The sequence below is a fragment of the Sinohyriopsis cumingii genome, chromosome 10 (assembly GCF_028554795.1).
Source record: "Sinohyriopsis cumingii isolate HCF-2022 chromosome 10, ASM2855479v2, whole genome shotgun sequence".
Classification (NCBI taxonomy): domain Eukaryota; kingdom Metazoa; phylum Mollusca; class Bivalvia; order Unionida; family Unionidae; genus Sinohyriopsis; species Sinohyriopsis cumingii.
This window is the reverse complement of record NC_142970.1, coordinates 12,916,502-13,060,680: the sequence shown is the minus strand read 5'-3', so window position 1 is coordinate 13,060,680 and position 144,179 is coordinate 12,916,502. Positions and strand designations below refer to the sequence as shown.

The 144,179-nt window shown below is 36.3% G+C and overlaps 1 long non-coding RNA gene across 2 annotated transcripts; it reads left to right on the top strand.

Moving 5' to 3' along the window:
- The first annotated feature begins 66,179 nt into the window (after positions 1–66,179).
- Positions 66,180–141,705, top strand: LOC149789616 (uncharacterized). 2 transcript variants are annotated; one of them, XR_016423682.1, is made up of 3 exons: positions 66,180–66,440; positions 137,025–137,138; positions 140,168–140,234. It is a non-coding gene; the product is annotated as an uncharacterized LOC149789616 (long non-coding RNA). The 2 variants fall into 2 exon arrangements; XR_016423681.1 differs by lacking the exon at positions 140,168–140,234 and adding an exon at positions 141,372–141,705 and having other exon boundaries at positions 66,184–66,440.
- The last annotated feature ends 2,474 nt before the right edge of the window (positions 141,706–144,179 follow it).

Here is a 144,179-nt window from a genome sequence, read left to right as displayed (position 1 = left end):
TATTATGTTTTAAGTAAACAAGGCTTATTCAATCATGTTAGAAAGTTATTTTCATTAGGTAATGTTGTTTGTAGAAACTGCTAATGTGTGACCTGAGGTTAAACAGAGAACTATATTATCTTCTGACTGAGAAGTTTGTCAGTCGTGCCTTAACACTTGAGACGCCAAGTTGTTTTATGTTGTGTCCAGGTTGGGGCTGAAATTTTATTTTCTTCAAAGTATTTTGAATTCAAGTGATTCTTTTCCCTGGAAATATATAGGTGCTCCTACAGAATTCTTGGAAAAAGACATTTATTCGGAAGTTATACTAAATTCAAAAATGGAATAATGTTTTCTGTTATTCAACAAGAAACTGTTGACACGTGTACACTTTGAAGGTTACAGCAGACGTCCATTTTGGACTTGGCCTGTGCTGGCAAATCGTCGTATGAATTTTCCGATATGTTTGCGCAGATCATAAAGAACCCTATAGTTGTTTTCACTATTGTATGACAGGATGGTCGATACAAAAATATTGTACGGGATTGGACACGAATGTGTCTTGGCGATATGTTTTAGATGGCAATGTAATAATCATGACAATTATGTAACATATATAAACCCGCCAAAGATGTTACAGAAGAGTATGAAAACCGATTCGGTAAAACCACTCATGAACACCAGGAACTGATTCATAATGTTATAGAAGGTCAATAACATGTTACAATCGCTACAATCTGGACGAGAATACCCCGAGTGGGCTTTGATTAAACATTTACTCCGTTGATTAAACGAACAAAAGAAACTTGTGAACGTGCCGATGACATTAAGAAAGTCAAAATGGCAACAGTGAAACAGGTGGCAGCGCTAACTGAAATTGGAAACGAACCCAGTCCGATTTGTATCAAGAATGCCACGTGAGCAACTGAAGAGACTATTACGCACTTCACTGAAACAATTGAGGAAGTCAGCGTAAACGTCGGAGAAATTGGTGAAAACCGTTGGTGTACTTGCAAAAGGCACCAGTTTACTTGGTACAGAAGTTTAACAGGCAGTTGATAAGATACCAGACGTGCCAGCTGAGAAAACGTCGTGAGGTGATCTTCGAAAATCATATACGTGTCATTCTTCGCACCCGTCTAATGGGAATTTTTCTATACTTCGTGCATTCTTATAGACCCAAACACTGTGATGCCGTTAGTTACTCTCTCTCTCTCTCTCTCTCAAACCTGCAACTGATATCAATTTTCGTTGTTTTAGGTCAACACCACATTGTCTGCAGAAAGGTCCCACGATCGAATTGCATTATTCATACTGGTACTTTGTTGTCTTTGACTACACTAAATTCAGTCATTTGACCTAACTGCATGAACATGTCAATGTGTACAGTGTTTACTCTAGGCACAATGGATATCATAAGGTACATAAGAGAGTAGGCCAGTATGACCCTTTCTTCTGCCTGCTCGTTTAGTTTGGTGACCTACTTTCTCTAGATACAATGACAATAAGATTCAAATTACGTGAAGTTCAGTATGTTGAGACTTCTTCGTCTTTTGCAGTTTAAAGTCTGTGCTACCCTGGTCACCTGATCCAACAAAAACACTCTTTGTGATTTCAATCATGCATGGATAGTATCTGAATAAATTATTTCATTTGTGTCCAAATTGAAGCGACAGAAATGACCAAAATCCAATGTTTGCCCTCCTCTTAATTAGAATTTTAGGGAAATAAAATGTCGAAAATTTGTAAGCGATGTCGCTGTTCAAGAGAAATAACACGATGACACGATATGAAATAATTACATTAATTATAATCTTTGTGCAAGGAGAATTGTTCATAACATGTAGTAGGCAAAGAAAATGATAACATTACAAATAACCAAAGAAAAAAAGACAATATTACAAGATATCATCAAAATGTTTTGAAGTGCATCATGTGCGTGTTCTTCACCTTTGCAGATGCAGTTTCCTCGTTGTAAAGAAGTTTATACGTACAAAGCAACGTTGTTACTGGTAGCTAAATGCAGAGGAAATGGGTTTTGAGAAATTAATATTGATAGGGGCTTTTCACCAGAAGATTTTGTATAATATTTAGAAGGTCTTGTATAGAATTATGTTGCTTGGACATCCAACATGGCTGCCAAAACGGTCATCCTTGATATGTCTACTTCTGAATGGAGGGCAATCTCAACAACGTGTTTGTCAATGAACGACTTCTTGTGATGTATGTTTGGTCCTGAAGGAAATTTATGTTGATCGGATACCCAGTATGACTAACATGGCTGCTATCTTGAAAATGTTTCTATCGCTATTCCTGAAAATAAACGTTATTTTAATATTTGGCTTTCACAAGAGGACTAGATATGATATAGAGATGGTCCTAAATGAAAATAGTACCATTATTACCTCAAATATGGCAGTCATTTTGAAAATCTTGTTATAACTTCTTAAGAAATGGAAAGTCATATCGACATGGAATTTTCAATAGTAGACTTCATATGAAGTTTGGTTGGTTCTGACTGAAAATGATACATATTCTACTTCTAATATGGTCATGTTGCTACTACTCCTCCGGTATTGATATTCACATAAAAAAACACGTGGATAGTATTTTCACCGAAAGGCTTATTATGATATTTAGTTGAATATGGTGCCAAGCTTATATCAAATTGCTGTCATGAGAAAATGTTGCCACCGCTACTCCCTCTGAATGGATGGTCATACTGACATGGTTTGTTTCCACAAAACTTTAAAAGGTGTTTTTTTCGTCCTCAGTGAAAATTTCATCCATCTTGTTATACGCTAATAATCTATTACATTTGATACAGGTTAAGACTGAGTACCAGTTGGAATGATGCTTTGCATAATTTCCCATAATTAATTGAAATATTATTCATGCATGCAATGAAGCCATTATCAGTAGTCAATTTCACATAATGGTATTATCAGTAGTCAATTTCATATACTGGTATTATCAGTAGTTAGTTTCACATAATGGTTATTATCAGTAGTCAATTTCACATAATGGTTATTATTAGTAGTCAATTTCACATAATGGTTATTATCAGTAGTCAATTTCACATACTGGTATTATCAGTAGTCAATTTCACATACTGGTATTATCAGTGGATAGTTTCACATAATGGTTATTATCAGTAGTCAATTTCACATAATGGTTATTATCTGTAGTCAATTTCACATAATGTTATTGTCAGTAGTTAGTTTCACATAATGATTACTATCAGTAGTCAGTTTCACATAATGGTACTGTCATTAAGCACTTTTTAACATAATGGTTATATCAGTAGTCAATTTCTCATACTGGTATTATCAGTAGTCAATTTCACATACTGGTATTATCAGCAGATAGTTTCACATAATGGTTATTATCAGTAGTCAATTTCACATCATGGTATTATCAGTAGGTAATTTCACATACTGGTATTATCAGTAGTGGATCACATAATGGTATTATCAGTAGTCAATTTCACATAATGGTATTATCAGTAGTCAGTTTCACAGCATGGTATTATCAATAGGTAATTTCACATACTGGTATTATCAATAGTGGATCACATAATGGTATTATCAGTAGTCAATTTCACATAATGGTATTATCAGTAGTCAATTTCACATAATGGTATCAACAGTAGTCAATTTCACATAATGCAATACACCCATTATCAGTAGTTAGATCTATTGTTTCTTGTCACTTTAATATATTTTGCTATCTTAATTCAAATTAACTTAAATTTAGGTCAGATGTGGTATTTCTTTGATGGCGAGCCCGTAAGTGGAAGTACTATGATTCTACAGCCACTATGAACCACAAGGTGTCAATGACGATAATGAAATAGAAAGATTTCAAAAAGTTCCACTGCTGTCCTAGACAGAGTCATATCTCGCGGGAGTGACTTTGACACTTAATAAAGAAGACACCTTCATGTTTATATTGATGCTTGTGATTAGTTAATCTCAAAGTATTTAAGAAGAAATAAAATGGTGATCTTCACACACACACACACACACACAATGGATGAAAACGACGTAGAAGGTGCAATTTACATACAAAAGGCTTTAATTCAAAAATCTATTTGGCAATATGAATAAACGTCCGCCTAAAATAACTGGTGCATAGGAGTAACTTTAAATTCAAAAAGCATAAATTTCAGTTGATGACATTTCTCTATCTATTACTATCCTGTTTACTCATAAAGTTGGGTTTGAGGTGTACATTCAAAGTTGTTGAATTATTCCTAAGAACGTAGGTATTTTAAACTGTTATCGATTTGCTTGAAAGTCAATTACAGAAAGTTGATAAGGGACTTTTTTACATCTGAAGCCTGTCCAATGTGACATAACAACACCCTTGGCTGTACTTGCAGCATTGCAGAAATCTTTACATAGGACTGTCAATTTCTTCCAGTCACTACTCACAGCGTTAAGGAATAAAACATCCTTGACAACAGAGGTGATTGACCATTGGACCAATGGTATTATAGCTATTGGTGTGTGGACATCAAAATGTCACAGAAAACCACTTTTTGTCAGTACTTACATTGTTTACGTCAACAGCAATACAACTGTCTCTGACAGACATGTTCCAAAATGTAAACATAAACAATGTATAAAAAGAGTTAGACCAACATAATCTACAGTAATAAGATTATGTTGACAGTAAGAAACAAATATATCCGTTAGTGATAAATCAAGTGAACCAGTAACAGCGAATTAAAAAAACTATAAGTCACGATTGACAAAATAAAATCATATTCCTTCACTAATATTGATTTGTCAAATAGCGTTATTTTTAGTTAATTGTTATGGTTGAGTTTGGTGTGTAAGTGTCTGTGGAGGGATGAAATTTAGGCAAGTGGATTACACGACTGGCTTTTGGCATGGTATATCAAGTGTTTCAAGACCAGACCAGAGGCGTAGCTATGATATTTTGCGCCCGGGGACGAACTATAAAATTGGCGCCCCAGCCCCCTCCCCGTTTAATCACATTTTTTAATATTACCCTTGTTTACTTATTATAATGTAACGTTGTAAGCCTCATTTTGGCGCCCCTGTACCTTGGCGCCCGGGGACATATGTACCCCCTTGGACCCCCCCCCCAGCTACGCCTCTGGACCAGACTAAGTTTTGTCTTCTTCAAATACATTACCCGATCATAACAGAACTGCTACTTCCACGCAAAACTATCCCTCCCGGGACAGTAACCTTTAGCAAAAACGATAAAATGATCCCAACTAGGCGGCTGTTCGACTGATTTGCCCTTTAAACATAGATTGGCGCGAAATCCCGTGAATAATGCGGTTACTCAGCCGATACGTCCATTGTTTCAGCCTACAAGCCTGGAATTGTTGATATTGTTAAGGCCTTCAATCCTTAACAACCTATATTTTCGTACGATGCAGTATACGTTACGTTTGTGCGTAGACATGTTTTCAACACACTGAAGATCCCTTTGTATGTACCTTCACGTGTCGCGATTGTGTCTCCTCACATTGCTATATGTGTATTTAAATAGCTTTGCCTTTGTCTGATATATGAATCTCGTATAATAACGCTGTAAAATTTCCTCTACAGTGCTATACATACAGGTAGTTTTATATTAATCGAGTATTGACGTTCCCATCGTAATTTAATATCTGACAACCTGCTGATTGCATCTATATTTACCAACAATTTGCCTATCCTACTGGTATTGTTTAAAAATGTATATTATAGCGTCCACTTCGTAAGTGACTGTATTGACGTTTCAGTGCATTTTTAGGTGAATAAATGACGAGCTTAGTTATGTAACTGTATAGTTTCAGCCGCAGTTGGACACGTGCAGGTACGTTTTCCATGGGTTGCATTGCCACAGCGTACACTTCAGTTTACTACAAGCGACCTTTTGGTGATTTTAATTGTATAGGCAGTCAGTAGGTATTTCCTACATTTAACGGTTACTGTAGTTGATAATCTGGTAGCCACATGGTCATTATTAATAGCCATGTTACAATACTTGACCATTTACGCCACTTAACAGATTATTGTCATAGTTTGTAGTTCTGCACACACGCTCTGAAGTTCATAAAGAAGGACGCTTGACGCTCTACAACTGTATATATCGGATGGTCTATTTTCTCTGATTTAGACTATGGACAGTAACAGACTGGCGACCACTCTATATGTGTAGTTTATGCCGGTTGTCAATTTACGAATACACGTCAGACTTGCATATTATGGACATTAGTCAATTGGGGACAGTACTTCGTATATTTTATACGAGGCACCCTATCACTTGCTTCGGAACAAACATAAAATTTAAGTTACCATCTTTATATAAGATTTACGGACAGACAAAGAGGATCAATATCCGGTACACCGTCCTAATCTCAAAAACTGGATAACATCATTCCCTCCAAAACGTCCTGCTCCTTCACCATTAGACATAGCCATATACCTCCGATCGTAATGGGTCGCGACCAACCACAATCGATCAGCCGCCAGAAGAACGATCCCAGGTTAGAAAGGTAGTTTCATGGATCAGTCTAACCAGCATTGTACAGCTATGCACTCATCGCTTACGATGCCCAGTTTTCAAGATATGTCGATTCACTTTGTTCTCAGATCTTTGCCACTCAAAGGGAACCTGTGCATAGTGACAAATTGGAAATCACCGTATCTAATTTAGATTGACTTCTATGAGCATAGCGAGCCACCCTCTTCTGCATTCTAGTTTAGCTACTTTGCAGATAATACAAGAGACGTGGGCTTCAACACCTTTATCCAAAGATGGCGAAATTTGCTAGCAAGTTCTCTCGTCGTTATTAGGTAGTACTTTCACCCACATCACCGGTTGTCTGTCCTCCTCCTCCAGATACTGTTGTTCTTAAGTTTCGGTAGCAGAGCAGTTGGCTATGGACTAAAATGTATCTATCTGTTTTCAAATAACTTCAGCTATCTGGTAAAATTAATATATATATATATATATATATATATATATATATATATATATATATATATATATATATATATATATATATATATATAACACATTCGTCACCCTAATAATGTTGTCTCACTTCTTCGGTCTTTATCTCTGAGATCTTTAATCCTAAATATTTCAACTCTGATTTGAGGGAGGCAGAATATTTCCATTTCGAAGTCACGCGTTGACATGTCCAGTCTATTCTCGAGTCGGGTCATCTAGAGGCTTTCTCACATACCTTATTTGACCTGATGTGGTCTCTCCAGGGTAATGGAGTGTATCTACCTCAACCACTTACCTATTTTGTAAAGTTATTATGATCTGCTAATGTATTTGACGAAGAAACCAATCAATTTGTCCTCCAGTAAAACGTGTTTCTTCAATAATACTTATTCGATCATAATACACATACACACTCCCAGTCTATCTATAGCTAAATTCATTTATTTCGAGTCCGCGCTTTTAGCAACGTGTGCATATATTAAAGATAAATATGGCTATCAAATGCTAACAATATATAAATACCTTGCAGGCATCGATGATCTGTTACAGGATCAAAACGATACGCATGGATGAGGTCTTCATATAGGAAAATAATAAATGTCACATTAAGAGGTAAAGTGATACTGTTCAGACAATTATCAATTAATATAGATATGCATGGCGTGTAAGGTAAACAAAACGTTGTAATTGGGAGGAAATTTCATCCAAGTACAGCCCTAAATTGTGAACTTATTGCGAATTTAAAGAAATGTTTCGTACTGAACATTTTATTGCACCTAATTTCTCAAGACAGGAATGATAACGTGGGCATATTAGAAGTGAAACAGAAAAAGGGCTTACCTTTCACTATAACACAAGGAAAAACACGATTCCTCACATCTCATTATTTTCAGCCTTGCAGGTATGTCCTATTTTCGTATCCTAATGTGAAACTTACGTTTGATATAATAAGAATAGATCGATATTCAACACATCTCAAAGGACCTAGTTCAATACATGACATGTTACAGAAAATTCGAGACATGTTGGCTGGTCTGAAGAGAGAGAAAAAAGAGGGATCGAAGTTGCTGTTAAGATTCGAATAGTTTAGGATTTCATCCTTGACGGAGAGTTAAAATCAACACAACCGTAGTAAATATTGTACATTGGGAGATTTCAGCGCATACATTTGTGGTCGTAAAAAGGATAATATTGACTTTGATTTGTTTGGTGGTGCATGATGATTGCATTGTTGCTATGTCAACCTTGAAACTTTTGTTGTAGGAAAATGTTTGTCCTTATTAATTTTGAACTTGTGTCAATTTTATTGGAGTATTATCGTCATCATTATATACAGATATGAATGATCAGATGTTAGTTATGAAAATCGTCGACAAAGGTCACAGTTTAATTTTAGCAGGCTGTCATTGTAATAAGACTATATGGTCTTAAACAGAGTAACATAAAAGAGCTACGACAAAAACGTTTTTAAAATATTCAACAAATAATTTATTTTCATTGAATACAAAGTGAAAACTTTAAAAGGAACTAACAGTACTGTGATTTAAATGATAGATGGTAATATAGTTCTATCACGAGTCCAAACGTATTCAGTATCTCGCATGAATTTAGTCCAAAAATAATCAAGGAACCCCTTGTAATTCCAATGAAAAATGTAAATACATATATTAACTCCTCTAATTTAAACAGAACCAAAACGTTGATTGTTCTATTGGATGTAAGATTAGGAATGAATAATTCTCTTGATCACAGCCTTGATATAGGAAACTAAGACACAGTTACAAAACCAGAATGAGGGGTATTTTCACATCCAACGCATAAACAATATCACTTCTAGAACATTCTTAATTTCCTGCAAAAACTTGACTCTGACTTCAACATCAGTAAACATGTTTACCTTCATGTAACAATGAGCTAAAAATATATTCAAAACGCATAAACAAAAATGTGTTCTGTAACATATTGTTTACAAATGACATTAATCAGTATGCCTCTACCCTCAGTTAGTGACCATGGTTAGCCGCACTATACAAACTATAACTAAATAGCACTAGAACTAGGAAAACATACGCTTTAAAATAAAGTTAATGATTAATTGTAAAGTGGTTTTAGGAAGAGAATAAGAAATTAAAGACATTAATTTAAAACGTTGCAAGTACATTAAGACAGTATATATCTACTGAACTCATGTCACCACAAATCGGATTCACTAGCATCAAAGATGTGCAATATTCTTCCTGAAGTTTTCACTGCGTCCCTACAAATATGACCATTCGGTCGAATAGGATTAGAGTTTTGAATAAACGCAGTTGCAAGAAATATATGGATTTGACTAAGACAAAGAAACAAACAATATTTATTAAATATATTGATCGCTATTTGACAGAAACAGTGTAGTTTAACATGAAGCTACCGACAAATTAAACAGTCAGCCTACCATAGTCTTGATATTGTATCTCGCAAAAACTATCAGAATAATGAACTCCTTAATACTCGACAAACATTATTTAATTGGGAGAAAAGAACAGAAAATGGAAAATAAAATGATGGAGGTAGTATATGACAAGCAGGAACGTGCTCTTCGGGAATTCAATCGGGTGGGGTTGAAATCTTGGAGGAAAAGGTACATGCATAGGGTGTTCTGGATCAGATGATAATACGTAAAATCACAGAATCAAACGCAGAACATGTAAACAGCGCCAAGTCACTCGAAGAGAGGGTGCATAACGTATAAGAAATTGAAGAAGCTTGACCGAGTATTCAATTCAAGATTCATGAAATCAGAGAGAATACTCTCCTTAACGTTGCTATAAATATGTGCATATAGAAAACTGCTGAAATAGTACTTTTGCAAACCCCAAAGGTATTCTCAATCAATGAGCTGAGCATGAATCCATGAGCAAGAAGAATTTTTGTTGGATATACTAAAACAGAAAATGAAACACGGATTCTCACAAATAGGATACTAAACTCTCGCGTAATGTAGAAAAATAAAGACAACATTCACAAATAGGTCGTAGAAATAGCACGGAAGATTTATAATGCGATATCATCAGCTCAGAAGAAAATGCAAGAATTAGGCGAGAACAGTCATAGAGTCAATCCGTGCAGAGGATTATGAAGTCCAGATCGTATTATAAATAACACAGATATAGTGAGGGCAAAGTACAAAAACAAAAAAAATTGCAATCCACAACGAGGACGTATTCGAGGTTCCATGCCAGGGATGAATTCTACTCAACCTGGCAAAATGAAGGAAACACAAATGAGCCTGAAACACAGTACGGAACGAATCACATTGTACAGACAAATTGTAATTGAAGCAAGAATAATGAGCATACAACCGGAAGAGGTTATAAACCTTTACAAAATATGCGAAGAGAGCCACAAGCATGGTAGATATACTCTTTATATGGAAATAGGTGAAGCCAATGATACAGGAAGAGTTAGAAGGTCAGGTGGAGAAGGAACCAGAAAGGCTGAAGATGTTGTGCAGAAGACATGAAAATAGGACATCACTGAAAACGCGGCTATGAGAGGAACGTGAATTTATTATTTCTGTTACTCTTGATTCACTGATAAGAAACTATTCATAAGGGCAATATATTGGGGAAAAAACGTACATAAAATATCGAACACATCGTACTAGAGAGAGATATTAATGCAAGATAACAAAGATAGACAGAAATAAGAGGAAAACATAAATTATTTAAGTAAATTAATGTGTGTGTGTGTGTGTGTGTGTGTGTGTGTGTGTGTGTTAGATAAATTGCAAATTGCAAATATTTGCCAAAAGAGGTTATTATCAAACAGTTAATATAGTCAAATTGTTTTATTTAATTTTTATTTAGGCCTTTACATTTCGCAATGGCAGTTGCATACATTTTCACATTGGAAAGCAAACATATTCACTCAGCTGTACATTATCTGTTGGAAAAGATGGAAATAATCGTATTGTTTACTTATGAGAGATTTACACCCTGGGAAATTACTTGCTTCAGGAAATGACTTGCTAAATTTAGATGCTCATTGCATACACTGACAATAGAGACAGGTATATATAGCAGGATTGAGAGAAATAATAGGTAGTGTGTGTGTGTGTGTGTGTGTGTGTGTGTGTGTGTGATTTGGATTTTTAACGCAGCTTTAACTATTTGACAGTCATATCGCTACGATATCTGCAGTGTGGCAGTTTATAGTGATGCCTAGCATTGGGGCATCATGTCGCAGACATGTAGCATGATGTCCCACCCAGTCACATTATCCTAACACTAGGCCGACCAGTCCTAACACTAACCTCTTAATGCTGAGCGTCAAGCAAGGCAGCTGCTAGTATCATTTTTGTAAATCCTTGATATGACTCGGCTGGGGATCGAACCTACGACCACCCGCATCCGGGGCGGACGCTCTAACCACTAGGCCACCGAAGCGGTAGGTATTGTAAACTATGCCGGAAAAATGATGTATATTTGGTAGAAGATGAATTCCATTTTGTTTTTGTCCAGCTTAGAACCATATAAAAAAGAAATACTATCTGTTTCCGTCTGTAGAAAAACTGCTATCCTTATTGAGTCATAGCATTATATTAATTATAAGAAATCTTTCTTACTATATCAGTTTGGCTTTTCATCTTAGACAATCTTTGATAATTTAAACGAATGGTGAATACTTGAAAGTAGTAACATCTTTATGCAAAAATGCACAGATTGCACAAAATATGTATCTATACTAAGGATGAACACCATATTTAACTTCTTTAAACCATAGCGCACATTATATTTACTTGTATTGTATTTGGTAATATTCGCCGGTGGCCTAAAATACTCATAAACATTATTATTATTATTATTATTATTATTATTATTATTATTAGTATTAGTATTATTATTTACAAACTTAATATATTAGTATGAAAGGTGATATTTCGCCAGTGTTCCTAAAATAGTTATTCCAGAAAATCTACGCGTCACCAAGATAATCAGAGTGGCGGTTTAATGCATGGTCTTTATTACAATCTGTAATAGGATAAATGCTTTATTTGTACAGATATCAACAAGAAATTGGCGTTTAATTTAGTGGGGTACTTCTGATGCTGACTGAAATGATGATTTACGAGATATAAGTTTCATTTCATGGCTCTCCATTCAAAGCTGAAGTTGATGAATCATCATTATTCATTTGTTTTGTAATTTGATTATATTATCAAAATTTCCTTTGGTGTTCAGATAATATCAGAGGACATTAGCTATCTGTTTTAACAGATGAGACCAGTCAATTGAGATACCTTTTACTTTCTTTTCGTTTAGCGGATTTGCACTCTGTGTTTTTTTTTTATGTACCTGCCGTCATCTCCGGACACCACCATAAAACACTGGTACGCCCATTTCTACGTTGTACCTAGTTTTTGTTTAAAGACGTTAACCATATGAACATGGCTCTGTATAAATTCTCCGTAATGGACGGAGATTTCGTAATTTACCCGAAAAGCGCTGGTCGACTGCAACGGATTAATCTGGTTACTTATTTATAATAAAAGCATGTTCTCTCTAGTCATCAGACCACTAATACATATGTTATGGAACTTAATGCATTATATATATTCAAACATAACACTAATTTGTGCATTGGATTGTCATGTAAATCTCTCGTGCTTTAATTCACGTTTGTTACAGACATTAGCATTCTGAACTCACGACTAAAAGAGTTATGGTGCGGGTTCAGTCACTACCATTGGATCAAACTTGGTCGGTGTGTCCTTGGGCAAATCACTAAAATCCAATTGCTTCGACAATAAATAACCTACATTAGTTACGCTGCGTAAAAGCAAACCAAGTCAAAACAAATCATTATTTCTTGTTTAGTTTAGAGCCTCGTGCTGTTGAACGATGGGACGCAATTGTCTGTACCTAATAACATAGCTTCGCTGTTTATAGTTCATATGATATTTGGTCAGTATAAACCAAAACATAACATATCAGATATGGTGCAGAGATGGATGCTTGTGTAATTAATAATGAAAAAAAATAACTCATTTATTTGCTAGTAGGTGAATCTCAGAAGAATATATATTCTATAATTTGAACCACTCCCCACCAGTAGACTGGTTCCCTGGCTGTAAAGTGGTTAAAGGTCTCATACCTTTACCGACTATAATTTGTGATTTTTGTAGTTTTGGGTATTAACAACCTCAAAAAGCTACAATATTTTACTAATTTAATCCACATTCTAAGCTCACGAAATGATAACAAGGAATACGTATGTAATGTCTGCTGATGATTAGAACGAATATTGCATTTCAAGATTATTTATCTTGTTTATACATTAAAGATGAAGATAATTGAAAAAATGTAATTATTGAAATAGTTTTCATTTTGTTTGTTTTTATTTTGGTATTTGTTTGCTATTTAAATGTGCATGCAATATGGTGTATCAAATTATACGACCCATATTTTCATCAATTTCTGAATAAAAATCATATTTTAGATGCATATAATTTTCTTAGTTCGAGTTTTCGTTTTTTATTTATAATATGTTGTGAAGTTATTATGATATTACTTAACATGTTCGTTTTATTAGTTTGCTAGTAGAAAATCAACTCTCTACTTGACATTAAAGGTTATTTAACGCAAGCAAATTTTTGTCCGACTTTACACCCCCAGAAAACAATGCCAATGTTAAATGCAATGCTTCAGCAGCAGAGAGGGTGAACAGACCATAGAATTCCGACAAAATAAATAAAACAAACAAATAAATCATCTCGTAGAAAGGTCCAGATTTTACAAATGAACTTTCCTTGAGATGTTTATTTTTGCAATGACCGATTGTGCTAATAAAACCTCAGTTTGAAATAGTAGCTGAAAAAATAAAGTACTCTACGTGTTTATTTATTTCTTGTTTATTTTTTTGACGACCAACGTTGGTAGGTACCCTCTCTGCTGCTATTAATTTACCACCATACCAAGTTTGATGAATATTTTTCAACGCGTTCTCGCTGTCGTTTTTCCTCATCTGTTTCATCTTCATCTGAATCTTCGGAATTTGTTCTATGTTTTAAGTAATATTCAAGTTCTGATGGTGGTTTTTCTATTTTGGGATTTATGTTTTTTCTGTGTTTATAATATATCATCAAACTTCTGTATCGATCTCCACCGCAATTTTTGCAAATCTGATATAATCCTCTAACGCCGTTGTTACATCCAACACATCTTCGTGGACCAGCATGAGGATTTTTCTTTATAAGATAATTATGTTTCTTGCAATATTCTCCACGGCACCTTTTGTTGCATTTATCTGTTGTTCCTTGACGTAACCACGCACAGTTGTTCATTATATTAATGATATCTGTTTAATTAAATTTAATTTTATCATCACCCCTGTTACCCAAATATTTTATCAATACCCACACGATATCTTGTTCTTGGATCATGTAAATTTATTGTTATAAATCCATGTGGGGTAGCTTGCGCTCGTGAGAAGAAATTTCTGAATTTAATTATATCCATGTCACCACCACACCAAGTTTGATGAATATTTCGCAATGTGTGTGTGTCTACGCCATTAAACACAACTAAAATGTTGCAGTTGTCTCTGATCACTTTTGGTATTTGTGTATATCGTTGAGTAACATAGATCACGTCTGTATTTTTATGTCTCCCTCGGGAAAATATTCTGGCTGGATTTGATTGTTTATCTAGCATCACATCATCATACACAACTAAATTATTAATAAATCCATCTATGGAATCTACGGATGGTGCTTCATCAATATCGGTTATAAACTCTATAACATCAGTATCTTCATCCAGTAATCGTGCGTTTTCATTGAAATCTTTAAGTACATCATAACATCGTTGATCATCAACGGATGGTGCTACTAAATATAATTTATCCCATTTCAACCATCTCATTATCAGATTAAGTAATAATTGCGTCTTACCCGATCCAGATGGTCCTATGATAATCATTCTGATGGAGTTCGGTAGCGCAGGATGATGCTTAACTGGCTCTCGCTGCCGAGTTGCTGAGAAATCAATTATATCCATATATATTATAACATGAATTTATATTGTTTACGCTGTAAAGTTAAAACTCCAACTATTGATTTAGCTACAGTTACAACAAAAAATAAAAAAATAGCGTACGGTGGAAAATGTTCTGTATGCTGTAGAAAGAAATTTTCATTTTTACCTAATAAGCGGGGGGGGGGGTGATATTGCTAATTTGATGTCAAAGTTTCCAGGTGCTCCATGGGCTAAATACAGCGGAGAAAAACATCTACCGGGATATAATTATTGCGGTCCTGGTACTCGACTCGATATCAGGCTCGATAATCAAGATCAACCAAAACCAGGCGAGGAACCAATAAATGCTATTGATCGAGCTTGTCATGCTCATGATGTAGCTTATAAAAGTAAAAATCTACAAGATAGGCATATTGCAGATGTAAAATTAATTCATTCATTAAATTCTATAAAAAATAAAAATATTAGAGAATCATTAGCTAATTGGTTAGTAAGATCCTCGATGAAAGGTAAATTAGCGATTGGGGCTGGTAATTAATAATGGAATCAATTTATTATTCACCGAGAGGATACTGGAGAGGCAAAGCAGCAATTGGTAAACTCGCTGATGCAGCATCGGTTAAACATTCTACTGCTAAAACGTGGTTATCTAAACAAGCAATATGGCAAATTTATCTACCACGTCCTAAACAAATTCAGTACTCGTATTTCGATGTCAGTGTTCCTAATGAAGTTCATCAAGCTGATATTCTGTTTTTACCGCATGATACTGTACGTGGAAAAACGTACAAGTACGCGTTAACCGTAGTTGATGTTGCAAGTAGATATAAAGAGGCAGAGCCGCTATCAGCGAAAACATCATCTGAAGTAGCCGATGCGTTTGAACGAATTTATCAACGAGGACTCGGACCACGAGGTGGTCTACGATGGCCGCAGCTACTACAGGTTGATCCTGGTAAGGAATTTCTTGGTCCAGTATCATCGCTGATGAAACAACATAATACCAAAATACGACGAGGTCATACTGCAATTCACCGTGATCAAGCAATTGTTGAGCGATTTAATCGAACACTTGCTGAGCGGTTATTTGGATATCAATACGCGAGGGAATTTATTCAGGATAAAAGATCTCGTGAATGGGTTGCAAGATTACCAATCGTGATAGCTGCATTAAATAATGAGATCACACGAACAACCAACATGAAACCCATTAGCGCGGTCACAAAAAAAAATATACCAACACAACGGAAAGATGCTGGAAAACAAAAAATATTAGGTGATGTCACAGTCAGATATTTATATGAGCCTGGTGAACTTGAAGGTGGTAGCGCGAGAGCAACTGATCCTATTTGGAGTGTTACCACACACAAATATCTACCGCGACAAGATCCACTGGAAGAAATGTAGGCGTTTCCAGACCTGCAATCTACAGATTAGATTCTGCTGCTCCTCAACGTGGATTTACACGTGAACAACTACAAATAATTCCCGCGGATACACAACTACCGCCGCGATCACTTCGGTGATTTCGATCACTTAACTAGCGCCTCTACGTCGATTACACTCCAGACAGGTCAGCATGGTATTTTCTCGTGTATGACCGCGACTATTATCTTTTCTATCTACGGTAAATTGTCTTGAATCATTACTTGAATATCGCCATAACATTATACAATTACAACTGGTGCAGTGATTGTTCTGCTGCTGTTTTAACTCAATAATAAATTCAACATCAAGATCAAAGTCACGTTTATTTTTTTTATCAGATTGTTTGTATCCGATTAATTTTTTTCTTATTATATCATCATCGATGATGTTAAATTTATCAACGATTTCAGGAATTATGATTCTACGTAATTGAGATATATTTCTGACCCTCGATACCGCTAAATAAACTAAATTTGACCACTCGATACGATCGTCTATAATCCAGACTCATGTATCAGAAATAGTTAATCCCTGTGACGAGTGGATCGTCATAGCGTATCCCAACACCCATGGAGATTTGTCAGCGCGTAATGCATCTTCGACCACACTGATATCAACGGCGACAATATCATTTAATACGAGATTTTGATTCTCAGTCTGTCCTGGAATATCAACATTAATATTCTGTTTTCGTGTATCTGATGGTCTATAACACAACGGTACGGGTAGTTCTGAATATTGTTCTTTATGTAGCTGAAATAACTGCTGCTGTAAAGCGTCTCTGATTATTTTTCTACTTGCTACGATCAAATCGGTGGGTCTCCATGAGTTCAAAAAATCACTCATTGATGTCTCTGAGATCACTCCACGTAATATTTCACACTGAATTTTGTTTGATTGTAATCTGATTAATTTTTTAAACTCCTTCAAATTTGCATCAAGAGCTCTATGATCATCATCTATTTCTTCGTAATAATCAACGAAATTTTTTAACCAATCATGTGGAGATGGTCCAACAAAGGGCGGAGGTTGACCATGATCGCCACACATTATTATAGCGGTATTTTTCGTCAACAACCAATCAAGAAACATTTTTAATGTATCCAATGACACCGTGCATATCTCGTCCCAAATAATTATTTTAGGTATATATTTTTCCCCCATCCGTTCAGGAGTCCATGTATCTCCGCGCCATCGGAAGAAACTATGATACGTACACGATTGTACTTGCCGCTGTTTCATCTCACGTGCAAGTCTATGTGTGGGTGTCAGCACGATTATATCTGAATTTCTAAAAACATTAATCGTTCGAGTTGTTTTGCCGCATCCACCAGGTCCATTGAGATATACTGTCTTATATCTAGTTATTGGATCACTCAACGATGGTGCCTTCGACATTTCTGATATTTTATTACCCTCACGATAAACATCTCTCACTGGAACATCTGCTGATTCTACATAATTGTGTAATAGTTCCTTTTTTATTCTCCACGAACCCCATCGTTCATCATTACTTGTAAATTTCATAACAGGTTCTAAATATTTACTTGAAATATAAAACGAGTCCGTTGCGACTCTGACTGCGGCCTCAGGAAATCTATTAATCATCGATAATAAATTTATGGAAACATAAGCCAACATGGAAGATCTTAGATGAGTATATTGCGGGGATACGTCATTTATGTAACTAACGATCGTACCTAATTTTGTTCCGTCGGATAAATAAACACTCTCTCGATTTACAAATGTATTTTTCGCCGTTGTATCAGCGATTATAAAATCGTACTCGGCATCATCTAAAATTAATCGTGCGTGATGTCTTTTATAATCATATGCACCACCTTGAGTAAATTTACCTATAATTTTTCTACCGAGATCTTTTGCGGTTTTGAGTCTATTAGGAATATCATCCTTAAACTCGCTGATAACTTCAGAATCTGACATGGGCAACCAAACTTTGGTCTGTGCATGATATGATATAATTGCCTCACTGACCACCAACGATGTCAGTATCATACAATCTAGCATATATCGCAACAAAACTATAGGTGCCCAACGTTTTTCACAAAAATGTCTGCCAAACCAAACATAACAAATCTTGTGAAGATTTTCGTTAAACTCGAACGACTCAATACAGGCGAATCCAGTCAGATCAAAATCAGGTAATGGTCCATTAATTGCCACTCGCGTCATCTCGTTTGTTGGGTGACCAAATCTTTCAAAGTACGTAGAACAATCTCCGTATCCCAGAAAACTTCCTGGATAACATGCAACCATATCAACCGAAATAACATCATTGTAATTGTATTTGGTATTCCATAATCCGCCATGTCCATATTCGACGCAACTTGCGCGTACGTCCTCGAGTAAATCAAATCGTGTTGGTTTCCATGAATTTCGTTCTCTGGCGAAATGAGCCGCAACAGATGGAACGGTAAAACAATTAGTTAGTAATTTGTCAGTATTTTCCGCGTGCTTGCACTGTAAAAACGTCGCAAGATTTTTCATCTCGTCATGGAGGGATTCTGTGCGATATATTTCACCGTTCGGTTTGACAAACTGATCAAATTCACCTTCTTCATTACTTTTAAATAACCATACCGATACAGGATCGGTTTTACTTATTTCGTTGATAAAATCAAACATGCCTCCATCAGAATTATCTGTGGGGTAAAATCTAACAGTTCGATCACGCGGAAATATTGTTACTGCGTTAGTCCATGCGTGCGCGTTATGATCGATAATATTTATTGGAGCTCCCTTCGATTTATATTTCGACTGGTACAGTACTTCTCCCGTTATTGTTGCTACGGTTATTGGAAATTTTAATATTTTTCCTAACTCAGCAACATCTTTTATTGTAGCACCAGTATCCTTAACTGAATCAGCCCACGAGTTTATTTTTTCACGCCTTAAATCAGTTAATCCATTTCCACGCATCGCGTTTGTAAAGTGTTCTATTACTCGTTCAGCTACACAATTTAACCTTGAAAATTTCATCGGCGCTAGTTTATCAACGTTGGGTTTTTTATTTATCTCATAAATTCCATAAATAACTGCTGTTACAGGATACGCTCGCTCATAATACGGTTTATCAATACCAGTCAATAGACCCGGTCTGGAATTTTTACTTAATATGATAGTTTTATTATTGCCAAGGACAGGATCATACTTGTCACGGATAATCCAACTATCTGTTTCTGTTAATACAATAAATTTTACTCTGAAGAAATATTTTTGATTGCCCTCGTATTCAGCGATGTAGTTAATGATAGTTGCTGCTCGCTTGTCATTCATTGTGGCGTCCGTGACAGTGTTGCGTATAATCTTGAACGTTGACCATGTATGAGATGCACCATCCGTGTAAAATTCTTTCTTGGCGTCGTGAATTTTCGAGATCAAACTTTTATTTTTCGGATCAACCAGATCTCGTACTGGCAAGTCAGAAGATAATCTGTCAAGGTTGAATTTATACTTAACAGGCCTAGTTTGGGATAATCTCTCAAACTCGTTCATATAATTAAAACAAATATTTAAATAAAGAAAATTATATATATATATACAATGTCTCAATGTAGATGGTTGATGATCGGCTCAGTAAATCGATGCAACAAATCCTGTAGAAAGGAATTTTGTTGGATGCACTCACAAAACATACGACGAGGAAGTCTAGGACCAATACCATGTCTACGGTGTGGTATTAGAGTGCGAGGAAAGACAGAATTATGTGGGAAGTGCGGCGGGAAACGGTTCAGAGAGCTTAAAAGATATTATGACAAAAAAAATAATAGCGGTGAAAACGCTATAAAATCCGTGAAGGATTATATATCAAGATTTCAGACAAACAATGATTTAAACATATAATATTATTATAATGGAGCAAAATATATTTGTCCCACATCCTGTCATAACAAACTATGAATCAAATATTAATGGTATCATCAGGCACCGCAAGTTGAAGAGACAAGTTGGTAATGTTTCTAATACTGGCTATCTTAGATTTACAGTTGGAAAGAGAAGATATCTATGTCATAGATTTACATACGAGTGTCACAAGGGTTTGATCAATGATGGTCTTGTTATTGATCATATTGATGGAAATCCTCAAAACAATAATTTATCCAACCTTCGAGTGACAACTCGAAGCGTGAACTCTGCATGTGGTAATACAGGAAGATGTAAGACAATCGGAAAGAGGGCGGTAATTTCTACAAACATAGAAACCGGTAAAGTAATTATGTTTCAGTCTATGAACGCGGCTGCGACATATTTTGATATTAACTCGCGTTCAGTACAAAATGTAGCAGATAATATAACCAGATCTGCTCTCTCGAAAAAATATAAGCAGAAAATCATCTTTCAGTATCAATAACTATCATCACCACATTATTAACTATCATCACCACATTGAATTAATTTTTTTAATTTATGTCACAGTAGGTCCTCCATACACTACTGAATTTTTGATTTAAGGGGAGATTACTTTGTAATATATAGTTTTCTTCGTAGATGGTTGGTTTTTTATGATCGTAATTAGTCAGTTTAACTAATTACATCGTATAGTGCCGACGAACCTAACTCATTAGACTCATAAGTATTATTTATGGTTTTTAAATATTTTCCCATCATACAACACATGATAATATTATTGATCCGTAGGAAGCTGTGTGTGAAACAGAAACCGTTACTCATTGTAATTGACCTGCAGTTGTGTGTTCACTGAACTTACAATTCTGGAAAGTTCTTTGACTGGTGCATTAATGCCACTGTTATTATTGATTTTCGGTCTGCTCTTAGGAAACCAGCTACAAATACAGAAACTGTTATAAATACAGAAACTATTATTCAGAAACTGTTATAAATACAGAAACTATTATTCAGAAACTGTTATAAATACAGAAACCGCTACAAATACAGAAACCGCTACAAATACAGAAACCGTTATTATTCAGAAACCGCTGTTTAGTGTAAATATTGGTTCCTTAGCTATATAGCTAGCTATATATTAACTTCCGAAACATATGTTCGTAACAATGTTTGATAGCTCGATCAGTATGGTATTGGACTGTGGCGCTCGCGGTCCAGGATCAAACCCCCATGGCTGACAATTTGTCGGTGGTGCGCATAATTGCGATTTTTATAATAGTGGGGGGAACCGCAAGAACCCCTCCGCTCAGCAAATTCACAACCACAATATTGACTGGTTGTTGATACATATTTTCGTATCACCCACTGGATTAATTATTGTGGGTGTGATTTTGCTGAGCGTATATGTTTGTACTGTCCTTAGTACCGTTTCATTCATAATCTGAGCTCGCTAATACACTCGATAGGGGCTCTTCATTCATTGTATATAACCATTTCATTGTATATCATTCATTTCATTGTATATATGTTATATGTATATCCTCTAAACTTGGTAGATTGCGGTGGCAAGCTACGAGTTTAATGAGAACTGTGCTGTCCTTGTGCTGTCCTTAGTTAGTGCCGTTTCATTCATAATCTGAGCTCGCTAATACACTCGATAGGGGCTCTTCATTCATTGTATATATGTTATATGTATATCCTCTAAGCTTGGTAGATTGCGGTGGCAAGCTACGAGTTTAATGAGGACTGTGCTGTCCTTAGTTAGTTATATGTTATATGTATATCCTCTAAACTTGGTAGATTGCGGTGGCAAGCTACGAGTTTAATGAGGGTTGTGCTGTCCTCCCTCTTGGGCCTCTAGACCGTTGTTTGGCGGGTTAGGGGCTCTCGTAGAGGGAATATTTGCCTAATGAACTTGGTAGATTGCGGTGGCAAGCTACGAGTTCTTGGTTGTGCTGTCCCTGAAACATCCCGACGAACTCGCTAATACACTCGATAGGTGTTCTAGGGATATTTTTTTTTATTTTAAAGATTTATATATTATATAATGAACCATGAAAATATCAATGATGTAATTGTCGCTATTAAAAAATTAAAAAAAGATGGAATTAATATATCTGATGAACTTAATCCTGAAAAAATAGTTTCTGACTTTGAGATTTTACAAGAACGTAAAACCATGGGGACACACACACTATCATCTGAATACAGGCTCATGAAACGGATTCAATCGGCAATGTTTCAGTCGCTAGCTACCGTAGAAGATGATCATGTGAAGGAGTTCGTTCCTCTTTCTACCGCCGTAGAAAGAATTAAGTCGTTATTATCCCACGAGTATGAGGCAAAGAAAACGATTAGTACTCGCATAAGACTATTAAGAAAAATTATGTCAGAGAGTAACCCCGTTACTGGTGAAACGATCCAAGGTAACTTCGTTGGTGAAACGATCCAAGGTAACTTCGTTGGTGAAACGATCCAAGGTAACTTCGTTACTGGTGATAATGAAAATGAAAGTTTTGGTAACTGGGGTCCAAGTCAACGCTGACCACGTGTATTGATAGTCAAAATCAAGAAAGTTCTAACCTTGTCAAATTTGTTCCTAATAAATTTTATTTATTAATAATATTATAAATTTTATTTTTACTGAGGATTTATTTCTTTTTACTAAAATCAAGAAAAATGCACAAATTACTTGATTCTGACGGGGTAGTTGGTAGTCAAAATCAAAGAAAAATGCACGAACTACTTGATTTCTGACGGGGTAGTTGGTAGTCAAAATCAGGAAAATTGAGCAATTTCGTTGTATTTTAGTAAAAAAAAATAAAAATCTCAGTAAAAATAATATTATTAATAAATAAAATTAATTTATAATAAATAAAATTTATTAGGAACAATTTGACAAGGTTAGAACTTTCTTGATTTTGACGGGGTAGTTGGTAGTCAAAATCAAGTAGTTCGTGCATTTTTATGTTTCTGACGGGGTAGTTGGTAGTCAAAATCAAGTAGTTCGTGCATTTTTATGTTTCTGAGGGGGTAGTTGGTAGTCAAAATCAAGTAATTTGTACAATTTCAGTAAAAATCAGGAAAATTAATAAATATTATTTTTTTTGTGATAGAAATTTTAATTTTACTTTCATCGACTAGCTTTTTTAGTTGCCTGGGCCGATTAATTTGTACCAAACACAAATTTGTGCTAGTAATAATAAAATATTTTTTTAAGTTGATCGAATTTGATTCTGAAGATCTACGACAAAAGTCCTTAGACAGAAATCCTTAAGACAAAAGTCTTTACGACTTTACATACAGATTTATTACAAGCTCTTCTTCACGTATGTCAATTAAGCGATTAAGGTGGTCTGTGAGTTTAAAATTGATTCGCGTTAACATATTATTGTGACACCGCAAATACACGGGATTAGTTGGTTCTTGCACGATTAAATTTCCAGGGGGAACTTGTGGTGTGAACGTGTACAGGATGTATCCTTGTTGAGCTTGATTTGATCTTCCGAGATCTATTTGATAGCTGCCATCGATTACGTCACAAACCAGATTGACCGCGACCGTCGGTGTTATATTAACGATCCGCGGGGATACGTGTCTTCCGCCGCCATGTGGATCATTATCATGTCTGAGAACGGTTGCTGGTGGAATTAATTTTCTCCATGCATCGAGTAGTTTAGAAAAAAACTCATCAATGACATCATTGATAGATTTTCTTAACTCGGTTACACTATACCCGGGAAATTTATAATTTGGTACATCGGCTTCTGTTAATTTATATTTTTCTAACCATGCTTTTGCATCAGAATTTTCAGGTGATTCTAAAAGACTAACCATCTCCTGAACTATTCGGTTATTAATATATTCCATATCTGATATAAGCTGATTTAATATTTCCACACGCGTGATGATTTTTTCACGCGATGACGCTGATATGTCAAAAATATGTTCGTTAAAATATTGATTTAGTTGATCTAGTTGTTTTTTACACTCTTGATTGATTTCCTGAAAATATTTAATAATCGTTTCTCGATGAAAACCCCAATGAGGTCCTGTTTCTCCCGGATTTTTAAAAAACCATGCCTCAACTCCACCGAAGAAGACAAAATCGTGAAGCATTGATTTATTTTTTATAATACGTAGGTGTTCCCCGTATGATGGATTAATTTCATGATATGATTGTCTATCCGTGACATAATCAGACTTTTTCGGTTCTGGTGGTATCGGTGTTTTCGGTGGTGATATTTCAGGCCATCCTAGCACGGATCTGATTGAAGATTGATAAATATCAACGGCATAATCAGGCGAGTTTATTTCAACCGTCGAGGACAACGTCGGCTCGTGAACGTTTATTGATATTTTTGATTCCTTTCCCGTTATTGATTTTATTCTACGCGCAAATTCCTCACCGATCTCTTCAATCTGGTAACTGCCGGTTGGTATTCCAACAACAACCCAGTCAGGTGTTCCATCGGGTTTGTTGTTGTTAGTAAATACGAGCGAATTATTTGCTGGTGTACCATTAAATGATTTTGATCTGATATTTGGCCAGCTGTAATATACTCGTAATTGTGCTAGTGCTATTTCTTTTACTGGAATTGCAATAGGAAAATTAACACTAAATTCAGGATTAGTTGAACTTACCGAGATCATCGTTATCTTTGGCGGAGTTGTGTTGGTCACGATCTGCTGGAGTAATTCTGTCATTATTGATACTTGTATCTTTAATACCTTCATCGTATATTTTGGTCATCATTGAAAATTCGAAATCAGATATAATTCCATCACTGAGACTCGCTGATAACAACGAGGATAATTTTGAGTATGCTACCGTCGCTGTATGTAATTTTATTTTGTAATCGGATAACTTTTCGTTCGTACAAGTACATATTTTTTTTGTGATGATACTAAGCACACCTGCAATAGTTGTTGCTGCTGAAATACAGATAGTTACAGCTACTGGTGCCATCGTTGTCAACGCTGATAATATTACACCGGTTCCAGCAACAACAGCGGATACTGAATAAATAATCACATCAACGATAACCAATCGTCGTCGATATTTTTTTACTTTTACTGTATATTGATCAACTTGATCTTTTAGCGCAGCCTGCCATTCACGCGCTTGATTGTATCTGTATTGTGCACCGTCCATATATATTTTTATGCCGTAACCAATTGAGGTGTTTCAGCTACAAATTCCAAACACCACCAGAAGGATGTTGCGGTTAATTTCTTATCAGCTGCTTCCAGAATAAATATTTCTTCGGTTCCGATATTTAATACAACAGATACAACCCCGGAAAACCTGTCTGTGGAATGACGCCATGGAAACGTTGTAAATATTTCAAACTTAGCGGCGGAAAACACAGACAGCCTGTACACGCCAGTGACTGTTGCGGTATATTTGATGGTATTATTTTGTTTTGACCATGTTGCAAATCCCGATGATACCGTGTATACGATGTTTGTGATGTGCCCGGGAGTTATTCCAGCTGGAATTTTAATCAAATTGGTTTTACTGACAATCTCAGGAATTCCCGCTACGACGTCTTGCTGTGTTTGTTTGATCGTGTCTAGGTCAGTTTTGATATCAGAAAGTTTCATGTTGATGACTGGAGGAGTGCCAAAGAACTTATCAATGGAATCATCGGTCTTTTGAAAATTTCTTCGAAGCCTTAAAAAACCGGTTACGTGAACATCATATTCGGCCCGTAACGTGGATAATTTACCGTCTACGGTGCCATAGTTGACGTCGACGTATTTTTTTGTTGCTGCGTCTTCGTCAGATGTTGGATCTCTTAAAACTACTATTTTATTTCCGTTCATGCTGAGTTCACCCATCATTGTGTCACCGGTGTTTCTCACGCGATTAGCAACACTTTTTGCAATTTCATCTCTGATGGTTTTAAGTGACATACTTGAATCTCTGATTCTACCACCGTCAGTAAACACGGGAATATTATCCGTAATTGCACCAAGTACTCGCCGGACTATATCATTCCATTTGATATTGCTGGTTTTTAGTTTACCATATCGATCTTGAAAAATAACAACTTCATCTGGGTCAACTCCAGCCAGGTTCATGATATCAGCGAGGTCATCCTTAGTCACATACTTCGATAGATCAACGTCGCCGAGCTTTTTCTTAACGCGTGAAGAAGATCTTCCGTAAATATCAACCATTATAATAAGATCCATTGTTTAAAATGCTTTACGCGCAACAAATCGGTTGCTTGTATAATCGTGCACGACTTTATGTGGCGGCTTGGATGATTTTGATATTGCGTCGAGTACATTAATTACTTCACGGCCGCATATTGGCGGATCTGTCATTGTTTGTGTGGGTAGCGTTGAATACCAAACTTTGGAACCTCTGGTTGTTGCGTGGAGTGGTGCGACATACTTGATAAATTCAACAGGTGGAGCTAACCCGTACGAATCAAAATAAACAATTCCACGCGGATCAACCGCGTATGATACCCAATGAGTACCGGGTCCGGAACGTTTGTCAAGATTAATAATACCTGTTTCTAGTTTGTTTGGTTGTTTCGGTAATTGATCTCGCATAAAAACACCTATAAAGGCGGATATTTTTAATTTTTTAGCAGCATCAAGTAAATCAAAATTTGATGCTGGAGCATCTAACGAAATGACCCCGGAAGCCTTAGGCCTCTCCCCCAACGAGATCCCGGTAATCTTAGACCGCGTCCCTTTTTTTGTACCCCTGCCCTGTTGCTTTCTTTAGTGCCATTCCAGCGGCTGTTCCAACAGCACCTAACGCGGCCGCTTTTGCTACGGCTGGAGCAGCTGCAGCTATTAATGCCGGAATGGCCGCAAGTAGTGGGAATATACCACCCGTTTTAACCATGTCTTTGATGGCGCTCGGGGAGAGATGAAATTGAACTCCAGTTTTTGATTCTAGGGCTTTATTGAAATGTTTAATCTGATTATTTGTCAACGATAATTTGTTTGGACCACCACTAATATGATCTCGTTTTAGTGATATTTTAGTTCCGCATTTGTTGGCGGTTTTTGATTGAAGCTTTTTTACCTGACCCGGGGTCAGAGTAACATTAACATGACTATACGACATTTTTATATAAAATATATTTTTCTAAATAACACGATTAAAGATTTTCCACCGGTGCATCAACGACCCTCATTCGACCACTGCCACCTTCAAGTAACATGGCCTTGTCGCTAAGTATGACCGCGATCGCTTTGTAGGTGCCGCGAACAATTGGTGGACCAGCTATATCAGGAGGAGGGTTAGTAACATGAGCTCGAAAGTGTATATCAACAACAGATTGTTTGGATAAATCAAGATGTTCTAGTGAAAAATAATAAATCGGATATAGACCTGTAAAATCTAGTTGTGATATTTGCAAGCCGGTATCTATATTTTGATCACGTCCCATGAATGACATTAAACGATGATATGCGCGCGCTACATGATTTTGAACAAAATTTAGTTGTATATTTTCTGTTGGTTCTTGATGTCCATTTATCCGTAAGGAAACTTCATTAACTCCAAGGTTATCAAATATCATATGTGAACGTTGTTGATTATTCGTCCGAGCATTATCTTGTAGTGCAATAAAAATATGTCGTGGTGCAGAAACACCCTGTTGTGATGCTATATGCCATGTAAATAAACCATTAATACTGCTTTGAGCAGCATCTTTGGTTACTGTTAACCATGATAGCAATGATTTACCGCCTTGATCCATAAAAGATAGTAATTTTTGTTCCTCAGTAATAGATGGAGTCATTACTGGCATCCACAATGAAAGTTTTGATATATTTACTTTACCAGCATCAGCAACACCATCACCTCGCCAGATTGCATCATTATCATTACCTTTTCTTACGAGCACAATTGTGTGTTTAGCTCCAAAGATGACTTTTCTAACATTTCTGCAAAATCCAAAGATGTGAGATAATGGAATTGCACACGAAAAATTTCTATCACCTCCCGACAGCGCCGCCCGGCGTGTTGCAAATCCTAGGTTGAAAGTCGGGGCAATATCTTTTATGATTTCAAATTCAGCAGCTGGTCTACCTTCACGGTCTGGGTTGGCACCTTCTAACTGATTAGCAACAGCAGTATCCCTTGGCGTGTATAACTTGATATACTGATTATGGTTGGCGTTGTCGGTGATATCTTTAGCGAACATTATTGTTGGACCAGCTGATCTTGTAAAGTCGTCAGAATATCTCGCCAGACCAATTACTGTTGTAGCAACATCAACATCCTTCTGAATTGATTCAATATTTTTTCCATCAATCATGTATGTGGCGCTATCAAACAGTGCCATAATTCCGTTGTTGACAAAACCAACACGCAGATTGGCACCATATGCCGTATTATCCCCCTTTACAAGTGTACCTTCTACTTCAATAAACGCTTCAGCGGGCAAGAAATATCTACTTGTATCATGAACCTGTAATTCGATTCTCCCCGGATGATTTGGTTGTCTTGCGTCATAAGAATAAAACTGATAATCACGTACTGACTCGTACTTAAGGACAGGTGCCTCCATATCAAATGCTGGGTCTGATTCGCGCCTGAACATTTTATTATAGTTACCATTTTTCCAAATGATGATCATCGTCGACGAAAACCGCCCCCTGCTATTAAATTTGCTGTTATATTTTTTTCTGCTTCTTCAGATATCGCCGCTAGTTTTTGATTTGCAGCCTGATTTATTATTTTACTGACATCTGCAGGCATCACCTCAGTACTTGCCAGTTTCACCGGTGGTTGTTGTTTTCGTCGCAATAATCGTGCTAATCTTTCTTTGATCGCCGAGAACGCCTTACCAGCAACATTGACAATTGTACCAGGAGCTTTATCACGAACAATATCAATAGCCTTCATCGATAATTGTTTTGCAACAGGTGCTACTTTTGGAGCTATCCTCGTGAATAATCCCCGAATGACATCACCAAGTCCATCTCCGTAAATTGCTTCATAGATTGGTAATCGTGAGTTTACCGCTCTAACCTGTGTGGGTTTACGATGATTATCATGCACAATCATCTTATTTTATTTACCATTTATCTAACAACTAGTCATCAACGAGCTCATCAATAAGTTCTCGGTAAACGCCAATATCCATGATACCACCTTGAAAAAGTCGCCGACAAATATCAGCTGCTTCATTGGTTATTTCTGGTGAATTATTTCCGGCACGTTTTCCTCCTATGAGAACTTCTAACCGTGACACGTCATTGATGATATTATCAGGACATAAACCAGATCCTGTTTTAGGTTCATCTTGGGGTGGTGGTTGCATTACCGGAGTAGGTACTTCAGTGGTGTCCGGGGATGAGTCACCTTCTTGAAATCCATGTGGTGAACCTGTCGGTGTAAATGTCATTTTCGGTGCAGAAATTTTCTTCGAGAAGGGTGATTTAAGTGACTCTTTAGCCTTTTTAATTTTCGACAGCAACCTTTGCTGTGGCGAAGAAGATTGTTGTTGTTGTTCTATTTGTTGCAGAGGTGGAGGAAGCTGATACTGGGAGGACTCTCCTTGTTTTGGTTGTTCCCGTCCCCCTCTAAATCTTTCTACTTCTTCTTTAAGTCTTTTAAATTCTTGACCTCTAGCTTGTTTTTTATTGTAATATACGCGATATATCCATTTAATGAAATCATCATCATTTGTTTTTCCATAAAAGGGTTTTAAAAAATTAGATTTATTAGATATATTTTTTGATATCAACTCAGGTAATCTCTCTCTTTCAGTGTTTCTAATTTCCTCAACAACTCCTTCGTTAAATCTTGCAATTAATCTTAAGCTCTCTTCTGCTGTTTTGGGTTCAGATGCAAGTTTTTTTTCTCACATCGGCGACTTCAGTACGAAGTTCTCCAATACGTTCAAGTATTTCCTCACCAACAGGTGGAGGCTGAGCCGCAGCTATGCCAGTTGGAAGGTCTCGTAAAATCTCCCTTGTCTGTTTAGTTCTTCTTCCTATTTTTTTTTGATACCGGAAGAAGATCTTCTTTGATGACAGTTGTAACTTGTTCAGTAGCCGCAGTAACGGGCTTAAACAGTTTTTTAGTGTCCTCTTCATACTCAACTTTTGCTTCTTGCTGCGCTTGTAGATTTTTTCTAAATGAGTCTTTGACAGGAAGAAATTTTTTAATTGCTTCTAATCGTTCTCGTGCTGTTCTTGCAGTATGAGATTCTGGATGTATCATTTTATTATAACATAATAATTTAATTAATATCAGCAGAAGAGGAGCAGCAGAGAGGGTACCTACCAACGTTGGTCGTCAAAAAAATAAACAAGAAATAAATAAACACGTAGAGTACTTTATTTTTTCAGCTACTATTTCGAACTGAGGTTTTATTAGCACAATCGGTCATTGCAAAAATAAACATCTCAAGGAAAGTTCATTTGTAAAATCTGGACCTTTCTACGAGATGATTTATTTGTTTGTTTTATTTATTTTGTCGGAATTCTATGGTCTGTTCACCCTCTCTGCTGCTGCTTCATCCCAGGATTCGGGTTTCAAAACTGTATCCATGAAAAACATGTTAAATATCTCTCAAAATCAGAAAAACCTAATCGCATCTACTGGCATTACTGTAATTAAAAGACGATGCTGTATCACCGACTACTCACAAGCAGGAAACGTCGCATTGCACGTACTCATACAGATTTTGAGTTCTTGTATTTGTAAAGAAAAAATAAAGATTTACTTAGAAGTGTTTACTACGCATAAGTATTAGATTCAGTAAATCTTTGAAAATATCAAAACATTTGATGCGTTGGTAAAACAAAAGTAAAAATTCAGCCGTGTCGCTCACAAAACCTTCGTTTAATGACGCACATTTGAAAGTGATAGTTCTAACAATAAAATATCATGAGCTAAATGTGTGCTTGTAAGTTACTTGAACCTGTACGTGGGAGTCCCAAATATCCAAGAAATTAATACTAAATGTCATTTTTAAAGGCACAAACACTGACACAGTTTTTCAACGTATTCTTACGGGCAAAAAACATCTCATTGCATGTACTCATACAGACTATGAGTAATTGTGTCGATATAGTTTATATCAAAACTGATTCATCGTCTTCAAAGTACAGAAAACGAAACATTATTACTTGCAGCGTTATGTTACAGACATCACTACTGTTTTGCACAAACATTTCATTGTGAGATTAAGACAATGGTACAGTGGTACATGTATTGACACATTTTGAATATTCAAATCTGAATTGAAGTCGCGAATGGTACTTCAGAAAATGCTACCATGTAACACTTGTAATGTGTGTGTGCGTGTGTTTGTGTGTGTGTGTGTATGTGTGTGTTTGTGTGCGTGTGTGTGTGTGTTTGTGTGTGTTTTGTGTGTGTTTGTATGTGTGTTTGTGTGCATGTGTGTCTGTTGTGTGTGTGTGTGTGTTTGTGCGCGTGTGTGTCTGTGTGTGTGTGTTTGTGTGCGTGTGTGTGTGCGTATTGGATTTTTAACGTGTCTTTTAAAAAAAATCAGTCATATCGCTAAGATGTCTGCAGTGTGACAGTTTATAGTGATGTCTAGCACTGAGACATCATACCGCTGACATGTAGCTTGAAAATGTTGAAACTATTGTTTGTTTTGACTTTTGATTCACATTAAATGAAACCCCTGGGTGACGGCTGTTGCCGAAAGGTCGCCTGATCGTCGACCAATGGTAGCAGGTGTGCTCATGTATCTATCAAGCATTCTGATGCACAAATTATCCCGATATTTTCATTAATTCAAATTAAGTCATATATTAGATAAATTAGCGGTCCAGTCAATAGACTAATTATGTAAGAGGAATAGAAAGCATCGACAACGATTTTTCAATCACCGTCTTTTCAGTTGATTAACGAAGTTGCCGTGCAATATGAAGACTTAATATGAAGTTATTACAGCGGAGTGATAATACGACGTTTAGATTTGTGTTAGTTTTCTACGTCACAGCCACTATCCTCCATGACCTTTTGTTCATGTTCGCAAAACGTCACGTACTATTGTTACGAGTCTATGCTATTAAAATAAGCAATAGAAAAAAGTGAAAGACAACAAGCTTTGTAATATTTAACAAATAATTTTTTTTTGTTTCCCGAGAATAGACACAGAAAATGAAAAAAAAAAAGATACGGTATTGCGAATTAAATCCCAAAATAATCCAAGAATTATAGACAGAAGTCCTAATAATATTAAGTCCTGAATAAAGTGTTGGTGTGTCAGCAGTCTTTTGTTTAATCACATAAGTAGTATATAGAGCCACCCTAGCGTCAATGGACTTACCATGCAAAAACGTCCATGCACTCTGGCGTCAAGGGGAATTTAACATGGGGAATTTTAACATGGATGGAACTGTAGAGCGTCAAGGGGAATTGAACATGGAAATTGAACAGGACCGGTGCTTTAGCGTCAATGGGACTTTAACGTTAAAATATGGGGTTTGCACTTTGGCGTCAATGGGAATTGAACATGGGAATGTCACCTGGGGATCAATGGGAATTAAACATTGGTGACGTCATAGGTTTATAGGGTCAAAACCTTTTATAGGGTGAAATGTATTTGTAGGGACAAAGGGTTGATATGGACAAACATAGACATACAGAAACAAACAAATACACATCCAAACACACAGAAAAGAGGACAGAAATATTCTAAAGAAAGACTCACAGATAGAATAGAGACTCTAAAAAGAAAAGTCTGTTGTATGGGTTCAAAACATTTATTCAAGTATATACATGGGCACTCTGGCCTGTGCTTTGGTCTAAGCACTATCCATTTAATACATAACCATTTGGACATAGAACAAACCTATTTACGAGTTGTTTAGTTATTGAGTCTAGTAAACTAATGTTTAAAATTAACGTTCACTCCTTTCTAAAATCACTTCATATGCAACAAATTTACATTAAATGTTCTTTTATAAGAAAAAGCTAAAATAAAACAAGTAACAAACAATCAAATAAGAGAAAGTTCATGTTTGTCTCTCTATCCGTCACACACGTTGTTTAAAATCTGGTCAGCTACCACTTGTGTCCCAGCATAGATGTTTCCCATCACGTACTCCCTTTCAGTCGTAAATCTGCTGTTACGTCCATCGTGCTAGGTACACTTATCGGTAAGCAGATCAAGAGCAGTCATCGTCTTCTTCCCATGGAGGTACAACATATGCCATATGAATAGTCACTTTTCCATCGGTGATGTCAAATTTTTCTCTCATAGACTGCACGTCTTCAATAGCCCTCAAAAGTTTGGAAGAAGTTATTTCTGCAGGTGTGCTAAATTCGAGACATACAGACAAGTTCAAACTGTCGTGTTACATTGATAGGCTCAAACGACCTCGATCTTTGACTTGGCAATGACATTTGAGTTCTTCTAACAGTGATTCAAGTAGATTCGTAATAAAACCTGATACTTCCTCGGCTGGAACGTCAGACGCGAAGTCTTTAAATTTCACCGTGTAGGTGTATGTTGTCGTTCTAAATTTTTTCGAGGTCGCTGTCTGAGTCATTTGGATGCTAAAATACTCCTTTAGGTCTATTGAATCATTTCCCTTCTTGAACGCACTTTGCTGTGACGGTATGGTGGTGAAAGAGGTCAATGATGTTTGTTCCTTCTCTTTTTTTTCTGCGTAGAGTTATTCATCTTTCTCGTCGCTTGTCCTCGCAATGAAGTGTCGTTCTTGGAAGTTGTCCCTTTTTATATGCTGACCAATATCAATGTGACCGTACGGCAACGTAAAGTGATTGGGAAGTCTCACTCGCTTCTGGTACACGATTTGATAGACTTTTTCCAGGGATCGACTGACGATGTGGTGAGTGGGTAAACGTACAATCTTGTTCGGTTGGTGAGTGGTCACTTTAAAGTTTCCATCCTCTCCAGATTGCAAAGCTTCTTTCAATACCCCAAAGCTGACCACTCGACTGGTACGATAATTCAGAGTCAGTCCTTTCACTTTGCACTCCGTGTGCACTTTTTGTTTGTCCCGGTATTGGTAGCCTAATTGTTAGGACCGCCACTGGCGAAACTTAGAATCTTGTCGTCGGGGTGTTCGTCTGTCCGGGCTCCTAAACGGTCTCCTTCGATGTTAGGGTGTTGCTGACCCGGTCGATCAATGTAGATGCAACTGTCCGTGTCAAAGTACAGGACACGATCCCCTAACAGTTCTAAAGCTTCGTACAATTTTAAGCGAGCATGGGCTGTCACATAAGCCGCAATGATGACATTTCCAAATTCGTCGGCTTGTACAAAGTTCAGATCTTCTTCGTAATTGACTAAGATCAAATCCTCGCGAACGACGTCCACGTGTTTCATGAATTTGGTTTTGTCGTGAATCATCTGGAAGTAGCGGGAAGGTTCTGTCAAATACTCCGTCTTGGGTAAACACGACCGTTGTGCCATTTTACCCCACAAGCAATTTAACATCACTTTGGCAAACGATCGCCTGCCTTCGTTTTTCTCGATGTGGTCTAAAGAGATGCCTTCTTGTGCCCAGTATTTCTCTTTGAATGTATTTTGGTCTTCTGGAGTGTGACACCAGGAAGGATAGCCACTGGCTTCTTGCTTTAGTTTCAAGAAGGCATCCACGTAGTCTGCGAAAATGCCTTTCTGAGTGGGGTCACCCTTGTGGTATTGTTCTGTCTTGGGAAAGTGGTAAATTTTGTACACTTCTAACAGTTGATATCCCATGTCCAGAGCTTTGAACAATTCTACGCTGACCCACGTCCCCGTCAAGGCGCGTTCTTCCTGGGTGTGCTGGCAAGGTTGATCTTGGTTGCACGTTTCGGCACAAGTACGGCACAAAGGAAACATCAGTTTGCCTTGACAATGGTGAAGTAACACGGGATGGTACAAGTCCGTGGGAGGCAAAACTTTGCACTTGATCAAGCCTTCGTATTGTCGAATGTTTTTCAGGTCGATGTGTTCCGTTAGCAATTGCGGGTGTCCTGCAGGAAAGTGACAATATTTGCACACGTAGGGATACAGCGAACACACGTCCAAGTATTTGATTTCTTCTCCTTTCTCTTCATCGGCTTGGTACAGTAAACAGGTGGCATTGGTCCTTCCTCCGTACAAACTATCCCTCGGGTTCAGGGGGTCCACCCACTGGTAACTTTCCACGACACGTTTAAATTTGGGATCGGTTTTCAAACGGTGATCGTATTCGTGTTCCCACATTTCCACCACTTGGTATCCTTGCTGTTCTAACTTTAGGCGTCGCTGACAAGTGTCCTGGTACAAATCTTCCATGGTTCGTTGTAAAAACTGATTTTTAGTGCCACGGTCAGGGTAACAGACGGGACATACGTGAAATAAGCAAACGTTAAACTCGTACACGATCTTGGGGTTTTTAAGTCTCAGCCATCGACCGAATGCGTTCCGATGCTCTTTTCGCTCCTCCGTTGCGGGCATGCTGAATCCATTTGTCTTCCTTGTCACACAAGTAATGTAACCAGCGTAGGGCTTTGACCGAGTATTGACGTTTGACATAGTTGGTCGTTTGAGGACTGATGACAGCCACGGTGTTTTCAGGCATGAATCGTTGCCGGTACACTAAGGAACACGCTTTGGCAATGGTACAAGTTTCTTTCAAAGGATCGACCCCTCCGTGTTCCATGAACAGTTCTCGAAATTTTCCACAGCAACGCTGTAAAATGTCCACGTCGGAACGACAATACTTTAGCATTTCTTCCTGAAAGTCAAAAGGGTCTGAGGCGTGAGCCTGGTACCAAGCGTAGAAAGCTTCTCGTTGTTCGGTACGCATGTTGTCAGGGTCGTAATAGTGAGCCTCAGGCAAATGGGGTAGAACGGCGTGTTGATTGGCTTGCGTATTGAAAAAGTGTGGAAAGTACCCTTTAGCCATTTCTGTCATTCCAAACGTTTTAGGCATTCGACTCAAAGGCATGGCCAAATAACTCATCGAATCTTTAAACTGTACTTGTCCCACTTGCATGAAAATGATTTTGGCTCCGTTCAAAGTGACTTTAGGACGTTCGGTGCCATGTTCTGTATAGTACCTGAGAAGAAACTGTCCATCGTATCCGGAGAAATTGTGAGCCATCACCGTGGCATGACGACGACAATCTCGGTAACGTTCGATGTTCGGTCCCCGAAAGATTATTTCACGTCCTCCAGGAATCTTGCTGCATTGAGGGCAATAACTGAAGATAGGTTCTTGAATGCACTTCTCGCACGCTCGATGAGCCACGCAGAAATTAGGAATGTGAATACCGGTCTCTTGCATGCATTCGAAATCGAAAAAGATGAAATTGCCTTTCTTCTTTTTCTTGTGACCATCCTCTTTCTCTTGTTGGGGTTGGTATTTTTGCATGTAGCATTCGTGTTCCAAGTCCACGATTCGGTGACAAATGTGACATTTTTTCTTTCCTCGACATACTTGTGCTTTAGCACTGTTGGTACATATGCCTTGTCCACACGTAGGGCACAATCTCAGGAGGTGACAAGTACATTTCTGCTGTGAACCTTGCATCTTCAGATGTTGTTGGTAACAGGCAGGGCTGACAAACGTGCGCAGACAAGCTGGACAATGCACTCGTTCTTGCCCTTCGTTCAGATAGGGTGGAGAGGCCAAACATGCTGAGCATTTCGATCCACAATGCTTGTGTTGCTCTCGATTGTTATAACCTTAGTCACATTTCTCACAGTAATAACTGTATCCCAGGAATCCCGTGATGGCGGTAATGGTATCGAAATGTTCATCGTGATAATAGACATGAATGTATTTTCCGTCCTTAAAGTCTTTCCCTCGAAACAACAGAGGTCCGCGCACTTCTTGAGGGTGCACTTTCAAGGTGTAGAGTGGAGCTAGGGCATCTTGCAATTTTTGCATCTCAGAAATGCCACAGGGTGTGTCTTTGGACAGTCCGGCTTGTTGTAACAGGAGTTCTGCTTCATTTCGTTGTTTGGCTCGGTCGGATTGTTGAATAGTTTTCCAGGTTCTTTTCCATTCTACCGTGTCGTTCTTGTTCGCATAGGTTCGTCCCACCACGATGGCACGGGCTAAACACATCTGGTCTTGAGGGTTGTTAATTCGGACGAGACTTGTTTTGGTGTTGCGAAGGTCGTCCACAAATAAGACCTTTCTGCGTCCAGTCCCTTGAGGAGGAGAGACGTGGGTCATGGACAGTGTGGCTTTTCCATCGGTGATGTCAAACTGATCATTGGATTGTTGCACGTGTTGAAACTTGTCCATGACTTTGGAAGGGGTCAATTCTGCAGGGCTGCTAAACTCGGTCCAAACAGGGGATTTCAAACCGTCGTGTTCTATGGAAAGTCTCAAACGATCGTATTCTTTGGGTTGACATTGTCTCTTTAGTGTTGTGAGCAAAGAATCCCACACCTCGGTGATGAACCCTTCTGCTTTCTCCAACGGTACGTCGGACTTGAAATCTTTAAACTTCAATTTGTATTTGTAAGCCGTGGTTCTAAATTTTCTAGAGGGGCGCTTTTCCGTCTCTCGAATGTGGTAATACTTTGCGGCATGCCATTACCGCCATCACCGGATTCCTGGGATACAGATATTACTGTGAGAAATGTGACTATGGTTATAACAATCGGGAGCAACACAAGTATTGTGGATCGAAATGCTCAGCATGTTTGGCCTCTCCACCCTGTCTGAACGAAGGGCAAGAACGAGTGCATTGTCCAGCTTGTCTGCGCACGTTTGTTAGCCCTGCCTGTTACCAACAACATCTGAAGACGCAAGGTTCACAGCAGAAATGTACTTGTCAACTCCTGAGATTGTGCCCTACGTGTGGACAAGGCATATGTACCAACAGTGCCGAGGAAAGAAAAAATGTCACATTTGTCACCGAATCGTGGACTTGGAGCACCAATGCTACATGCAAAAATACCAACCCCAACAAGAGAAAGAGGATGGTCACAAGAAAAAGAAGAAAGGCAATTTCATCGTTTTCGATTTCGAATGCATGCAAGAGACCGGTATTCACATTCCTAATTTCTGCGTGGCTCATCGAGCGTGCGAGAAGTGCATTCAAGAACCTATCTTCAGTTATTACCCTCAATGCAGCAAGATTCCTGGAGGACGTGAAAAAATCTTTCGGGGACCGAACACGCTAGCCGATTTCGCCCGATGGGTCTTAGACCCCATCGACAAGACATGGAGCCAAGAGGACATCGAACGTTACCGAGATTGTCATCGTCATGCCACGGTGATGGTTCACAATTTCTCCGGATACGATGGACAGTTTCTTCTCAGGTACTATACAGAACATGGCACCGAACGTCCTAAAGTCACTTTGAACGGAGCCAAAATCATTTTCATGCAAGTGGGACAAGTACAGTTTAAAGATTCGATGAGTTATTTGGCCATGCCTTTGAGTCGAATGCCTAAAACGTTTGGAATGACAGAAATGGCTAAAGGGTACTTTCCACACTTTTTCAATACGCAAGCCAATCAACACGCCGTTCTACCCCATTTGCCTGAGACTCACTATTACGACCCTGACAACATGCGTACCGTACAACGAGAAGCTTTCTACGCTTGGTACCAGGCTCACGCCTCAGACCCTTTTGACTTTCAGGAAGAAATGCTAAAGTATTGTCGTTCCGACGTGGACATTTTACGGCGTTGCTGTGGAAAATTTCGAGAACTGTTCATGGAACACGGAGGGGTCGGTCCTTTGAAAGAAGCTTGCACCATTGCCAAAGCGTGTTCCTTAGTGTACCGGCAACGATTCATGCCTGAAAACACCGTGGCTGTCATCAGTCCTCAAACGACCAACTATGTCAAACGTCAATACTCGGTCAAAGCCCTACGCTGGTCACATTACTTGTGTGACAAGGAAGACAAATGGATTCAGCATGCCCGCAACGGAGGAGCGAAAAGAGCATCGGAACGCATTCGGTCGATGGCTGGGACTTAAAAAACCCCAAGATCGTGTACGAGTTTAACGGTTGCTTATTTCACGGATGTCCCGTCTGTTACCCTGACCGTGGCACTAAAAATCAGTTTTTACAACGAACCATGGAAGATTTGTACCAGGACACTTGTCAGCGACGCCTAAAGTTAGAACAGCAAGGATACCAAGTGGTGGAAATGTGGGAACACGAATACGATCACCGTTTGAAAACCGATCCCAAATTTAAACGTGTCGTGGAAAGTTACCAGTGGGTGGACCCCCTGAACCCGAGGGATAGTTTGTACGGAGGAAGGACCAATGCCACCTGTTTACTGTACCAAGCCGACGAAGAGAAAGGAGAAGAAATCAAATACTTGGACGTGTGTTCGCTGTATCCCTACGTGTGCAAATATTGTCACTTTCCTGCAGGACACCCGCAATTGCTAACGGAACACATCGACCTGAAAAACATTCGACAATACGAAGGCTTGATCAAGTGCAAAGTTTTGCCTCCCACGGACTTGTACCATCCCGTGTTACCTCACCATTGTCAAGGCAAACTGATGTTTCCTTTGTGCCGTACTTGTGCCGAAACGTGCAACCAAGATCAACCTTGCCAGCACACCCAGGAAGAACGCGCCTTGACGGGGACGTGGGTCAGCGTAGAATTGTTCAAAGCTCTGGACATGGGATATCAACTGTTAGAAGTGTACGAAATTTACCACTTTCCCAAGACAGAACAATACCACAAGGGTGACCCCACTCAGAAAGGCATTTTCGCAGACTACGTGGATGCCTTCTTGAAACTAAAGCAAGAAGCCAGTGGTTATCCTTCCTGGTGTCACACTCCAGAAGACCAAAAGACATTCAAAGAGAAATACTGGGCACAAGAAGGCATCTCTTTAGACCACATCGAGAAAAACGAAGGCAGGCGATCGTTTGCCAAAGTGATGTTAAACTGCTTGTGGGGTAAAATGGCACAACGGTCGTGTTTACCCAAGACGGAGTATTTGACAGAACCTTCCCGCTACTTCCAGATGATTCACGACAAAACCAAATTCATGAAACACGTGGACGTCGTTCGCGAGGATTTGATCTTAGTCAATTACGAAGAAGATCTGAACTTTGTACAAGCCGACGAATTTGGAAATGTCATCATTGCGGCTTATGTGACAGCCCATGCTCGCTTAAAATTGTACGAAGCTTTAGAACTGTTAGGGGATCGTGTCCTGTACTTTGACACGGACAGTTGCATCTACATTGATCGACCGGGTCAGCAACACCCTAACATCGAAGGAGACCGTTTAGGAGCCCGGACAGACGAACACCCCGACGACAAGATTCTAAGTTTCGCCAGTGGCGGTCCTAAAAATTACGGCTACCAATACCGGGACAAACAAGGAGAAGTGCACACGGAGTGCAAAGTGAAAGGACTGACTCTGAATTATCGTACCAGTCGAGTGGTCAACTTCGGGGTATTGAAAGAAGCCTTGCAATCTGGAGAGGATGGAAACTTTAAAGTGACCACTCACCAACCGAACAAGATTGTACGTTTACCCACTCACCACATCGTCAGTCGATCCCTGGAAAAAGTCTATCAAATCGTGTACCAGAATCGAGTGAGACTTCCCAATCACTTTACGTTGCCGTACGGTCACATCGATATTGGTCAGCATATAAAAAGGGACAACTTCCAAGAACGACACTTCATTGCGAGGACAAGCGATGAGAAAGATGAATAACTCTACGCAGAAAAAAAAGAGAAGGAACAAACATCATTGACCTCTTTCACCACCATACCGTCACAGCAAAGTGCGTTCAAGAAGGGAAATGATTCAATAGACCTAAAGGAGTATTTTAGCATCCAAATGACTCAGACAGCGACCTCGAAAAAATTTAGAACGACAACATACACCTACACGGTGAAATTTAAAGACTTCGCGTCTGACGTTCCAGCCGAGGAAGTATCAGGTTTTATTACGAATCTACTTGAATCACTGTTAGAAGAACTCAAATGTCATTGCCAAGTCAAAGATCGAATTCGTTTGAGCCTATCAATGTAACACGACAGTTTGAACTTGTCTGTATGTCTCGAATTTAGCACACCTGCAGAAATAACTTCTTCCAAACTTTTGAGGGCTATTGAAGACGTGCAGTCTATGAGAGAAAAATTTGACATCACCGATGGAAAAGTGACTATTCATATGGCATATGTTGTACCTCCATGGGAAGAAGACGATGACTGCTCTTGATCTGCTTACCGATAAGTGTACCTAGCACGATGGACGTAACAGCAGATTTACGACTGAAAGGGAGTACGTGATGGGAAACATCTATGCTGGGACACAAGTGGTAGCTGACCAGATTTTAAACAACGTGTGTGACGGATAGAGAGACAAACATGAACTTTCTCTTATTTGATTGTTTGTTACTTGTTTTATTTTAGCTTTTTCTTATAAAAGAACATTTAATGTAAATTTGTTGCATATGAAGTGATTTTAGAAAGGAGTGAACGTTAATTTTAAACATTAGTTTACTAGACTCAATAACTAAACAACTCGTAAATAGGTTTGTTCTATGTCCAAATGGTTATGTATTAAATGGATAGTGCTTAGACCAAAGCACAGGCCAGAGTGCCCATGTATATACTTGAATAAATGTTTTGAACCCATACAACAGACTTTTCTTTTTAGAGTCTCTATTCTATCTGTGAGTCTTTCTTTAGAATATTTCTGTCCTCTTTTCTGTGTGTTCGGATGTGTATTTGTTTGTTTCTGTATGTCTATGTTTGTCCATATCAACCCTTTGTCCCTACAAATACATTTCACCCTATAAAAGGTTTTGACCCTATAAACCTATGACGTCACCAATGTTTAATTCCCATTGATCCCCAGGTGACATTCCCATGTTCAATTCCCATTGACGCCAAAGTGCAAACCCCATATTTTAACGTTAAAGTCCCATTGACGCTAAAGCACCGGTCCTGTTCAATTTCCATGTTCAATTCCCCTTGACGCTCTACAGTTCATCCATGTTAAAATTCCCCATGTTAAATTCCCCTTGACGCCAGAGTGCATGGACCGTTTTTGCATGGTAAGTCCATTGACGTTAGGGTGGCCCTATATACTACTCACATAAATATGATTCCAGTTTTGAATTTATTATAAATTCCAATGAATGTCTTAATCCAAGACATTTATCAGAGCACTTTTGTATTTTCGGAGAAAATAATCACTTGAATTCAATAATTTTAGAAAATAAAATTCTACCCAAACTGGTTACAATATTATACAACTTGAAGATGCTAGATGTTATAGCACGAATGACCACATCCTCACAATCACAAGCTTATATAGTTCTCTACCTGACCTCAGGCCACAATTAGCGTTTTCAAAAAATGGCATTACCTAATGGAAAATAATCTTCTAGAATGATCGAATGAGCCTTGCTTTTTACAACACAATGACCTGTAAAATTCACTTAGGAAACTCCAAAACCCTCACCTAGATCAACCTATTTATTCCTTCTTGTTTACCTGAATCAAAATCCTGATATTAAGTTCATATACATAGACAATTATAAAGATATGATTAGTTGTTTACATAAATTTTTTTTTAAAAAGTCAAGCAGGTCAAGCAGAACTGAACTTACTTTTGGACAAAGTCAAGTCCAGCATACAATGTTACATTACAATAGCATGTACTGAAATAAATAAATAAACAATTTAAAACTAATAAACGAACAATTAAATTGAATATTCATAACAACTAGGTACACCACGTGGATTAATAATTCACGAACATGAAGTGGCCAAACAAGCAGTCATTCAAATAACAAGAGTCATAGAAGATAGAAGTGACGTCGAGCAACAATCAGCAAAAAATGTCTTTACACTGCTTCAGACACGATTTTTTATTATGATAATGATCCGCATGGCACACCTTTTAATCAGGCCTATATTATTAATTGCAATGATATCACAGAAAATACCTTTCAAATGCCGCATAAGTAAAACTTATAGATTTTCTTTGCATCGCCAAGGCTACACAGTTTGGCAGAGAAGTTTTTCTATTACATGGAATATTATTTGTACTCGATACTAAATACAGTAGTGAAAATAGATTATACTAAATAATTGCCGTGGTTTTATATATATATATATATATATATATATATATATATATATATATATATATATATATATATATATATATATATATATATATATATATATATATATATATGTGTGTGTGTGTGTGTGTGTGTGTGTGTGTGTCTACCATAAGCTGACAACGAACAGTAGAAGACTAGTATCGAACTAGCCTGAGCACTTTAGACTAAATGAATCAAAGGCAAATACAAAAGAAGCAGAAAAAAACCGTTGAGGTTACAAACTTAACATTACTATTTCTACATAAATAAATGCTTGAAATTTGTTTATGTTAAAAGTATTCACGTAGGGAATTCATGCGTGTAACTTGACTCACTCGTACAGATTTATTTGGTATTAGAGTCAACGTCAGTGACTTCATTTGTCGTTGCACGGTATCATACAAAGCTGTTATCTTTTCATGTTTATAGCCTTGACAAAGCATGCATCGTATTATAAAATGGATTCTGTCTGCAGTTATGAGGTTGCAGAATTTACCAACAACATGGTAGATGCACTAACACAAAAATGCCAGAATCGATAGTGAGTTTATTCCACATGCCGATGAATATTTGCTTCAGAACGATGTTAAGAAGACCTCATATACACTGACATCTAATGGTTTAAGCGTCAAATATAAATAAACCGTTGGGATCAGCCTAATTTGTCAGCATAGTGTTATAGTGCGTGTTTTGTCAAAGATGCTATTTATTGGCAATACATGTTGGTCTTGGTGTTACAGAAATCGCATCCACCACAACCACAATAGGTGCACCAATGGAATTGTTGTCAGAGCTATTGGAAGCGGTGTGTCTGGTGGCGCTAGCAAATTAATTTCGATACGATTACATTTAAAAATACGTGTTTATTCAGAATTGCATGCAGCAGCACAAAGTAGTCTCATAATTAATCTGTATTCAGTGGCTACCGAAGATCAATAAAGTTGACAGAAATAAAAAGTGGAAAATCACCGTCAACTTAGAGCTCAAGTAAGAAACCTTGCGATAGCGGATTTACAGACAATTAAAGTCGAGTAAAGATAAACAAAGAAAATAAACAAAACTTGTATAAATATCACATATGGTTATGTTATATCACAATCTCAAAGAGGTGTATATTGTCATAGGCAGTTTTGCCAGTTACCGTTCTGCGTCACTTACTATGTCTTCTATGACTAGCGATTTGTTTGGCTACTTGTTTGGTCACATAATTTTAGTGGATTATTGATCCACGGGATGTACATATTATGTAAATAAAAATAAAGGACATGAGGATAGAGGCTGTGACTCCAAAAAGTAACACAACTCTCAAAGTCTTTTAATCATTCTACTACTATACTACTAATAACTGCTACGAATAAAGAAAACATGGTCATTCTAAACAGTTATTCAAGAATGGAATTTAACTTTATTAGATACATGTCGTGACTTCAGAATAGTGAACAACGGTTAAATGTTTCAATTACCGGTATATTTCGCTGTAGTTTTTATATTTTTGTAACCGTTTGTTTGTCCTCAATTGGCTGCGATCAGCAAAAAACTGATAGCACTGAAAACAAAAGGTTATACAAATTAAGCTTCTGATCATATTTCAAGTACCCAACAGCAAACTTAACCCTTTGCAAAGTTTTAGGGTGACGGTTACACGTAACATTTTAGAAACCCAGACAAATCGAAAACTTTCAAAGACCCACTACATTATTTATTCGTCGCCAAACAGTTTAGAGGCATTATACTTTCCCTGAATCACTCTCGTCTCCCATAACTTTGGAAATAATTCGATGATTCTCAGCTCATTATCAATAAAAAAAAAACTTAATATCACAAAGAAAGGTATACATCTTAAAGACAAATATTTTTGTCTATCCCAGTAATCATCCACACTCACTAGAGCGATCGGAAATGAAAAGTACAGAACCAAATTTTGTCTTCTTTATTTAAGTGTTGTACTACCACGCATTAAGACCACTTCACTGATCTTGCATTACCGATAGAGATTCCCACATTCCATAACAGTATGGATAGAGATTTTCAGTGCAACAAAACCTTCCTGATTTTCATCGTGGCCTGAGCATTGTTTCGCGATAATCAAGATAATTAACATTTACTGCAACACATTTACGTACTAAAACGGACAGTATTTGAAATAAAGTGTCGTTCAAATGGGACATCTCACAGTGGTCGACCTAGCCACCTTTATAACTGATGTAGATCGATTTCGAGTCGGAGAAAGGCGCTGTTGTAATTGTCATTTATTTCAGATTCCTATTCCTATTTTTTAATGATAAATTAATTCGAAATCAAACTTGAATCAATGTTTATATCACTATTTCATGTCTATCTCGAATAATATTGTGGGCAAGAGTGGGTTTTATTTTTGCCCAATCCATGTTTGAACTTCTGTGCAAAATATCTCTAGTACGCAAATGGGACGTGGTCTTGGCATTATCTCAGCTGTCTCTACCACTGCTCCTAAAACAGATGTGATCAAACATCACTTAAGGGCCATTTTAAAAAAAAATCGAGTCTCTTACACTTTAAGTTAAAGACATGAAATTATAAATCGGTGTAATATTGTAAAATGAAATTATAAATCAGTGTTTTGTTATATAAATAACATGCGATTATCAATGTGTATTATCCTGTATAATGAGTAATATGCTGTATAAAGGACATGAAATTCTCTCTCTCTCTCTCTCTCTCTCTCTCTCTCTGTATGTGCGTGGATTTTTAACGTAGTTTAAACAAAAATCAGTCATATCGCTACGATGTCTGCAGTGTGGCAGTTTAAAGCGATGTCTAGCACTCGGGCATCATGCCGCAGACATGTAGCATCATGTCCCACCTAGTCACATTATCCTGACAGCAGACCGATGAGTCGTAACACTAACCTATTAATGCTGAGCGCCTAGCGAGGCAGCTGTTAGTACCATTTTTATAAGTCTTTGGTATGACACGGACAGGGATGGAACCCACGACCTCCCGCAACTTAGGTGGACTCTCTAACCACTCCGCCACCGGAGAGGACTATCAATAATTGTATAAAGAACATACACTTATCAATGACTGTTATACTGTATAAAGAACATGGAATTATCAATGAGTGTTATGCTGTGTAAACAACATAAAATTATCAATGACTTATACTTTATAAAGAACATGAAATTATCAATGACTGTTATGCTGTACAAAGAACATGCAATTATCAATGAGTGTTATGCTGTGTAAACAACATAAAATTATCAATGGCTGTTATACTTTATAAAGAACATGAAATTATCAATGACTGTTATGCTGTATAAAGAACTTGAAATTATCAACGAGTGTTATGCTGTATAAAGAACATGAAGCTATCAATGACTTATTCTTTATAAAGAACATGAAATTATCAATGTTTGTTATGCTGTATAAAGAACATGATATTATCAATGAGTGTTATGCTGTATAAAGAACATGAAATTATCAATGACTGTTATGCTGTATAAAGAACTTGAAATTATCAATGAGTGTTATGCTGTATAAAGAACATGAAGCTATCAATGACTTATTCTTTATAAAGAACATGAAATTATCAATGTTTGTTATGCTGTATAAAGAACATGATATTATCAATGAGTGTTATGCTGTATAAAGAACATGAAATTATCAATGACTGTTATGCTGTATAAAGAACTTGAAATTATCAATGAGTGTTATGCTGTATAAAGAACACGAAGCTATCAATGACTTATTCTTTATAAAGAACATGAAATTATCAATGGCTGTTATACTGTATAAAGAACTTGAAATTATCAATGAGTGTTATGCTGTGTAAAGAACATGAAGCTATCAATGACTTATTCTTTATAAAGAACATGAAATTATCAATGTTTGTTATGCTGTATAAAGAACATGAAATTATCAATGACTGTGATGCTGTATAAAGAATATCAAATTATCAATGAGTGTTATGCTGTGTAAAGAACATGAAGCTATCAATGACTTATTCTTTATAAAGAACATGAAATTATCAATGTTTGTTATGCTGTATAAAGAACATGAAATTATCAATGACTGTGATGCTGTATAAAGAATATCAAATTATCAATGAGTGTTATGCTGTATAAAGAACATGACATTATCAATGACTTATTCTTTATAAAGAACATGAAATTATCAATGTTTGTTATGCTGTATAAAGAACATGAAATTATCACTGACTGTTATAGTTTATAAAGAACATGAAATTATCAATGAGTGTTATGTTGTATAAAGAACATTAAATTATCACTGACTGTTATTCTGTATAAAGAACATGAAATTATCAATGAGTGTTATACTTTATAAAGAACATGAAATTATCAATGGGTGTTATACTTTATAAAGAACATGAAATTATCAATGGGTGTTATACTTTATAAAGAACATGAAATTATCAATGGGTGTTATACTTTATAAAGAACATGAAATTATCAATGAGTGTTATGCTGTATAGAGGACATGAAATTATCAATGGGTGTTACTCTGTATAAAGAACATGAAATTATCAATGACTGTTATGCTGTATAAAGAACATGAAATTATCAATGACTGTTATGCTGTATAAAGAACATGAAATTATCAATGAGTGTTATGCTGTATAAAGAACATGAAATTATCAATGACTGTTATGCTGTATAAAGAACATGAAGTTATCAATGAGTGTTATGCTGTATGAAGAACATGAAATTATCAATGAGTGTTATGCTGTATAAAGAACATGAAATTATCAATGAGTGTTATGTTGTATAAAGAACATTAAATTATCACTGACTGTTATTCTGTATAAAGAACATAAAATTATCAATGAGTGTTATGTTGTATAAAGAACATTAAATTATCACTGACTGTTATTCTGTATAAAGAACATGAAATTATCAATGACTGTTATGCTGTATAAAGAACATGAAATTATCAATGAGTGTTATGCTGTATAAAGAACCTGAAATTATCTATGAGTGTTATGCTGTATAAAGAACATGAACTTATCAATGGTTGTTATGTTGATCAATGGGCGTTATGTTGTATAAAAAACATTAAATTATCAGTGACTGTTATGCTGTATAAAGAACATGAAATTATCAATGACTGTTATGCTGTATAAAGAATATGAAATTATCAGTGAGTTTTATGCTGTATTAAGGACATGAAATTATTAATGAGTGTTATATTGTTTGCAAGTTACATCATTATTCAAATTACGCTCTTACGATTTCAACTCTCATTGTTTGCTCTAGAATGAGAGAAAAAATAATCCTTAATTGTGCATCTGTGTTAGACAGGAAAAGTATAATCTCTGGATTAAAATTTCTCACGCACAGATTTAAAATCCCTATCTCTGACGCCATCGAGCGGCTTTATTATTCTAGTTCTGTTTGATATGCCCAACTTGTATTGTCTCCCCTTAATGACTAGGCGGCGTGACCAGGGTAAGCTGCACCTCTACTCGGATGGCCACAAATATATATATATATATAAATGGGAAACATTGTTGCTTTAAATTACCAATACATTTTAGAATTCAGAAATACGCTGTGTGAAACTAACTTTAAGTTTATTAGACTGCGGTGGGGAAATTTGTGTTTCCTACGGACACAATTTAAAAAAAATACTATATCATAATTATCTTGAGTATGTCTTCGTTGTCGCAAATCAAAGTTTTATCAACATATCTGTAGATGTAAGCATTCCAGCATAACCACTACCTAATGAATTATGAAAACCAAAACAGATATGTCACCCAAGAGTATATTATATGCATAAACGAAAATATATTTTTCATTTCTTTTTTCCAACTTTAAAAATTCCTTGCTATATATCTTACAATGGAATATTGATAAATTCTCTGTACTCTCTCTCTCTCTCTCTCTCTCTCTCTCTCTCTCTCTCTCTCTCTATATATATATATATATATATATATATATATATATATATATATATAATTTATGCTTGACTGCACTCTCATTTTATCAATATAATATTTAGATGTACTCCAGTACTTAATGGGTTCCGGAAAGGGTATGCCAATAGATCACCCAAGGGGATATTTTATGAATGAATGAACGCAAATATATGGGGTCTATTTGTTTTTTCTTTACATTTTCTTTTTAGCTTGTTAAAAAGTTCCTTCCAATATTCACGCAGTAACTATCCTACGATACAAATACAATACTGGCTGGGACGTATTGCCAGGAGGTACTGCATTTTTTGCTGTCGCCTTAAAGGTAGGATATTTATATATATATATATTTATATGTCATATATATATATATATATATATATATATATATATATATATATATATATATATATATATATGACATGTATGATGAGGTGTGATTAGGCGATTAGCTTTGAAATTTTACAAATGCTGTATGGACAGGCTTACTGAATAAACATTCTACTTTCAAAAAATTTCAGGGGAAAAGTTTACAGACTAACGGATATTAAATAGCGTATACAGAATGTCCTTGAATTTACATTCTCTATTTCTGTGATTCATTTAATACAAGAAATGTTTGATGCATTGAACTTAACGTGATAATGTATATGTTTTTATGCCTATCTTTTTCTTTTAAAACTCGATGATTTAGTCTCTTTCGTACATGCGGGGACTAGATATTTAACATTCATGTATAATTAGCAAGTACATTCTGAAGAATATTACAATATTTTTCCATTTTGCTATCTTCGTTTTTCGACTTCAATAAGTCACAAAGATGTAAAATATAAACATACAGTTCACTGTTTCTGACCCAGTAATGAAGTCTCAACACATTGTTAGAAGATGTAATTATTGTAAATTTGCGTCACAATCAAAACAGTTGCTGCTCTCTGTGATACATGTACCTTTACGCTGTAATTGTTTGTCAGTTTCATCCTGAGGTTTACTAAACAAATTTGATTCCTCGTTAATTTTAATAGACAAATTATGTCCCTCCACTTAAATTTGCTCTTTAAAAATTATAATTTTGCAAACTATGTCTTTGAAATTCTGAAGTTGAAAATGGATTTAAGTTACGTTTGATGTTTTAGATGATTTACATTGTGGAAAGTGTCTTGGGAATTAAACATGGGTTTTTGCTCCAAACGGGATAATTTCTAAGAATGTCTTGTATCTTGGCATGATTCTCTGAGTCTTTCCTACTTTGTCTGGATTTTTTTAAAATTTCAATGCAAGATTTCAGCGGCAAATTACTTTGTCTCTCTCATCTTTAATATCACTTTGCACACCAGCGTCATCTGAGACCTCATTGTCAAAATTCTGTCCAAGACATTGTTGTCCACTTCATCTAATTCTCGGCCTCGATACTGCGAAACATGCATTAAGTGTCCGTTGCTACATACGGCAATCTCCTATTATCCCCAGATGCAAAAGTAGTCAGTCACCAAATATGACTGCATTTCTTAAAAATACAAATGTGTGTTGGCAGTTTTGAATATTTGAAAATTTATGGTAACAAAACTTTCCTGATATTTTAGAAGTGGACTATTATTTAATATATAAGTTGTAAAAGTTGTTCCAAGCTGGGTGTGTGATGTGGAAATTATATATATATATATATATATATATATATATATATATATATATATATATATATATATATATATATATATATATATATATATATACCTACGTTTATTCATGACTACTTTCTAGGTTAATAATATATACTTAATTACCTTTTGATTTGACTCGAGTGACATTGTGTGCTGAGTAACATGTAAGGAACTTAAGGGTACACGTTTATGAACTAACTCATTAACCACGCTCTCAGTGTAGATGTAAGTACATTATGGTATAACACACGATATAAATGTAATAATTACATTATGGTATAACACGTGATATAAATGTAATAATTACATTGTAGTATAACCTGGTCCTGCATACTGAGATTATTGATCAGGTGGAATTCATGCATCAAATTTAAATCGTAAAGACGTCCATATTGGTACTCTTTTTATCACTACCCCTCCTGTACGGAAAGCCATATGGTGTTCTCACCAGATGACTTAATATGACGTATAGCTCGTCGCGTCATGAATATTAAATTTGTATTGTGTACATGACTTTTTGTGATGATCGTAATTGAGGGTTGTGAATGGAGTTATTGCCTACCTGACGTTTGTAAAGTTTTAAGTAAACAAGATGCTTAAGTAGCAAGACTTAAAGTACATTCTTCTTTGTAATAACACTAGGCCCAGTACTTTTCCATTAGGATGACTGGATTTTCTAGAACCCTCTATAGCGACATAAGTCAAGTCCCCAGTACTTTTCCATTAGGATAACTGGATTTTCCAGAACCCTCTATAGCGACATAGGTCAAGTCCCCAGTACTTTTCTATTAGGATAACTGGATTTTCCAGAACCCTCTATACCGACATATGTCAAGTCCCCAGTACTTTTCCATTAGGATGACTGGATTTTCCAGAACCCTCTATACCGACATAGGTCAAGTCCCCAGTACTTTTCCATTAGGATGACTGGATTTTCCAGAACCCTCTATACCGACATAGGTCAAGTCCCCAGTACTTTCCATTAGGATGAATGGATTTTCCAGAACCCTCTATAGCGACATAGGTCAAGTCAAATATGCCTATAAAGGATATTGTGTTAAATATAAACTATATGACCCTGATACAACTGAACGGGAAAATAATACATTTCGTATGTGTTACTGACTATAGAAAAGTGAACCGAAAAGGATTCATTCCCAATACCAAGAATAGATGACTACATTGAAAAGATTCGAAGTTTTAAAATTATTCTCACAAGTTCCATTCAGTGAAAGAAGAAATGAAATTTCAGCATTTGAAACTTCCTGTGCATTTTATCAGTATAAAGTGTTATCATTTGAATTGAAAGGTTCTCCGGCAACATTTCAGCGTTTAACGTACATGATAACCTCTTGTATAGATATGTGTGACATATACGTCAATGACGTCGTCACGTACAAAGATACATGGAAAGTTCACTTGGAAACCATTCGGAAATTCTTTGATCTGACAGTTAATTTATGGAACACTGAATATTAAAATGTTTCTGTGACATTTCTGGACATATTATTAGACAAGGTCAAGTGAAAACGAGGTTAAAATCAAGGCTCTCTCTCTGAATTCTCAGAACCTATTAGTAATAAGCAACTGATGCAGTTTTGGGGTATAGTTGGATATTGTAGGAAAGCTTTGCTCCAATTTATCCATAATTGTCGAGCCTAGGACAAATAGGTGGAGTAAAAAATCCAAATTTCATTGGTCTGCCAAGTGTCATGACCCTGTTCACAAACTTTATAACCATACTTAAAGACGCACCGGATTTTTACAACTAGCGATTAATCATAGGGCTGTAAGTTATTTTTACTATAACTGCAAAGTCTTAAGCAAGTACTTTCCTACAAGGCAAACTTTTATGGCTGGATTTATCGCTCTCACTATCACTTAGCAGCCTCGCCTTGTTTTATAACTACACCTCGCATAAGATAACCAATTTATTTTATTCAACACACATTAACTTATATTCAGTTTCATTCAAGATCTTATTGTCTATACCCAAAATGATTCATTTAACATATCATAATTATTCTTTAAATGTAATTTATCACTTTGACATCAGTATGGCGTACTAATATTTGTAATGGACATATTTTAATGATCTTTTATTATGCATTTTATTTATTTATTATTTTTACTTTTATACATATTAGCATGTACACATGTATGTCAGACATATATGATTATATTTTCTTTTCGATATTCATTGTATTTCATGTTAATGTATCCGTTTCGTTCAAAGCCTTCCAATTACGGATTTTCCTGCTACCTTGTGACCGATTTCATTCGCATAAATTGCCATTTTCACCCCCCGCCATATATATATATATATATATAGAGAGAGAGAGAGAGAGAGAGAGAGAGAGAGAGAGAGAGAGCAATGATGGTTTCCCTAAGATTAGTATGTTTATCACAATATCGATATAACGATATAAACACGTAACAGGTATATAGGCCTTGTGCAAGTGCTTCGAGTGTTACCCTGAAACAAACTCGGAAAATATATGGTGAATATATGATTGTTCGTATAGCACCAATTTTAGTGGCGTACGGAGTTGCCACAAACTGGGAATATAAAGAACTAATATAACAGCACTCCATAATAATCTGCGGCATGTATGTGAATTTGTACACTCGAGAAATGGCCATTGTTTCACAAAAGCACAAACTTTGATACCCACAACAAATGTATGAAGTGATGTTAATATGGACAGTTATACAATAATTTTGGCGTGGACTCCAGTATTAGCAAACGAGAACGGCAATTTACTACCAAGCAAAACTATTAAAAACATAAATTGTAAATATCAGAATATTGGCCGAGATTTCAGTCTCTGCATTACATAATAAATGCCCTTGCACATCAAATTTATATAATTAAAGATCAGTAACAGCTATATTTCCAAACCATGAAAAGCATTTGTGATCCGTACGTCGTATGAAGGGTGGTACAGCTTTAAGAGACATAATTTAATCCTTTTTATCGATGGAAGAAAATCATGAATGGCCTTATAATGTCGAATTGAGATTGATGCATCAGATACTAAAATATCCATATTTACTCAGTACTCCAAATTTCCCGACAATGACCACCAGAACTCGATTCGTCAAATGTCCTATAACAAGTGCAAAAGTCTACAATGGTTTGAATGAATTCCAATAATCTTTAAAAACCCTGATGTACAGACTGTCTTTATATGACTATAGCCTTAAATGTGCTTTATAACGATAATATAGAATATACCGATGTAACAATTGTCTTAAATGAGTTCACAATAATTCCAAAATATTGATTTAATCCAGTCAATGAGCACATTGTAATTCCAAAGAATAATTTCAATACTTCATCTCAACGTATTTCTAAGCGCAGCTGTAAGCGATTCTGCAGACTGATTTTAAAATAGGAATGAATTATTTCTTTACCAAACCGCTATGTATGCATATTTTATTTGACCTACGAAGCAATATTATTTTCTGTACAATTAATGGAAAATTCCGCTAACTCGTAAACATGGTTAGTACGTGAACTCAAACTTCAGTAGTTTATTACTTATTACCATGACAAAGTCAGGGATGCAGAAACTCTATATATAACTATCAATTACGGACAAACGTCAACCACACGATATATATATATATATATATATATATATATATATATATATATATATATATATATATATAGATATAGATAGATAGATAGATAGATAGATAGATAGATAGATATAACAATTTGTATTCCTTCTTTATTTTAGGTCCGTTCAAGGTCTAACCAAACAGATTTCACTACATTTGGAATTGAGGCATAAACGAGGATATGTTTATTATCAGAAACTTGTCTCGGAAATGTTTGTTCGTCGTATGGCTTGGCTTATCTTCTGTATTTGTATTACATCTGTATAGGCTACAGTTATACAATTACGTAATAAGACAATTGTATAATTCCAGTGTCAATTCTAGAAAACATATCACTAAAAATCAGGCTCTGTTTGAAGATCTCGAGTTATATCTTAGAATGGGCAGTGCATTTATTGACCAATACGACAATTTTCTACTTCCAAGTTTGCGATACTTTTGGCCTGGAAATGTATCTATCGTAGTCGTGCTTGACGAAGAAAGTGCAAGGGATAAAGAACTTGGGAAGTCTTTGCCAATGCGATATCCCTATCCACGTGTGGAATATCAAAGCCCGATTGATCCCAGTATTTACCATTCGCGTGGGCACGAGCGAATGCAGAGAGATTTTTTCTACCCGGAGGACAAAATAAAGAAAACTTATGTTGGCTATATCGACACAGATACTGTATTCGTAACTAGAGTGATACCAGAACTTTTGTTTGAAGAAGGGAAGCCTGTCGTAATTGGAAACTATGGAAAGGAGGAAACAAAGTGGTGGAGTGACGCGGCGCTACCGACTGCATCCATGTTCAAATCAAAGGAAGTCATGAAAGGCATGGCTTATTTTCCTGTCATAATGAAAGTCTCTCACGTTGTTGAACTCAGAAAATACATTGAAAAACTTCATAATAAGACATTTGATGAAATATTTAAAATGTCGTCAGGATGGGCTTTCTCCCAGTTCAGTGTCATGTGTCAGTACATATGGACATTCCACAGAGACGAATATAAATTCTATTTTCATCTGCGGTCATATAACAACGGTACGTGGCATGGGGAGGGTAACTCTGCCGGACGACAGCCATATGAGTTCTACCAAACTAATGTGACTGCGGAACAAAAGGTACCAAAGCCAAGGTCATCCGTGCATTATCGCTACCATGGATACAAATGGAAATCTCCAGAAACTTTAAGACATGTTATCAAAACGGGCATTTGCTTCTCTGGTGGCTTCGACATCTGTCCTGATAAATGTAAGCACCTGAATCGGAGTACTCTGCAAAACGAGCTTTATTATTTCGAATGGAATGACTGGTCATGGGACAAACGTTGCCTTGATGAACAAAGGAAGCATTATGAATTAGTGGCAAAACAAAGTAATGATGAGACAGTGAAGGCCTTAAAAGCAGGATGCACTGAAGTGGACTCGTTGTCGTTTAAAGCCTGACATGAAACTATGCAAGCAAATATTCTTCCTTAATCTGATTAGACCAATCATTGGCATGTCGGTTACCATGTAAATGAATACGGTGTGTTTGATTATTTTGTATTCTATATAATGGATCCAATGATCTTAATGTCTTTACGTCGAGTACATACTTCTTGTCTTATGGTGATTTTATGTACATTTGGTAATAATTAGCTTGGGCCGTATTTATTGATATATTATATCTTAAACATTATCAACTCAGTCTCTGTTGCTTTATGCTGTGTTTATTTTTGTTTCCTTTTTAAGCTGAACTCCTCTTCAGACCACGGCATCAGTGGTAATATTGGTTTTCACGTATATCTGATATATATATATATATATATATATATATATATATATATATATATATATATATATATATATATATATATATATATATATAATTGTTTGTTTGTCAGTTTTAAATTTTTCTTTTTCTTACATGCTATTGTAATGCAAATTTATTCACTAGAGATGATACTTTTTCAGAAAATTGTTTGACCTTGACTGTTAGTTTATAAACAACAGGTGTTGATCTAAATTCTGACCTGGGTTTTGAATTAGTAAACAAAGTTCTTTTTATTTTAAGATGATTGGTTGTTGTCAAGGTCATGATGGAAATACGTGGGTTAAGAAGTAAACTCTTTTTTTAAATTTTTATTCGGGGAATAAAATAATTGGTCTAATCTAGGCCATATTATGTGTATGTGATATAAACATGATCATGTGACCCCACCCCCCACCCCGATTTCGCAACTTTGGGGAATTTCGAAACTGCGTCTAATGATACAATAGAATCTTTGTTTTCAGAGAGATTTCTCAGTTTTGGGGCTTTTCATACTGATGTCAAGTTAATTTGTTGTAGCCACATTTGAGCTATAATAATACTTCAGATCAGTTGGATTTCAAAAGGATTAATTATTTATTCCCTGGAAATATTTCGAGGAGTGCTCACACAGAAATGCCGGAGTGCCATTATTTGTTTTTCTACAAAAAACTGTAGATATGCACAGCACTGACTATAGCATACGTCGTCATCCATCTTGGATTTTCAATCAGGATTCGAACTTGAAATAATTAGAACATTTATTACTAGGACTTTTGCAATTTAATTTGTGGATTATTCTTAGATTATTCTTTGATTTGAGTCTTGAAACAGTAAGTTCTTCTCCTTTTTTTATTTTTACAGAATTTTCCAGGAAAATTAATTATTTATTAAATTATTTTTTAAATTTTAAAAAAGCTTGTTGTTTTCACTCTTTCTGTGTTACTGTTTACTCTAGCCGAAACACGTAACATGATACACAAATGAAATGATTTTAATTTTGGTTTTACAGACCGAATGCCGTCTGAAACAATTTAGTTTTTACTAAAATGGAATCAGTAATATATCTATATTAAAGAAAAAGAAGACTTAATGTATGTGCTAAATTAATTCTAGTATACCTTGCTGAAAGGTGGTAAAACGTACCACAGTATCAACTACTTGCTTGTCTGCGAAAGTGGAAAATTAATGAAACTGCGAGTAGTTGTATGTGATGGGAGTATACTCTACGAATAACATTACGCCCATAACATACTAGGGAGTTTTTTGAAAAAATGAGAAATCATATGTCAAATGTGTCCATGGGTTTAACATGGGAATAGTACTATAGAGAAAACATTGTTTTGGTGGACAAAAGTGTTTATGATGAAAAAAGTGGTACAAACGTGTCACAAGGGACGAACTTGATGGGGACTATGGAAACTGTAATGTAACATTTTAATTATTACAGGCGGTTTCCGTGTTGAAATGTTCGAGGTACGTACGGAAAATATAATGTTAACATTTTAGACGTGATCCAAAATACATTTTTAATACTAATCAGCACTCACTTTTCTGTTACAGTCTGAAAACACACTTTGCAGTCTAACACCCACTTCATGATTGCAATCGAAACACGCCACATATACAATGAGACACTCGATTTCTGAATACTATCAGAAATGATTTTCTCTAAACTTCTGATCGCAGCATAGGTCTGTTGTGGTAGATCTCTGACCTGAAGTATCTGAGTCGGAGTGCTCTTTCATCTTCACAATTAGAAAGCTAAATAATCTCCCGATATAAATACAGTCCTAGTGATTGTAAAATTTAGTGAAATGAACGTATTTTGCAATCATGATGAATCGATCACAGTATTCCAGTGAGAAATCAGAAGATGAAGCCAAAAGGAAATGACGTGCCGTGTCACTAGGTACACTAGCCGAGGTGTTTGTTCAGATCAATGCTGGTGATTTAGAGGGCACGAGTCAGCCTAAATAAGCGCCCTCTGCCATGAAACTAAGAGATTACAGATTCACCCCATACAGAAATTTGTTCTGCCGCTACCGACAAGTATTATCCAATTCAAGAGATGCAGAAATGCTCATCCAGAAAATTTAGAACGACGGTTTACACCAACATGGTAAATTTTAAAGAGCTCAAGTCCGAAGTACCAGGTTTCATCAATATGTTTGGGTTTCCTTTTTAGAGACACTGAACCGACAATGCCAGGCTAAAGAGTAAGATCGTTTGAGACTCTCCATCCATCACGTCAGTTTGAAGTCTCCCGTTTGAATTTCCATCCATCACGTCAGTTTGAAGTCTCCCGTTTGAATTAACGCCATATAAAGTCATCGACAAAGTTCAAGAGGACAGAAACCCAATGATTAGTTTAAGATGACCTATGGGAAAGCTACGCTTCACCCCCTAAAAGTAGCGAGCCACAGAGAACATTGTTACTGGGGAAAGAATTTTGCAGGACAAAACGTAGAATGATCATAATTAACACCTCCCAACACTAGATGTGCTGACCAGAGTCATCGTCGTGGGTCGAACACATGCCTATAAGAACTCAAAGACAGACTAGAAAAGAGAACTGCAGAGCATTCGAAAATTGGCCAGAGCGAACAGCAAAAGAACTATAATTTCTGTTATAGCAAGCAGGCATATCGAAATAAACCGTATGTGGTATTCCCGAAATGTAGATTCGTCAAGACGCATTGCCCCCCCTCTATACGTTGAACGTATATTCTCATGTGGTCCGTTGACCACTGGTATTTCAAGGCCCCGATTTTTAAGACTGAAAATATATTCACTAGCACATACCTGTACCGAATAATTGCACATTTTCAAGCTTGTGAAAATTGCTCTGAGATTTTGTCAGTCTGTTTAATTCAGGTAATCCAGGGCGGCATCCTTGAAAACACAATAATTTTTCAATCATATAGCTTATACGTGTCCACCCAATATATTTAAGCAAGAGTTGATCAGTTTCTGCTCTTTCAGAATATTAACCTAACCGTTAGTTTCAACTATTCCCAAAATGTCACAGCAGTTAATGTACAGATGACTTTTCAAAGTAAACTAAATAGGAAATCAATATATAACAACTATAACAACGGGATTAATAAACCAACACCAACAAATACACGCATAGGATCAAACACATTTGGAAATAGTGGAGATATTCAGGTGCGCGTCCTACAATCTAATTCAACAATCGCTACTCCAGTGAAGGAGGACTCCACCATTACTTTTAAATCTCAATCTTCACCAAGTCCATACAAAAATGAAACCCCGTACCAGAAATAATCCCCAAATAATGAGGAGTAACATAATAAAAACCCACCCAAAGCGATAAGCAAAACCAAAATGTGGCTTAAAACCAAAACCTAAATGCCAAACAGGGCCCATAAGCAAATATGAAAATACAGAATATAGAAGAATTGCAAGGTAATTAAGCCATTGCATTCACAGACCCAAAGAAGGCAAACATGCAGATACTGCAGATACTACTACTACTACTACTACTACTACTACTACTAATAATAATAATAATAATAATAATAATGATAATAATAAACCAAAGCAAAGAAACAACAATAACCTCCGAAAACCAGGCAAACATACATAGGATTGATAAAATCAACAAACCATGGCAAACAATCAGAAATAGCCCCACCTCGACGCGTATATAAGAAAGACCCCAACGAATTAATCATATACAGATATCAAAATCAACAGAATTAGTATTTGAAACCCATGGGATATATCTTAAGATCTTTCACCCTTGTAAAAAGTACGTCATTGTCAGAAAGGCTCCATCATGTTAGCAATGACTGCCACAAGCATAGGGCACAAAAGCCCAAATTTCAAGAAATATATAAATATTCTAAAGCCCCATTGACCTATCCAGAATTACTTCAGTCAGGAGCTAATATTATCAATTCAGTATTTAGCAATATCCTGGCATTTTTCTGGAATATTGCTAAAGAGCAAAATATAAATCCCTATAGGCATATTGACTTATTCTAAATATAAACAATGTAGGAACTGACATCAACTTTAACCAAAGAAACTAAACTAAACAATAAAAGACATCATCAAACCGTTAACAACAAAATCCAATTAAAAACAAAATTCAATGCAAATCATCATAAACATTAAATAGTCAAAAACTAAAATGTTAAAGTCATCGGGTTCCGGGAAGCTGAGGGCTGTGCATCTATCGGGGAGCGGAACGGGTATCAGCCCATTACGGGATCTGTATCGCAATTACGCACAATCCATCCTCGGCAGAGGTAGATATTCCCATGCCCCTTGAAATTGACGGTAATAGCATTTTAAATTACGATAGATACTTTGGAAGAAAAAAAAATCGAGAAATATTGACAAAGGACAAACTGATTGTTATATATAAAAGAGAATAAGCCATTTTCCACAGTGAACCCTCTATTCAAAAGTAAACATTTCAGGCAAATGATCCATAAGACCTGGATCAAGCCTTCCTGTGACATCGAGGCGGCTCTCCTGCCGCCTTTCCATCCACTGATGCTTCTGGACATGACCATCGAGAAGTGTGCATTACACACATTAAAATGGACTGGTGGTGGCTCTCAAAACCACCAGACGATATATTAAGAAGCCAGCGGTGGCGGTATTTGCCAGTCGTACAAGGTATATATGCCATGCCTGACTATAACGCATGTGCAGTCAGCAGTCAGGCCATCCATCGTTGCTTTATCTTGAATTATTATGCTATGGATAAGTGACTTAAACAAACACGTACTCACACACGCGCTCAGACGTTTTGGATGCTCTATATGGTTTGTTGGATGGTAGAGATGATTCTGATGGAAAGTATGTTGGTGCGATCTCAGATCCTTCTTTTACTTCGTAATCCTTTCTTCTGAGACCGCTCTGATGGCCTACATGGTTAGAGCGTCCGCTTTGTTTGCAGGAAGTCGTTTATAAAAACGGCACTAGCAGCTGCCTCGCTAGGAGCTCAGCATGAAGAAATTAACGTTATGACTTGTTGGACTGTTACTGATATAATGTGACAAGGTAGGACATGATACTACGTGCTCGCGTCATCACGTCCCAGTGCTAGACATCACTATAAACTGCCACAACGCAGGCATCTTAGCGATATGACTGAAATATTATTAACGCTAAGTTAAAAATCCAAATCAGACACACACCTTACTTCTGATAGCCCGTCTTGAGAATTTGAGGGAATACACAAGGTGTTCTGGATAGTTTGTGTGTGGGAGTGGGTGGGGGTGGATTGTAAATAGCTGATCCTATGTTAAAGTCTAGTAGATCCAGAAAGATGTTGGATAACAATAAAAAAGTGAGTGCTGGATTGTACATATCGTGTACTTTGAATTTAATCAAAACATGGATGCTGGATTGTACAGTGTGTGTTTGGATTTAAATCGAAAGGTGGGTACTGAATAGTAATCGAAAATGTGTATTGGATAGTACCTAAAAATGTTAACTTGATATGCATAGTAAACCATATCACAGTTTTACAACAGAAACGGCCTTTAGCAGTTACAATGTTACTATTACATGTCACGTCTCCCTATAAACATTTTGTCCCAATAAATATTGTTGTCCCTATTAATAGTGTTATCCCGTATACAACTTTGTCCCTACAATAGTATTCCCATGTTAAACCTATGGACACTCTTAATATAGGATTGCAATACTTACTTATAGTGGCACTTAAATATTTAGATCAATTCCAACAATGTGACGATATTGGGGTATATGGGGTGTCCGGGGAGGGATAGCACCTATGGCTGGAGGAAGCAGTCATTCTCCTTTGGGGGTAGCAGGTGGCTCAGGCCATTATGGTCGTTCACCACTGACACGTAGAAGCAATGGAGTTCGGCAGCCCCTTGAACGACTAAGCATCCCTCTTCACGAATGCACTGCTCACCTCCTTGGCATCAGGAAGGGGCTATAAAGTGTGCCCTAAACATTGCATGCTCGTATCCTCCCTAGCCAGCTTACCACGGCTGGCGGGGTCCCTACCCTAGCGGTGGAAATACAAAGAAGAAAATGAGGATTGTTCCTCTCACAATTGGCGCATGGAATGGTCGCACCTTACTGGACAGAGACGTTCAGAAAGAACCCAGAGAATGACCACCCTAATATGAAAGGAACTCGTCAGGAACAACATGGACATTTCTGCCTTGAGCGAAACCCGGCTTGCAGAAGAAGGCAAACTCTGTGAAATGGGCTCCGGATACACTTCATTTTGAAGTGGCTGAGTAAGTGTCGGCTTTGCAGTGAAGACAGCACTGATTGGCAAATTGGCTGGACCTCCCAAGAGAATAAGCGATAGACGCATGACCATGAAACTCGTCCTCTTGTCTGGTACAAAGCACCTCACCATCATCAGTTTCTACGCTCCAACCATGATCAACTCGGATGAAGTGAAGGTCAAGTTCTATGAGGATCTTGTCTACTTCAATGAAAGAGTAGGCTGTGATTACGTTGTCTGGGATGGAATGCTAGGAAAGCAATGTGTTGGCCATTGTAACAGCAACGGCCTCTTTTCGCTCCAGACTTGCGTCGAGCATGAACTGCTGATGACCAATGCAGTCTTCCTCCTCCCTATCCGTAACCGGACATCATGGAAACCCCCTCGCTCTTAACAGTGGCATCTGATCGAATACGTCATTATTAGGAAAATTTTCAGGCACGATGTGCATGTGACCAAGTCCTTGTGCGGCTCCGACTGCTGAACAGACCACAGCTCATCACCACCAAGCTCAACATCCGCATTCAGTCCAAAAGACACCCGCGAGAAAAGGCTCCTTAAAGACTAAACATCATCAAGATGAAACCGTCTCTCGTTGATGCCCTGGAAGAACGTATGAAATTCACCTCCTTGCACAATCAGAATGTGGAGACCGACTTGACGGTATTCAAAGAGCTGGTCTACAGCACAGCTTTGGAAATCCTCGGTCCCTCAACCAGAAAGCACCAAAATTGGTTTGATAAGAACTGCGACAAGATCAAGCAGTTTTTGGATGCAAAACACCGCCTCCATCCAGCCTTCCTCAACAACCCCAGGTCCACCTCCAGAAAATATGCATACAATAAAATACGCAGAACTGAACAGCAGAAACTCTGTCAGATGCGAGACACATGGCTGAGCAACAAAGCTGATGAGATCAAGTGATATGCATATAGGCATGACATGAAGAATTTCTACAACGCTCTGAAAAAAGTGTATGGACCTTCACCCATCCTTCTCCGGGAACACACAAATTGCTGACAAAGAGAAGATTCTTCAACGATGGGCTGAGCACTTGGACAGCTTCCTGAATCGCCTTCATCCACAAATCATGACGCTATCAGTCATCTTCCCCATTTACCCGTCAACGAAGCCCTGGATGACCTTCCAGCCTTGCTCGAGACGCAGAAAGCAATACTTCTGCTCTCCAGTGGCAAAGCCCCTGGCTCAGACTCCATCCCAGCTGAAATCTACAATGAGGGGGGCACAGCCCTGATAGAAAGCTTCCACCAACTGTTTTACTGACGTGTCAGCAAGAGACTATCCCCCCCCAATTCAAAGACGCTTACATCATCCACCAGTATAAGCGCAAAGGGAACAGCCAGTCTAGCGACAACCACCGGGATATATCTTTGCTCTCAATCGCAGGAAAGAAACTCACCAGAATCCTGCTGAACCGTCTCACTACGCACCTTGACCAGGGACTCCTGCCAGAAAGCCAGTGTGGATTCCGGAAAGAACGTGTGACCATCAACATGGTGTATGATGCGAGGCAGCTACAAGAAAAATGTTAAGAGCACAACACTGACCTTTTCTCCATCTACGTCAACTCTACAAAGGCCTTCGATACTCACAGCAGAAAAGGATAGTTGAAGGTAATGGCCAAGTAAGGATGCCCCAGATATTTTTATCCATGGTGCAGCATTTCCAAGAAAGCTTACAGGATGAGTCCAGGACAATGGAGAAACATCTGAGCCATTCCCAGTAACCAATGGCGTCAAGCAAAGTTGTGTTCTGGCACCGACACTGTCCAGTCTATTGTTCTCCGCCATGCAGACTAATAAATTCACTTGGTAGTAATAATTTATGTTTGGTAATATATGCGTTTAATTTTATTGGGGGTTCTCGTACGTAATTTCTGTCTTTAATTGGTAAACTGTGTCGGTCCTGCAAAATTGTGCGATAACCATTGGCTTTTTTATTTGTTGTTCATGTATTTAGAAGTAGGTCCGTAAAGACAAGTTACATATTTTAACCAAAAAAAATAATTAAAAAATATCCAAGTCAGTGAACTGAGGGTTAGCATTGTGATACCGAGGGTAGTATTGTGATACTGAGGGTAGTATTGTGATGCTGAGGGTCATTATTGTGATACTGAGGGTAGTGTTGTGATACTGAGGGTAGTATTGTGATACTGAGGGTAGTATTGTGATACTGAGGGTTATTATTGTGATATTAAGGGTTATTATTGTGATACTGAGGGTAGTGTTGTGATACTAAGGGTCATTATTGTGATACTGAGGGTAGTATTGTGATGCTGAGGGTCATTATTGTGATACTGATGGTAGCATTGTGATACTGAGGGTTAGTATTGTGATACTGAGGGTAATATTGTGATACTGAGGGTTGTTATTGTGATATTGAGGGTTATTATTGTGATACTGAGGGTTATTATTGTGATACTGAGGGTTATTATTGTGATACTGAGGGTAGTATTGTGATACTGAGGGTGAGTATTGTGATACTGAGGATAGTATTGTGATACTGAGGGTAGTATTGTGATACTGAGGAACATTATTGTGATACTGAGGGTAGTATTGTGATACTGAGGGTAGTATTGTGATACTGAGGAACATTATTGTGATATTGAGGTTAGTATTGTGATACTGAGGGTAGTATTGTGATACTGAGGGTTATTATTGTGATACTGAGGGTTATTATTGTGATACTGAGAGTAGTATTGTGATACTGAGGGTAGTATTGTGATACTGAGGGTTATTATTGTGATACTGAGGGTAGTATTATGATACTGAGGGTAGTATTGTGATACTGAGGGTAGTATTGTGATACTGAGGAACATTATTGTGATACGGAGGGTAGTATTGTGATACTGATTGGTATTATTGTGATACTGAGGGTAGTATTATGATACTGAGGGTAGTATTGTGATACTGAGGGTTATTATTGTGATATTGAGGGTAGTATTGTGATATATTATTGTATTGTTATAGCAGAAGCATCTAACTTACAGCAGGACACAGCTTTTCATTCTAACATTGCCGAGTTAATAGGAGCATAGGTCAACACTAATCAGTGATTTCAGATATATATCTATAGTCTGAGCACATATTTCACCAAGTACTAATATTAATACTTGACGTATTCAGATTTTCATTCGTGGGTATCGCATCGTAACTGGCAAAAATATTACTTTGCTAAACAAGATAGATAGAAATGGCACAATTGTAGAGATCTAAAAATTGCATATATACGTAAATGTTGCATTACTAACATATCGTCTCTACACCAGAGGCATTATCAGCTCCATTAATGCATTTTAAAATACAAGTAGGCTGCATGACAGATAAGTCCGTATATGAAATAAACTTTAACGATTAATGTAAAATAGCATTAAAAAGACACTTGATATAACCTTAATTTACATAAAGCATCCCTGACAGAATTAATAAACTTAAAGCACAACCATACAATTGAGCAATCTGTCACTGAACCCCACTCCAAATCATTCATAAGGCTAAAAATGACAGCACTGTATAATGACACTTTACAAAACAAACCACAACATCCGGTACTGAATTGTAACTAATACAACAAAAACGCCAGTAGGTACACAGCTGGAATAAAAATGATTTTAATGCTATTTCTTTACTGCCAAGTATTTTGTATTACTCGCCATCTAGAAATTCTCCACAGGTATCAAGCATTCAACGGTGCGTGCATGGACTATTATGCAGAGCATCGTGGCTGCTTCGAGGACCAGGCTTTGCAGTGATTGGTGGGTTTCTTTATAGAAACTGGACTTTATCCGAATGCGTCAGAAGTACATAACTTCGGCAGTGAACACACCATATGATTCGGGAGCTTACATTTTAGGAGACTTTACACATGCTGTAAGTATCAATCTACAACCTATATTATTATAAAGCTCCAAAAGTGTATTTAGGATAGCATAGGAAATAAAATTTCATATTACTGGTGTTCACGCTAGCGAGAATTCCCATCTAGTCAATGTAATGAAAGTTGTCTGTCATAGGGCTGAATGGAAAACCGCGTCTATAGCTTGCCTAAAATTGTCGAGGCTTTTAGTTTAAAATACTTACGGTAATGCGTGTTTAAGTAATGCTAGGAAGGTATTTCTTAAGGGTCTCTGTGCAAATAATTCCATATACTTATGTAAATTATATCAGCTCAGCAGCTTGAATGTTTTTTTCCGTTTTGTGTTACACTAAGCAGAAATTGCATCGTCGCCCTAGTAAGGCTGACAACAACAAAGGCTGATTGCATAATGAAAAACCAGTTATTTTAGTGGGTATTTACCATTCAAATTATCCGCCAATTATTCTCTCTTTCTTCGCTGTACTGCATTTTACAGATCACATCATTGCATGGATTCTACCAGACACCGCCAAGTTCCATTCTCAGCAACTGATATTTTTCGGTGCATCTATTTCACTGAAAGAGACTGTGCATCGCATCAACTTTTTCATTCATAAACTGTTACTTAACTTAAAATCGAATGATGATATATTAAGATAACAGGACGTTTCGTACCAAATCCAGTTCGTGTTGGGTTCATTTCTTACCTTAAACTTTAATGCTCCATTAACATTCATTTTAATATTTTTCTTTGATTTCCGAATTAAGTTTATCCTTCTTGGATTTATTATCCATCTCTGTACAAATGTGATTTGTTGATTAGAGGCCTCCATTACAAGTACGTTGATTCGATTTAAGCATGAAATCACCGATCTCGGGAACCACATTTATATTTGCATTTTAGTGATATTTTGTTCCTAATATTGACCCACGTCTTTTGACCGACTTCTATCTGTTCAAAATACAAGAGCCTTCTTTCATTGAGAAAAAAAATCAATTTTCCATTACTTTCATTGGAAGACTTTCTCTCTTGTAGCATGTTTGATATTCTGGCATACACAGAGAGACACAGACACACATTGGACTCTTTATATTCAAAGTCTATCCCAACAATAATTCAATCTGTTTCTAATATAGCTATAGCAATCTACTCAGACCGTTTCTTTGATTCTAATATTCAAAGATACTGCGGTGGCTTATTAACTAGCGTGCCAAAATCTGGACTGAAAGGGAACAGGTTCGAAACCTATCAACTGAATTATCCCTGGTTGGCTTTTGTGGTGTGTCATTGCGAAAGGATCTTTGATCCTTGTTCCGATGTACTAAAAATCTGATGTATGGTGATGTGTCGTAAAACATCAAACTCAAACCAAAGTAGTTACATTCCTATTAAATTTTACTCGCAGATATCATAGTTAACAAGAATTATTATTCTGAAATTGTAAATTTGCTGCATATTTATTAATAAGCATTTGCAGAATAACTTGAACCTTGTGCAATTGCTAGACCTATGGCAAAGAAAGGTCATGAGAATGATGTTGATAAGGAAAGCATTCCTTTAGCCGACACATGTATTGGTCAGGCTTTTGATGAGGTCGCTTTCACTCCTTGTTTGAATCAATCAGAAGATATTGATCCTGTTTTAATTACTCATTCTCTTTATTCTAATCAGGGTGATAAACGTAAACTACTTGTCATCGAATAAGAAAAAGATCATGAGATCTCCTGTTTGTTTCAAAAGGCCATTAGCGCAACTGAAGCCACTGAAGTACCTGTCTGTTATTTCATTAAACAAATGGAACTCTTATGAGAAAATGTAGACCTCCCGATGTACCTGCCGGTGACGAGTTGTCAGTGAACTATCAAATTGTAGTTCCAAAATCTTACAGACAGGAAATATACTCAGTCTGGCCCATGAAACTCATTTGGCAGGACGTTTAGGGATTAATAAGACTTATCACAAGATCTTGGCTCGTATCTATTGATCAAAAATCAAAGGTCGTGTTTGTAAATACTGTTGATCTTGTCATACTCGTCAAATGATAGGAAAACACAATCCGATGATGCTTAAGACTCATATGCAACCTAATCCTGCATTTGACGAACCATGGTAGCTTTTGTTGGTCCCTTACCTAGGACCAAGTCAGGTAACCGATACTTGTTGACTATTATGTGTGCGTCAACAAGGTTCTAGAGGCAATTCCTTTTAGGAATATTAAATCTAAAACAATAGTAAATCTTTAATAAAGTCTTTTTTTAAAACTCAATTTGGCCATCCCAAAACTGTCCAATCGGGTCAAGAATCAAATTTTAAGTCTGGAACTTTCCAGCCTATTATGCCTGAATTTGGCATTAAACAATTCAAGTTAAGTGAAATTATGATTTGACAGAACTACAATGGAAATAACTTTTGAGTCTGGTAACAGAGTTCTGTCTCTCTTACTCATTCTTCAAAATTTTCTTCAGATTAGATATTACGGCCCTTAGAAGTTAAGAAGAAAATGAACGAGTTAAATTATGATGATATAAATAATTTAAAGGAGTATCAGTATATTGTAATGGATGGCCAGGTTAAACATTCAATTAATTTAGTTTTACCTGTCCCACTCAGTAATGATTTAAGTGAAGGAATATCATTGACTTGACTGATATTGGAGTGACAAATGTTCGGAATTCAGAAATTATGATTGAGTTGTACCAGAAACGTTCACAAAAGGAACTTAGTTATTATTTGAATATGAACACATATTTCCAGATGTTCCTGCAAGAACAAACAAAATTTCCAAGACGATGAAATTGTAAATTCCAAACCTGTGAAACAACACCCATACAGGATGAAACCTCTCAAACAGGAATACTTGAAAAAAGAAATTCAGTATTTTCTGGAGACTGATTTCATAGAGCCCAGTAAAAGTGACTGGAGTTCAACATGTATACTTGTTCTGAAACCATATAAAACTTCACGTATGTGCACTGATTATAGGAAAGTTCCTACAAGAACAAAGACAATTTTCCATGACGTTGAAATTGTAAATTCCAACCTGTGAAACAACGCCCGATCAGGATCAACCCTCTCAAACAAGAATACTTGAAAAAAGATATATATATATATATATATATATATATATATATATATATATATATATATATATATATATACTTGTTCCGAAACCAGATAAAAGGTTCCGTGTGTGCACTGATTATATGAAAGTGAACAGTGTGACAAAAACATATTCATTTTCATTACCAAGAATCGATGACTGTATTGAAAATATCGGAAATGCCAAGTATGTCATTAAATTGGCAAATTCCACTGATGGAAAGACCAACGGAAATTTCGGCATTCTACCAGATGGACCTTTTTAATATTAAGTGATACCGCTTGGGATGAAGGGTTCGCCAAGTACTTTTCAACGTCTAATGAATATGCTTACCTCTGGTCTAGATAATTGTGATGCTTACATCGATGATGTCATCATCTACAACGACACACGGAAAGAACATTTAGCGACAATTCGGAAAATCTTTGACAGACTCACTGATGCAAGTTTGACAATTAATTTATCAAAAAGCGAATTCTGCCGTGATAGTGTAACTTTTATAGGGCATATCGTTGAACATGGACAAGATAAACCTATAGATGCGAAGGTCAAAGCTATCTCTGAATTCCCTATGTATGTTAGCAAAAAGGAACTGATGCGATTTTTAGATATGACTGGATACTATAGGAGATTTTGTTCCAATTGTTCCATAATTACTTAACCCCTGACACATGTATTGAGTACAAAAACAAGTTTCTTTTGGATTGAAAAATGTTAGGAGGCTTTTGAGAAGTTATAAGTGATACTTAAAAGCGTGCCAGTTATTACAGCACCAACTTTCAGCCAATCATTTAAAATGTCTTTTGATGCAAGTGATGTTGGGGTAGGAGCAGTATTGATTCAAGAAGACGAAAATGTTGCTGATCATTCAGTGTGTTAATTTTTTGTAATAAATTTTCTAATAAATTAAATAAGCACCAAATAAATTATTCAACAATCCAGAATGAATGCTTTTTTTTAATATTTTAAAGTTTACATTAGTTCAGCTCCTTCGATTATTGTGTTTAGTGACCTCAGATCGCTTGCTTTCATGGGCAAAATGAAAAATAAAAATCAAAGACTACTAAGGTTGAGCTTGTTACAGGAATATAATATTCGCATCAGCCACATCAAGGGCAAAGATAATTTAATAGCAGATGCACTTCCCGTTTATAGAAATGTATTATTTTATGTACACTTTGTATAATTCATGAGTTCTTCGCATGTTCTCTTTAACCTCATGCATAATTAGTCCATGGTAAAAAGAAAGCTTTATCAAATCAGTCATTTTATGGGGGGGGAGTGTTATGAATATTTGATTTAATTTGCATTTCTGTTACTTGTTTCGGCTCGAATAAACAATATCACAGAAAGAGTGAAAACAACAAGCTTTTTAAAATTTAACAAATAATTTATGTTCCCTTTACAAATTCTATAAAAATGAAAAAATGAGAAGAACTTCCGGTTTCAAGAATCGAATCCAAAAATAATCTAAGAATAATCCACGAATTAAATTGCAAAAGTCCTAGTAATACATGTTCTGATAATTTCAAGTTCCAATCCTGATGGAAAATCCGAGAAGGATGTTGATGACGTATGCTGTTGTGATAGTGTTGTCAGTACTGTGCTTATCCATAGATCCTTGTAGAAATACAACCAATGGCACTCCGGTGTTGGAAATCCAAATTAAAGTTGTAAGCAATGTCTTTCCAAACTTTATGTGTGAGCACTCTTCAAAATATTTCCAGACAAAAAATATTAATCCTTTTGAAATCCAACTGATCTGAAGAAAATTAGATCTATAAATCTGGCTACAACAAAATAACTTGACATCAGTATAAAAAGCCCAAAACTGCGAAATCTCTCTCAAAGCATCTCTAATAAAACTAACAAATGCGCGTAATGTAAAAACCGCAATTACGAAATCGAAAGGCGGGTCACGTGATCGTGTGTATGTCACTTTGAAATGTACTTGGCGACCCTTTGGTCCCAATCGGCATTATATTGGTAAAGTCCATCTGCAGTCACGAATGCCGAAATTTCTTTTGATCTTTCCGTTAGTGGAATCTGCCAAAATCCTTTCAGAAGGTCAAATTTGGTAACATACTTGGCATTCCCGATCTTATAAATTGTCATCGATTCTTGGTAATGGGAATGAATCTGTTTTTGTGACACTATTCACCTTCCTATAATCAGTACACACACGGAAAGTTTTATCTGGTTTGGAAAAAGTATGCATGGTAAACTCAAGTCACTTTTACTGGGCTCTATAAAATCATTCTCCAGCAAATATTGAATTTCCGTTTTCAATTTCTGTTTGAGAGGTTTCATTATGTATGGATGTTGTTTGACAGGTTTCGAATTTACAATTTCAACGTCTGGGAAAAATTTATTTGTCCTTGTAGGAACATCTGGAAATAAGTGCACATATTCAAATAATAAATGTTTAAGTTTATTTCTTTCTTGCTCTTGCAAATGTGAAAGTTTCTGGCCCAGATCTTACATAATATCTGAATTCCGAAGAGTTATCACTCCAATATCAGTAGAATGTGATGATATTCGTTCGCTTAAATCTTCACTGAGTGGGACAGGTATAACTAAATTAAGTGCATGTTTAACATGGCTATCCCTATGAATTGATTCGTATTCCTGTAATTTATTTAGATCCCATGAGCAATAATACTATAATTAACTCATTCATTTTCTTCTTAACCTTGTAAGGGCCGTAATATCTAAACTGAAGAAATTTTTTAAGAATGACCAAGAGAGACAGAACTCCATTATTACAAAACTGAAAAGTTCTCTCCATCAAAGTTCTGTCAAACCATAATTTCACTTTTGACTTGAATTACTGAATGCCAAATTCAAGCACAATAGGCCGGAAAGTTCCAGACCTAAAATTTGACCCTTGACCCAATTGGATAGAGTTAGATAGGCCAAATTGAGTAAAAGTATCTTTATCAAATGTTTATTATTGTTTTAGAGTTTATATTCATCAAGGGAATTGCCTCTGGAAACATTGCTGATGCACACACAATGGTCAACAGGTATTGGATACCTGACTTGGTCTTAGGTAAGGGACCAACACAATCTACCATAATTCTACTGAATGGTTCGACAAATGCAGGAATAGGTTGTAAATGAGCCTTGGGAATTTTCTGATTTGGTTTTCCTACCATTTGACAAGTATGACAAGATCTACAGTATTTACGAACATCATTTTTAATATTTGGCCTATAGAAGTGAGTCAGGATCTTGTGATAAGTTTTACTGATCCCTAAATTACCAGCCTGTGGAGTTTCATGGGCCAGACTAAGTATTTCCTGTCTGTAAGGTTTTAAAACTACACTTTGATAGTTCGCTGATCATTCGTCATCAACAGGTACCTCAGGAGGTCTCCAATTTCTCATAAGAATTCCATTTTTAATGAAATAACAGACGGGAACTTCGGTAGCTTCAGTTTCACTAATGGCCTGCTGAAACAAAGAGGAGATTTCAGGATCTTTTTTCCTATTTGACGACAAGTGATTGTCATTTATCACCCTGATTAGAATAAAGAGAATGAGGCGTTGAAAGAGGATCACTGTGATCAATACCTTCTGACTGATCCAAGCAAGGAGTAAAAGTGACCTCATCAAGAGCCCGACCAATACATGTGTCAGCTAAAGGTATACGTTCCTTATCAACATCATTCTCAAGAGTTTTCTTTGACATAGCTCTGGTAACTGCATAAGTTGTAAATACGTTAGGGAATCTCTTTCAATTGGATCGAATTTCTGATCCAAGCAAGGCTTGTGAGTTACAAGTGGATTAACAACAACCTTGTCTTCAGCTAGGTCGTTGCCTAGTAATAAATGAATGCCTTCAACGGGTAAAACATATACCATTCCGACTGTCACGGGTCCTGAAACTAAGTCTGATAACATATTTACACAATGGAGAGGAATATCAACAAAGACGCACTCTACTCCCTGAATAAGAACACTCTCATTCGAAGAAGACTTCTCAGAAAAAGGCAAAGTACCCGACAATAAAAGACTCTGAGAAGCTCCTGTGTCCCTTAAAATTTTAATAGGGATATGATTGGCCGAATCACCCAAGAGTGATATATAACCCTTCGATATGAATGGTTCATAATTCTCCATAATCAAATCAGACTGGGGTTTGTTAGACCCAACAAATGTAACTTGATATTTTTTAAACATCAAAAGTAGGGGAGTATTTTTCCTTTGCTAGCTCTAATTATTTTAACCGAATTTTAAATTCCATTTCATTCTTCTCTCTTGGCATTTGCATCTCTCTCTCTTTCTTCCTTTTGCATTTGCTCTTTTCCTAACTACATTTGTCTTTCTTTCTTTCTTTCTTTCTTTTATAACTGCATTTGTATTTCTCTCTCCTCACTCTCTATTTGGAGCTCCAGGCGTCTTACTTCCATTTCTTTCTGAAAATGCATTTGTCCTTCATCTCTCACTTTCTGAAACAGCGTTCGTCTTACCTCCATCTCTCTTTCCACTTGCATCTTTTCGATCTGAAACTGGACCTGTCTTATCTCTAATTCCAACATTGTTTAGCTGTGCTTCCATTTTCAAAATCTCAAACCACTCCTGGGTAAAATTAAAAGAAAATTCTCTACTTTTGATGATATTTTAGTAAAAGCTTGTCGATCTCACTAAAGATTTCAAAATCATGGAGAATTCAAATTTCAGACACCAAAGTTTTCTGAAATATTCTTACCAAAAATACTAATATTTCGGACGAGCTACCCAATTATATGTTACGTATTTAGGCTCGAATAAACAGTAACACAGAAAGAGTGAAAACAACAAGCTTGTTAAAATTTAACAAATAATTTATTTTCCTGGACAAATTACGTAAGAATGAAAAAAGGAGAAGAACTTACGGTTTCAAGAATCAAATCCAAAAATAATCTTAGAATAATCGAATTAAATTGCAAAAGTCCTAGTAACAAATGTTCTAATAATTCCAAGTCGAATCCTGAAATGGAAAGTCCAAGATGGATGACGATGACGTATGATGTAGTCAGTATTGTGCTTATCTACAGATCCTTGTAGAAATACAAAAAATGGCACTCCGGTGTTAGAAACACAAATTAAATATTTAAGCAATGTCTTTCCAAAATTCATGTGTGAGCACTCCTCAAAATATTTCCAGAGAAAAATGAATAAATCCTTTTGAAATCCAACTGATCTGAAGCAAATTAGAACTATAAATCTGGCTACAACAAAATAACTTGACATCAGTATAAATAGTCCAAAACAGAGAAATCTCTCTCAAAGCATCTCTAATAAAACTAACAAATGCGTGTAATGGAAAACCCGCAATTGCGAAATCGAAAGGGTTTCACGTGATTGTGTTTATGTCACGTACACCAAAAATGACCCTGACGACAACCAATCATTTTACTCCAAGAAATAGAAAGAAAAAAATTGTTTACATCTTAAATTATGTAGGCCCATCATGACCTTGGAAACAACCATTATTTTAAAATAAAATAGATCTTGTTTACAAAGGTAGCTACAAGTTCTGAAATAAGGTCAGAATTTAGATCAACACCTGGTGTTTGTAAAGTAACAGTCAAGATCAAACAATTTTCCTGAAAAAGTATCATCTCTAGTGAATAAATTTACATCATAATAGCATATAATAGAATAAAAAAATTAAAACTGACAAAAAATTAAATAAACTAAATATGAATTAAATCGGATATACGTAACATTTGATTTAATTTAGTTATTTGTTTGTTCGTTTTAAATTTTGTTCTTATTATTCTTTTATTCCATTACATGATGTTGTTTTATTTACTGGATTTGATATTTTCCAGAAATTTAGTTCAGTGTTTTGAAAACCTATTTTGAGAACTTTGTATCAAAAGCTGACCTAGTTCCAGACCTTAATTAATGATTAAACAACTTTCTTTTAAGATCTGTGTTTAAAAACAAAATGTATTCTTTCTTAGTGTGATATTCATAGAGTGAAATCGGGGCCGTACTGGGAGTACGTGATGTTAGCCATGCAAATAGCTTCTTTGTTGTTCAAGAAACATTAATTATTTTAACATTCTGGTTTTACCGGAGCGTTGGCCCTTATCCGGGCGTCTGTTTTCCGCAGTAACCAGAGTTAATAGTGATGTTTCGATAAATAATGTTAATGTTGCGTTAAACCCGTTCAGGTGTTTTTGCTGTGTTCAGTTTGATTTTAATTTGTAAAATATATTTTCAAAGTATTTGGATTCTAAGAGATTATTTTTCCCTGGAAATACTTGAGCTCAAAATTAATTCTGGGACAAAGACAATTATCTGAATTTTACAGAATTCAAACACTGGAATATTATTTTTCTGAAATTCATGAAAGAACTGTAGACATTAGTGCTACACTGACTACAGCATACGTCATTGCCATCCATTTCGGATTTTGTCGGGACTCGAACTCAAATTCATTAGAACTTTTTATTACTATGACTGCCATTATTTTAATTCTTGGATGATTCTTTGAATATTTTTCGATTTTAATGTTAAAACCGTAAGTTCTTTTTCTCATTTTTACCTATTGTTCGAAGGAATTTTTTTTATTTTTTAAAATTTACAAAGCTTGTTGTCTTCATTGTTTTCTTGTTACTGTTAATGAGAGCCTAAACACGTATCAAAATTTTAAAAATGAGAAGCAATTATTCTTTAAACCAAACTAACAAATCAAACATTTTGAAATGTTTGAAAATAATTGGCTGTTTTCTGAATATTTAATTAAAAGGAACAAAACGCATCTGAGTAAGATGCATATTGTGGTAATGAGATCATTTATTATACCCCTCCATACTCCAACTGACATTTGCATTTGTTTGAAACGAATTGCAATATGTATGACCCTGTGAATACCACATTCTTTACCTTGATGAATATAAATCAGAGAGACTTATGTTCTTTTTGTTTAATTGTTTATGTGTCTGTGTATGAGAATACAGTCTAACCGAAGAGTACTTGTTTCTCATTATAAGAGGAAAGATCTTAGAGAAACATCTATATATGCCAATTTAATAATAAATAAATAAATAAATAATATTATTTTTGTTTGAGGAAGAGATTAAAATAGTCGGTAATAAGCGTATATACGTAAGCAAAGTTCTTTAATCAAGACACGTTCAACACATTTATTTTATCTATTTTTCATGTATGCAGTAAGAAACAACAACATCAACAAAATATCCAACAGAAAAACACATAAACAAAATCACAAACCCCAAATCAGCGTTATAACATTTGTTTTGTTTACAATGGTTTCTATTAAGGAGATCAAATGTCAAACAGTTTATATTTTAACAGTAGAGTTAAGAAATATTTAAGTTACACGCAACTAGATTATTTTGTGTGCAGAACTAGATATATTTTATGCACGTTATTATACACAAACTCATTCTTACCAATACATAGGTCATTTAGTGCAAAGAGTTGTACATTTTGCAATGAGTCAGCTACCTATGTTACTCATTCCTAGGTCAGTTATGCACATGGAGTTGTACATTTTCACCCAACGTTATTTATTGCAAAATATAATATGCACGGTAATACTTTTACCCTATATATCAGTCAGTTTATATCTGTAACCACTTCCCTAGCATGTATAGGTACTCCTTCCAACTGAATGCATTCTCCCAAACGACAACGTAAGGTAGCCACGATGGCAAAATAATGACATAGGCGTGTACAGCCGAGTTAATATATTAGTTAGGCAAATAGATTTCATTTTAAATAATCAAAAAAAGTAAATAGATACATGTAAATTGTAAAAATGAATAGGAGAAGATTATTGATTGAAAGAGTATAAATACATGAAATCACTAATAAACCATTGTATAGAGATCTAGAGTATTTAAACGGATTTACTTTTTGCACATCACATGGGATCGCGCACGTGTCTCTGTCTCTCTCTCTCTCTCTCTCTAGTTATAAACAATCAAATTGAAGTCATGAATTTGTAGCACATGTAATTCGTTATCCACTGATCCTTGTGATTAAGCTGTATTTTGTGCATAGATTTGGATTTGTTTTACCAAACATTTACCGATTCATACTATTGTGAGCCCGGAAAATGCACACACCCCCACCCCCAATCTTACTCTCTATCTCTCTATCTCTCCAAACATCCACAAGTAAACAATTATTACATATGTTTAGCTAAAATGATCGCTTCGTGTTCGCAACTATTGATCTCATAGATCATTTATATTGTTTTTAAACGCTAATTGTAATAATGAATTAGTAAGTGGCCGTCCCTTCTTTCACATCTATATATTTATAATTTCTAGTTCACTATTTTGCTTTCGCTTACAAGTCCTTCTGTAAAATTATACTGCCTTAAATGACATACCACTCTAACATACTTTTATAGGACACCTTAAAATATCTACTCGTAGCCAGTTAAAGTATCGTCCACCAAACACTCATATCGGTCTTACTTGCTTCATATGAGAACTCATTGTCTGACATTTTCACCAAGACATTGCTGTCCACTTCAACTAATTCTCGGCCTAGACACTGTGAAATACGCATCAAGTCTCGGCCTAGACACTGTGAAATACGCACCAAGTCTCGGCCTAGACACTGCGAAATACGCATCACGTGCCCGTTGCTACTTACGGTACTCTCCCATTATCACCTGTCGCAAAATCGGCCATTTTCAAACAGTCACGTACTATGTACAACAAGTGGACTAATAATTAACGAAAATGACGTTACCAAACAAGTAGCAATGCAAATATCCAGAGTCATAGAAGATATAAGTGACATCGAGCAATAATCAGCAAAAATGTATATGACACCAGTTAGACACGATTCTTTATTATGATAATGATCCGCATGGTACACCTTTTAATCAGTCCTATTTTACTGAATGCAACTGCATCAAAAAATATTTTTTAAATGCCGCATATGCAAAAAATATTGATTTTCAATGCATCAGGAGCACTACACAGTTTGGCAAAGACGTTTTTCTATAGCAGTGAATATGATTTGTACTGGAAGAGGATATTGTATGTTATATATAGTATTGACAATAGATTATACTGAAACTTTGACGTGGTTTCTTGTAAATGGATTATACAGATTTATCAAGGAGGCTCAAGGATTTTCTGACACAAACCAGGATCATGCTGATAATTTAATTTAGGAATTTTCTTAGAAAATAAACTATGCATGCTATGAGCCAAAAAAAGATAACTGCTTTGTATGATATTGTGCAACAACAAATGAAGTCACTGACACTGACTAGATTACCAAATACATCTGTAGAGTGAGGCGCGTTAGACGAATGAATCCCCTGAGTGAATAATTTTAACATAACAAATTTCAAGTAATAAAAATATCATATTCGGTTGAGGTTTTTCTTACATGATATAATATGACTAATGATGATATTAATAACCTTTCTGATGCCACTCATTATTGGATATGTGATGGTCACTTTGTTACTGATGCCAAGCTACGTGACCATTGTCACATCACTGGTGTATACCGTGGAGTAGCACACTGTGCATTTAATCTGCAATTACATATTTACTCCCCAAAATCCAAATAATCCTTTAGTACCTAATAAACTACATAGGTATGATGCTTATGTAATAATGGGATCAGTAGCCACGGCATCAAAACACCAATAATGTTTGTCTAAACAACGTGGAAGAAACATGACGTTTATGTCGGGACATTTGCAGTTCATTCATTCTTGATTTCATACAATTTCTAAATGAGCCCTTAGGCAAGTTTGTGAGTAATCTAGCAGTGGAAAACTTCAAGTCACAATTTGATGTTATGCCACCAACACTGGCTTGTTAATGCGAAAAGGTGTGTATCCATGCAAATACATGAGCGACTGGGATAGGTTTGGTGAGACCCAGCTTGCCCGATTGAAAGACTCACGGCGCTAATTCAGTTTCCATAGTAAACCAATGCAGACACCATGATATTAATAATTGAATAACTTAAAATTTCTGAGTGCTCATGATCAAACCTATATTTATCAGTATAGATGAAACCTTGATGTCATCTTCTATGTAGAGAAAAGGATATGAGCCGCAGCATTTTCTGGATCTGCATTTGTTTAAGACATGTGCTTTCAATTCCGCACCAACGACTCAGGTGCTAATTTTAGTAATTAGTGTTCCAAGCTCAAGACTGATAAAGGACTGAAACTCCATCAATAAAGCAATGTCTCTATTTGATTCACTTACAACTAGGATTAGCTCTCAAAAGACTCTTTCTCCTAAAACATAACTTACATTATTAACCAATCCTGGCAAACCAAACCCATATATACTCTATTTTATGTTCACCCATTTCTGGTTCCCATTTTTCCATACAATTCGAATCGTGTGTTCTGCACACATGAGGTCGTATTAGTATCATTGAGTTTATTACATTTGCTTGGTGATCTTGACGTAAACAATTTGGTAGTATTTTCAGCAGATGGCGGATCAACGTGGTGTATGGCAGAACTTCTTATAGGCATATACGATTTTACCTCATTCAGTGATGAGGTTCAACGAAGAATTTTGTTGCTGACGGGGAAACAGTCAGCTCCAGCATTGCAATGGAATCTCCGCAATATATTGCGAACATTAGACAGTCGTCGTTGAGAACAGTTCTTGGCTGACCTAAAGATATTCCAAAAACAAAAGGTAATATAAAACAAACTTTTTCGCAAGACCTAAAGGTCACTGTATAGCCAGAATTACCTCAACGACGTCAATCAGTCTAACCTATGACGCCATCAATGGCAGTTACGAAAGTCGGTTTGGTACGACAGTCGTAGGTTTTTACTAATTTTGAAACCAGATGATTTGACATAAATTAGCCCGTGTCGCCTGTGTATCTCTCATATAACAAAATCGGCGTTTATCTCATATGGATCAAGACGGGCACGCTGTATATCTTCGAAGTGAAACATTAACGATGCAACTGTACATTGGAGATCGAACTGATATTTAATATAAAGACTGTCGTACGTGGACGTGTAAGACCACTATCATGTCATAGAAGCGAGAAAACAAGTTTACGCGACATATTATGGAACTGGCCTCAGTGACGTTGGTCAGTGATTATTTACAATCGTGCTAAAGGGGTTCGCAGGATTGTCTTCACGTGCTGTACCATTCACTAATTAAGTTGCAACGTGAATCGTTTATAGCACCAAAAACTTTGCTGCGGATAAGTTGCAAAATCTAGGATTACGAGCGGTTCAGTCAAACCGAGATAAGTTACAATGATTACTGACTCGCGTACCATCACAAACGTTTGCACCAGAAAGTTGGACTAAAGCCCATTACCCTATCATCGACAGAAACAATGCCGGCTGAGATTGGTAAAATGAGGCCGGCCAAAAACAGCTGTCAAATTCAGTAAATGGCAATCATCTATTGGAAAGCGGATTTCGGTTGAGAAAGTGAGTGAAAAGTTCATCAAGTAAAGTTATTAGACAAAAGCTATAATGAATAAGTGGAAAAGGCACATTTCAAAGCTATATCACATCCCATATTCAATATGTGCGCTCCAGTGTTCATGTAAAAGAGACTTTCTTCCATATGAGGAATTCTAGAAAATTGAGGGAAAACGTGTAAACTCCGACAACTGTAACAATCATGATGCCATTGCCCAAATGAGATTTGTTTACAACGGTATCATGGCACTGTTTAACAACGCAAGGGATTTCATCAATGGAAAGGAAATCGAATCAATTCTTGACAATGTTGACATCGCCACGACGATTCTCGGATCACGTGACGATTATGGGAAATTACCTGGTCCAACAAGGATATTTATCAAAACTTCAACCGATAATACAACTCATAGACATCATATAATTAAACAACCTAATAACCGTGCATAACCCACTATCGCTTCACATGAAATAGAAAATTTAACGTTTCCTAATCCTAATGTTAACCTCGGTTTTGCATCGCGTCCTTTACAACTCATTGGAACTCTTTGAGGTTTTCATGTGCAATTCCCTCTGTCATATATTTGGGGTTTTAGAGATGTTTGCAATGTTATTTTTAGAGCTAAACATACAGTCACCTTATCTCGTAAAAGCAACGCCGAAATTTGCACTTTGGAGTACAGGAGGTGTTGAGTTGTCACCATTAGATTGTAGATGCTTGCCCCTTCGCTGTCTACAAAATACGTTATGCAACTTGGAACAGCTTCAATGCAGCCGCTCCTCTCACATACCACAAGTGCGCACACACCAAGTAATATTACTGGATAGTTTACATAGCAAATATTTACACAACATGGTCTTGCCGCACGAAAAGTTGTTCGTTGCGTTCGACTTAATAAAGCGAGATATTAGTCAAACCCATAGCGGAATGATATGTGGAAACTTAGGTGCGACTGAGGTTTCTTTGTGATTAAACTTGTGTCATGGCTCTTCTAAAGGGGTTTTGCTTGACTAATCAGATGTCAATCAACCGCACGTGCATGTCACAATATGAGGTCGCATATGAACCGACATCAGAATATCGACACTAGCCTGCATGTTTCTCAACAAGAATTTTGTACACTATACCCGACTTATTACTTTTCATTGGAACATCAAGAGTTTATAAGCCATCCCGATGTTCAGTGTTATGCTGTGATCCTTTCTGACAAGACTGTCGCTGTTGGGTGGTCAAATGAGGGTTATTGATGCCCCTGTGACAAATTCATAAATGAAGTTGTTACAACTTAAAACAAACATGTTTTTTTTACGAAGTAAATGTCGGTCTTGGTGAATATCAGCTGCAGAAAATAAGAAAATATATAATTGTGAGCTCACACTGAAACTTTCTCCATCAAAATTAAATGTAGATGAACCAGTGTGGTTGTCCAAAACACAACCTAATCAGCTTAATGTGGTCAAAAAGAACAACACCTCAGTGACATTAAAATTATCCAAATCAGAGGTGATGTAGTTGCAAAAGACTGGTGCAATATTTCTATTTCTTTCAGCGATTCCAGAGTTGTTATCAGCGGCGGTTATAGCGGTTGAGAAAGCGGTTGCATTAGGGGCTGTCGGAACTGCATCCAGAAGGGTTTTGAAAAAGGCAGTGGGAGCCTCTTGTGGTGGAACTGGTATTTCTATAAAAAAGGAAAAGTTCTTCGATTACCAGGAACAAATCGCCGACAACCGTCGGAAAGAGGTATTGGATCAAACGGTACAACAAGCTAAAAGCCACGCTGTTAACACGTCTATTGACCAATCTTGATTTAGTCGTGATGGAAAAATCAGTCGTGACGTTATATTCCAAAAGCAACTGCATCGGTTGTGCCAACGACAGTAGAAACTGGATTTGTTAACCAGGATTTAATAACAGGTTCTGGCACTCATTTGGTTGTACGATGCCACCTCTGCATCGTTTCTATTTTGACTCTTATAGATTTCAAGTACCAGTTGAAGTTGGAATAATTAACCAGACGTGGAAAAAGGCTTGTGCCATTATTTTATTCGACTACACCGATACAAACTCAGCTGGATGGCTCAACATGCGGTCACCTTGTTGTTGAAGCGTTGAATGCACTAGTGATAACAAAGCTTCATCAACACCAACACTTAAGTTTATATTAAAATACTTTTAATATTATGCAAAATATCCACTAACATTTACGGACGTTAAGAAGTTCCAGCGCTATGTTGATGCAGATCTGAGCAAGTTTGCCATCAAAGGAGACGTGACTGAGTTTACTAGTTGTGTTGTTTTTGGTGTTGACCCAAGCAATCTTGTGATTTTTGTAAATCGAACTTGCAAATTGCAAATATCTAACATTTGAAATCCAAGATAATTTTGCCAGGTTGACGGCACTGTTGCGAAGAACCCGTGCTGCGGTCACTGAAAACTATGGAATCAAAGTATGTAAATTCAGCTTATGACGGGATGACACTATAAATGGATAAAGAGACTGCAGATATACCACCATCGCCGCGTGTTGTAACTTTATGGAAAGTAATTATGGGAATATTATTCAAAGGAGAAAACCCAGTTGAGCATACAGTCTAAGAAAAAAGGTCGACTTTTTTTAGGTTTTCTTGATGGAAATCGCTTTGATAGACATAAATACCAATTCGTATGGGTGAAGGAATCTGGATCATGCTTGTTCATCATAACCGGGCGTATAGGGTGGAGGAGTCAAATATGAATTTTAATAAATCGTAGTCTTCATTTTGTACAATTAATTTTGAACATTAACAGGCCGAGTTATTATGTAATTTTACAGATTTACTTTATCAGCAATGTTAGTTACCGGAGATGAAATTTAGTTCAAGGATGGCAACATATATCCTGAACGGTACTTAACCATCTTTGTTTATGGTGTATGTATTTAAGCTTGGATTTATGATGGGCGTCTCTCTCTCTCTCTCTCTCTCTCTCTCTCTCTCTCTCTATATATATATATATATATATATATATATAGATATACCACATACATTAAAAATAACATGGCCTTTTAAGTGTTGCTATAAAGCAACTTGATATACCAATAGTATTGGTAATGAACATGTTTTATAGCTATTATACTCTCTAAACATGGATATGAATTTCTTGTAATATTACATTTAAAAAGGAAAAAATAACAAGAAAATGATTTTCTTGTAAAATATATTTTTATAGAAACTAACATTTTTATACAACAAAAAAAAAAACAACCATGCTCAATCCAGGAAATAAATATTACTGAGGTCCAACCTGTATCGTCTGCTGTCATCTCTGTCAACACTGCTGTTTCCAGTCTCTCCCTCTGGCAAAAATCAAACACTGTGGAAAAAAGAAAACAATGACACCAGATAAGGAGCAAGATGATGAAGCAACATTTAATCTACTAAACTGTGAGTTAATTGGAGAGTTTGATAGAGACATTGCTGAGACATTTGTAAATGAAAATGATCATTGTTAAGGAAGACAGATAAGTACACCATGAACCTGATGTTATACTGAAATTTATAGAAAATAAGCAAAATGCAAACACTTTAAAAAAGACACTTTTTGATGTAAGGCTAGTGACATAATTTTTGCAGTCAAAAAATGAATTCAGAAATTTACACAAGATACACCCATCTGAATTGGATCAGCACCTGGCTGGTTTTATACTCAGTGTTAGGAGAAAAGATGGATCTGAGTTTGAACCGAACAGCTTAAGAAGCATCATCAGCTCCATTGATCGCCATCTTAAAATCAAGAAATATGCAAGTACAATCATGAGAGGAACAGACACAAATTTTGCATTAACAAGGGAAGCTCTTCGGGCTAAGCAAAAAGATTTAAAATCTAAAGGAAAAAGAAATAAAACCAATCGGAGTCAACCGATCACAGACGAAGAAATAAATGTCTTGTATAGTAAAAAAACTAATGGGGATGGAAACACCTGAAGCCATTGTTAACACATTGTGGTTTAACAACTCTGTGCATTTTGGTTTGAGGGGAGTGACTGAACATTACAATCTGAAATGGGGGGATGTTGCACTAAAGAAAGATGTGAATGGCATCGAGTATCTTGAACTCAATGAAAGGCAGACAAAAACAAGAACAGGAGACAATGTCAATGACATCAGGGATATTAAACCTAAGATGTATGAAAACAAAAACAACAAAGAGAGAGAGATCCACTTGCTATCTACAAACGGTATGCTGAACTAAGACCAGCAGACTGTTGTCAACGTGAAGATCCTTTCTATATTTCGCCCAAAACTACGCCAATCTCAGCGACAAACCCAAAATGGTTTAGGAAACAAGTCGTTGGAATTAACAAACTTGGATGCATCATGAAAAAAATGAACGAAAATGCAAATATTACAGAAAGAAAGAAATTAACAAACACAAGTAGCCGAAAGTACTTAATTCAGAAGTTAAGAGACAAAAACATTCCCCCAACTGATATCATGCAAATTTCAATGTGTAACACAATTTTTGTTCCTGGGTAGTAAGTGTTATTTCGTAATTGCTTATGGCTATACAGGGGCACTAAGCCCACCAGTTCCTTTTAGTTTCAGCTGCCTAAATGGATACATATCTGCATTTTTTTGAGATGGCATCAAGAGGTTGCAAGCATCTGGCAGATGCACTTTGCTAGCAAGCGGTTGTATTATTCAAGTCTGTTTGATATATCCTACTTGCATTGTGTCCCTTGAATGAATGGGGAGGGGGGGAGTGGCCTGAGTACGCTGCACCACAACTCAGAATCCCCCAAAAAGATATAAAATCTAAAAGAATTATTCCATTTAATTATCAATATATTTCATAATTAAGATAAATGTTCACTCCGACTTTGTAATGAGTATGGAACCAATTTGTATCACACTAACTAAAATTGTATTATACTGCGGTGATGCAATTTGTGTTTCCAACCGACACAAAAAAGTGTGATACTTTATCATTATAATCACGAGTTTGACTTCTTGGTCGCCGATCACAGCATTTTGTCAATATATGTGTAGATGTAGACATTCAAGCGTAACGACTACCTAATGGATTCTCTAAGCCAACACGGATACGTCATCCAAGGGTATATTATATGCCTCAATGAAATTAAGTTGAAGTAAACAAATTTTTTATTTATTTTATTCATTCCTAATGCGGATTTAAAGGGTGGAATCGATCTTGTACTGGATGTACGTGACTTTACAGATGTGAAAAGTCTCTATTTCGAAATTCTCGTTTTACCGGAATTGCGCAGTAGCCAGATATCATAGTGATGTATTTAGAAATAATTTTAGTTGGGCTTTTAAACACTTCGACATCAATGTGGTCTTTTTTTTCTGTTCTGACCAGTTGGAGTTAAATTCTAATTTCTCTTCAAATTATTTGGATTCTAAGAGATTAATTCTTTTCCCTGAGAATATTTAAGTGCTCATACAGATTTTTGGACAAAGGCATTTATTTAAATTTTATTCAGAATGGTATCTGGAAATGGAACACCAATATATCACACCAAGGGCATATTATATTAACGAACGCAAATAAATTGGGTAATTTTTGTATGTTTCTTTTTTAATTTCTGGAAACGTTCTTTACATTATTCATGCAGTAAATACCAAACGATATAGTAATGACTCGGACGTATTGCTAGGAGGTACTGCATTATTTGCTATCGCCTCAAAGACATATATATATATATATATATATATATATATATATATATATTGCATGTATAATGAGGTTTGGTTAGGTGATTTGGTGATTACCTTGAAATGTTACAAATGTTGTATGGGACAATCACAGGCAGGTCGATTTTTTCCTTACTGTGAAATGGTACATAAGTTTTGGACCAGAAGATTTAATTATTATAAATTTGCGTCACAAACAAAACAGTTGCTGCTCTCTGTGATACATCTAAATTTACGCTGAAATTGTTTGTCAGTTTCATCCTGAGGTTTACCGTACAAATTCGATTCTTTGTTAATTTTAATAGACAAATAATAAGTCCCTCCACTTTAATTTCCTCCGTAAAATTTATAATTCTGCAAACTATATATTTGAAATTCTAAAGCTGAAAATGGATTTAAGTTACATTTGATATTTTAAATGATTTACATTGTGGAATGTGTTTTGGGAATTAAACATGGGTTTTTACTCCAAACGGGTTCATTTCTAATTATGTCTTGTATCGCATGACTCCGTGAGTCTTTCCTACTTTGTCTGCATTTTTTAAAAATTTCAATGCAAGATGTCAGCGGCAAGTTACTTTGTCTCTCTCATATTTGATATCACTTTGCACACCAGCGTCGTCTGACACCTCATTGTCAAAATTCTGTCCAAGACATTGCTGTCCACTTCAACTAATTCTCGTCCTAGATACTGCGAAATGCACATCAAGTGTCTGTTGCTACATATGGTAATCTCCTATTATCCACAGACGCAAAAGCAGTCATTGTCACCAAATATGACTGCATTTCTTAAAAATACAAATGTGTGTTGGCAGTTTTGAATATTTGAAAATTTATGGTAACAAAACATTCCTGATATTTTATAAGTGGACTATTATTTTGATATATTAAGTTGTAAAAGTTGTTCCAAACTGTGTGTGTGATGCGGAAATTTTATATGTGCAATACTGAATTGCAGACTGATCATCTGTATGGAACGTCAGATCAGCAATGTAAGATTAAATGGATATATATATATATATATATATATATATATATATATATATATATATATATATATATATATATATATATATATATATATATATACACGTTTATTCGTTACTACTTTCGAGGTTAATAATATATACTTAATTACCTATTGATTTGACTCAATTGAAATTGTGTGCTGAGTAACATGTAACGAACTTAAGGCTACACGTTTATGAACTAACTCATTAACCACGCTCTCAGTGTAGATGTAAGTAGATTATGGTATAACACACGATATAAATGTAATAATTACATTATGGTATAACACACGATATAAATGTAATAATTATATTATAGTATAACCTGGTCCTGCATATTGAGATTATTGATCAGGTGGAATTCATGCATCAAATTTAAATCGTAAAGACGTCCACATTGGTACTCTTTTTATCAGTACCCCTCCTGTACGGAAAGCCATATGGTGTTCTCACCAGATGACTTAATATGACGTCATGAATATTAAATTTGTATTGTGTACATGACTTTTTGTGATGATCGTAATTGAGGGTTGTGAATGAAGTCATCGCCTACATGACGTTTGTAAAGTTTTAAGTAAACAAGATGCTTAAGTAGCAAGACTTCAAGTACAGTCTTCTTTATAATAACACTAGGCCCAGAACTTTTCCATTAGGATGACGGGATTTTCCGGAACCCTCTATACCGACATAGGTCAAGTCCCCAGTACTTTTCCATTAGGATGACTGGATTTTCCGGAACCCTCTATACCGGCATAGGTCAAGTCAAATATGCATATAAAGGATATTATGTGAAATAAAAATTAAACGATCCTGACACAATTGAAAGGAAAGGAAGCGCTGTTTTGTAAATGAGTTCTGTAGGAAAGACATCCCACCTAATTATTGATGTTGTATCTGTCCCGCACATTGAAAATGTAAACTATGGAATCCAACCTCACTGTAGGGACTTTGGTTTTGCCAATCTTCGGACTTCAGAAATATTCAACATTCTGAACCAGAAACTTTCACATCTACAACCAGCGAAAAAGAGTGAAGTAACATAAATATGAATATGAGCACTTGTTTCCAGGTTTTTCCTACGGGGAAGAAACTTTACATGTATCATGACACCTACAATGATACATGGAAAGTTCACTTCGAAACTATTCGGAAATTCTTTGATCTGACGCCTAATTTATGTAACAGTGAGCATTGCATTTTAGGACATATTATTAGACAAGGCCACGTTAAAACGAGCTTAAACTCAAGACTCTCTCTGAATTCCCAGAACCTATTAGTAAAAAGCAACTGATGCAATTTTGGAGTATGGTTGGATATTATCAGAAATGTTTGCTCGAATGTGTCCATAATTGGCGAGCCTTGGACAAATAGGTTGACTAAAATATCCAACTTTCATTGGTCTGCCAACTGTCAGGAACCTTTTGACAAATTAAAGGCGGTACTTAAGACGCACCGGTTTGTTTCAGCTCCAGATGCCAGTCAGTTATTTGGAATGTATGTTGTTGCCGATTCACGAAATGTAAAAGTGGAATATTGATTCAAGAAGATAAACATGGATTGGATTATCCAGGGTGTTATTTTTCTAAAAACGGCCGATATCTATTCGCTCTTGCCTAATCGTTAATTAACGCAGAATATTTTATCTTTCTTACAACTGGTTGAGTAAACACAGGGCTGTAAGTTAATTGTACTGTAACCGCAAACATGCCCGGCTCTATGCTGTGCAGCGCCTAAGCAGCATGCGGAGCCCAAGGCAGCATCAAGCAAAAAATTGCATTGCGGAGAAGCGCGGCACCCAACACGGTTCCCTCGCTCGCCTTTCGGGCCGGGCCTGACAGCAAAGCCTTAATCAAGTACCTTCTTACAAAGCAAAATTGTTATGGCTGGTTTTATGTGTGTAAACTCTCACTATTACCTAGTAACCTCACCTTATTCAATCTTTTGTTTCGTTCAAGCATGCATACCACCCTGCAGGTATGTAATATTTGTGGGTGTCATCTACCTTTAATAAAGTGTGAAGTTACAAGTTACAAGTCTGAGTTCGCAGGCTCATATATTTAATTATGTAGATGGTGTTTTAACATGTTTTGAAAGTCTTTATAAAAGTTTCGGAAGCTTATGGACCTGTACAAGATGGACTGAAGTAACCTTAAATATGATTAGAGTTAATGATAATAGACCAACCAACTTGCTAATGTCAACGTTTTGATGACGAATAAAATTTGCTAACCAAGTGCAAAATAACCATTTTAAGTGTCTATTACTTTTAAAAGACACCATGAATACTTTTATCGAGAGTGAGAGTGGCAGTACAATTATTGACAAAATAACATAATTTCAAGAAAAACCGTTCCTCAATACGCTGACCAAACCGCTACTTATACCGATGCAAACTGATAGACTGTTTAAGGACAATTAAATGTCCCATAACTGCCTTGTTGCTCGGTTTTATTGCAATTACATTACTTTGTAGAATAATACCCAGGCATATCTTCGCAGATATCCAGAGTAAACCTGCTTAATTAAAAGACTGTGTTTCATAGCAAACTTCAAATCTGTTTCTGTTAGAAACATAGATAAAATATATTCTTTCATGCCAATAATAATGATATTGTCGGTCGTCCTTTTGTATATACGTTCATATTTTGAGCCGATACTTGACCAAACAGCATCTAATCTTTCCATGAATTTGGTTTTAAATGTAAGCAACTAGCACATTCTTTGTGTATTTAGACTTTATGATAGTTTCGATGACAGTAGTATTGAAAGAAGCAATTCGTATAAATGTTAAAGTAGCACCAATCCTCAGTGGCCTGCAGGTAACTTTAAGTAGACGTTTAAAAACATTTTAAGGCTAATGCTGAAACATTGTCTTTACAAAAACATTTTCATTTCTTTGGCAAGGTAATGGGTATTTAGTTTGTATCCAAAGGATAAATGAACGAGTTACCTTAAGGTATGGAGTTCATACAACCATATGCAACTACATTCGTGGTGAGAAATTGTACACATGCTGTAAATGAGACCTAACATTACTAGAATCTACCTTAAATGTCAGTACCATTATGCAAGTACCTTTCTTCAACAGTTACATGTTTAAGAGTTTTGCATCAAACATATAGAAGAAATTACCCTCTTTAAGACGAACACTTGTTTCCAGAGGCTTTTTGTTTAACTTGCCAGAGGTGGTTGTTTAATCTATTTCGACGTAATACATAATCAAATCCAGTATGGAAACAAAATCATTTTATGCAGGAGAAACAAAGTTTAGACTACATGTAAATTAAGCACATTACCATTTTCAGTACAGCCAATGAAGGACTAGCAAACATTTACATGGGATATGTCGGTTTATTAAGTAAAAAGAACTTAAATCATATTGCAAAAATATCTCATGTATTAGCTGACAGCTCTATTTCGCACTGTAATTTTTCACTATAGGTAAGTTTTACAATAGAAATTGTGCAGATCACATTTTACCGAACTTTAATATTGAGTGTATTATTTGAAGTTTTTGAATTTGGAAGCCTCTATACATACTAAGTTATTCTTCATCACATCAGAAATGACCTCGATATTATAAATAGCATTTTCACCACACCAGGAAAACACATATTCTTGAGTTCCTGGATATAGACTAATATATCGTGTTAGTATGCCCCTTCCTGGATATAGACTAATATATCGTGTTATTATGCCACTTCTAAAATAGCATAAGGAGAGCATGTTGTTTTGTTGCGAACCATGAAATCTGCAACTTTATTACCTGTAAGTCATAAATAGATGAAAATGTCCATTTTCAGACAATTACAGCAATGTATAATTACACATTTTCACAATTTTGGTTTTACATTTTTTTGACCAAAACCCGCTAAGGAAGACATGAAATTTTGTAGGCATACAGGTATGTAAATCTCCATGACCTGCTTATAATTTCAGCTCTTTGCATTTTTTTCTTTTCAAATGTTTATTATTTGTGGAGTGGAATAGGAACAGATTAGACATTTATTTGGTAGAAACTTTTAGTACAGTTGAAAAGCAAGGTAGACATAACATTTTTCAGGTGTATTAGTATGCAGATGTAAAAAAATTGATTATATGTTTAGGCTGATACAGCAATTTTACCTTTTGTTTTACACATTCTTCAAAGGTCGCGATTTAGACCTTTCTCACATAAACAACTTTAGCATTTTTGAGCAATAGTTACTGGAGGTAGTAAATTTTGAATTTTAGTATTACTATTTGTGATCATGTGTAGATGACTTGAATAGATTGTGATGTAATGATGCGAAAATTGTATTAATTGTGGACACTTATGAATGGATTGGACATATATTCCTTTGGTCTGCAGTGGGTTCATGCTTCTTTTATAAGCTCAAATCTATATCACTGGATGTATTGCTGAAAAGAGATCTTCTGTAAACAACATGACGTTGAATTCATTGTTAGGTTCAATTTATTGTTGTGACAAAAATATTTCCTTTTTTTAGCTCCTTTATTGCAAGCACGTTCTCACTTGAAGACAAAAAAAAATAACAAGACATCACCAGCTTCTGCCTGCCAATATATGAAATATTGTCATGACATCCTGACACTCTTTCTTTCGAGGCACTCTCTCTGCCAGGAAACAAATTTCAAATGCTGTCAAGAACACATCTTTTCTTCTTTTGTCCACTTTTTCTTGGTTTAGCTTCCTCTGGAGGGAGATAGCAAAAAGTAAATATAGATAAAAATGATATATGACAATAACTATATTATAATTTAATGGGAATAATAAAGACTCCATTATAAGAGTCCACAACATTAATAAATAAGGGCTTCTCAAAAGTACAGGTACCATATTCCCCAATTAGAAATTTTAGTCTCAACGTCATAGCATATGCTAGACTCAGTATTGTTTTCTTCCCTTTAGCATATTCCTTCTCCATGATAGTATTTCCTTTCAGAACGTTCTACCTGGCATTTTATCTTTCTTACATGATTTACAAATGGTATCTGTGGTAAGTTAGTTCAATAACGAAGATGTAAAATACACTGTTGGATTAACTTGACTGATATTCAGTACTGAACTACTTTATTATTATTATTATTATTATTATTAGAATCGTGATGCTGCTAGTTTATTGCCATGGTTTTGAATCACTTAATAAACTAGTCCTTGATATACTTGCTACAAACGTGCATGATTTGGTTAGGAATGATGGTTTTCATCACAGCAACACAAATAGTCTATTTTGATACTGTGGCAACTGGAGTTATCTTAGGACACATTATGGCAGCCAAACACGTGCTGATATAATTGCAGGATTCTAACCTGCACAGTTATACTTATAAATTCAGGCATAGTTACATATGTTACGGTTGTATACATAGTGGTAATAAAACTGATTTTAGAAATAAAATGAATATTAGCTTCAAAAATCTACGCGGTACAGTGAAATATCTAGGTTTAAACGTTCATCGGAGACAGCTTCTGTTGAGTTTATGAAAACCCATTGGACTCTTTTGATAAAACTAAATTAAACCTTCAATTCTCTGATTATGTAGATAAAATTTCTTCACATTTAATTATAGATTTGGTTTCAGAAAGATCAGATGCAGTACCTATTAATTATATCCAAAGTAAATGAAAATAAATGTGTCACATGCATTTTTATTTTTTTTAAATTTCCTTAAAATTGAAATTTCACACATGCGGCATATACAAATCAGTAAAAGGCATTGCGTATGCATTACGTTCCATTCCCTTACAAACAGGATCAAGTCAGTTATTTAACAATATTCCCAGGTGGGCCTGAGAGGTCTAGACTGACTGAAAAATTACATACAAAAGCTAAATGCCGTGGTAATTCGCAGGGCAAATTATGTCAGAATGATCCTGTATGACATTTAAAGTTTCCCTATTTTAAGTAATGGTAGCCTTATTCAGTGGTAGGTTAACATCATTTGTACAATATTGAAACAGTTTCATTCGACCTCACTGAAATAAAGATTGATCTTACCGGCTGTTTGAGCCCAATCTTTATCATTACTTGTGCTGACGCGGCATGCTACACTCCGGGTGCCTTTTCTGAAAAGGTTTTATTAGCAGGCAACAAAATAGAATCCAGTTTGGTCAAAATTTTAATTTACTTGAAAGATGAAAAGCTTATATAAATTCTAACATCTATATATTTTCACATGTTACTCCACATAACTTAGGAGGAAGCATTTGGAGGATATCCTCCTAATGTCAGAGGTCCTCATAACGTTGGTGTGTAAACATGGGGTTGTCCTCCTAATGTGGGTAATGTGTATAATCTCTTATCTTCTTCCATTAAATGAATGAAAGCAATTTCATGATCAGTTTCGATTATATAATCAACATTATTTTTAAGACAACCGTATTTAAGAAATAAAAATGTATTTCATGAGGATAAATATCTCTACAGTTGTGCATATGAAAACTGATATGAGAGAGGTATTCTTGCATAGATAATATTCCAAACACATTTGGTCTACTGTGATGCTGAACTTACCCATTCATACATTCTTCAGTTGAAACTTCTCTTACTTAAGTCGGAAAAATCGTACTGCTGTAAATTTTATTTTAATGCTCACAGTTGTGTCTGAGATAAACCATTCCATTGTGAAAAGAAAGTTTCATAATGTTCGTGTATACGTTGACGTTTTATAATTTGCTTTATTTAATGAATCAGAATAAGGAATGAATTAATGTTTCAGTTCTGTCTTTATTTACATCTCTAAGAACTATGACGACTATATTTCGTAATATACCGCGCATGACTGACCTTACTATTCCATCTTTTCACAACCACTTCACTTTAATTAGCCAACCATAAATAGCTCCAAACTTGTAAATATGTTGATTATTAGAAACTTGACAACACATATTTACAGATCCTATGCAATCTATTTGACAGAATTTAAACCAAAAAATAAATATAGTCATGCACCAAAAGTAGAACGAAGGTCTAAATACATAACGTCTCCCTCCTAACGGAGAAGAAAGATACTTCATGAATAACACAAAATATATAAAGCAAAGTACTATAGTACAAAGCTACGTGAGAGTGCATCTGTAATCAGATTCCCATTTCCTTTGATGTGCCTAATTCTGAAGTTATATTACTGCAAGATCAAACCTTAACCTAAATAGGTTGACCTTGACCATGTTCTACATTATTTCCTACAAATTTAACACAAGCTCGGCGAAAACTCACTTTTAGTCCAATTAATTGTCAATTTTGTCTGGTGCAATCTAAGAAAGAATTTCCGGATAGTTTCCAGGTGGTCTTTCAAGGCGTCACTGTGTGCAATGATCTCTTCGATGTATGCATCAAAGTCATCTACATGAGATGTACCATGTTCATTAAACACTCGAATGTTGAGAGAGAATATTTCGTATCGAAAGGCATCACTTTATATTGGTAAAGTCTACCCTGAAATGCAAATGATGACAATTCGTTTGCTCTGCCGCAAGTGGAATTTGCTAAAATGTTTTCTGCACGTAGAAATTGGTGACTAGTATACATGGCGAACTCCAATTACTTTGCTTGGTTCAATACAATTGTTCTGAAATATATATTCAATTTCCTTTTTCAAACATTTCTGCTTGCGAAGATTCATCCTGTACAGATGCCGTTTCACATGCGTAGAATCTACAGTTAGATCATCATGGTAGTTATCCCCGGATTTCTCTCGCTAGAAACGCTCTGTTTTAATATTAACATTACATTGATGCAGTCCGACACTAGAAACGGACTGTTTTAATGCTAACATTACATTGATGTAGCCTGACACTAGAAACGGACTGTTTTAATACTAACATTACATTGATGTAGCCTGACACTAGAAACGGACTGTTTTAATACTAACATTACATTGCTGTAGCCTGACACTAGAAACGGACTGTTTTAATGCTAACATTACATTGATGTAGCCTGACACTAGAAACGGACTGTTTTAATACTAACATCCTATTTATGTAATCTGACACTAGAAACGGACTGTTTTAATATTAACATTACATTGATGTAGCCTGACACTAGAAACGGACTGTTTTAATACTAACATTACATTGATGTAGCCTGACACTAGAAACGGACTGTTTTAATGCTAACATTACATTGATGTAGCCTGACACTAGAAACGGACTGTTTTAATACTAACATCCTATTTATGTAATCTGACACTAGAAACGTAGTTTTAATACTAACATTACATTGCTGTTGTGTGACATGAGACACGCGCTTTTTTAATTGATACTAACATTACATTTATAGTATTACACTATAAACGCACTGTTTTAATGCTAACATTAAATTTATGTAGTCTGACACCAGAAACGCACTGTTTTTATACTAACATGACATTGCTGCAGTCTGACAGTCTGACACGAGACACACGTTGTTTTAATTTAATAATGACAAGTTATTGCTGTATTCTGACACGAAACACGCGCTGTTTTAATTTAATACTAACATTACCTTGATGTAGTCTGACACCAGAAACGCTCTGTTGTAATACTAACATTACATTCCTTCAGTCTGACACGAGCCGCACGCTCTTTTAATTTAATACTAACCTTACATTGCTGCAGTCTGACACGAGACACGCTGTTTTAATTTAATACTAACATAACATTCCTGCAGTCTGGCACGAGCCGCACGCTCTTTTAATTTAATACTAACATTACATTGCTTTAGTCTGACACGAGACACACGCTCTTTTAATTTAATACTAACATTACATTGCTGCAGTCTGACACGAGACACGTTGTTTTAATTTAATACTAACATTACATTCCTGCAGTCTGATACGAGCCGCACGCTCTTTTAATTTAATACTAACATTACATTGTTGCAGTCTGACACGAGACACGCTGTTTTAATTTAATACTAACATTACATTGCTGCAGTCTGACACGAGACACGCTGTTTTAATTTAATTCTGACATTACCTTGATGTAGTCTGACACTATAAACGCACAGTTTTAATACTAATATTGCATGTATGTAGTCTGACAAAATAAACGCACTGCTTTAATACTAACGTTACACTGCTGCAGTCGGACATGAGACACACGCTGTTTAATTTAATACTAACAAGTCACTACTGTAGATTGACAAGAGACACGCGCTGTTTAATTTAATACTAACATTGCATTTATGGAGTCTGATACCAGAAATGCATTATTTTAATTTTATACCAACAAGTCATCGTTGTAGTCTGACAATAGGACCGCTCGGTTTTAATACTAACATATCGCTTTTTTCAGTCATGCGACAAACGCCGTTTTTATTTAATACTAAAATTGCATTTATGTAGTCTGACACTAGCAACGCACTGTTTTAATTTACTACTAATTTAATATATATATATATATATATATATATATATATATATATATATATATATATATATATATATATATATATATATATATATATATATATATATATATATATATATATATATATATATATATATATAATTTAATACTATTTTAATACATTTTATATCTTAATGATAATAATTCAATATTAATTTAATACATCGCTCTAGTCTGACACAAGGAACGCTCCGTTTTAATACTAAGATTACATTGCTGTAGAGTGACACTCGAAATAATCAGCTCCAATCAAACGTTACCAATACATAACGGAAATCTTCTGCTCCAGTCTGACAATACCAATACATTGCTCCAGTCTGACAATGCCAATACATGACTCCAGTCTGACAACACCAATACACTGCTCAAGTCTGACGATATCAATACATTGCTCCAGTCTGACAATACCAATACATTGCTCCAGTCTGATAATACCAATACATTGCTCCAATCTGACAATACCAATATATTGCTCCAGTCTGACAATAACAATACATTGCTCCAGCCTATCAATACCAATACATTGCTCCAGTCTGAAAACATCGTTACATTGGTTCAGTCTGACAATATCAATACAGTGTTCCAGTTTGAAGACATCGTTACATTGGTTCAGTGTGATACTAGCAAAACGTTCCTCATTTTGGCACTAGATTTGATTTGCTCAAATCTGAAACAGAAACGCATTGATCCGATATGACACTAGATATATTATTCTCCAATCTGATACTAGAACGCTTTGCTCGAATCTGACTCTAGCAATAAATTGCTCCAATCTGATAGTATTAATAAATTTCTCCAATCTGACACTAGCAATACATTACTTAAATCTGATACTAGCAAGTTAAGGTCTCCAGGCTGACACTAGCAATGCATTGCTACACTAGCAAAACATTGATCCAATCTGACACTAGCAACTCATTACTTCAGCTAAACGTTTGCAGGATTTGAACCAGCACCATTCTCGTCACCAATACAAACGATACTCACTGAACATGAGATAAATGATGGCGGCTAGACTGATATCATTCAACATGTTCTAAATGTAGACATTAGACCAGTATCACTGAGCAAGGGTTCAATGTTGACATGTAGATTGATATCACAGAGTATGGGCTACATGTTGTCATGTAGACCGCTACCACTGGACATGGGCTATGTCACGTTTGCTAAGCCCATGCATAATTGGCGCGGCCATGTGTTTCATGTCCAAACATTGCTGCAAGCCAGAGTTAATCTCTTACGCAAGGTTACTGTGACCCGCCAGATAGCGGAATCTTGAATCGACACAGGTAATAAATCGTGCCAACTGGATAACGGCTTGCCGTATCACACCTACATGTTAATGGTTTGTTCAGAGATCAGAGGAAACCCGTGGAGTGAACGGGGCGTGTTCTCATCAGTCCCTACGTGGATAGACAGCAAGAAGGACATTGTCCGGTAAGTTTGATTGGATCGGTTTACAGCGATATCCAATCGGAACTAAGACAGAGGGTATGATTGCAATTTAGATCCGAATTATAATTTCATAACTCACAAGCAAAAGGTCAGTAGTTCTCCTGGGAAGATTGCTAAGCAAATAGGATTACTCCGAGAAAGCCACTCATAATTTAGCGGTATGTATAGAGTACTTGGGAAATATGAATCACTTGACCATTGAATTGTTATTAAATTGTTATCCGTTGAATTTCACTTTTTGTTCATCTTCAAATCATTTAACCGTCGGCATTGCTGACTGGGGGCTCGGAGCTTTACATCTAACTTTTACAAATTTAACTTCCAACCGAATTCGAGCCTGGGCGGGACTTCTATAATAATTTAGATAAACTATAGGGAGCACACAACCCCAACCATAGCAACCCCTACAGGCTAAATCTTGACATGTAGACACATAGTACAGATCATGGTTAATTGTTGGTAGGTAAACAAATATCATGGAAGACATCCTTAACTTCATAAAAGCAGCAACTTTATGTCATATTTTAACTCGAAAACAGAAGCAGCCTGGTGAATTTGAAACTCGGAATTAGAATCGGCCTAGTGAATTTGTAACATACATGTATCAGAATCGGCCTGGTGAATTTGAAACCTGGATTCAGATTTGGCCTGGTGAATTTAAAACATGCATCTATCAGAATCGGCCTTGTGAATTTGAAACATTCATCTATCATAATCGGCCTGGTGGATTTGATACGGCAGGCACAGTAATTAATTCTCATCAATCTAGAGTCACTCCGGATTCCTACAAAGAAATCATCATATCAAGGTATATAGACTAATTATATAGAATTAAAAATATAAACCAAATAGAACGGAAAGCTATATTACTGGTTTCTACAGGAGAATGTTTGAGTACCTATTAATGTTTATCAACGTATGAAATGACAAGAGTCTTAGATCGCTGTCAACATGATACACGATAGGCATCACAATTACGGTCAATATGGTTGATAAACAGCATTTAAAATGATTGTTGAGATCTGTGCACGTTCGGTGTCTGATATTAGGTCTCACGGAATAGTTTCGCATTTTGACACCACCCTAGTTTTTATGGTAGAAGGCATGAACCTACTTATTATAAGTCTAGCATTTATAAATTCACTCAGAAGCAAAATCTGTAATGTGGTTTAGATTTAATTTGATTTAGGCTTGAACATGGGTTGGCTTTTTTGGTGACTGTCTGTCACAGTTAGACCTGCACTGGAGATCAAATGCGTAACTTGGGTTGCAAATGAACAACCGACAAGGCTTACGTATTTACGTATGTCTGCTACAGATGTAAATATCTAAAAATCGAGATGGTTGAAGGGTGATGAAAGGTATGCTAATTTGTTATAGTACTACTGAACATTTTGTTCCGTGGGTTGCTTATTCTATAAACATCTCCTTATAATACGTACAGTACATCGACATCGTGATTGAGTTAGGCTGATTCTCAAAAACACTAATCCAATAATTATAGAGAGAGATATATAAAGAATGTTACATATTAATTCTATTCGAGACGAATTGGAAACTGTGTTAAGCTTCAAAATATCACCTGTTCCCTACTAATATACAAATGAGTTTATTAGTACACTCCAGGTACTAACAGCTGGGTGCTGGGTGTTTAGCATTAAGAGGTTAGTGTTAAGACTGGTCGGACAGGTGTCAGGATAACGTGACTGGATGTATTTTGCAAACTTTATAGGCGACACGCTTAAAATCACGCTCACTCTGGCGTCTTGAATTTATTGACATTTAAAGTAATCAATTGTTGATCTTGACCCGAACGATGCCAGGCAGTGATTCAAGGAAAGTTAAACTGAACTTACTGCATCATATGAAATGATACATTCCTTTATTATAAATGGTGTGTTTTTGTTTTGTTGCTTTAAAGGCACTTTTAACAACACACAAGGCTTTTATAATAATATTCAGATGGATTCAGAAATATATCCATCTGTTTGCTTTCTTATCGTTTGAATAGGTCTACTTTATATTTGCTAGATTGGATTTGGTTATGGTTTGGGGTGCTGTGCAGGAGTTTGTGTAGGTTCCATATCGTCAGCAAATCCGTGCAATATCAATGCAATAATCCACTACCCGAAACGTCCTCGCAAACACACTTTTTTTGCATATACGGAAAGTCGTTGTTTCTATCACTATGAAATCTTGCTTTATCTAATGAAGACGCATTCATAATGTTCCTTAAGCTGAAGTCACTAATCAATATAGGGTTACATATTTGAAAGAATAATTAGTGTTTGTAAGCATGCATTTAATTTATAGACACATCACACATAATAAACCACATTAACAGACACAAACAACACAAGCAGCAACAAATATATCGGTAATAATAACAGGAAGAGAATAAAAAGAACAAGGCTTTTTGTTCAGTAATAAAACTCGCGATTAGTCGGTCGAATTTGTAGGTTTTTGTACATCTTAAGCCAAGGGAGAAAACTAAGTTAAATAGATTGTAATTTTGTACATCCTTTTAGATCAGGAACACCTGCCTCATTATCATAATGTCTATACATGAATCATAAAGTAAGGACGTAGTTGCAGTAAAGATAAAACAAATTATACTGAACCTGATATTGAAGGATACAAAGGTCGCCCGAACAAGTGTGTTGCTCGGGAAATATGATGCAAGATTTGCATTCATGATATGACACTATGGCACGGAGATATCAAGTTTTACCGAGTCATGGTGATACGTAAAATATCCAACTAACTTTATAACTCCTGACCAGTAGCATGCATTTTTTCGAATAATACAAGGTACAAAATGCTTCCAAGCTGAAACTTTAAGTGACCATCATTTGAGCATGGCATTAGTGTTGTACGAACAGTTGATCACTTTATAAAAGCACAATTTCTTTACATCCACAATTGTCCTCGCGAATAAGGGACCAACAAATGATTTTCGGGTCGGTACGGCTGTGACATTTAGGGAAAAAGTGCCTACCCTCGGATAGCTCGAAACTCTGTTCTTGCTTTGATTTTAGTAAGAAATTAATTTTGTAATAAAACTAATGCACATAAATGGTGTAATGTTTAGACGCCACGTACCAGGCTTCGTATTTTATCTGGAAGTGTCTTGGAATCTGCTGTGTAAATGCAAGTGCTATCTGACCAGAGGTTTTCTAAATGTATGCGCATGTGTATTAGTTACGATCATTACATAACTATAACAAGCAATGGGTCTCACTACGGAGCAAATCAAACAACACTTCTGCTAGTCTGGCTTGATTCACTGTTTCCGTTATCTCCATGGACGTCAAGAAAACAACCGCTCTCTGCTGTAGGGTTCTTAATCGCACAAGTGCAGCATATAAATTCCTCAATCAACCAACAGCCAAACACTCACTAGATCCTAATTTCAGACTGGCATGGTCTCTCTTGCTTTACAATTGCATGACCCATCAGTAAGCTTTTCCATGCCGAATATTAGTAAATACCTGTACCTGAAAATATCAAAGGACTTCCATATGCTAAGAAATTAGGAAGAACTTATTTTACGAAATCCGTATATGCTACCATCAAGTCTCGCGAAGAATTTATGTTATAGCGTCTGCTCCTAAAAAATGACAAACTACTAGTTTTGAGAAATATTTTCACGCCACCGACAACCTATTATCAAAGAAATAATCGCTAAAATCTAAGAAGACTATAAATAGATAGATATTTACAATGCACCCCACCCCCCATGTTTGTTACAATATGAAACACTTCCAAATATGATACATATAACTTAAATATCACTCGAATGCGTGTAATATATATTGCATGTATAAGGAAATTGAGGGAAAGTACTTAAATTTTGGACCAAGGAAGGCATCAACTGGCTCTAGAATATCTCAATGAAACTTAATAAACCAATTAATAAGAAAATTATTCAAATCAATCTATTAATGTGGCGGTTACTTCCAATAAAGACAACTATTATATGAACTTGTGCTAGACGTATATAGCAAACAAGGGTTTAACGCAACCAAAAACACATGTATAAAACTATTTTCAAAGACCTCAAGACAACTGTCGTTTCCAGCTGAATGGTCCTATTTGTATCCTTCTGGAATCAAGGTACAACTTGGACAGTGACAAAATAAAGAGTATTGAATACATTTTGTCAGGATTGCTATGAACCACACAAAAGTATGGATGTGAATTCCAGTCTTTTGTGAATACTCATAGCCAAATCAAAAAAGATCAAATTCACCTTATTCTTCTCTTTTATTCTTACTCTGACCGCCCCTTAGTAGTTCTAGTGTTCATTGTCATGTCTTTGAATGGAATGATTCACGTCTACAACTTGGACACAGAGACACATTTTCGTTTCTGGACAAAGGTGTGACATTTAGCTATTTGTTGAAACAAGATGTCCAACGGTGATATACAATATCAATAATTAGCAAGAACTGTTCTGTTCTTGGAATGGATATGTCGCTTATAGCAGGCTGGACTGAACAATGTTAGCTTGGAAGTTGATTAATGAACTAATTATTTTCCTTCCTAGAACTTAGGCAAACATGACATTACTTATATAAATCTTGTGAAATAACAATAAAATTATTTTAATGAAGATAAACGTGAATGTAGTTTCCATCCCGGAAATCTTGTCCTCGAAGTACGAAAATGTATGGGAATCATCGGGATTACAGAAGCTGACCCCAGTAACGTAGTCACTACGATTGGCAAACAGGCCGAATTAGCCTCACATTTAATTTAGCGGAAGAAAGAGGAGCTTTTTTGTTATTGTTGTTCTAGGGTTGAACGCCATTTTTCAGCACAAGATAGGCTACACATGGCGGCCAGTATAACTGGTGGAGGAAGAACCCTGGAAAACCCAGGGAAGAACCACCAACCCACGAGAAGCTACTGGCACACGTACCCACGCTAGCCGAGCCTTGGACTTGAGCCCAAGCAGACAGAGGTGAGATGTCAGTGATCCGGAACGGTGAGCGCTTTAGACCACTCGGGGCCCCAGAAAGAGGAGTAACAGAAAAGCTAATGAGGCCCTAGCGGAGTCGCATCAACTAAGTCGGCGCAACATTAGTGAGTCTTGTGTGTTGGTGCCGAAACTCTCTATGAAAGGGCATGCATAAATGGTGATGGAATGGATTGCAGTGCAAAACCTGTATTCCTATAGTGTTATGCCAGTTTGACACGCATCACATACACAACTATTTGGTAAGGAAACACAAATTATATGTGAAAGATAGTATTAGTCTATGGACAAGCTATAAGGAGACGTTTGAGAAAATGAACTGTGAAGCGATGCATGTGTCAAACATCTTTGATTAAATAACCCTAAGACTAGTTATGTGCCACCCAAATCTCCTCGAAAAGCGAGATGCTGCTCAAAGTCATTATCACTGTGTCTTTTTTGTTTGTATATGTCTATGTCTGTCCAAAAGCAAATAAAACGTAAAAACAATTCTATAATTCTTTTCTTTGATATAGGGTATATGCTATCAGTAACCTGTAGTATGTGATAGCATGTTTGCGTGTATAGACTGATAGCAAACGTATAAACGCTCCTACCATCTTGCGCGTGATAGTGTGCTATTTCAACCAACTTTTTTCAAATCCTATCATTTTCATGTGGTAGTTGGTGATAAGGTTATCTTCCTCTCACATGGCGTGTTGGATAATATCAAATTTTTGTGTTGGTGGATGGTTGATAAACAAGTATTGCTCACAATGCACGGAAAGTAAATGTAATATTGGATAGTATATATGGGATGGTGTGTAGCAAATCCAAAATACAATAACAAAACAACAGCACTCACTACAAGAACTATAAAACATGAAATATGTGTAACTCAAGAGACGAAGAATAGTAGAATTGATAGAAATATGGTATAGATATGCAATCAATAATCGTGATCATGAAAACATCTGCCCTATCTCTATTTTGACTTCATTCTATCATCATTATACATGTTTTCACTAACTTCTTGTATCGAGTCGGATAAAACATTTTATATACTGTTAATTCAAACGACAAACATGAAATGATCTGTGTTTAAATCAATAACTATAAACGCATTCTTCCTAGTTAGTATAACCCTAACGTTTGACCTAGAAATACCATGTTTGTTGCTCACCACTATTCGTTATAAAAATTGTACCATTACCCACGAGACACTGTATTTGTCTATGAATACCATTCTCTTCACAGACAAAAAACGGAATATGAAATACTTTACCAATATGATATTATCTGTGTGTACACTAATTTCTTCGGTACAGATGATACAATACATGATCACTTACAACAAAGTTCAAAATTTAGTATGCATAATGAGTGGGTATTTTCATATGTAAACTAGTATTTTGCTTTGATATTCATGCAATACTAGTTTCTCGCAATGAACAGAGAAATAAGCAATGTCAGTTTCAAGCATGTAGTGATGTCAGTTTTATTATCACGTGGTAAACCAAAAGGCACATATATGTTTGCTCTTCTTCACATTCACGAAATCGCTTCTAAGCAGGAATTTAAAACTTAACTCATCACTCCTAAGACATTTGTTTGTTGCTATTTGTATCTTAAGTTAATCGTTCATTCTGCTGCCTGGTTACATGTGTCTTTGCTAGCTTGCTTCTTTAAATGACTCCTCTTCCAGAAATATATTATTATTATAAAGTCCAAATCTACATAATAATACGAAGAAATAATGTGATGCATGTGCCAGTCTTAAGCTTTATTAGCAGAATTTGTATTCCAAGAAGGAAATTCAATCCCTGGCGTTGGTGTAATGACAATGCATCACTCTGGACGTAAACGAATTTTGCTTGCATTTTGTGAGATTTTATCTGAGGCATTTACTGAGGATATATGTGCCTGTTCAATAATCTTGAGAGCCTGAATCGCCTACCTGCCCAACAGTGCCTGATTCAATCCGTTTACAACTAATATGTCTTGTACACTGAACGCATTGTTCGATTCCAATCCACATGCAAATTTTCTCAGCACTTTAAGTTCAGAGTTTCCAGGTCCATACAGTTTTCGATCAGACTTTGATAGTTTTTGGTCTCCGATGTTTCGTAAATCCCTCTCAGAAATTACAGTCACATCAGCTCCAGTATCAATCTTGAATAAAAGTGAAGTGTTGTTCAATCTTACACGTGTTATCCATGGCTGACCCTTATTTGTGCTAATAGTCCCTAGAAATCAGGTTCCGCTCTCGATTCTATTGTTCAAACTGCTGATTTTGACAGACAGCATTTTGCATAGTGTCCCAATTTCTTACACTTGTGGCAGTCTGCAAATGCTGAATCATATCAATCGTTTAGCCCTTTTTACAACTTGCATTGGTCCCTATGTTTAAATTCACAGGATATTGTTTGTTGACACTCAGTCGAAAATTATTAAATGCGGAAATAACGCATTATAGTTTTAGACATCATTATAAACAATACTTAAATTATATTACTTTTCATTTTACAATGTAGCCACTGACAGAGCCTTTCCAGACATTATATTTCGACATTTTTATTTCTTCTCATCTCCCGTACTAACGATGCCTAATATCACATTAACAAGAATCGCTTTGAACACGTAATGAGGTCTCTTTGTTTCAGATCATAATTTCCGGGGTGCTGCTTAATGATTAAACAAAGAGGCTGAGGAAGATAAATTAATCACGTGAATGCTCAAATGAGCCTCACAGTCAAACAGACATCGTTTCTTCCTACTTACTTGCTGCTGATTGGCACTTAAAAATAACACCGTCATGTTCACCACAAGAGTTTATTACAATTATTTTTTTATTATTTCTTACCTGCTTATGACGAGCGAATCACCATTTTCAAAACTTAGTTTAAAGACACAAAATTAACTTTAATTTAATTGCAAAAAGTATGTGTAAAATAGTCTTTAAAATGGTACACATATTGGTAAGCAATTGCGTCACACACTACTGATTTGATATAAAATATACAAGAATACTGAAAATGTTGTCTTGAAAACAATATATGTTTTCTTAATTCACCAATCTGACTGTGTGAATTCTGTCAGCAATGTTTGTTACCATGCTGTCTATAATGTTTATACATGCATTTGTGTAGCAAGACACATTGAGAAAACACTATAAATATTGTATTCAAAACTTTGTTTCCATCAATCAGTTTTCATTATATCTACCAAATATCCTTCAGATATAATATCTCTACATTTTGGTTACACCTCAGCCCTCCAACTGGCAATGTCTAGCTGCGCATGAAAAGAATAGATTTGGACACATTGACCACAATGTTTGCACTTGGTGAAATCAAATGAACTTACCATACATCATATTAATGATTCCTGGATATTTCATGTTATTTAAATAATTAGTAAGTGAAAAATAAACGAAATTAATACAAGTTGTTACATGGATCAAGGGTCATTCTACCGGAGGAAGTGGGCGACTGAGTCGCCTAAACAATCTAACCTTAGGAAAGCGAAAAAGACTTCGCCCTGTGATTTTGTTTTCTTTTTTGGGGTCCCTCTTCTGATCTTTCCAGAACAATAGAGTTTGGCCCACCTTACTAACTGTAGTTGTACCAGTAGGCTTAGTGTATTTGTTCAAGGTGAATGCTATTCGTTACAGTTATCAACTTTTGTTTGTTTTCTTGTATGGGTTGTGCCAGTGCGCTTTCTCAATTATGTATTTTCGGGGGGGGGGGGGTAACTTTTATGGGTTGTTTGTGCATGTGCGCTTTCTCATATTGTATATATTTTTTCCATTGTATGTGTTTTGGGTCCTTTCAGATCCTCTTTTTTATTTAGTTATTCATTTTCCATTTCAGTTAGACTTGACATCTCAATTATGTCATACGATTTTTCAATGTCAAGTTCCTCGTCGTACATCTTGTAGATCTTTTTCCTTTTTCTTTCGCTCTCTTTTGTTCTGAGTATTTTTCTGTTTCTCGTTCCTGACTTGAAGATGATTTCACTTTCTTTGTTCTTTTCCGTTGTTCTTTGTCTGCTCATCTGTTAATATTTTCTTTTTTCTTCTGTTGTCCTATTTCTTCTTCTTGCAATACTTCTTTCTGCTTCTTTTGCTGCTGTTGTTGTTGTTCTTGTTTTTGTTGCTGTTCTCTCGCTTCCATTTGCTTTTGTTGTTGGTTCTGTTGTTTACCCCGTTTCTTTTTGTTTCTCATTCGAACATACATATTTTCTTTATTTTTCACATAGTGTCCCTTAAGCGTACGTTATTGTGCAGTATGGCCTGAACATAAGTAACATACTGACAAAGAGTTTCTTTTATCATTCAGACTGAAACTACGTTTAAAACAGATGCGAAGCATTTTGGAATATTCAGCGTTCCAATTATTTTTTACAAGAACTTCAAAATATTTTTCTTAAACATTATTCATCATTTTTAGAAGACGTGTTCACAAGTAATTTCAAATTATATTCAGAATTACATATTTATTAAAATGAAGAGAGTAGCCATTGTACTGAAATGAAAGAACGTATTCTCAACATTTTTGTTCCGTTTTATGTTATAAGACTTACGAAAAACACTGGACAGCATTGTTAGTTATTCCCTTTTTCTTGCGCTAAATTTACACTCAACTATAAAAAAATGAAAGACATAGGAGACTCTTGCAGCTAAGTCTATACATATTATTAAAAACTGATTCTTACCTTTTTGAATCTTAATACATTCTCCCCCAGCTGCTACTGCAGATATGATATTTGATATCTTGCTAACGCGCGAGGCGAGAATACCCAATAGGAAGAAAGCGAGTACAGTATCCAATGGCACTGACATCCGCGAACCGCAATATGTGTACGCGCAGTGAGTTCAAGCACACCGGCTGCTGAGTGAGAACCTGGAAATATACACACTGATGGCGGGAAATGGTTCATAGCGTCGGTTTGTACTTTTCCAACTACCATCATTTACATGAATAAGAGTAATACTTATATCGGTGTGCACCTTGTGGACACCACTTTTGGATCGGTGTCCACAACGCAGTAAATCAGTGCACACACACACACACACACACAGTGTGACAGCAGTAGAACAAAACAAAATTACGGTTTGGTACAGACAAGGAAAACTATCCAGAATAATGGGAAATTTTGTTCTTTTCTTCGCGCCATATACAAAGTCCGCTATGCTTCAAATATGTTAACATTTGAAACGATTTACATTTCATTTGTATGCATAGACGGCGTGGAAATGTAAGAACAATCCAGATGCAAAATGTCATAGAAGTTTTACTAACCTGAGATAAGCCAAGTCATTTTGATATAGTTTGGAAAATTTACAACGTCTTGACAACATTGAAAATGTATGAGCCAGTCCTCCGCCGCCCCTTTATTTGCTCCAGGGTCCACATATACGAACATGAATCAGGAATTTAACGACTAAATTATTAGAGGCAATATGTACTGCCAGAAATCAAAGTAAACTTACCTTAAATTGGGTATAAGAGCCTGACTGGATCGCCACCAGTAACGTCAACGTCAAAGGCGTAGAAAAAATTAAAGTTTACGAAAAACGGAATATTGACATAAAATGGTTGAGCAAATCGGGTTCAATCAACCAAAAATCCTTCAACCCAATCTTTAAAGAATATTTAAACAAATGCACACAAGAGCCAAAATTGCTTTCTTCTGACCATCCAAAGATAATAGCAATGCGGACATCCGTCAGGAAAATAAATTAGGATTTTCTTTAGATTAAGAAAGCAGCCATGTGATTCGTTTGACACTTACAGGGCCACAGTATGCCAAAATGTATCTCAACAATGTATATTATAATTGACTAAAAGTGTATTGTGCATCATATTAAGCGCATTTTCACAAAATTATTTAATGATTAGTATGGCAAAGAAAGCAGATATGCACGAGACAACGATTACAGTCTGGGGCCCCGAGTGGCTGAGAGGTCTAAAGTGCTCAACTTTCCGGATCACTGCCATCTCACCTCTGTCTGCGTGGGTTGGAGTCTCGGGCTCTGTTAACGTGGGTAGGTGAGAAAGCTTGCCAGTGGCTTCTTGTGGGTCGGTGCTTCTTCCCGGGGTTTTCCAGGGTTCTTCCTCCACCAGTTATACTGGCCGCCATGTATAGCCTATCTTTTGCTGAAAAATGGCGTTAAACCTTACAACAACAACAACAACAACAATTGCAGTCGCATTAAAATGGTCTTTGCTAAGTATAAAGAAATGCTAATGCGAACAATGTGGAAAACGTATATTTTTTTTAACTTGAGTAAGGAATCGAAAAGACAATACGCTTTATTTTTCTTGTACATATATAATTTATGTGGTCAATGATTCATGGTGCAGCCTCCCTGAATATTCAAAAACAGTTGTGTTGTCTGTAATAACCAGATATTAAAATATTTATTGTTGAAACATCTTACTTAACATATAGCTTGTCAGTTAGACATCATATGTAATAACGTAGACTAAAACTACTACGATATTCATGGCGTCAGATACGGATTGTCGTGCTATACTAAATAATTTTTTCAATGCACTCACCGGCTCTAATCGGTTAGATTTCAAATTAATAATTGCTTGCTTTCGTCTATCAAAGGCAAGAAACAGCTGGCGTTGGATTTTGTTATGTCAGAAGTCATGTATTCTCGGGTCTAGTGTATATTTTACCTTATGATCGTGTATGTTTTATGCAATAACCTGTTTTTCTTTATTAACCTACATCACAAGGACATAGCTGTCTCTTCCGTAACCCTTCTCCTGTTTCTTCTGTCATTTTGTTCAAAGTTTTCCTTGTGCAATAATGCATATATTTTTCCCTTTCATAAAGTTCGCGTTACGTGTGCATATTCTTACTTTGCCAGCACATACTCTACTGTAGCATTTCACCGTGTCTACATTGTGTAACTTACTAAAAATCTTTCATATTCATTTTGTACAAATGAAGACTTCAATCATGGTCATCACTCTCCTGAAATTAGCACTTTGACTAAACGGAACTCCCTAGGTGAATTAGCGGATGCTCAGACTCATAACAAACTGACTAAATGAATCTTTCTGACTTTATTTATAACTTTATATTTCAAAACTTATTTTTCGTATTAGCCATTCAATCATTGACAGATCGATACTTCATAATAATAAAATGAATAATTTTGGTTTGGTGCTTTACGGTATGGTAGCACAAAAGGTTTATTTAATGACGAGTCAATCATCTTGCTCAAAGGCATACATTGGTAGGTGACACAAGCTAGCCCAACGGTAGGATTGGAACCCGCACCCTTTCGTTAGTCTCTCGGGTACATTTACCACTGAGCCACAGCGGCTCACTAATAATAATAATAATTATAATTATTATTATTAGTAGTAGTAGTAGTTGTTATTGTTGTTGTTGTTGTTGTATTATCAAAAGACATCCTTGATAACAGCTACTAATATTACTGCTGTCATTATCATTTGTACTACTACTAATACTCTTACAACAACTATTACTAATTTTCATCATGATACCTAACTCATTTTTCCCAAATCTAAACAATTAGTTATCAGTGAAGCAAGGACACTCAAAAAAGTACTAGTCACAGAATTTATGAGCACTGAATATATTTTTAATCAAAAAATATACGCAGAAAACCTAAAGAGTTCGCGTACATTATTTTCTAAATTTGTTACTTATCACCGTATTCCATTTCATGCAGACATTTCATTGAAAATCTATATTATTATTATCGACATCATTAGGAGATAAAATTACAATTATTAAATAGTATATGTTGTAAGGAATGGTTTAATTAAAGTGACTTTTTTAACTGGGGAAAACGAAGGAACTTCTAAAACCAGATTGCAAACCTCCAATCAAAGTATTCTAGTACAGACTTTCAACTCACATCACCATAGCAACACAGAAATCTGCTGTAGCTGAAGTAGTGGTGTTATGCAAAACCAACGGTTAAGTACAGGTCAAGTCGGCATTAAATAAGTTGAAGTTCGTGGCAAATGAATAACTATATGAATGTAATCTGATCCAATCCAGTTTTAATCCCCTTTAGAATCTTTCGACGCAAGTTAAAATTGCAGACATATTCTCATTGGTACAAATTTTTTTATATCAAATAAGATTACGGCAGATATTATTGAGAAGAAAAAACACTACGTGTATTATATGCATAGAACAAGCAATCTAGCATTTAACTGATTCAGCTCAACTCTGTCTTACAAACAGCAGCAGAGAGACTGAGCCCACCAACTATTCGTTCCAACAGAACCCTTTATCAAAACATTCTTGATAGAAGATCTTATTTCACAAAAATAAACCCTCTATTCAGAAACTATGATGACTAAATCCTCTTTTCTGGCTAGAAGATTTATTTCGACAAAGATAACTCTCTATAAAAATACTTTTTTGACTCCGGGGAACGGTCGACGAAACTTCTCGTGGGGCTCAGTCTCTCTGCTGCTAGCGAGTAAATATTTTAGGATTTCTAGTTGTGAATTAAAAATTTAAGTTAACAATAATGGTCAACATTGGAGAAGCACATTCTGCTAGACTAGCTCGAGAGCGACTAGAAGCAATAAAAAAATTTCTTCCTCTCAGAGATAGTGTAAGACAAAAATTACAAGCGCGGCAGCAAGCACAGGTTGAATTTGCAACATCCGCAGAAGAATTATTTAAACCCGTGACTACAGCTACTGAAACAGTTAAAACCGCTATCATAGGAAAACCCGATCCTACTGATCCTGAACAATCACAGAAGAGTTTGCTTCAGGCGATAGAAGAACTTAAACGGGATCAACCTAAACCGATTAAAGGATTTAATTATAAAACAGACTTTCTTGAAGAGTTTGTGGATGAAATAAAAAAACATCCAGTCGGAACCAGAGATGAAATAATTGCTTTTGGTGTTGACGCTGCTAGGGCTTATCACTCTCGAGAAAAGTTTATAAAAGATCCGAATCAAAAGGTATCTAAACAACAATTTCTTGATGAAATTTATAAAATAAAAAGGGGTATCGAACGGTTAGATACCAGTGATGTATTTTATCGAGAGTACATGGCAAGATCAGATCGATATGATATCCAAATGCGACAGACAAAGCGACATAAAAAACCAACTCCAAAACAAATAGCTAAACCGGAAGACGTCACAGATCCAACAGAAGAAGAAGAAGAATTATATCGACTTCCTCATCCGCTGCAGCAGATCAAACAACAAAAAACTCCTCGAGGTTTGTTTACGCAATTTGGTATTGATAAAATGGAAAGTACTGGGTCTCTTCCCGCTTTTGCTTTTAATAATTTTGATAACAGAGAAAAAATTTTAAGAAAAAGAAGAAAACAAAACATAGACACCTTCGAAGAATGGGCAGAAGCGGTATATTTTGGTAAAAACAATTTACCCGTTGATCCAAACGATTCTGGTTTTGCAAGATCCAAGGAGAAACTGGAAGAGTTAGCAGAGATACAGCAACGACAATCACCCACCAAGGAGAAAACCATTCCAAAGGAATTATTTGATAAACCTAAAACCGGATCGGGTTTTATTCCCTGTCCTAACAATATCATCAATGATGCATAACGGCTAGAAGTTCTCTTGGGAGGAAAACGAGCTGGAAATAACTCACCAGAAATAATTAATGAAGCGGCTGATATCTGTCAGCGACAATTTCGCGGCGGAATCATGGATACTCACATCTATCGAGAACTTATTGATGAACTCGTCGACAGCGATTAGAGAAATAACTAATTAAATAGCATGATAGTACACAATTCTCATCGTAGACCAGTCATGGTCAGGGTTGTAAATTCACGAGTACCCGTATACAAAATGACTTATGGAAACGGATTAGGCGATGTTGTTCAGGGTTTATTTGCGAGAATGGCACCTAAAGCAATACCGATCGCAAAACAATTATCGATGAAAGCCATTGATGTTATTAAAGATAAAGCTATTGGCGCTGCTGGTAGCGCTGCCGGTAAAGCATTCACGACAATCAAGGACAGACTAGCACGACTGATACGTAGAAAACCTCTGCCGGTAAAATTACCAGCCACCGCAGACATGCCAGCAAATGTCGGCAAAGTAATAAATGAAGTCGCAAATCAAAAACTAGCTAGATAAATCCTGAAAAATGAATACAAGTTTGGTGGCGGGAAGTGGTCTTCGTTTTAGACGATAACTTCTATAATAAAATGTTTAAACGGGAATCCGACCCAGCATTCGACATAGACGAACCGGTTCTTAAAAATGAATCAGTGCGTGATTATCAGTATTATTCTTATGACGCACGAGAACCAAATAAAGGACGAATTGAACTTCAGGTTCAGGATACCAGTAGATATTTCCTGCCCGCTGAAGCGTTTATTGAAGTAGAAGGAGAAATTATAAGAGCAGATAATACAGAATACGGACCCAATGTTAAAGTCGGTTTTGTCAATAACGGAATTATGGCCTTGTTTGATAGTGCTATCTACATGATTGATGGAAAAATATTGAATCAGTTCAAAAGGATGTCGATGTTGCTACAACAATAATTGGTCTAGCGAGATATTCTGATGATTATACAAGATCAGCCGGTCCATCAATGATGTTTGCCAAGGACACTTCTAATTTTCCTAACAGTTAGTACGATATTAGACGACCAAGAAACTTTGCCGATAACACTGACGCTGATGTGTGGCCGAAGGTTCGTGGTGCTAATGCAGAATTTAATTTAGGTTTCGCTGCACGTAGACAAATGCTAAAAGGTAATCGTAGAAATTTTTCATGTGCCATTCCGCTGTCGCATATCTTTGGATTTTGCAGAGATGTCAGAAAGGTGATTTTTGGAGCAAAACATACAGTCGTGCTTGTTAGAAAAGCCGACGACAATGATGCTATATGGCGACCTCTAGGTGACGCTGGTAAGGTAAACATAACAAAACTATCACTGTGGATAACGGTAATGGCCCCTGCAATTGCCGAAGAACAACGACTGCTTTCTTTTATGGATCAAGGTGGTAAATCGTTGTTGTCGTGGCTTACATCAACCGCAGATAGTATTCAAAGTACCATCAATGGTTTATTAACATGGCATATAGCATCACAGCAGGGGGTTTCCGCGCCGCGACATATTTTCATTGCTCTTCAAGATACTGCAGGAGTAAACTCACAAACAAGTTCGCATATGATATTTGATCAACTTGGTATCACTGACGTTTCTCTGAGAAAAAACGGGCATCAAGAGCCATCCGAGAACATAATGCTAAATTTTGCTAACAACCATGTTGCACGTGCATATCAACGATTGACGAAATATCTAGCGCGTGATCTAAATATCGATACTGGTTTGCAAATATCACAATTGGATTTTATCTCTCATTATCCAATCTATTACTTCTCGCTGGAGCATCTTGATTTAACCAGACAGTCTGTCGTTGACATTCACTTTCGGGCTACCGTGAATAGAGACGCAGGAGTTATGGCTAATTACAGAGCAATCGCGGTCATACTTTCCGATAAAGCAATGTTGCTTGAAGGTGCTGGCGGCCGAATGATACTCGTTGATGCCCCAGTGGAAAACCTATAGGTTTTCCGAAAATATGTAACAATTAGATCAATCTCATATTAAATAAAATGTCATACAGTCATGTTAATGTCACTCTGACTCCTGGTCAGGTGAAGAAATTACAATCGAAGAACGCGAGCACATGTGGGACAACAATAACACTAAAACACGATCAGCTAGCGGGTGGTCCAAACAAACTGTCATTAACTAAAACCCAACTAAAACATTTCAATAAAGCAGCGCAGGCAACGACTGGAGTTCGACTTGATCTCTCTCCAGCCGCGGTCAAAGATATGGTTAAAACAGGAGGTATATTTCCTCTTCTCGCCTCGATACCAGCACTGATAGCTGCTGCTGCTCCCGCAGTCGCAAAAGCTGCAGCGTTAGGAGCTGTTGGAACCGCTGCTGGAATGGCACTAAAGAAAGCCACAGGGCGAGGATACAAAAGAAAGAAGGGATCCGGTCTAAGACTCCCAGGAACTCCGCCATCATGTTACCCAAAAAGGTTTTAAGTGTTTTCACACCAATGTCAAATTTTGATTTACTTGATGCTGTTAAACAATTACGTATAAAGAACTTCAGAGGCGTCTTTATGCGAGATCAATTACCAGCACGACCGAATAATCCAGAAACCGGTATTATTAATCTCGACAATAAAAACGGTCCAGGAACTCACTGGGTTGCTTACGCGATCGATCCACGTGGAATTATCTATTTTGATTCGTACGGGCTAGCACCGCCAGTTGAATTCCTCAGATACACAAAAAACATCCCCGCGTCAAGGACAGCGTCAGGTAAGGTTTGGTACTCAACGCTGCCAACACTAACTGATCCTCTGATATGCGGTCGTGAAATATTAAATGTTCTTGATGCAATTTCAAAATCAGCGAGTTCTCCTCACAAAGTCGTGCATGAATACACCACGGATGTAATTTCCAAATTTAAACAACCCCATAACTAATAATGGTTGATATTTACGGAAGATCAAGCAGAACCAAGGAGGCAAAAAAAGTTTTCGATTTATCAAAGTATGCGACCAAAGATGAAATTGATAATCTTTTAACGTTAACCGGAATAGACCCAGATGAGGTTGTTATTTTTCAAGATCGACACGGAAAATTAAGAACCAGCAACATTAAGTTCAATGACATAATTCGCAGGGTTATTGGAGCTACCACGGACAACATCGTTGTATTCACTGACAGCGGCAGAATCAGAGATTCGTTGATATCAATTGCGATGCTGCGAGATGATGCACAAAAAGCTGCAGAAGGACATGTAGCGAAGACCGGTGATACAATGACAGGTGAACTCAGCATGAGCGGTAACAAAATAACCGTGTTATCGGATCCAACATCCCCGGAAGATGCCGCAAACAAACAATATGTAGACACCATTGACGGTAAACTAGCCACGTTGCGGACAGAGTATGATGTTCACGTGGGCGCGTTTACAAGACTTTTAGAAGAAACTTTCAAAAAGCTGATGAGTCCATTGATAAGTTCTTTGGGGCTCCTCCAGTCATCGACATGAAACTTTCTGAAATCAAAGAAAAACTTACTGGTAACGCCAGCGAAGTCAACAAGATTAATACCCGGTTAGGTGTAGTCAGAACAGATAAAAGTTTTTCAGATCAAATCGCGTTGATACAAAATAACATTGACACGATCAAACAAACACAGCAGGATATCGTATCGGGAATTCCTGAGATCGTTAACAAAACCAGTCTGATTAAAGTCCCCACTGGAGTTACCCCGGGGCATATCACCAATATAGTATACACGGTATCATCGGGATTCGCAACATGGTCCCGACAAAATAATACTATCAAATACACAGCAACAGCCACTGGCGTGTACAGGTTGTCTGTGTTTTCCGCCGCTAAATTTGAAATCTTTACAACATATCCCTGGAGACATTCCACCGATAAATATTCCGGGGTTGTGTCTGTAATATTAAACAGCGGAACCGAAGAAATATTTATGCTGGAAGCCGCAGACAAGAAATTAACCTCAAAATCTTACTGGTGGTGTTTGGAATTCGTCGCAGAAACACCTCAATTGGTTACCGCGTAAAATAATAAAATGAAATCAGCATCAACGACAACATTAGATGCTCAGCAATATAGATATGATCAAGTACGCGAATCGCAATCAACGCTAAAAAACACTATTGAAAAATGCGCAACAAAAATAAAAAAATACAAACGGCGTGTAACTGTATTAGACACAATAGTGTATTCGGTATCCGCGGCAGTTGCATCTACTGGGGTGCTATTATCAGCGCTGACACCATTGACAACTGCAATCGCGATTACAATCACAATTTCAGCATCAACGACGATTGCAGGAGTTGCTAATATAATTGCAAAAAAAAATATCCTCGTGCACGCTAACAAAATTACACGAATATGAAAAGTTAAACAACGCGGCCACGAGCACCTACTCGAAATTGTCCTGGTTGATATCATCCAGCCTTGACGATACAGTTATATCCGATTCCGAATTCACGCTGATGTCCAGCGTATACAACGATTACGAGCGCACAAGGAATTTTAATTTGAAAACGATGAAGATAAATAATGACGGAGATACTTCAAGAGATAGCCGCGAATACAGCTCCGGTAAAAACATCAATGATAACAATATCTTCGACGCAACCAGAGTTTGATATTAATTTTCCAACTGCAATTCCAGTAAAAGAAATCGCGTTGGCACAATTACGAGTATATCACAGTTGGCCCAACATCAGGTCGACATCATTTCACGGACAGTTGCCAGAAAATTCATTTGTATTTTCGTATCAGAATAGCGCTGACGGTACTCCAGATTGGAACGTCATTCATTTACCAACAGGGTCTTATCAGATAGAAGAAATCAACAAAGAAATACAGCGTCAAATGAAGCGTATCACCGGAAAAGAAGCAAAAATATCAATAATCGCACACAAGCCAACGTTGTCAACGATTATCGAAGTTGCTACACCGGGTTACCACGTAGACATTTATAACAGTTCAATCAGAACAGTATTAGGATGGCCTTAAAATCCACCACCGGCACCACGGACACCACCAACAACAACGAAGTCTGATTATATCACTGACGCGCAGTCATATCATAAAACTACACCGTCATACAAACAATATCTCGACAATATAAAAATTGCAACATTGGGCAACTTGATTAACTTCTATGAAGATGGCAGCGATATCATATGGGTTTTTATTTATGCAGCAGATAGAGGATTTAATATCCGCGGGAGTGAAATTACTGAATATTTTAAAATTATTAATAAATTACATAAAACACATCTAGTGCATCTACGGCAACGCTTCCAAGAACATCTTGGAAACATTTCCAATATAAGTTCACGCAGCGAAATTATTAAACGAATTGAGATATTAAATCAACTTGCCGCGGATATGGAATATATTAACCAGCGAGCAATTGAAACAGTAATTGACAGTAAACCCGGAGAACGACGACGATTTCTCGATAAGTACTCGCTGAAAGAAGCTGAACTACCGAATTTTAAATTACCAGGGTACGTTTCCCCGGTCATCTTACGAAAATACGTCACTGATGTCATCGATGAATCGTTGACAATTCCACAGCGGGCGATGGCCGGCATATTTCTCCGGGAATCGTAAATATCACTGATGTCGTCGCGGTCAATCTTGTATGTGACGCAATCGACGGTAGTTACAACATAGACACAACAATATCAAATCAAGCCCAGCAAGGATTTATACTATACTCATTTACTCCTAGAGAACCACCTGGATTTTTGATTGTACAAGAGCCAATCAATCCAGTATTTCTGCGGTGTTTGAATCCGACGCTGACAAGGATGAATTTTAAAGTCACTGACCAACAGGGTAGACTTTTGGACCTACGAAATGAAACTATTAGTATTAATTTGCTGGTGAAGTCGTAAAAAATCTTCGATTTTTTCAAAGACTTTCAATTAGCGATATCATATCATAATAATGTCCAAAAAATCTTCGAATTTCCGGAAGTACGATGATGATGATGATGATGATGATGATGAAACACAAAGTGTTTCCACTGACAGTGATTTTGTTGTCGGTGACAGTGAAACACAAAGTGTTTCCACTGACAGTGATTTTATTGTTAGTGATGATGATCTCGTTGACAGTGATTTTATTGACAGTGACAGAGACGACGATGATGGCACTGTTGGTAACATCATCATCAATGACAGCACTGTCACAATAAATTATACTAAATGAACGCGAATAACAGAGCAAATGTATCAGCACGTGAAATGTTCCAGCGTTGACAAAAGCGCGCTTGAAGAATTCATCCGAAAATTATTTACCGGAAACCATTTACCGGGTTATGTTAAAATAATCATCGATAAGTACGGCAATGATGATTTTTTACTGACAGATTTTCAGCTGAAGCAATTCCGCGAAAACAATATCACGATGATTAATTGTGACGCAGACCAAATCCTCAATTATGTTCACTCGTGCATTTCACGGGATCATCTCGATAAGATACTGTAGTGAAAATTCTTTGAAAATATTTTACTTTATATATATTTTTTTACCACTGACAATTTTCCAGATTTTCATAGGGTATTTTGCTATGAAAACCAACAAAATTGTCTAAGTTGCTGATTTCATAGGGGTATTTTGCTATGAAAACCAACGAAATTGTCCATTTTCCTCGATTTGATATGGTATTTTGCTATGAAAACCAACGAAATCATGCAGTTTGTATAAATTTCATATAATAATTATTTTTCTGCGGGATTTTATTTTTTCTTATAGTATTTTTCTGAAACAGACCAAAGTACTTGATTTGATAGGGTATTTTGCTATGAAAACCAACGAAATCGGACAGTTGCACAATTTGGACAGTAAAAAAAAAATATTACTTTTTTTTTACTTCCTTGACAGCGTCAAGGATTTCACTTCCAAGTAATGCAGTCAAGGTGAGGTATTTACTTCCTCGTCAGTGACAAAGTCATTCGTGACAAAGTCATCCTTGATTTCATCATTGACAGCGTCCTTGATTTCATCAGCGGACATACAATGAGGTCATCATCGATGCTACAATGACTGATGCCCGAGCAAAATCAATTATTGATTATCTATTTGATATTCATCAAAGCGATGAACACAGTAAGAAATATTTTTTCAGAATAAAATTTATCGTCAACGTTGAAGGCGATGAATGGATTATCCGTGACAAACTCGACCCTGTTCTTGCTAACGGAAAGACCATTCTGTTAAGTAAAGATTCCAAACCAGGAATGCTGACCGGGATTGATAAACCATATTATGCTCGAGCGTATCCTGTAACCGCAGTCGTTTATAGAATCTATCTGGTAAAAAAACAAAAATTGATAAACTCGCCCCGATGAAGACGTCATTTGTGCTGAATTGTGTGGCCGAGCGAGTAATGGAACATTTTAAAAACGCAAAACGAGGAAACGGTTTAACCGATTTGCTACGTGAAAAAATAACATCATGGGCCGAGCAAGTCAAAGATACTGGGGCAACAATAAATGATGTTGCTGTGCTATCAAGTAAATTAAAATGTTCAATAACAGTAAAAACACTATAGGGAGAAATATTATATAATTCGAAGCATTATAAAAAGTCAGGATAACCGATTGAAATTATTGATCATAACTCTCATGCCTGGACTGATGCAGTTACAATATTTCCACGAGATCGTGTTGTCAAATTTTATCGCGGAAATATATTTGATGCTATTTACACGTTGAGTAAAACCGACCCTGTGTCGGTGTGGTTATTTAGAAGTTCCGAAGATTCCGAGTATGATCAATTTGTGAAACCCAACGGGGAATTATACCGGACAGAGTCGCTGCAACAGCAAATGAAAAAACTCGCAGAGAAATATGCGAGAAACGCAGATGTTTCCAGCGAAAACACTGATCAGTTATTGGTAAATTGTTTTACAGTTCCAAGTGTTGCCGCTCACGCCGCCAGAGAAAGAAATTCGTGGAGACTAACCCGAAGTCAGTTTCTCTCGGATATACAATTAAGTTGTGCCGAGTATGGGCATGGCGGGCTGTGGAATACCCGGTATAACTACCGGGATATGATTTCCGTGGATATGATTGCCTGCTACCCAGGAAGCTTTCTCGGAAACGGCGAGTGTCGCGAATACTTTACTCGGTTTGGACATCCCACGAACTCGATGACACGAGTCGCCGTAAACGGCGTTTTACCCGATTTTGATTTGACAGGATTTGCTCGTGTGACTTCGTTTGTATTCGCTAAAGGGCTTCATCCGATTTGTTATGTTTGGTTTGGCAGACACTTCGTCGAAAAGCGCTGGGTACCAATAGTGTTATTGCGATATATGCTTGACAGCGGCATGCTGGTATCGCTGACTGTCAGTGAAGCAATCATATGTTATCAACCGCAGACCTCAGTTTGGTTACCAACACCGGAGCGTATTACCCTCGATGAAGTTATCGAAGAATGGACACGAGCACGTCCAGAAACTCCTCTTGATGCTATCCGCGAAGGAGCTCCTGAAGTTCTCAAGATTAGACTCAAAAACAGTGAAAGCACAGCGAAAGATCTTGGACGAAGAATAATCGGTAAATTTACTCAGGGTGCAGCATTTGATCATAAAATGCATCACTCGCGGTTGATTATCGATGAAGCTGAATTGGATTTTATAATCGCCGACGCTGTTGCAAGAAATATATTTTTTAATCGGGAGGATGTGTTCTGGTCCGACGGGAAAACGTTGGGCACAGTTGTAAGTTATATCGACGGAGAATCGCCTCAGGACACACATTTAAGATCTTCAATGCTGGCTTATGTTTCTATAAATTTGTTATCGATGGTAAATCGATTTCCTGACACCGCAGTCAGAGTTGCAACAGATTCATTTTATATCAATAAAAAATATTCAGAATCACTGACCGATATAATGAAATTCTGCGGCGGAGATGAATGGAGTTCGTGGAGAATAAAAGCGGAGATGTTACACGAGTATTGTGATCCGCTGATGTTGCAATCGAGGATGATTATTATAAATCCGAGATGCCAGAAATATCTTCCGCGCCGTCTGTGTATGATCCAATCACTAGACACAAAACCGTTTATTTAAACGGGCCGGGTGGATCTGGTAAAACAACTCGAGCGATTGAATTATTTCGTGGAAAATCAAAGATTTTCGAATCGGATATGATTGTGCTAACACCTACACATAAGCTTGCCAGAGAGATGAAACAGCGAGGAGTCAATTCTTGTACTTATCACAGCTTTTTCAAATACAGCGGCGGTGTGTGGACTCCTGAGTGAATGGGAACAAAATATATCAATGATATAATAATTTGGGATGAGATATGTACGGTACCGCTGTAAACGTTAAAAACATTTCTTGATTGGCTGCTGACGAAAAATACTGCAGTCGTTATGTGCGGCGATCACGGTCAACCACCTCCGTTTGTCGGCGCATCTCCTCATGATTGGCTGAGGAATTTTGTTGATTATTACGAAGAAGTGTCTGATGATTACCGAGCACTTGATGCAACGTTGAAAGAATTTAAAACACTAATCAGGCTACAACCGAATAAAATTCAATGTGAAATTGTTCGCGAGATAATTTCTGAAACTTCGATGAGCGACTTTTTACGCGTGTGGAAACCAGACGATTTGATAGTGGCAAGTAGAAAGATAGTCAGAGACACACTTCAACAACAGCTATTTCGGTTGCAACAAAAAAAGTTTCCATTGCTGCCAACGCCGTTATGTTATAGACCAGCTGATACGCGGTTACAGAATATAGATGTTGATATTCCAGGACGCCTGACTGCGTCAGGGACAGAGAAACAGAATTTAGTACTGAATGATATTGTGCTAGTTGACATCGATGCTGTCAAAGATGCACTAAAAATGAATTAATCCCCGTGGACGCTGGGATACGCAATGACAATTCATTCATCTCAAGGACTGACTATTTCAGATACAACTGTCTGGATCGTTGATGATCGAATCGAATGGTCAAACTTAGTCTACTTAGCTGTATCCAGAATCAGAAGAATGTCTCAACTGCGAAGAATTGTCTTGGATGAATCAAACGCTGATAAAATTAATAATGAAAACAACAGCGATGGTGATGTAATAAGAAAAAAACTCGCCGGTTACAAACAGAGTGACAAAAAAAATAATCGCGATTTTGATCTTGATGTTGAATTTATTAACGCGTTGAAATATCAGCAGAATAATCACTGTGCGAGTTGTAATTGCATAATGCTATGGCAGTATTCGAATAAAAATTCAAGACAATTTACCGTAGATAGAAAAGATAACAGTCGAGGTTATACACGTGATAATATCATGTTGACCTGTCTTGAGTGTAATCGATGTAGAGGCGCCAGCGCTAGTTAAGTGATCGAAATCACTTCAGTGATTTGGGTGGTAATTGTGTGTCCTCGGGAATTACCTGAAGTTGTTCACGTGTGAATCCGCGTTGAGGAGCAGTTGAATCTAATCTATAGATTGCTGGTCTGATAGTGGATCTTGTCACGGTGGGTAAGACGCAGTTGTTACTTAATTTAATAATGAAGTGGATGAAGTGGGATAAATTATATTTGATAGCCCCATCAGTGGACGATCAGCGATGTTATCAGGTGCTAAAAGATTTCAACGAAAGTGCAAAATCGATAAACGACGAAGATGTTATTGATTTTATAACTGATATCGATGAAGCACCGAGTATCGATGATATTGATGGATCGATTAATAATTTAGTCGTGTACGACGACATCATGCTGGACAAACGATTAAATCCTGCCAGGATATTTTCCCGCGGCAGGCACAAAAACGTTGATGTGATTTATGTAACTCAACGGTATACACAAATTCCGAAAGTGATCAGAGATAATTGCAATGTTCTTGCAGTGTTCAACGGAGTTGACGCACACACGTTACAAAATATTCACCGAACTTGGTGCGGCGGTGATATGGACATAAATAGATTCAGAAATTTCTTTAGTCATGCTCAACGAAAATCATACGGATTTGTAACAATAAATTTACATAATCCTCGGACACGATACCGAGTTGGGTTGGATACAATTTTTAACTAGAAATCCTAAAATATTTACTCGCTAGCAGCAGAGAGACTGAGCCCCACGAGAAGTTTCGTCGACCGTTCCCCGGAGTAAAAAAAGTATTTTTATAGAGAGTTATCTTTGTCGAAATAACTCTTCTAGCCAGAAAAGAGGATTTAGTCATCATAGTTTCTGAATAGAGGGTTTGTTTTTGAGAAATAAGATCTTCTATCAAGAATGTTTTGATAAAGGGTTCTGTTGGAACGAATAGTTGGTGGGCTCAGTCTCTCTGCTGCTCAAACGTTTACGTGATTTCAGAGACATTCCAAAAGGAATACTCTTTCTTTGCCAGGGGAAGAACCTAAATAAAACAGTACAAGTTCAAAAGAATGCAGAATTACTATTTTTCTCGCTAGAACGATTTTATCACAGCGCATAAGCAATAACTATTTACATAAGCACACATGTATGCTGTGAAGAAGGAAACCATATGCATTAACAAGGGGTTTTACTATTTACGCTAAAACAAAAGAAAACCAAACAAAAAAAAATTTTAAACTCACAACTTAAGATTTAATTGAATATGAAGTTTAATATGCACCAGACCCTTATTAGACTTTAAACCCAACAAATACAAACGTTTACAAGACATCTATACTTGACGCTTACGGCAAGTAGTACACAGTTTTAAATGCGAATCTTTGTATTCATTACATATTTATTAAATCAAAAATGTTAAATTTACAGAACAAATAATTCATATTTGTTATGCTTAAGTTTTCAAACAGTTAAAAAAAGGATTTGCATCTGCTTAATATTTATATCAGGGAAAACTCTTATAAATATTTGAAACTATAGGCAACTATGTACATATAATTAATATTAAATCTATACAAGTTACTAACAAATGTTTGCCCTTAACAGCCGAGAAGTGTTACATTTACAGGCTAAATAAGAATGTATAGAAATCCAAAGAAAAGTCTATTTTAGAACTTTAAAATTATTTCATTTATATAAATTCTACAGCTCCTTATGCTATTGTGCTTCGAGAGCATATTGATTAATTCACCCACCCTTAACGTCATGGAAACGGAAATGAAATTCCAGGCATGCCCATTTCTTGTGGGTCAGAAAGAGAACAAAACAAGCAAGTGAATTCAAATATCTACTAAAATGAGCCATTACGTGAAAACTTTGCCCGAAAAAAGCAAATACAGGTACTATAAAAAAGTTGTCAAACCTGAGTTCTTTATTCTGATGAAACATTTTTCCTGGAGAATTTGTTCTTCTACAATTAAAATGCCTAATTTTAATGTTTACAAACATACTTGTTCAAATGCACTGAACACATAACAATATCGTCGAAATATTCACTAACATCACGCTGGTTTGATATCGAATGTTTGAATAATCAAAAAACTAAAGCTGCCATTTATTATAACTGATGTATGTTTTTGCAATAACCAGATAATGAGATCTGAACATTGACCAGAAATGTACTTAGCGCCATTGAATATCGGTTATTTCATCCTCAAAACCCGAATGATATTATTTATTGCAAGTGTAAATGTTACCGTATTGAAATGGAACCATAGTTACCGAAGTGTTAGGATAAATGATATCGTAATTAAAGAATATCTTGACCGACTGAGATTTCAGTATTGTACATCATAGCTGAAAACAGTGCAAGCCAGTATACATATCTGCATTATGCTCACACAAGAAATATTGTAACAACCAAAATGGTTTCTTCACCAAGCGATGTCAATCCCTGGCGCGAATCCCGCTAGGAGTCATACGTTTCCCCAGGTTCCAAAGACTCCCATACAACTACTTTTGTAAACTAGAAAGTCCAAAGTGTCCATTCTATAAATAATATTTCTCTAATTAATACATGACAAATAATATCACAACTTCCCAATTGTCTGTCAACCGCACAACGGCATGGTTTCTCCTCATTAACTTTCCGTAACGTACTGCCAGTATTTCACGCCGTGAAATTATACAACTCAACAACCTAACACATTTTAAGCCACATTTCGTCTGTAACTTTGCAAGATATTTACCACCATAGCAACAATAATCGGCGGAATAGTCCCTTCTCATATATTCCATTGTATAATTTACCAGTCTCCAATCATAAATATTGCACCTGGAGTCATACGATTAATTCACACAATTAGATTTTAACAGCGACTGCTGAGCTCATGCGGTTCTGACCTGAATTCACTTAAAGTAAACCATGGCATCATGGAAACTCACTAACACGTCACTCCGTGACGTTTGCTCCTAGTAATTGGCTAACTATTTTGGTCTGAGGACTATATTCTCAGTACCAACTTCCCATAATGAAACACGTAATAAAAAAATATCTAAGAAATCCTTAAAATGGAGAGCTATCAACAAATGCGCATGCTCCAAATTTGTTACAATATTATCCTCACCTGGGAATTGTATTAACTATTTTAAATATTTTCAATGTACGCGTGAATGGGCAATGTCGTTTTGCGTTCTGACTTGCTTTTAAAATGTATTATCTTTGGTCAGCAAAAGACGATTTAGAGAGGATAAAAAAGAAGTTTAGTTAAACGATCATGGAATGAAATAAACACTGAGGACAATAGCGTACGCTGTATCAAACATACACATGAATCGCATAGATTCATTTAGACTTTACCTAACAGTCAATCTGTCCGCACTCGAAATAGGGAAATAGGTGAATAATGCAAAATGTTGACCATTGTCTGATACCCGACGCCCATTTGACACTGCCATATACTGCAAGGTTTTCCATAACAAAAAGCACTTTGACCTGTAGATCTAATGTCATGCGCATCTTTCAATTATTAATGGAAGCAAATCACATTTAGTCTGTTTCTAGTTAAAAATGAAAAGTGAAACCAAAGGACAATTTGTTTGCAATTAGTATCAATGCACATGGATGATCTCAGAAGAAAAGCAGATCTCACAGAATATTTTGTATGAGCTCGGGTAAAGACACACTGAAAATATAAGAGGAAAGCGTAACATGACCTAGCTGAAGTAGTCGCTAGTAGTCAGGTGACTAAGTGAAGTTACACTTACGCGCCGGACAACAGCACCATTTTGTTACACAAGTATCGCATGGGGTCAGATATTCAGAAACTTATAAGCTCCAAGCAATCTGATGAGCAGGGGGATATTGTAGTGCCATTTGTGTCAACGCTATCACAATGTCTAAAAACACAGATAAACGTTCTATAAAATACCATTCAAGTATTTTAGTGGTTAGAATTGAGTTTTTGACTTTTGTCTTATTTAGCCTGTGAATAAGTTGTACAAAAAATAATAAGGCGGTGTCATAATGATGTCATACCGTCATTTTAAAACGGAAGCACCTCTAAAAGACCTGAGTGAGAACACGAAAAACGTACTTCAGCAAGGTTTATAGTAACAAAATTATTTCTACCAAGATAGCCTAAAGATAACACTGTCATCATGGTATTTACTCGAGTTAAACCAAGACGACCGAATATTTCTGACTGTTGCAACTGTAAATTTCAGTGCACGTCAGTCTGGCTTTGGGGCACTTTCAGCTTCAACAACTTTCAGACTTGCAACCGCATTCTATCAGCTTACAGCAAGCTTCAGATGCGTCAGTAAGAGTTATCCAGATAGGCTGCCAGTGGTAGTCTTACATTGTCCTCCCACATTCTTTTGTCTTGCCCGGTGCGTGTTGCATTATTGCCCATTTTCACCTTTAAACCACCTGACTGCAGAAATGTACAACTCTCGCTACCGGTAAATTTGACTATACTCATGCTCGAGTCATTGTTCTCCGTCATAAGTAGAAACTACAACGGGTTGTTGTCACAGTAGCAGACAATTGTATGAGAATAAGAAAGACTTATTTCTTCAATTGTAATATCTAGAATGTTTGGGTGGTGTAGTGTTGTAGTGTTTTATCATATAAGTCTAATCCACATACCTGAATACCTGAGGAGGCATGGCTAAAGCAGTACGATCAGGTTAAACGAATCTCTTTTGTATCTATTTGATCCTACCGCATTATGTCGTGGTAGTAGTCTAATAAATCCCAATGTTATATATTTAAACACAGTTTTGTACTTAACCCTTGTAGCACAGCTTGTACTGTTTGATTTCGTTGTACTGTTATTATTTAGTTGCTTTGGGGGTCTGTACTAATGAGTTAAAGGCCAGGTATTAGAAATAACAAGTTAATGCATTACTGGGAATAAAACAATTTTACTATAAATCCTTGAATAAAAGCCAATCATTCAATGAACATTATTAAGCAAATGATAGCCACCCTTTGCACCTGTAAGTTTAACTATACCGCTAAGCTACAGAAATCTTTTTAAGCTGACCAAAATTCAATGAGATGATGTAAATACGCACGTACATTAGCACATGAAATTTCATATATGCTTTCCCGACCATTTTTTAAACCCAAAATCTAAGTCATGACACAGAAAAAGTAAACAAACGCAGTATTCATTTAGAATTTTTAAAGAACAGACAGGTCATCTATTGGTCCTTAACATATTTAGCCTATTATATTCATTTCTTTATGTGGAATGGTTATTACATAATCGTGTTAACAAGCATAGGACAGACGGAATGTGGGTATGTGAGAAAGCTTGCCAGTAGCTTCTCGAGGGTCGGTGGTTCTTTCCGGGGTTTTCCCGGGTTCTTCCTCCACCGTTAATACTGGCCGCCATGTATAGCCTATCGTGTGCTGAAAAATGGCGTTAAACCCCACAACAACAACAACAACAACAGACGGAAAGGCGGACCAATTAAAATAAATATTACACATTTGCATAACAAACAGAAAGGACGGTATTTTTTGTGTCATCATTCAAAACGAAGCAACTTTTTGACATATTCCTTCCAAGCTACATATCTTTCCTGAATGACCTCAACATGAAGATCTGTCTGATTGTTCTGTCAAGATACCTGGCTTCACCGTCTTCATGATAAGCTGAACTGATGGAACAGATACGAGACTAGGGTTTGTTTCAGATGTTTAACGTGCATCTTTACTCATTTGTTCGATATTCTTAAATCTCTCATACATCTTATGGACCTTTCGTTTTAAAGACTTTCTTGCACTCCATGATTCTCATGGTAAGTCAATGTATCTCATTGTGCATTGGACACCATGCAATACAACCGCCCCCAACACACACACACACACACACACACACTATCATTTAAGACCAGGATATGCAGTTTTATCCATTCGAAAGTGTATCGTGTTTCCATAGCGATTATACAGTATTTGGTGTAATTTTGGGGAAATCTCAAATTTCATATTAAAATCACTCATTCAAGATTATGAACAGAGTTTTTAACCAAAAGAATGTTTACCGCGTTTTAATAGCCATTTAGCGACCTTCAGCAACATATCTGGAAACCTTGTCTGTTGCTTCTTTCAGAGTCAGTCTATTCTGTGTCCATTGTACGGGTCTAAAGATTTTTATTACTTTTTCATAATCAGAACCCAAATAGCGAGAGATGACAAGTTTAATTTGCATTTCTTGGAAGTGCTTCGATACTGTATCGTCTAAATAACATTCAAAAAGCACCTATGACCTATGGGACTACCTTTAATTTTTATCGCTTTAATAAACTCAAAGAAACTACACAAATGTGTTATTTCAATCCCCAATAAATCTGTACACTTCACTAAAACCTTGCAGAAAAATAAGGAATCTAAACATACATTTGTATACAGCGATCTAGTAAATGCTACAGTTACTAATGACCAATACAGTGTGGACTTTGTGTTTCAATGTTGAATTTCATTTTCGTAATTCCTTACAACGCCTTGAGAAAAGAAACGCATTCCCCGAATGATATAGCATAAATTTAACCATAATTAATTGCAACTGCTTCTTTGGGGAGCCTTGTTTGACCAGTTTTATTAGTATTGTGTCCGAAAATTATTGCAACAACCAAAGTAAAAAAAAAAATATAATCACTTTTATGAATTACTCCACATCTTTTTGTAAATTGCACTGTATTACTGAATTCAGAAGAACTCAGAAGAATTTATTCATGTAAGCACATCATGATTGTGGTGTTTATAAATTTATATAAAGTGTGATCATTGTACATCAAGGCATACATTTACAAATTAATACTACAAATGAGACAACACATACACACATATGAATTAGAATTGTGAGATAACAAAGGATGGTTCATATTTTGAGATGTAACAAATACACCAACAAAATTAGAGTCTATGAGAACCATCCTATTTCCTTAAATATACATGCCCAAATCAAAAATTATCTCCTAATATGAAGATTAAAACATTTAACACCTATATTCCGACCACTTCGGAAACAACTATCTGACTTTAATTTAGTTGAAAATAAAGACAGTAAATTGTAAAATAGTTCTTTATTTTCAGCACGTAATTTGAATAAAAAAGTATCTTGTCCAATTTTTCTAACCATCACACTGTCATTATATAATTATATACCTACTTGCTGTACTAGGGGAATGCGTACGTAACAAGCGCATTCGAAAGTTAAATCAATACCATCTCATGTATGGTTACAAGTAAATTTGTACAGAGTTTTAATCACGAGCATCCAGGTAGGGGTGCCAGTACAGCACGAGTGCACGTGCAAATTGTTTTAACTTCAATAATTACTAATTTGTTTGTATTCGTTACGATTCTGGTTGCCTTATTTTTAACAGTTTTTTACCTGACCTTTCTGAAGCTAATGTATAGTCTTAAATTGACAACGTTTGACAAATTTAAAATATGCTACTAGCAAAACAATTTATTGCTGTGACTTCGCATGTTTTTGTTGTCTTTTTTGTATCCATAAATCTCGAAATTGTAAATTGTCTCATAAAATTAAAAACGACAAGTGAAATTTAGCTGTTACAGAGTCATTTGTAGTCATCGGAATGTCTTAAGCTAAATGTGGTAGGACGGGTTGTTATGCCGCTACTGTGATAGGTGTGTTATGGTTGGGGTGGGGTGCTCCCAATATTCTATTTAAATTACTATAGAAGTCCCAACCAGGCTCGATTTTGGCTGGAAGTTAAATTAGTGAAAGATAGATGCAACGCTCTGAGCCCAAAGTCAGCAATGCCGACGATTAAATGATTGAATATACAGAAAAGTGAAATTCAACGAATAATAATTTAATAATAATTCAGTAGTGAAGTGCTTCAAATTTCCCAGGTACTCTCCTTCCGCTCGACCCTGTGATAGCCTATTGCATCATTTGATAGTAGTGTGATATAGCTTTCCACCTGTCCTTGTATTCTACTCATCTGTGTATTCCTCCCCTCCTATTCCTCAAATACCTTCTCCTCTTCCTACCGCCTTTCTCTAAATCCCTTCTCCTCCTCAGCTTCTTTATACTCCTCATCCTTCTCCACTTTGTCCTCTTCGACCTCCTTTTCCTTCTCCTCCTCGACTCTCTCCACCGACCTAGACTTTGTTACTCCGACTGCTCGTTATCTCACTTCCGTCTCCCCTCTTAGAGACTCGAGACTTAACTGGACCAGACGTTCTGTCCCCCAAAAGGTCCTGTGAAAACAAAATGACGGTACAATATTTTCCTTAGCCCTCTCATCTCACACTACACCCAGCCTGTCATCAGATAACGGCTATTAAATTTCTTCGGTCACGCATTCATTCCCATCTAAATACTCATACTTTCTTGTATGATAAAACAACGTCGTAATAAAAGCACGGTATCAATAGCTTCTCATACATACATTAATAAATTGCGTCACATCAGTACATATTCCTAAACATATTATATTAAGCAATATGACAACAATCGGACGCATTTCGTTACATTGCAATTCAAACAAAGTACACAATATTCAAATATCCATGCTCTGATATATCCATACATCCATATTAACTAATTTTACACACTTCAACCATTTCCCAAATTCACAATTCAAGCATGTGTAAATTCTAACATATCACATGAATAAATGCACTAGTTTACTACGAAGTTAACTAAAAGCGAATTAAAAAATTAATTCTGACCATAAGCTTACCAATCTACCTAATTCTCTACATATTACTCAAGCTCATTTTTTAAATACGCATGTAAATTAAACACTGCAAAGGCAATTCTTTGTACTAAACGATCCTAGTAATTAAGTATACATATTGCACATAATTACAATTACAATGCCGTAACATTCTGCAAAATCGAGCAAATAGCTTACTGACCTTTACGAAGCTTTGTCTTTCCTTAGAATCTCCTCTCTACATTTTACCGCAAATTACGATCAACGCCTGTGCTGATTCAAGATACCGGATCTTCTCTCTGGTCAAGGTAACCTTGCGTAAGAGATTAACTCTAGCCTGCGTCATGTTTAGACATCAAAACATTGGCTTGTACTAATACCTTAGTTTAACACGACTTACGAACTGGGGCTGAGCAAACGTGACACTAAAGTAAAACAAATACAGGAAAATGCAATTACTTATATATTTTGTTGTTTCTTTATTTATCTATACCTCACCAAGTAAAATTGGAAACATATATCAATAAAATAAATAAAATTTACGAAGCAAATGGAATTCTGAAATTTTCCCTTGGGACAAGGAGGAGGTAATTCTGCGAAGTCCTAATTCTGCGAAGTCCTCTCAAGAATAGTATATTACAGTGTGTAAACTGTGTCCCGCTGTGTATGCCATTTACCACATTTGTGTCATCCCCCCAATGTTTGTGGAAACACATCCTAAGAGTTAAATAAAAAGTATTTTTTTCAAACCATCTAGATCCGATGACATGTTTTCATCTAAAAACAAATGAACTTCTCTATAAAGGAAGCGTATAAATGCTTTCCCAGAGGTGGACCTACTAATGTATGTGGATTTACAGGGTCCTCCTAATGTAGGCAATGCGCGCGCGCGCGTGTTGTGATTTGGATTTTTAACGTAGCTTTAACAGTTTTTCAGTCATATCGCTACGATGTCTGCAGTGTGGCAGTTTAAAGGGAAATATAGCACTGGGGCATCATGCCAGCACCATTTTTGAAAGTCTTTGGTATGATTGGACTTGGGATCGAACCCACGACCTCCCGCATCGCATCTGAGGCGGACGCTCTAGCCACTAGGCACCGGAGCGGTCACTCATATATATATATATATATATATATATATAGAGAGAGAGAGAGAGAGAGAGAGAGGGAGAGAGAGAGAGAGAGAGAGAGAAAAAGAAAGAGACAGAGAGTATCAGTATATTGATGTAAACACGTAACAGGTATATAACCCTTCTGTAAGTGCTTGGAGTTATCCCCTGCAAAAAGCTCGGAAAACATATACTGAATATGGTACTGTTCGTATGATACCAGTTTCGTGACGCAAGGAGTTGCTACAAAAACCAATATAACCAGCAATCCATAATAATCTTCGTGTATGTATGTGAATTTGTACACTCGAGAAACGGCACATTGTTTCGCAAAAGCACAACTTTGATACCCACAACAAATGTATTAAGTCACGTCAGTATGGACAGTTATACAAAAACTTTTGACGTGACTCCTGTCTTAGCAAACGAGTACAACATTACCAAGAAAAGCTATTAAAAACAGAAAATATAAATATGAGAGCATTGGATGCTGGCCAAGATCTATTCGCTCAATAGAATACCGTATCTATGAAATTGTGACAGTCTCTACATTACATAATAAATGCCCTGGCACATCAGAGTTACATAATTAAAAATCAATAACGGCTGTATTTCCAAACGATGAAAAGCATTTGTGGGCCGTACGTCGTATGAAGTGTGGTATAGCTTTTCGAGAACATAATGTAATCCTTTTTATTGATGGAAGAAAAATCATGAATGTCAATTATAATGTTGCATTAAATTGAGCATCATATATTAAAATATCCATATTTACTTAGTACTCAAAATTTCCCGACAATGACCACCAGAACTCGACTCGTCAAATGTCCTATCACAAGGGCAAAGTATACAATGGTCTGAATGAATTCCCAATAATCTTTAAAGACCCTGATATACCAACTCTCCTCATATGCTAGTAGTCTTTAATGTCCGTAGGAACAATAGTATAGAATGTCCCGATGTAACATAAACTGCTTTAATCCAGTCAGTGAGAACCTTGTAATTCCAAAGAATAATTTAAATACTTCCTCTCAACGTATATTTAAGTTCACCTGTAAGCGATTCCACAAACTGATCTTAAAAATGAAATATTTCTTACCAACCTCTGTGTATGTATATTTAAAAATTTGACCAATGAAGCAATAGTAATTTCAGTAGAACTAATGGAAAATTCCTCTAACTCGTAAAAAAGGTTTGGACCGTGAACTCAATTTCAGTAAATATCTTGTTTATTACTTATTACCATGACAAATTTAGGCATGTAGAAACTCTATATACAACCATCAATACGGACAAACGTCACTCATACGATATATATATATATATATATATATATATATATATATATTATATATATATATATTATATATATATATTGCTATGCCGCTACTTCATGTACTTCGAATCAGCTGATTTTACCCACAACATTCTTGTAGTCGAGCGTAGCCATTTTGAGATGTCCCCTCGTACCATAACAATGCTCGTTACCCGTTCGCGTATTTTGTACAACAATACAAGATTTTAAAATTAAATTACCTGCACAACATTCGAAGATGAGAATAATATATTCGGGTAGGAATCTCAGTGTGCAGTAAGTAGCATGAATAAACTTGTACCTAAAATAAATATTATTCATATAACTAATATTGTTTTCATTTGTTAGAAATTCTGTATTAATATAAACTCTGTAACTAATTTTTTTAACAAAAATAGATCATATATATTTAATTGTTCATGGGTACATATGGATTCTATTCTCTTATATTCTCCAAATCTTTTCTTAACTAGTTGGACAAGTCCCGTAACATTATAAATATGGCTTCTGATAGTATTTCTAGTAGATTCCTTGGTTTCTTTTGGGGAGAAGACCCATTGGAAAATCTGGGGCATCTCTCATATAATTTAATATTACCCTAAAATGAGTTGGATCTCGATCAAAAAATATATTATTCTGTTTTCCCCCCTTTCTGGCATCCATATCTGCTAGTCTTGTATTTTCTATTTTGTTCAGAGTTGTTCTTGCTGTTTAAAAATTTTGTTCCCCCCACGTTTAGGTTTATCAGATCACATGTGTTAATTATTCTCCATTAATGTTGTAGATTTTGGTTCATTTTCATTGCTTTTCAGGTTCACTTTCTCTATACTTTGAGTTGCTTTCTCCTTTCTTTCTGCTTTTTCTTTCTTCAATTTACCATTTTTCTATCTGTCCTAGTGACTTTCCTTTTCCTTTCTCGTTTTCTTTCTCTTTATTCAGTTTTAAGTCTTGATTTTTCCTTTTCAATTTTTCTTTCTCTCCAATTATCATTGATACCCTCTCCAGTGTCTTCTCTGGTCCTTTTTCTTTTCTTTTCCCTCTTTTTCTTTGTTGAATGTTGGTTTTTGCTCTATTAATTTGCCATTCTCTTTCTCAACTTCTCCAATTTCTACCCTTAATAGTGACTTATCTTTTCTTTATTTGATATTAAATCTTCTCCATTTCTGCTTGTTTTCCTTTTTCCACTTTTTAATTCTCTTTCTTCCCAAGTGTTTTATTTGTTCCTTCCTCTTTACTTTCTGTTATTTTTGTTCTATCATTCTCCTTTTTCCTCCTCGAAGTTTACATTTTCCACCTTCCCCAATGATTTTTCTTTCTCATTTGTTTTCTCATTTCCAATTTTGTTATGGATTGTATTGGTTAAATTCCTGAACGGTTCTTCGAGGTATATATCAGGTTCTTCTAGATCTTCGAAAAGAATTTCTTGAGTCTGTTGTTGTTTTCTTTGTAAATCTACCTTTTCTCCAATTTCTCGTAAATATTTTTCATTTTCCGATGAGGAAGTCCAATTGTTGAGCGAAGAACTTGAAGAAGATATAGAAGATATGGATGTCCTAGAGGGTGAAATACTGCTGTTTCTAATTTTTCCTGCAAAAACCGGCATAGATAATGTTCTTTTTCTTTCATATTGGTTGTGAGGTAGGACTTGTGGGAGTTGAATATCTTTTATCAATTTTGCTATTGCATTCTTCATGAAACTCTCTAGTTCTGCTTCTGCTTCCTCCCTTTTTAATCCAGTTGAATGTGAAAAGAGATAAAAATCCTCTTTTTGGGCTCTACTATTATGTGGATTGTCGTTCCGTCTGAATATTTTCAGACTCTTGCTACATTTATATGCAACTCCCGAATGTTGTTCTCTCAAATGTGTTATACAGCGTGACTTGAGCTGAAATGTCAAGTCCTCGCAAATACCACACTGGTAGGATATTATCTGTAGAGAAAACAAAGAGAAGAAGAATAAAAAACATATTTACAAAGAATAATTAAAGAATATTCAAGTGTGACAAAGTGACTGTTTTTTTTTTTTTTTGTTTTTTTTTTTTGTTTTTTTATATAATGTTTATTTTTATTATTATTATTATTATAATAGTTTGGTAAACCAGTGAGGTAAGTTCACACCTTCATACAGCCTTAATTTGTCATGGTGGACCACTTTCGGTTTTTGTTTGAACCCTCCTTTTATTCTATACAATACATCATTAATTTTATTCAGGATTTGATAAGGACCTTTCCAGGGTCTTTGTAATTTTTGGCTTAACCCGATTTTTCTGATTGGATTGTAATACCAAACAGCATCACCTTCTTTATACTTATTAAAATTTATCTTTGTGTCATAGTTTCTTTTCATACATTTGCTAGACAAATTCATTCTTTTTCTTGCAAACTCGTGTACTTTCTTAATTTTAGATTCAAGATTATTTGCATACTCTGTTTTGTATCTTTGTTCATTATCATTCTCATTTATTTCAGGTTTTCCGAGTACCATGTCAATGGGAAGAACTATTTCTCTACCAAATGTCATCATGCTGGGAGTTATTCCAGTTGATTCATGAACTGCTGATCTGTACGCCATCATGACCAAAGGTAAGATTTCATCCCATTTATCTTGATGTGAGGACACAAATACTGAAAGCATGTTATAAATGGTTCTGTTAGCTCTCTCTATCATGCCATCACTTTGGGGTCTGGCAATAGAAGTTCGTGTTTTCTCAATTCCTAATATTGTACAGATCTCTTTGAAAAGTTCTGACTCAAAATATGTTCCTTGATCTGTGTGAATAAGAAGAGGTATTCCAAATCTTGTGATAAAATTATCAATCAGTTCTTTTGCTGTAGTTTTAGCATCAACCTTTTCTACTGGGTATGCCTCTGTCCATTTGGTAAAATAGTCACCTATGACCACTATGTATTTATTTCCCTGTTTGGTCCTAGGAAGTGGACATATAAAGTCAATAGCCACTCTTTCCATAGGAACACCTACATTGTAGGTTTTCATGGGTGCTTTTGGTTTCCTAAGAGAAGATTTTCTACTGGCACACACATCACATTTCTTGCACAAATTTTCAACATCTTTATTCAGCCCATACCAAAAGAATCTCTGTCGCACTTTTTGTAGAGTCTTTGCAACTCCTAAATGTGCAGCTGTGATACTGTTATGTAACTGTGTAAGTAGACATCCTTTTAAACATTCAGGAACAACAATTTGCATGGTGCTTGTCATTCCATCATCACTTTCCCATTTCCTATACAAGACATCATTTTCTACTACAAAGGAATCAACCTGTTTCCAGTAGTATTTTATTTCAGGACAGTAATGTGAAATATCTGACCATTCATATTTATTTTCGCTTGTCACCATCCCCTTCACCACTTTCAGAACTGTATCATCATTTTGTAAATGGGTAATTTGGACATATCAAAGTTGTCCACATTATCTTTTGACTGATAAATAATATTTCTCTCTGTACTTATACTACTGTCAGGAGATGGGAGTTTCTTCCTAACCTCTTTTGTAACATAACAGAGTTTATCACACATACACTTCAAGTGATTACAGTTTTCACTCAACACTCGTGGTTTTTTACCATGTGGAATCTCTGACAGATTTCTCACTAGAGTATTGACATTATAACAGTATCCAATGACCGCAGAACACACAGTTAGAATGAAGCAAATAATAGATATCTCTTTGTTCTTTGAGTTTACCTGGTATGGAATAGACATGGAAACTATTTGATTTGGGAGCTTAGAAATACAAACTACCAATTCTTTCTCTGATTCACTTTCAGCATAATTTTCAACTCTTTCACAATAGGTACAATTCATTTTGACACATGGACGTCTTGATAATGCATCCGCATAGGAGTACAATCTGCCAGCTCTGTGTATAATCTCAAAATCGTAGGTAGCCAGAAAAGTCAACCACCTAGCTAACTGACCTTCTACCATTTTAAAATGTATCAGCCATTTCAGACTACCATGATCAGTCCTCACTGTGAACTTCTTCCATAAAGATAGTGATGAAAATGTTTGACCGCATTTACCACTGCAAGAAGTTCTCGCCTTGTGACACAATATTTTCTTTCAGTTTTTGAGAAACATTTACTAAAATAGCTAATTACTTTTTCTTTTCCATTTTGGATTTGGGAGAGTACTGCTCCTTGACCCACATTTGAGGCATCACAATCTAAAATAAATATATCATTTTCAGTAGGGAATGCCAAGATTGGCGTATTTATCAGTGGATGTTTTATATCCTTGAAGGACTGCTCACATTTCTCAGTCCATACAAATTTTCTACCCTTTTCAGACAATTCATGAATAGGTTTGGCCAAAGTAGCAAACTGATACACATATGATCTGTAGTAACTTGCCAAAGAAATGAAGCTTCTAGCTTCTTTTACATTTTTAGGGGTTGGCCAGTCTCTTACTGCTGTGATTTTATCTGTACTTGTGCCCACACCAGCTTCACTTATAGTATGACCTAAAAATGTGACCTCTTTTTGAAACAAGTTGCATTTCTTTGGATTCAGTTTCAAGTTAGCGTTTTTCAGTCTTTGAAAAACTATCTCCAAATTGATGAAGTGTTCTTCGAAGGTTTTTGAATAGCAGATTATATCATCAAGGTACAAAATGACCATTTTCCACAAGAGACCTGAAAATGCCATCTGGACAAGACGAGTGAAAGTCGCAGGTGCATTGCAGAGTCCAAATGCTAATCTGCGCCATTGCCATTGTTCCACTCCTGGTATGGAGAATGCAGTTTTATGTCTATCTTTTTCATCAATTTCTACTTGCCAATAGCCTGATTTCATATCCAGACAAGACCACCATTTTGATCCTGCTAAAGCATCTAAACTATCATCTATTATAGGCAATGGTTGAGAATCTTTGACAGTAACATCATTCAATCCTCGAAAAGCACAACAGAACCTTACAGAACCATCAGATTTAGTTACCATTACAATGGGAGCATTCCAAGGGCTTTGTGGACATTTTTCTATAATTCCATCTTCCGCCATCTTTTTAATTTCGTTCTCTGCAACTTGTCTTTCAGCAAGTGGTATTCTGTAAGGATACTTTTTAACAGGTTTTTCATCTCTTGTATCAATTTGATGTTTTATCAAGGTTGAATGACCTATATCACTTGAGGATGCAGAAAAGATACTCTGATGTTTCATCAAAAATTGTTTTAACTGTTCCGTTTGTTCTTTATCCAGATTTTTAGAAGACCTTACAAACATATCTGCTAAATGGTCTGGTAATTGTTGAACACTACCCCCTTTTTGGTTTATTGCACCAGCAGGTGTACTGTGTACAACTTGAACTGGTTGTAATTCTGCAGTAACAGTATTTTTGTACAGTTCAACTGGTTTTTCTCCAAAATTTGCTATTCTGAGAGGAATGTATCCATTTTTAGGATGTACTAAAACTTTTGCTACTAGTAGACTAGTTTTCTCCACAAATTTGGAGAATGGTTCAGTTAAGCCCATGGCATCCTTATCATACAGGTCAATTGGTCTGCCATTTACAATTACTTCAGATTCAGGCAATATCACAACATTTTCAGTTAAAGCAATTCTACAGCACACAGTTTTCTTTTCTTTTTCCAGGATGATCATCTCTACCAGATTTTCAAGAGAGAAGATAAAATGTTATTAATAAAATTTAAGAATTGTGTTAAGTTGTTATTCTCTTTTCTTTGATTAGATCATTATGATCCCACTTCTGACACCAAATCTGTAACCTCATGGGTCTGGAAAATTACTCCGGGACTTTAGCTTTTTTTTCAGACCTTGAAGCTACAAGGGTTCGTCTGACTTTAGCAATAGAGATAAAACATCAATAAAGACAGATTACAAATCCAGGACAGATTTATTCAAACATTTCTCATCTGTAAAACAGAACTACACCCTTTTTACCAGTTTACAGATTCAACTTTTACTTACAGAATTATACCAGTAGATACAACGGTAATGGATATATTTCGATTAGCTAAAAACCAATCTAATTTATTACAAACTAAGCCTGAGTGTTAAACGTATATAATGTGGGCAATAAGGTTTTGAATTTCGTAATCCAAATTTGGGTTTCCAAATTCGTGTGTAGAAAATTCGTCTGCTTTTGGGAACTTGTAGTTTAAAGTCTAAGTTCCAAATTGTTCTTCAAAATTACATACATTAAATTTTCCTTCTGCAAGAATTACCTCTCTCATTTTTCTTGACTTAATCTTTGTTCTAGATCTTAACCAGCCACTTTTCCTCTATCCGTCTGCTACCTTATCTTTCTACCCCTATCTGTCACCGACTTGGGACAACGACGTTGTTTATATACAAGTTTGGCACGTGTAAGAATTCTGGTAAACAAAGCATTGATTGGTGGGTATTGCAATCGATCGGCCAATCAAAATCGACCATGCTGACGGAACATGTCCGCACGACAGTAATACACACAACTTGGTGTTTTAATTCTTCGAATTTAACCTAGTATTAGACAATATAATCAGTCATGACAAACCTACCCGAATATATTATTCTCATCTTCGAATGTTGTGCAGGTAATTTAATTTTAAAATCTTGTACTGTTGTACAAAATACGCGAACGGGTAACGAGTATTGTTATGTACGAGGGGACATATCAAAATGGCTACGCTCGACTACAAGAACGTGTTGTGGGTAAAATCAGCTGATTCGAAGGTACATGAAGTAGCGGCATATCACTATATCTATATCTATATCTATATATATATATATATATATATATATATATATATATATATATATATATATAACAATATGTATTCCTTCTTTATTTTAGGTCCGTTCAAGGTCTAATAAACAGATTTGACGCATCTGGACTTCAGACATAAACGAGGATATGTTTGCTATCAGAAACGTGTCTCCGAAATGTTTGTTCGTCGTATGGATTGGCTTATGTTCTGTATTTGTATTACATCTATATAGGCTACAGTTATACAGTTACGTAATAAGACAATTCTATAATTCCAGTGTCAATTCTGTAAATTATATCACTAAAAATCAGGCTCTGTTTGAAGATCTCGAGTTATATCTTAGAATGGGCAGTGCATTCATTGACCAATACGACAATTTTCTGCTTCCAAGTTTGCGATTCATTTTCAAGTTAGCGTTTTTCAGTCTTTGAAAAACTATCTCCAAATTGATGAAGTGTTCTTCGAAGGTTTTTGAATAGCAGATTATATCATCAAGGTACAAAATGACCATTTTCCACAAGAGACCTGAAAATGCCATCTGGACAAGACGAGTGAAAGTCGCAGGTGCATTGCAGAGTCCAAATGCTAATCTGCGCCATTGCCATTGTTCCACTCCTGGTATGGAGAATGCAGTTTTATGTCTATCTTTTTCATCAATTTCTACTTGCCAATAGCCTGATTTCATATCCAGACAAGACCACCATTTTGATCCTGCTAAAGCATCTAAACTATCATCTATTATAGGCAATGGTTGAGAATCTTTGACAGTAACATCATTCAATCCTCGAAAAGCACAACAGAACCTTACAGAACCATCAGATTTAGTTACCATTACAATGGGAGCATTCCAAGGGCTTTGTGGACATTTTTCTATAATTCCATCTTCCGCCATCTTTTTAATTTCGTTCTCTGCAACTTGTCTTTCAGCAAGTGGTATTCTGTAAGGATACTTTTTAACAGGTTTTTCATCTCTTGTATCAATTTGATGTTTTATCAAGGTTGAATGACCTATATCACTTGAGGATGCAGAAAAGATACTCTGATGTTTCATCAAAAATTGTTTTAACTGTTCCGTTTGTTCTTTATCCAGATTTTTAGAAGACCTTACAAACATATCTGCTAAATGGTCTGGTAATTGTTGAACACTACCCCCTTTTTGGTTTATTGCACCAGCAGGTGTACTGTGTACAACTTGAACTGGTTGTAATTCTGCAGTAACAGTATTTTTGTACAGTTCAACTGGTTTTTCTCCAAAATTTGCTATTCTGAGAGGAATGTATCCATTTTTAGGATGTACTAAAACTTTTGCTACTAGTAGACTAGTTTTCTCCACAAATTTGGAGAATGGTTCAGTTAAGCCCATGGCATCCTTATCATACAGGTCAATTGGTCTGCCATTTACAATTACTTCAGATTCAGGCAATATCACAACATTTTCAGTTAAAGCAATTCTACAGCACACAGTTTTCTTTTCTTTTTCCAGGATGATCATCTCTACCAGATTTTCAAGAGAGAAGATAAAATGTTATTAATAAAATTTAAGAATTGTGTTAAGTTGTTATTCTCTTTTCTTTGATTAGATCATTATGATCCCACTTCTGACACCAAATCTGTAACCTCATGGGTCTGGAAAATTACTCCGGGACTTTAGCTTTTTTTTCAGACCTTGAAGCTACAAGGGTTCGTCTGACTTTAGCAATAGAGATAAAACATCAATAAAGACAGATTACAAATCCAGGACAGATTTATTCAAACATTTCTCATCTGTAAAACAGAACTACACCCTTTTTACCAGTTTACAGATTCAACTTTTACTTACAGAATTATACCAGTAGATACAACGGTAATGGATATATTTCGATTAGCTAAAAACCAATCTAATTTATTACAAACTAAGCCTGAGTGTTAAACGTATATAATGTGGGCAATAAGGTTTTGAATTTCGTAATCCAAATTTGGGTTTCCAAATTCGTGTGTAGAAAATTCGTCTGCTTTTGGGAACTTGTAGTTTAAAGTCTAAGTTCCAAATTGTTCTTCAAAATTACATACATTAAATTTTCCTTCTGCAAGAATTACCTCTCTCATTTTTCTTGACTTAATCTTTGTTCTAGATCTTAACCAGCCACTTTTCCTCTATCCGTCTGCTACCTTATCTTTCTACCCCTATCTGTCACCGACTTGGGACAACGACGTTGTTTATATACAAGTTTGGCACGTGTAAGAATTCTGGTAAACAAAGCATTGATTGGTGGGTATTGCAATCGATCGGCCAATCAAAATCGACCATGCTGACGGAACATGTCCGCACGACAGTAATACACACAACTTGGTGTTTTAATTCTTCGAATTTAACCTAGTATTAGACAATATAATCAGTCATGACAAACCTACCCGAATATATTATTCTCATCTTCGAATGTTGTGCAGGTAATTTAATTTTAAAATCTTGTACTGTTGTACAAAATACGCGAACGGGTAACGAGTATTGTTATGTACGAGGGGACATATCAAAATGGCTACGCTCGACTACAAGAACGTGTTGTGGGTAAAATCAGCTGATTCGAAGGTACATGAAGTAGCGGCATATCACTATATCTATATCTATATATATATATATATATATATATATATATATATATATATATAACAATATGTATTCCTTCTTTATTTTAGGTCCGTTCAAGGTCTAATAAACAGATTTGACGCATCTGGACTTCAGACATAAACGAGGATATGTTTGCTATCAGAAACGTGTCTCCGAAATGTTTGTTCGTCGTATGGATTGGCTTATGTTCTGTATTTGTATTACATCTATATAGGCTACAGTTATACAGTTACGTAATAAGACAATTCTATAATTCCAGTGTCAATTCTGTAAATTATATCACTAAAAA